General features: G+C 40.7%; 5 protein-coding genes, 1 long non-coding RNA gene and 1 pseudogene across 21 annotated transcripts; 4 read left to right on the forward strand and 3 right to left on the reverse strand.

The window, feature by feature from the left end:
* The first annotated feature begins 2,097 nt into the window (after positions 1-2,097).
* Positions 2,098-29,225, forward strand: KNG1 (kininogen 1). Its single transcript, XM_082461534.1, has 11 exons — positions 2,098-2,510; positions 4,742-4,852; positions 5,416-5,500; positions 8,470-8,642; positions 9,765-9,872; positions 18,846-18,930; positions 19,803-19,975; positions 25,303-25,410; positions 25,529-25,615; positions 26,995-27,072; positions 28,993-29,225. The coding sequence occupies exons 1-11, from the start codon at positions 2,319-2,321 to the stop codon at positions 29,071-29,073; spliced, it is 1,281 nt and encodes a 426-aa protein (XP_082317660.1). The 5' UTR covers positions 2,098-2,318; the 3' UTR covers positions 29,074-29,225.
* Positions 27,079-28,913, forward strand: LOC309660662 (kininogen-1 pseudogene; annotated as a pseudogene). Its single transcript has one exon. The product of its transcript is annotated as a kininogen-1 pseudogene (transcript).
* A 22,478-nt stretch (positions 29,226-51,703) lies between the features above and the next one.
* LOC309660262 lies at positions 51,704-55,238 on the reverse strand. 2 transcript variants are annotated; one of them, XR_014263311.1, is made up of 4 exons: positions 54,931-55,238; positions 53,715-53,821; positions 53,045-53,106; positions 51,704-51,967 (listed from the first exon to the last, which is right to left on the reverse strand). It is a non-coding gene; the product is annotated as an uncharacterized lncRNA (long non-coding RNA). The 2 variants fall into 2 exon arrangements; XR_014263312.1 differs by having other exon boundaries at positions 54,787-55,238.
* Positions 55,239-55,385: 147 nt separating this feature from the next.
* On the forward strand, positions 55,386-61,761 carry EIF4A2 (eukaryotic translation initiation factor 4A2). Of its 8 annotated transcripts, none has more exons than XR_014263305.1 (12): positions 55,386-55,516; positions 56,331-56,376; positions 56,466-56,598; positions 56,890-57,029; positions 57,779-57,947; positions 58,050-58,159; positions 58,411-58,554; positions 58,871-59,008; positions 59,256-59,345; positions 59,568-59,647; positions 60,099-60,209; positions 60,975-61,761. XR_014263305.1 is itself a non-coding variant. In XM_082460722.1 (11 exons), the coding sequence occupies exons 1-11, from the start codon at positions 55,488-55,490 to the stop codon at positions 61,117-61,119; spliced, it is 1,224 nt and encodes a 407-aa protein (XP_082316848.1). In that variant the 5' UTR covers positions 55,386-55,487; the 3' UTR covers positions 61,120-61,761. The 8 variants fall into 8 exon arrangements, 4 of the variants coding, with proteins under 4 accessions (XP_082316848.1, XP_082316847.1, XP_082316849.1 ...); XR_014263306.1 differs by having other exon boundaries at positions 60,099-60,205; XR_014263307.1 differs by having other exon boundaries at positions 55,420-55,516; positions 56,328-56,376; positions 60,975-61,065.
* A 1-nt stretch (position 61,762) lies between these two features.
* Positions 61,763-84,779, reverse strand: RFC4 (replication factor C subunit 4). 7 transcript variants are annotated; one of them, XM_082460727.1, is made up of 12 exons: positions 74,899-75,181; positions 74,359-74,491; positions 73,402-73,544; positions 71,810-71,888; positions 68,467-68,546; positions 65,769-65,888; positions 64,208-64,351; positions 63,895-64,015; positions 63,196-63,345; positions 62,188-62,268; positions 61,994-62,110; positions 61,763-61,912 (listed from the first exon to the last, which is right to left on the reverse strand). In XM_082460727.1, exons 2-12 carry the CDS (start codon positions 74,380-74,382, stop codon positions 61,817-61,819), a joined length of 1,155 nt encoding a protein of 384 aa, XP_082316853.1. In that variant the 5' UTR covers positions 74,383-74,491; positions 74,899-75,181; the 3' UTR covers positions 61,763-61,816. The 7 variants fall into 7 exon arrangements, with proteins under 7 accessions (XP_082316853.1, XP_082316852.1, XP_082316851.1 ...); XM_082460726.1 differs by having other exon boundaries at positions 74,359-74,560; XM_082460725.1 differs by having other exon boundaries at positions 74,359-74,572.
* Positions 76,461-89,188, reverse strand: LOC309660261 (uncharacterized protein). Its single transcript, XM_082460732.1, has 3 exons — positions 88,549-89,188; positions 86,321-86,444; positions 76,461-82,416 (listed from the first exon to the last, which is right to left on the reverse strand). The coding sequence occupies exons 1-3, from the start codon at positions 88,663-88,665 to the stop codon at positions 82,271-82,273; spliced, it is 387 nt and encodes a 128-aa protein (XP_082316858.1). The 5' UTR covers positions 88,666-89,188; the 3' UTR covers positions 76,461-82,270.
* A 14,331-nt stretch (positions 89,189-103,519) lies between these two features.
* ADIPOQ (adiponectin, C1Q and collagen domain containing) lies at positions 103,520-114,839 on the forward strand. The gene is made up of 4 exons (XM_082461590.1): positions 103,520-103,578; positions 110,930-110,983; positions 111,113-111,331; positions 112,236-114,839. Exons 3-4 carry the CDS (start codon positions 111,121-111,123, stop codon positions 112,754-112,756), a joined length of 732 nt encoding a protein of 243 aa, XP_082317716.1. The 5' UTR covers positions 103,520-103,578; positions 110,930-110,983; positions 111,113-111,120; the 3' UTR covers positions 112,757-114,839.
* Positions 114,840-143,766: the final 28,927 nt, after the last annotated feature.

Raw genomic sequence — 143,766 nt, forward strand, 5'->3', positions numbered from 1 at the left:
ATTAAGCTATGTGTTTTTTTGGTCTTCCTGGATTTCACCTTTTTCCACTCCTTGTGTCCACGCCTTCATGGAGGAATGTGATTCTGCAGGGCTGGCATTCAGCAGGTGCCACCCTAGTTGTCTATGGCTGGTGACTCTTCTCACTGGTTGTCATATCTGGTCTGATTGGTCAGTGCTTTTGTCATATTAGTTATTGAATACTTAGAGTGTCAACACTGTGGCTCCAGGAAATGAAGTCTAGCTGTATTCCAAGGAGGAAAGGAAAATGGGTTGCCACCATTACTATTTTTTAGAGAAGAAAGATGAGGCCCAAAGACGTTTAATTCCTTTCTTAGGATCTTACAGTCAGTAAATTGTGGGTCTGGGATTACAACCCAGATCAGCCTCCTCCAAAGTCACATTCTTTGCTACTTATTTTATTTCCTGTATACACTGCCAAGTCCTGTGTTTTTAAATTTTTTGTCAGTTTTATTGAGAAATAATTGACATACATCACTGTGTACGTTTGTGTTCTGCATGATGCTTTGATATACATAATTGTGAAATGTAGGTTTAGTTAACATCCATCATCTCATATAGATACAATTTAAAAAAAAAGAAAAAAATTCTTGCCACGAGAACCCTTAGGATCTACTCTTAACGACTTTCCTATGTATCACACAGGAGTGTTAGCTATATAGTCAGTCACCATGCTGTGCATTACAGCCCTAGTACTTATTTATCTCATAACTGAAAGTTTGTGTCTGTTGAGCACCTTCCTCCAAGTCCGGCTTTTGAGTCTTCACTTGAAACATCACCATGATCAGCCTTGTATTCTTTTCCGAGTCCTCCTGGACCGTGAACCTTCAGTCACCTGCTCACTCTCCCAGCTGCAGCATCTCCATCTTTGCACATCTCTCCTTCTTCCCAGCCTAAGAACTTACCTAAGTCTCTTTCACCTCTAGCTTTTTTTTTCCTACACCACCCCCGACCCCGCCTCAATACACACACATACTGGAATCTACCGTCTGCCATCACCATGCACCTGAAACCACTTCAGTAAATCAGGGATTCTTAACCAGCCCACTCTAAATGTGTTTATAATTTATAAGAACTAATTACCAGGCCCTGTACATATCTTAACTCATTCACTCCTTAAAAAAAAAAAACAAAAAAAAACGCATGAAGATACTATTCTACATTTAACAGGAGGAAACTGAAACTCAGAAAGGTTATATGACCCTGACTTGCTCAGGATCACAGAGCAATTAAGGAGCAGAGCTAGATTGGAATCAAGGTTGGATTACTGTCAAGTGAAATGTTCCTGCCACTCCACTACAAGGCCACCATTCAGCCCACATTGACCCCTCTTTTCCAAGGGCTCTCAGGGAGACTGAATTGCCAAGCTAGAGACCCTATCAACAACAAAGAAGTCAAACACCTTTTTGGTGGGGGAGAAGGATAAGACTTGAGGGCAAACATCTGCTAGGGGCTAGCCCTTGTCTTTAACCTACTCTTAGACCACCTCTCCCCGAAGAGTCCATCTTTCTCAGACAGGTGGCGGAGGCTTAGTAGTGAAAGACACCAAGCCAGAAGCAAGGCCTGGGGATGCAGGGCTTCACCCAACCCATCTCTTCTTATGCTTCTCCTCTCTCTCTTCCACCCTGGGGAGCATTTTCCTTTCTAGAACTAATGCAAGTGAGTGGAGAGAGGCTGGCTTGACCACAGACCAGAAAGGATGTCCATATTTTATTTTTAGTTGCCCCAGTATCCTGGTGTGGGACCCCCAGCACTCACTACGTCACTGTGCATGGGCTCCCCGGGCACGCAATATGATTGCTGGCAGCTTGCTTCTCTGCAGCTAGAGAAGTTAACATGCAGAGCAATTTTATTGAAAGGTGTCTGCACATTGTATCTACAGTTGCATTGTTGCCACATGCCGTGACCTTCATAAATGGCTTTGGGAAAGTCACAAGGGAATAACGGAGGTAGTTGGTGTTTTTTTCTCTTCATTAGAGTCTGCTCTGATTTGCTAGACAAAGTTGTGCAATCACCAGGAAATGTGCTCTGTGCTCCCACATGCTCCCCAAATGCAAACAAGCAGGTCAACAACCCCAGTGTTGTAATGTTTCAGCCTGAAATCTGCTTGGATTACCCAGCAGGGCCATTTGTCCTTTTGGAATAAGCAAATAGTGCATGGCAGCAGGAATTAGCCAGGCCCCCAGAGCACTGAGGCAGCAAGAGGAGAGCCCTGAGGAGATAGAGGCTGAAGATAGTTAAAATCAGCAACTTAATTGGCTCCCAATTCTTGGTGAAACTCCCAGAGGGAGACTTAAATCATGAAATTAATCACCATCCTTTTTCTTTGCTCCAGGCTGCTACCAAGTTTAACCCAGGAGTCCTCGCAAGAAATCGACTGCAACGACCAGGATGTATTTAAAGCTGTGGACACTGCTCTGAAGAAATATAACAGTGGAAACAAAAGTGGCAACCAATTTGTATTGTACCGCGTAACTGAGGTCATCAGGACGGTGAGTGAGCTGTGTTTAACCTTGAGGTCATTGGGGATTTGTGCTGTCACTTGGAGCCCAGGCCTCACACGCGCGCACACAGACACGCACCCCAATCACCAAAGAACTGATAATCAGAGGGAAGCTTACAGCTCTTAGAAAAGACCAACACCATTCTCTGGCCTGGGGGTGAAGGGAAAGGTATGACTAGTCCTGGGTGATCAAAGCAGCATATCCTAGGGTGAAAAGAAACAAAGGTAGATGGAGAAATTTTAAAGGGACTGTGCAGAGTGGGAGAATCCAGGAACTCGGTCAGGCTGCAGCAAGAGGATTTACTGGGTGACCAGTCCTAGACAAAAATATGAAGACCTCCAGACCTCAGGTGGGAAGCGGGTTCTTAAAGGGGTACGTCTAACAAGTATGATATGATCTCACTTATGTGTGGAGTCTAAAAATTCAAACTCACAGACACAGAAAGTAGAATGGCGATTGCCAGGGACTGGGAGGTGGGGGAAATGGGGAGACGCTGGTCAAAGGGTGCAAACTTTCAGTTATACGATGAATAGGTCCTGGGGATCTAATGTAGAGTGTGGTGATTATAGCTAATAATACTTTATTGTACACTTGAAATTTGTTGAAAGCCTAGATCTTAAGTATTCTCACCACAAAAATATAAGTATGTGCGGTCATGGGTGTGTTAATTAGCTTGTTTGTGGTAATCATTGCACAATATACATGTGTATCAATTCATCAGATTGTACACCTTAAATATATACAATTTTTATTTGTCAATTATACCTCAGTTAAGCTAGGGGAAAGGGAAGGTTTGTCTAAGAGGAGTCAGAAATGAGATTAACTTGGTTCAACTGCATTGGACAAAATACCTACCATGAAGTCCATATGGCTGAATGCATCAAGGTGACAGCCATGTTCTACTTGGTTTTTAGCATTTTTTTAAAATCACTGATTGATGCACTCAGGATGGAGACAAACCCTGACAGGGTGTGTGACTTCAAGAATTACAAATCTTTCAATCGTTTGTTTAAGTGAATTTCACTATAAAACATTGTGTTTCTGTGATAGTTAAGCAATTGATTACTTTGGTGGAAAAAAACCCCACGTATTTGATATGATAAGGAAAAAGGAAAAAGTCCAGTAGGTATGTTTTTGTTTGTTTGTTTTCTGAAAGTCCGGCCTTTCTGTTTCACAAACTTGTGCAGTCCTGTGAGTCCTAGTGTTCTCTAGTATGGTTGTAGTCTTTATTGGCAGACATCCATGGCAAATGTGGTTTTTTTTCTAAAATGTCCATAGAATCACTCTTTATCTCTACCTTGCTGTGTGGGGACTGCCTGTACCATGACCACTTAGGTTTTATTAAAATCTGAGACCTGGAAGGAACCTTGGAGTCTATCTTGTCTGATTCCATCATCTCCCAAATGCAAACACTGTGGAGAGAGCACTGCCTGGAGAGTCAGGAGACCTGCCATCTGGAGCTGGCTCTGCCTTTCCAAGGTGGGGAGGCTGCCTAAGGCATACGCCATCTACCTGGGGCCTCCTTTCTCTCACCTGCAAACTGGGAAGATGGACAACATCCCCTCTGAGGTCCCTTGCTGTTCTGTCTGACACATCAGGACTTTGCATCTGAAGGCTCATCTAAGTCAGCACCTTTATACTTTAAAAGTTTAATTTATTATTTCATGTCATGCTATATTAAATAGAAAACAAAACAATGCCAATAAAAATACTAAAATTACCCATAATTATTCCCACCATCCAGATAACTGTTACTTTTTTTTTTTAATGAAAAAAAGGCTTCTGGTTTGTTTTCTAATGGTAAAAATAATATATATTTGTTCAAAAAAACCAGACAATTCAGGAATGTTTGTTGAAAGAAGAAAGTGAAAGAGAACTGTACTCCCACCACTGAAAGACGCACAGTTTAACAGCTTTGCTGCATAATTTTCCAGACTTAAAAAAAAATTTTTATATATATTTACATATAAATTGGTTTCTACAAAAATGGGCTAAAACTATGGATCTACTTTGTAATTTAAATATATATATTTGTAAATAGTATATTGTGAACATTCTTCCAAGTAAATATTTATAAACTTTCAATATTTCTAATAAATGTTTTTGCCTTAATTGAATCAAATCAAGATCAAATATAACTGCACCAGATCCCACTCAAATGATTTGCTGTTGGGTCAGTTAGATGAACCGTACGTATCTTTGGTTGCTGTTTTTTTCAGGATGATCCCGACACGTTTTATTCCTTCAAGTACCAAATCAAGGAGGGCGACTGTCCTGTTCAAAGTGACAAAACCTGGCAGGATTGTGACTACGGTGACTCTGCACAAGCTGTGAGTGTGTTGACAGTTTCCGAGCCTCCAGTTTGCTCGGCCAAGTTTACCAAGGGCTGTCTTAACCTAACGCCTACCCTGCCCTGGCACAGCACAGCTTCTTGTTGGGCCGTAATTGAGGGAGAGTGTGATGGTACCTGCCAGGAAGCAAGCCACTCTCCCCACAGTCCAGGGAGCCACCTCTTCAGTGTCAAAACCCTGGCTTCCTGTATGCAGTTTGAACACTGAAATTGAAAGGTAAATCAAGAGGACAGTTTAGCAGGCTGGTTCTCAGGCACTGTGTGCATCTTGATGAAATAGAAATATCTCCGGGGCTCAAAACAAAGATTCATACTCTAAAACCTCGCTATTTAAACTGCCTTTCCTCCAATATCTCACGAATATCAGTGGCTTGTATAAAATAATGATTAGGCTGCAAAACGTTCATTCTTGTGTCTCAAAACTCTGCTAGAAAAAAAAAATCTTGACAAGGTTTTAAAAAGGAAAGCCGTATTTAGCAATAGTACTAGGTGGATTTCATCTGAAAGATTAAGATAAATCTTTTTTTTTTTTTTTCTTCTTAGGCTACAGGGGAATGCACAGCGACGGTGGCGAAGAGGGGGAATATGAAGTTCTCCGTGGCTACCCAGACCTGCCAGATTACTCCAGGTAGCTGCTGTGCCTGGTGGTGCTGCCCTGGGGAAAAATGAACCTCTTCTGTGTGGCACCAAAGACCCCTCTTTCTCGGAGGGCAGCAGTGGCGATACCACTTGCAGCCTTGCGGGGGCGCTGGAGGGGTGGAGCCGCAGAGTCCTGAGGTGGGGCGGGGCTCACGCCCCTCGGCGCTATCCTGATTCTCTTCCTCAAGAGCAGCATTGTATTAGGTGTGTGCAAAAGGATGAGAAGACACAAAACTGGCTTCAACTGTAGGCAGCGTCCTAGAGTGAGAGAAGCACAGGCTTTGAGGTCAGATCTGGCCTGGAATTTTTCAAAGCTCTCACCTTCTTGGCTTTCCTTTTCCTTACCTATAAAAGGAGATCACAGTAATTCCCACTTTGCACAATTGTTTAGAATGAAACTAGATGATACACCTGAAGATGTAATCATAATAAGGTATTAATGATAATCAAGGTAAAGGTAATAATAGCTAACATTTATTGAGCCCTTATTACCAGCCAGAGTTCTAATCACTTCATGTGTATTAACATATCTAATCCTCAGAACAACTCTATGGGGCAAATGTTAATATCCCCAGTTCACAGATGAGGAAACAGGCCCACAGCAGTCAAATATCTTGCCCAAGACCCCACAGCTAGCAGTTAGCAGAGTTGGTGGAATAGACCCTCCATAAACGATATTCCTTTAGAATCTAAGTATGGAGAAACTTATCAACAGATAACCACTGTTAGCTCCTTCCCTCTTGTGACAGAGGTGCCATGTACAAAAGGATGGGCACGTCTAGGTGAAGTCAGTCACAAAAGCCATCCTGGAACTGGCCTTCTGCAAGATAACGTTTTTGTACGTAAGCTGCAGAACAGCATCTTCAGCCACACTGTTGAACCCCACTGTAGTAGGGATCCTTCTATTCCAGCCTTAATCCTCTATATGGTACCCACAAAAACTACATTCCTTGAGTTTCCATTCCTGCAAGAAGTTGCATTCAAAGAAAAATAGTCCAAAACAGAAATCACAAGTAATTAAAATCTTTTGATAGGGGTAGCTTTTTATTATTTGGTTTAAGAACTCTATCTCGTAAGCACATTTTAACATTATCCAGAGCAGAGCACGTCATGTACCATGAGAGAAAAAGCTCTTTGCCACACCTTCAGAAATTAGTGCTAGGTCCACAATCTCTTATCTGAAACCTTTTTGGCCAGATATGTTTCAGAATTCAAAATTTGAAACATTTTAATTTAAAAATCTCTCTGGAAATGTTGAGGCAGGGTGGAAAATCATTGTCACCCAGAAAAACTGAGTTTGCATCTTTCCCTGCTCGTCTCACCCTCAAAGGCTGCTCCATCACTTCCCCTACACCAGTGGGAGCTGCCCTTGAGGTCAGGCAAACCAGCCTCTGGGCTTTTCTCCATCTCTCCCTTTCACCTCCTGTGTTCATCTTTTTTTGTTTTGTTTTCCCATCAGTAATTCTCTCATCTTTCCCATGTCATCCCCTCTATTTTTTTTTTTTTAACAGAAACCATCTTAAAAACAATTTTATTCAAAGGGTCTGTATATTTTTCTCGGAAAAAATGTAAATATTATTTCAACAGTGTTTATTTATTTATTTCCCTCTAGTTTTTTAACTTTGCCCATTACCCTGATTCAACCTAACTTCTACAAGGAAAGGAGGGGAGAAAGCTATGAATATTCACACAGTATGTCTTTTCCTGACTCAAACTTATGGAGAGAATGCCGAGAAACAGTTGCAAGGGGGTTGCGTTGAACTGCTGACTGGGGGATCTTACATCCTCGGGCTGTGAGAGCCCCGGGGCCAAGGGGCCCAGGACTCCTTCATTTCTTCCCCTTTTTGCCACATGTACTGCTACTGACCAGGGAGTCAGGGCTGTGTGTCATGAACAGTGGTGATTTAACACAAACTCTCTCCTTTTTAAAATATTTTACATCATTTTATTAAAACCCATTCGGTGGCTCCCCATTCTTACAGGGGACCATTCTTAATTCACCTCAGAGGGTCTAGGAATGCCCAGAAGTGGAGAAGGTTGTGAGTATGTGCACCTTCCAGGAGAGGGCGCCATAGCTTACATTACGGTCATCAAAGGAGCCTATGACCCAGGAAAATAGTTAGGAATGCCTGCCTAGAGAGCACAGCCCAGACTCCACAGCGGAGGCCTCTCTTCAGACTGCTCACACTTCAAACCACCCCTCCCTGCCTCCTGCTATAAGCTCTGGTTAACATGTGTGTACACCACGGTCCCTGCCTCATCCTTCTTCCTCGGGAGCCGGCCCTCCCTTCTCCTCAGGCCTCACACCTTGCTTTGAGAGGTTGACCTTGACTGCTCTTCACCCTTCTTAGCTCAGCGTGTTCTCCTCAGGAAAGGCTTCCCTGGGCTCACTCTGGGCTCCTGCTTTTCCAAGCTCTTGCTGAATTATATTGAAATCATCCATCTCCAGTTCCGTCTCTCCCCCTTGACTTTGCCCGACTCCTTCATGGCAGTGACCATTACTAACGAATTAATGCATCCACGCAGCCATGCTCAACACAGGGCATGTTATAGCAGGTGTGAAATACATGTTTGCTGGATTGAATGGATACAAAATGTATTACATCCTGCTCCCGGCTTCAAGGAGCTTTGGTTAACGCTGAAAAAGAAATAAAAATACATCTGTAATATTTTAATTTTTATGAGGATAAATTCGTGTATCACCTCTGTAATTTAAAATGACTTTAAAATAAATTTAAAATAATTATGCACAATAGGATGCATATAAGATGTCCCTAAGTGAATGATAGGTCTTCCCTATCATTCAGTCTTGTGTTCTCTTTTTCTAGTGCATACTAGGACTTCTGGAAAGTTTGCTTATCAGGGCCTTCCAAATTATCTGACTTATTTAGGGCAATGTATGTCAATGCAGGTTTTGCTCGTTAATGTTGCCCTTTTGCTTGCTCTTTCTTTGCCAAGCCGAGGGCCCCGTGGTGACAGCCCAGTACGACTGCCTTGGCTGCCTGCACCCCATATCAACCGAAAGCCCCGACTTGGAACCTGTTCTGAGACACGCCATTCAACACTTTAACAACAACACCAATCACCCCCACCTCTTTGATCTTAAAGAAGTAAAAAGGGCCCAAAGACAGGTTTGTTCTTTAATTTTTCCCGTGTCACAGTATTGTTAAAATTTGTTAGACCTTTATGGTTTAGGGTTTCATTACCTAAAAAAAAACCTTTGGCCAGAGGAAAACATATGATTCCACAGGTGGTGGTGAGGAACTCTTTCATGTTCTCATACGACCAGCTCAGGAGGCAAAGGCTTTCTCTTCAGGCACAATGATTTGGATACTGCAGTATGTAAATGGGGAAAGGGAGCCTAATCAGACCGCTTCCTGGGAGATTTGTTTTTAATGAATGGGTGATGAGCATTGCATGTTCTCCTGGAGATGGTGAAATGGAAAAGTCATTCTGACCTTAGGGTTTTAAGAAGACTCTCTCATCACCTAACTATTATGAGGCAAACATGGCCCCCCAATATTAAATTGTACCTAAAAAAGTTGGCAAAGCTTGCTGGGTACCCTCTAAATTATGGTTTCCGTTTCAGCAGAGAAAAAAAGCAAATACTTGTAAATCTGGTCTTTCCGTTGCCTCAGTTCATGAAGACTTTACTGACAGCTGACTGGGCCCCTTGGATTTCAGCCTCTAATTATGAGGGACCCACTTTGGTCAGTAGCATTTCCTGCTTTTAATTGACCTTCCGACTTGCCTTCATGCAAGATGCATGCTCTACTCAGTTCTGTGCATATCCAGCTATCAGGGTGGGACCCACCCCAGATAAAGCAGGAGAAATCTTACTGTCTGGCACTCTGGGAACCTAAGGACCTACTAGTCAAGGCCACTCCAGCTCCAAAGTTTTATTTATCCATCTAGAAAAGCATTATTAATATTTTACAAATTCAACAGATCATTTTTTTCCTGTTGCCTGGCAGAGGAAATATTGCTAGGTCTTATTTAAGGAAATACAGTAACTCCATCTATAAATTGCTTTTCATTTTCAGATGTGTAGCTGTGTGTGTGTGTGTGTTGTGTTGAAGGGTGTGAGAGTCATAACGTGCTCAATATTTATTCAGTAATGACTTTTGCCTAGTAATAATAATAGTTTGTATTTTTGAGCACTTATGAAATGTCAGGCAGTATTCTAAGCTCCTCCTAACACTGTGAATTATGTTTAAACTGCCCTTTAAATATTCAATCCAAAATCGTTTCAGGTGGTGGCTGGATGGAACTATGAAATTACTTACTCAATTGTGCAGACTAATTGTTCCAAGGAGAATTTTCTATTCTTAACTCCAGACTGCAAGTCCCTTTCAAATGGTGTAAGTAGGCGAAAATCTGATTAGAAAGTTCTTAGCCTTTTGTGTCCAGTATTTACAGGTGTGGGAACTCTCAGCTGTGGAGGAAGACTCGGTCACTAAAATTTTTGATGACGTACGCCAGTTCACATTCACTTTCACTTGGGGCTCTATAGTTCACGTCATTGGTCAAGCTGCTTACCCAGCTGGTCAGAGTCTGTACATCTGGCAATAAGCACTTACAGATATAACCAGGGACTAGGAATAGCCTGAGACAAAATGATGCCACGGTCAAGTTTATCTTTTCATGTCTTCATGCTTTCCTGTCTCCTCTCTTCCCCATGTGCTCAATGTCCTTACAAGGCTCCTGAGCTCTACCCAGGACAATCCTTCACTTCCAACTTGTCTCTGCTTGTTGTCTCACCTTCCTTCCCCTACTTTTATCTTTACTAAGTACATCCTGCGTCTCTCTCCCTTAGTGACCCTTTCCAGGATGATATCTTATTACCTGAACCAAAATTATGTTAAAAGAGAGCATCTCAAGGTGGCAGGAGTTAGTGCATGTTAAGATGATAAGGCATGATGACCTTCCCAGGGCTATTTGCATTTTAGCAGAAGGCTGTGCTTTAAGCAAGGGGTGGCTGCGAGTCCCTTCATCTAGCCCAGGGATCTCCAACCCCTGGGCCGTGGACCAGTACCGGTTTGAGGCCTGTTAGGAACCGGGCCACACAACAGGAGGGGAGCTGCGGGCGAGTGAGCAAAGCTTCATCTGCCGCTCCCCATCGCTCCCCATCGCTCCCCATGGCTCCCCATCACTCCCATTACTGCCTGAACCATCTCCCGCACCCCACCATCCCCTACCATCTGTGGAAAAATTGTCTTCCACGAAATCGGTCCCTAGTGCCAGAAAAGTTGAGGACCGCTGACCTAGTCATTCTACTTGTGAAAGTCCATTATATGGGAAGAAAATGAGAAATCCAGGCAGCAAGATGTTAATTTTGACTTTTTATTAATAGGAAAATATTAGAAATAACATATTTTCAACATATGGAATGGTTAAGTAAATTACAGTATATCCATACAGTAGAATATGTGCCATTAAAATTATGTTTACAGAGATTTTTAGTGACCTAGTAAAATGGTTACAGTATGTTAAGTAAAAAACGAAAAAAGCATGGTACAAAATTACACATACAGATTTACTCAGGTACATAAAGTAGATGTAAATATAAAAAATGATGAAAAACAAGTATGCCAAAATATAAAATATGGGTAACTTTCAGTTGGAACTATGGCTGCTTTTTCTGATTTTTTATACTTTTTGGAACTCTTCAATACTTCCCAATGTTTCTAATCAAGTATGTGTTTGTTTCATAAATGGGGGGAAAAAAAGTAAAAAGGACACTATTAAGAGACTGAAAAGACAATCCACAAAATGGGAGAAAATATATGCAAATCATATATCTGAAAAGGGCTTAATATGTAGAATATATAAAAAACTTCCACAGTGCAACAACAAAATTTTTAAAAGGGCAAACGACTTAAATAGACATTTCTCTAAAGAAGACATACGAATGGCCAAAAAAGCACATGAAAAGATACTCAACATCTTTAGCCATCAGGGGGAATGTAAATATAGACCACAAATGAGATGCTACTTCACACCTAGAGGATGGTTGTAATTTTTAAAAATTGTAAAATACCAAGTATTGGGGAGGATGTGGAAAAATTGGAACTTTTGTACATTGCTGATGGAAATGTAAAATCATGCAGCCATTGTGGAGAACAGTATGGCAGTTCCTCAAAAAGTTAAATGTAGAATTGCCATATGACCTAGCAATTATACTCCTAGATCTATACCCCAAAGAATTTAAAACAGGGACTCAAAAAGATACTTATATGCCAATATTCACTGCAGCATGATTCACAATAGCCAAAGGTAGAAAACAACCCAAATGTTCATCAATAGAGGAATGCGTAAACACAATGTGACATGTCTATAACAATTCTTTAGCCATAGAAAGGGATGGAATTCTGATATATGCTACAACACGGATGAACCTTGAAAATGTTAAGTGAAATAAGCCAGACACAAAAGGACAACCAGTATATGATTTCACTTATATGAACTATCCAACATACACAAATTCATAGAGACAAAAAGTAGGTTAGAGTTTACCAGGGGCTGGGAAGAGGGAGAACGGGGATTTTTTTTTTGCTTAAGAATTTGTGTTTGGGGTGATGAGAACTATTGGAAATATAGTTGAGATGGTTGCACAGCACTGTGAGTGTAATAAATGGCCCTGAATGATACACTTAAAAATGGTCATGATGGCAAATTTTATATTATATATATTTTACCAGAATTTGTAAAAATAGTGTAAAAGAGAAGGAGAGAGAGAGAAGAACCCTCTAAACACATCGGTTCGAGCCACTGTTTAACTTTGTCAGGTTGAGTTGAGTCCGGCCTTTTAAGCATCTGTTAACATCTTCTGTTTTTTACGCTTAGCCATTTGAGGTTATATAGGCCTAAATGTTATCTAGCTTTAATCTTGCTGCATCTGTTTATAAACCCCCAGTTGAGCTTTCTCTTTGCAACACAGAGAGTTGCAAAGGCTGGTTGGAGTCACAAAGCCAATCAGATTTGGCATAACTTTTCTGAGCCTTCGCTTCCTCATTTGGAAAATCGTGACGAGTAATAGCACCTATATCACAGAGCTGTTACAGTAATTAAAGGACATGACATATTTTGCCCACAATTGGTGAGATTTAAGGCCTTGCTATTCAAAGTGTGGTCCACGGACCAGAAGCATTAGCATCGCCAGGGAGCTTCTTAGCAAAGTAGAATCTCAACTCCACCCATTGCTACTGAATCAGAATCTGCATATTAACAAGGTTCTCAGGTGATTCATCTGCACATTAAAGTTTGGAAAGCACTGATTTAAGGGTTTTCCTATGTAGTTCTCAGGGCATGTTGCACCTTAGAAGCGCTACCCTAGATTTAAAAAACACCTATTCCCAGATCATTCCCCCAGACATTATGATTTTTTTTTTTTTTTTAGTTGCAGCGTCCAACAGTGTACATACTGAACATTTAAGTCTTATTTTTTTTACTTATTTTTGGCTGTATTGGGTCTTCGTTTCTGTGCGAGGGCTTTCTCTAGCTGCGGCTAGCGGGGGCCACTCTTCATCGCGGTGCGCTGGCCTCTTCACTATTGCGGCCTCTCTTGTTGCGGAGCACAGGCTCCAAACGCACAGGCTCAGTAATTGTGGCTCACGGGTGTAGCTGATCCGCGGCATGTGGGATCCTCCCAGACCAGGGCTCGAACCCGTATCCCCCACATCAGCAGGCAGATTCTCAACCACTGTGCCACCAGGGAAACCCTAAGTCTTTTTTTTTTTTTAACATTTTTATTGGAGTATAATTGCTTTACAATGTTGTGTTAGTTTCTGCTTTATAACAAAGTGAATCAGTTATACATATACATATATCCCCATATGTCTTCCCTCTTGTGTCTCCCTCCCTCCCACCCTCCCTATCCCACCCTTCTAGCTGGTCACAAAGCACCGAGCTGATCTCCCTGTGCTATGCGACTGCTTCCCACTAGCTATCTATTTTACATTTGGTAGTATATATAAGTCCATGACACGCTCTCACTTTGTCCCAGCTTACCCATACCCGTCCCCATGTCCTCAAGTCCATTCTCTAGTAGGTCTGCGTCTTTATTCCCGTATCGCCCCTAGGTTCTTCATGACCTTTTTTTTTTTTTTTTTAAGATTCCATATATATGTGTTAGCATACGGTATTTGTTTTCCTCTTTCTGACTTACTTCACTCTGTATGACAGACTCTAGGTCCAACCACCTCACTACAAATAACTCAATTTCGTTTCTTTTTATGGCTGAGTAATATTCCATTGTATATATGTGCCACATCTTCTTTATCCATTCATCTGTTGATGGACAATTAGGTTGCTTCCATGTCCTGGCTATTGTGAATAGAGCTGCAATGAACGTTGTGGTACATGACTCTTTTTGAATTATGGTTTTCTCAGGGTATATGCCCAGTAGTGGGATTGCTGGGTCATATGGTAGTTCTATTTTTAGTTTTTTAAGGAACCTCCATACTGTTCTCCATAGTGACTGTATCAATTTACATTCCCACCAACAGTGTATGAGGGTTCCCTTTTCTCCACACCCTCTCCAGCATTTATTGTTTGTAGATTTTTTGATGATGGCCATTCTGACCGGTGTGAGATGATATCACATTGTAGTTTTGATTTGCATTTCTCTAATGATTAATGATGTTGAGCATTCTTTCATGTGTCTGTTGGCAATCTGTATATCTTCTTTGGAGAAATGTCTATTTAGGTCTTCTGCCCGTTTTTGGATTGGGTTGTTTGTTTTTTTTGATATTGAGCTGCATGAGCTGCTTGTAAATCTTGGAGATTAATCCTTTGTCAGTTGCTTCATTTGCAAATATTTTCTCCCATTCTGAGGGTTGTTTTTTCGTCTTGTTTATGGTTTCCTTTGCTGTGCAAAAGCTCTTAAGTTTCATTAGGTCCCATTTGTTTATTTTTGTTTTTATTTCCATTTCTCTAGGAGGTGGGTCAAAAAGGATCTTGCTGTGATTTATGTCATAGAGTGTTCTGCCTATGTTTTCCTCTAAGAGTTTTATAGTGTCTGGCCTTACATTTAGGTCTTTAATGTATTTTGAGTTTATTTTTGTGTATGGTGTTAGGGAGTGTTCTAATTTCATTCTTTTACATGTAGCTGTCCAGTTTTCCCAGCACCACTTATTGAAGAGGCTGCCTTTTCTCCATTGTATATTCTTGCCTCCTTTATCAAAGATAAGGTGACCATATGTGCGTGGGTTTATCTCTGGGCTTTCTATCCTGTTCCATTGATCTATATTTCTGTTTTTGTGCCAGTACCATACCAGACATTCTGATTTAATTGGTCTGGGGTGAGTCCCTGGAGTCAGATGATCTAACAGTTTCTCAGGTAAACCAAATGTGCTAATAATACTGAGAACTTCTAAGCTATCTCCAGCATCCTTCTCCCCATCCAAAATTAAGGTACTATAAGTGTGGTATTCCCTGTATCTTTAAAAAACATGACTTTTTTTTTTTAACATCTTTATTGGAGTACATTTCTTATATATGTGTTCTTTTATTGGAAATATACATTTATAGAAAGCTTCAAAACAATGCAGAAACAAAGAAAAAAAATAATGTTGCACCACACACCCAAACACCAAAAGTCATCTGAATGTATTTCCCTCTTGTCTGTTTTGGTGGGGAATATGAGCAATTTTGAGTGATTTTTTTTTTTTTGTCTTTTTGTAGTTGTAATTATTTTACATGCTACATTTTTTTCACCTAAGAATTCTTCTATGTCATTAGAACTCTTGATAAACTTTTAAAATATCTTTTAATATCCTAGTGAAGATGCCATAGATTATTTTTTTAATTACTTTCCTATTTTTGGTCATTTGTTCAAAATCCACCAAGAAAATGGGTTGTTTCCATTTTTATTATAATTAATAACTCACCAAATATCGTTTAGAATAAAGCTATTTCTGTTCGGCATTTTTTTTTTCTCAGAATAAAGTCCTGGCTTTACACATAGTATAAAATTGTATGAAAGCTCTTAAAACTCTTGATATATATATAGGTTAACTGCTAAATGCACCAATTTACATTCCATCAGCAATGTTTACCCTTGATAGAATTCAGTATTTTTTTAACTCAGCTAATTTCATAGACAAAAACATTTTTAGTTTTTATTTTCTCAATCAACAACATAGTTCATATGCATTTATTTAAGCATTATATTTTCATATATTCATTAGAAATTTATGGGTTGAATTTATGAATTGTCTTCTATATCCTTTGCCCATTTCTTTTTGGGATAAATCTTAATGACTTAGAAATAGTATTTATATTTTAAAGGTATCAGTGTTTTGTCATATTTTCTCATTTATTTACTTTTTAGTTTTCATTATGGTATTTCTGACTTACAAATAGTTTTTGTTTATAGGTGACCAAATCTATCAATATTTTCCTTTTGAATCTTTCTACAACTTGCTCAGCAGTCAATATATATGGTTTTTTTTTCTAGTTTGTCTATGGTCAGTATTTTTAAATATAGCTTTTGAAACTATATGGAATTAATTTTGATGTATCTTGTGAGGTATCTAACTTGAGTTTTTCAAGAGAATAACCAGATACCTTAACAGTCTTTCCTTCCACAAAATTTGCAACAAACTTTATCCTGTAATAATTTCTTACAAAAAATCTGTTCTCTGTTTTTGTACCAACACTACCATATTTTAACAGCCATAGCTTCATAGTAAGTTTGAATACATGATTTATTATTCTAGTGTTTATATCTTTAAAACCAATCTTAGAAGAGGTTTGGAAGAAAAACTTACACTGTCACATAGATTGGAATTGCATTACATTTCTAAATTAATTTGAGGAATTGGTATATGTACTATATTTAGTCTTTTTAGTCAAGAACTTGGTATATATCTCTATGTAGTCAAGTTTTATTCTATATTTCTAAAGTTGTGTGATTTTCTTAAATATATTCAGAACAATGCTCACTAAAGTTATTACTAGGTTTTGTTTTGTTGTTTTTGGTTATTGCTATTAGGAATTAAATCCTTTTTTTTTCTTTTCCTTTCATTCTCTTTTAAATAAGTTATTGTTATATACAAATGTATACATTTTGATTCACTTACCTTATATCCAGAAACTTTATTGAACTCTCTGATTAACTCTAATGTCTTTTCATTGATTCTTTTGATTGTTCTAGATCTATAATAATACCTTATGCAAATAATACTATCTCCTCTTTTCCAATGTTTATTTTTTTGTTTCACGTCTCAATGAATTGACCCAAATTTTCAGAGATATTTTTTGAAATAGTGGTGATCACACAAATTCATGTTTTATTCCTGATTTTATTGAGAAAGCCTCTAGAATTTTGTAGTTATGTATAATATTGCTGTGGGATCCAGGTAGATAGTCTTCCTCATGTTAAGGAAACATCCTTACATTCCTCCTCTTTAAAGAGCTTTGTTTTGTTTTTAAATAAGGAATTGGTGTTGAATTTAGCACATGCTTTAGAATATGTATTGAAATATCATATTTTTCTAATTTAATCTATGCTGTTTTGACAACTTTCCTAATAGTAATCTTTAGATTCCTAAACTAAACTCTACTTGTTTAGTGTTAATTATTCTTTAAATATGCATTTGGATTCTATTTCTAGTTTAGTTAAGAAGTCTACATATACATTTATAAGTGAAAGTGGTGTAACAGTTTTCTGGGTGTGTGTTTGTGTGTGCATTCTATTTTTTAAGGTTTTGGTATCCAGAATATACTTTTATAGAATGATTGGGTAGTTTTTCTGTATTCAGAAATGGTTTACATAGCATGGAAATACAGTATATATTTCTTTAATTTTTAAAATTATTCATCTATAAAACATCTATGCTGTTTGGAGGTGAAAAATGGGATGTAAATTGAGAGTAATAATAGCATTCTCCATTTCTTCTTTAGTCATTGGTCCATTCAAGTTTTCTTCTTGTTCTTAAGACAGTGTCGGTTATTTATAGTTTTCCAGAAAAGTGTCTTTCTTTGAGATTTAAATTAGCATACACTTGTTCATAATATTCTCTTATATTTTTACATTTCTCTGTATCCTTTGTTAGGTTTCCTTTTTTATGCATTTGATTTTTTTTCCTTACCCCACGAATGATTATTTGGATTTATTTATTAATGCTAGTGCTTTCTGTTTTCTAATTCACCGGTTTTGCTTTTATTTTTATTGTTTCCTCCTTCTTGTTTTCCTTAAGGCTGTTTATTGTTCTTCTTATTCTAACTTCTTGAGATAAACATTGAGGTTGGGGTTGTTTTGTTTATTTTCGCCTCTCTTTTTAAATCGTGGAAGTGTATAAAGCCAGGAGTTAACTCTGAGTGCTGCCCTGGCAACATGTGGAATTCTCGTTTTTCTCAGTTTGTTTTTTATTATTTTCCTTATCAAGGAAGATTTTAGTTAGGAAAGTGTGTTTATTTTTCCAAGTACTTTTTGTTTGTTTATTTGTTTAAACTTATGTTATTAATTTTTAGGGAGGTTTTTTGTTTCATTGTGGTGCTGAGGTCAAAGAACATGGCCTGTATTGTTTTCAATTTGCAAAATTTATTGAGACTTTCTTGTAACCTAGTATAAAAGCAATTAGAAATATTATTTGCATCGTACTTATGAGAGTATCATTTTAAATCGTGTGTATCATGTGAGAATACCATTTCAACAAGTCTTTATTATGTTATTCAAATCCTCTATAACCTTATTTATTTTTTATACATTTTGACTGTTGTATAATAGTTATATATTGGAGTTTCCCAGCACAATTATTTTTATCCATTTCTATTTATATATGTTTTCTGCTTTACGCATTTTGATTCCATGCCTTTAGATAAAAATAAAATTATCTTTCTTTTACCTTTATGAGTTGTTACCTTGAATTTTACTTTGTCCAGTATTAATAAGACCCTAGCTCCTTTTTTGTTCATATTTGCTTCTTGTGGCTTTGCTCATCCATTATATTTAATCTTTCTTTATCTTTTTTATTATATGCTATTATTCTTGAAGATGTAGTACATTGATTTTGGTTTTAACCTAATCTGAAAGTCCTTGTCTTGCTAAAAGAAAATGTTACCCATTCACTTGTATGGCTATTATTTCTACATTAGATATTCTTGTCATCTTTTTTCATGTTTCTGTGTGTTTGTGTGTATGTATTTGTTGTTGGTGTTGGTGCTGCTTTTTCATTGTTTCTTATTCTGTCTTTTGAAAATAGACTATGTTTTGTTTTTTTCTATGTGATGATTTGCAAAGTCAACATCCTATTTTTAATTTTACTAGTTGTTTAAAGATTCTTAAAAACGTTTTTAATTTATGCTCTTATATGCTTTTTAAAAACCAGAATATCGGTGAATGTACAGATAAAGCATACGTGGATATCCAGCTAAGAATTGCTTCCTTCTCGCAGAAATGTGACCTTTATCCAGGTACAGGATAATACATGTTGGTGCTCACGTTGGTCCCAGACAACTGGCTAAATCTTTCCATAGATATTGTGCTTTGGTTCCCATGATATGCCACAAAATCTACATGACCCACAGACTTTACTAGGAACACTGTGCCCCATCTCTGCCCCGCTGTGCTGCAGCAGGTGAAGCTGAGATTGCTCGGCAAGTAGCAGAAGGGAATATGGTGACAGAAGGGAAAATTTATGTTTTCTGGGCAAAGCTAGCATTCAGATATGTCAGCTGGTCTTTCTTGTATACAAGCTGTCCCTACATCAGATATTGTGAATTGGGGAAGCTGTATCTCATTTTTAACTACTCAGAATAAAATCCTTTCAATTAAAGTTTTTTTTCCCTTGCATGTTATAATGTGGGAAAAGGGCGATAGTGCAAGTTTAAGGTCAAGTCAGTATTTCTTATACCAAGAGTTGCCTTTTCTCATATTTGGAAGATAGTTGTATACATTGTACAATATAAAGCATTATGGAAGTTGCCTGCTCACCAGAATCATAGGATTTAAATTTTTCCCACTAGAAAATCGTTCCTTTACGTTAAGCATTGCTTTGTACAGTTTCCATTAAAAATGCAAAAACTTAAGAAAAGTGCAGCCTATTGATTGTCACTAACACCTTCTGATTGAAAGTTTCCCTAAACACACTTGGCTCTTAGGAGAGGAAAAGAGGAGAGACAGTAAGTTGGAGGTGTGACAGGCAACCTCCACCCACTCACTGCTGGGCCTTGGGCTGCCACGTGGCCCTCTACAAACGGATGCTGGATCACATGTGGGAAAGGTACAATTCTAGGCTAGATGGCTCCTTCATTGCACACGCTGATATAAAACCTGCCTCTTTCAGTGGAAGATTTTGTACAACCACCCACCAGGATTTGCGCTGGCTGCCCCAGACCTATACCTGTCAACAGCCCAGAGCTGGAGGAACCTCTGGATCATTCCATCGCAAAGCTTAATGTAGAGAATAATGGAACCTTCTATTTCAAGATTGACACTGTGGAAAAAGCAACAGTGCAGGTCTGTAAATTATGCTACAAAAATAATGATTATCTATTGCAAATTGCTTACTAATTTTGCCACTAATCTTGGCTCTGGATTGGGAAACAGTATACCTGGTGAATGGGATTTGGTAAACTTGAATTTCAGGTCCCAACCTCGCTGCATGCTTGGTGTGTGATCTTGGACAAGTCATTTAAAATATTGTCTCTTTTATCCTTAAAGGACTAACAGTGAGGGTTAAAAAAGATAATGTATGTCAATCACTTTTCAAAATCTAAAGTGCTATATAAATATTAGCAATGATTATATATATAATTAATAAAATTCAGGGCTAGGAAAAGCAAGACTTATCCTCTGCCTTTCTAGACTCATCTCTCATTATAACATCACTTAATGCCTTGCGCTCAGTCACATCAGCCAATCGTCCCGCAGGCTCTCTTCACACATTCATCTTCATGTCATTTGTTCCCTGCTTGGGGTGTCATTCTCTCCTACAAATGTACCCTCTGGGGATTCTTCTCTCCGTCCATGCCTGTCAATAGAGGATAAGGAGTATCCCGGTCTGGAGGTCAGGAGACTCAGCTCTGCCACGGCATCCACCACTTACATCCCAGGTGATCCTGGGCCGTCATTCAGACTCACACAGCATCTGTAAAATGAGTGGCTGGATTAGAAGAGCCCAAATCCCTTCCAACTCCAATAACCTATGACCGATATATTCATGGACAATTCCTTTTATGGAACCTCAAAACGGGCTTCCCTAAATACAAGCTAAAAAAAGTAATCAAAGTAGAACCAAACTCCTATAGCAAACCAAGATGATTTTTATAATCTATCAATACGAAGAAAATCTCACTAAAAAAAAGTTTATAATTCTGGCTAAGTAATTGAATTTCTAGAAATCTAAAATAGAAGGAGTCTTTAAATACAGTGATATTCATTGCAGCTCTAACTACAAAAGCAAAAAAAAAATAAACCATAAAAATGATCAGTAATATAGACATGATCAGATAATGTCTGGTATATTTGTACAATGGAATATTAAGCAGCAATTTTAAATCATCTTTGTGAGGAGTTCTTGATGTGGAAAATGCTTATGTTATAATATGCAGTGAGAAAACAGGCCATACACGGGGAACTATATTCAATATTCTGTGATAAAGCATAATGGAAAAGAATATGAGAAAGAATGTATATATATGTATAATGGAATCATTTTGCTATACAGCAGAAATTAACACAACATTATAAATCAACTATACTTCAGTAAAAAAAAAAAAAAGAGGCCATGAACTTGAATAAACATTCTGTACTCAGTTGTGTTATTTAAAAAAGTATAGGGACTTCCCTGGCGGTCCAGTGGTTAAGATGCCGTGCTTCCACTGCAGATGGCACGGGTTCAATCCCTGGTCGGGGAACTAAGATCCTGCATGCCACACTGTGCAGCCTAAAAAAATAAATAAATAAAAACCAAAAATAAAACAGTACAGGAAACAATACTGAAAAGAAACAAATACTTCAGATTATTCATAGTGGTAGCTTTTAGGTAATGGCACAATGGGCTGTTTATTTTCATCTTTCTTGTTTCCTGTAGTAGTTTTATAACTGGGGGAAAAAAGGACCTAAACAAACTGTATTAAAATAAAACTGACACTTGATCTCTCTCCTACTCAGGCACTTATTCCTGTCCCAGTCGGTCGCTAACTCCTCTCCCTGATTTCACTGACACGTGACCCACATTAGGCTTACTTGAAGGAGTTACCAATCCGTACTACTCCTGTCTTTGTCAGCTTTTCTTCTCACTCTGTATTTCTGCTTTTCTGTGAAATTCCTTTATTCCTAAGGATGCAGGAACGGTCTCGTACTCCACCATATATTGCATGTCAGAGAGTTACTGTCAGGAGAGAACCATTCATTCTCAAGCATGAATATCTAGTCTTGGTAGTCACAGTTCTTTCTGTAAATTAGTCAACACACTAGAATGGGTGTGTGTTTGTTTACGCTAAGGGTGCAAGGGGAACCACAATAGATTATGCTACTAATTGAAAGGGAATGACATCCCTTCACTTGCCAAGTTAATCTGGAATATTGTGAGAATTTCAAATTTACTTTTAAGAGGCGACTCTTTACTGATTTTTGCATGTAAAGAGAGCAATTCGGTTACTCAAGGCAGCCTTAGTGGAAGCAGCCAATTTATTATTATTGGAAATCAACTTACCATAATGAATTTGCAATAGCCAATCTCCAAATGACCAATTTGCCAAATTGCTAGATTTGTTTTACAATTTTAGTCTTGCCTTGGCTTCGCGTGTTTAGTCCTATTTGGGTGCATGTCCATTCCAGGTTGGTTTCATATTTCAGATACCAAACATTTCTTAAATCCTTCGTTTGCGCATGTGAATGGTTGTGATTTCTGTTATATACCATTTATTTTGCTGTGTCCCTACTGCCGCTGTCCCCGCTGCTGTCAATGTCCCTCCCTGCCTCTGCACAGAGGAACACACTTCAAGGATCTGTGTGTGCACATTAGGATTTTTCCTTTGACAAAGTCCTAGAAATGTCAAGGAATACGTGGATGTCTAAGACTTATGATGCAAATTGACAAATCACCAAGTGATTTGCAATTATGCCAATTTACATTCACACCACCTGGGTGTAAGACACTGGTTGATGGTCTTGATCTGAATTATATTCCTGCCATCAGTGATTGAAGATGCATGTTTCGCACACCTGGCCGACACCAGGTGTCATCGCTGTTTCTCATCTTTGCCAACATGCAAGGTTAAAAATGATGTTGCATTGTTTTTTAACGTACGTATCCTTGGTTATTAATGAAGGTAAACTTTTTTTCAGGATTAATGACCATTTTAACTTCTCCAAAAGATCTGGTCATGTCCTTTGTCCAGTTTTTTAGTGTTGGGCTTTCTATGTATAAGAATATTGACCCTACATCATATTCTTCCCAGTTTGCCTTTTTACTTTACTTATGGTGGCTTTTGAGAATCAGTTTTCATTTTTGTCTAGTCAAATTTAGACCTTTTTTCCTTCCTCCTGGTTCCTTCCTCTGCTTTTCACCTACAAAAAGCCTTCATCATCCTGAGAACTGATGAATGTTTATTATATCTTTCTAGTTTATTACTTTAATTTAAATGTTTTAATGCACTTGGAACTTATCTTGCTACATAGTGTTCTCTACCTTAGAAACAAAACTTGGGCAGGATGGGCTTAAACAGGGAAGACTTCTGATAAGAATGACACCTGATAAGAATGGCAATATGGATGCGATCTTGAGGCCCTCGAACAGAAGATGTTATTAGGTCTACTTTATTCCTCCCCTCTGGACCCTGAATAGTGTTGAGCCAACAGCTGCAGTTTGTGTCATATATTGTCAGCTTTCTTAGGTGACATCACATTGATCAACTGTAATGTCAAACAAACTGGATTAAAGTATACTCTGAAATAAGCAACAAAATTCATGATCACCAAAGTATAGACTCTAAAACGCTTTTCGAACCTTTCTGCCCAACTTATACATATGTGGAGTTTTAAAAGTTAATTATCAAATTTGTCCTAAAAATTTAACTGTGCTTACCTGCAAAATGATGCCAGAAAATGTAGAGGAGGAGTTTAGTTCTTCCTGTGACTCTTTGCTCTCCTCATCCTCCTCCCACCATAATTTCTCCATGCTTTTAAAAAACATAAAGAGATCGGAAAGACTGTTATGATTTGCTTTTACAAAAATGGGATTATACTATCACCCTATAACTTTATTTTTTCAATAATGGTCAACCCTCCAGGTCAACAGATATATGTGATATATTCTTTTTGATAGCTACTTAATATTAAACACACACACACACACACACACACACACACACACAGTGTTAGTCTGCTTAGGCGACCATAACAAAATACCATAGACTAGGTGACAAACAACAGCAGTTGATTCTTACAGTTCCGGAGGCTGGAAAGTCCAGAAACCAGCCAGTTTGTTTCCCTGGTGGGGACTGTCTTCTTGGCTTGCAGATGGCTGCCTTCTCACTGTGTCCTCGCATTTCAGAGAGAGAACGGGGTCTAGTCTCCCTCTTAAAAGAACACTAATCCCATCATGGGGGCCCCACCATCATGACTTAATCTAAACCTAGCTGCCTACCAAAGGCTCCACCTCCTAATACCATCACCTTAGGGCTTCAGTATATGCATTTGGGAGGGATACATTCAGTCCATAACACACACACTAACACACACACACATTTAAATCCTAGAATGAAATGCTGAATAACTTAGCCTGAAAATTGAGCCACATCTACTAACTTTTTTTTTTTTTTTTCCTTGGGTTGTGTTGGGTCTTCGTTGCGGTGCGTGGCTTCTCATTGCGGTGGCTTCTCTTGTTGAAGAGCACGGGCTGTAGGCACGTGGGCTTCAGTAGTTGTGGCACATGGGCTTAGTTGCTCCACGGCATGTGGGAATCTTCCCAGATCAGGAATCGAACCCGTGTCCCCTGCACTGGCAGGCAGATTCTTAACCACTGCGCCACCAGGGAAGTCCCTAACTTTTAAATTTACATATATAATTTTAAAACATTTTATAAAGTGTGTTTTTCAAGTATATAAAGGCTGTAAGGCTTTAAAAAAAAAACTGTGCTTGGGATTTTGTTGAAGTCAGTGTATTAAAAAAAAAACACCCAATGATTTTTACTTTTTAAATAAATAAAGTGTGTCTCTTCTAGACCAAAAAAAAAGAAAGGAAAAAATTGGGCCACAAATGTTAACAGAAGACAGCATTGTATAATGATTAAAAATATTGCTAGAGTGCTAGAGCTTAAAATAATTTCTTAATATTAAAAAACTCAGAGAAGGGAGCTAGAAATCCAAATAATTTTCCTATTCACATAATTTAATCCACATAATATCTACAGTGGTACTAACTCAGTATTTCTCTGATTCAAGATTTGGCAGGACAATAAGGTTGTGTTTAAAGGAAATGTTTAAGTTTTACTTCCTACTCTTCTTAGAGTCTATATATTATGACTTGAGGCTTAGAATTACTAGTGAATTTTGCAGCTGCTAAACAATAAAACTCAGAAAAGTATAAAAATAAAAGTTATAGCCTGGTTTTCTTTTCCCATTTAGAAAAGGAAATGAGCCCAACCAATAGCCAGATATTTTAACATGCATACAAACAAAGTTTTGTTGTCAAATATTTGCGCTTTTTGAGTGTAGCTCTCATTTGGTCAATGTATAATTAAAATTTCAATATTCTCCCCTAAAAGCCCTTATGGTAAAACATATGATTTATTACACAGTGTTAATTAAGCTCCTATTTTGTACTAATTCATTTTCCAGGTGGTAGCTGGAAAAAAATATTCTATTGTGTTCACGGCCAGGGAAACCACATGTTCTAAGGAAAGTAATGAAGAGTTGACCAAAAGTTGTGAGATCAATAAACATGGTGTGAGTAGTAACACAACAGTTTTACTTATTCCCTGGAAACCTATATGATGTTTTATGTTTGTTTATGTATCCCATGAATAACACTGTTCTCTCTTTTGGCTTCTGTTTTCGTGGATAGCTAATTCTAAACTGTAAAGCTGATGTTTACGTGGTACCTTGGGAGAAAAAAATTTACCCTACTGTCAACTGTCAATCACCTGGACAGGTATGATTCTAATTACAGTTGGTTTGGGTTAGTTATGCTCATTCTGAAAAATCATATTTTGGGGTTGAAAATGAACCACTAATTAAGTGAATTGGTGGACTCTCTTTTAAAATGGGGAGAACTCTCACATTTCTGTGCTGATCTCTTTTTTTTTATGACTAGAAAGGAGAGCAGCAGTCCTCTTAATTACTCCTCAGACACTGTCAGTGCCCCATGGGTCCACAGGCTCTCTTAGTGAAGCACATCCAAGGAGCTTGGGAGAAACGCAGGTCTCATACTCCACTCCACATTTCCTGAATCAATAGCTGCATTTTAACACAGTCCCCAAGGGAGTCATACCCATATTCAAGTTTGAGAAGCGTTAGTTTGCATCATTTTTTTAATTCTTAAAAGAACCCTGGGAGGTAAGTAATACTTTCCCCACTGTCAAGGTTGAGACACTAAAAATTACGAAGATGCTAAAGTCCTAAAGTGAATAATAACTTTCTCAAGTGCTTCCTCCCTCCCAGGCACTGTACTGAGGACCTGACACATATGTTCCTCCTGACAACTCTATGAGGCAGGTGCTTTTATCATTCCCATTTTACACATGAGGAGAGGGAAGCTAGTGGTGCTCGGATTCAAATCTAGGTCAAATCAGAGCCCACTCTGTTCACCATGATGCTGGTAACTAGTAGGGTCTGGCTTGTTTGACTTCAAAGACCATGCTCTTTGCATCACCAAACAGTGCCTCCGACTGCCACGTCCTCATAGGTAGTGAAAGTATAGGTAGAAACAAAACACAAATCCGTATCTTCAATGCAAGTTGCCTCCGCTCCCTTTGTTCTCATTTAGGTTTTTGCCATGTGTAGGTATGTATATACTCTAATACAAACATTATACAAAGGCTGTGTTTCAGGCTTATGAACATATATATTCTAATGTGTTTCAATTCAACAGAGTGATTGTGGTATATGCTGCCTATGTATTCCATTCTTAAAGCCAGGTAGGGCCTTTTTGGATAGAAGCAGTAATTGTGCTAATAGAAATAGCATCAACTAATAAGTAATGTGCCATGGCTTTACAGAATCATAGGCTTAGAAAGTACCCTAGAGATTATATAGTTAACCATCCAGTTTTTCCAGATAAAGAAAAAATTTTCTAGTTTAGAGTATTATTAAGAAAAAGAATCAATATCTACAAATTATAAAATCAATCAAAAAAGGAAAAAATATTCATTTTTATCCTTTTCAGATTATTATTATAATATAGTACTTAAAATCTGGCAAAGACATGACCCACTGTAAACTGAGATAACATTGCCAGGTCCCTGTCCCTTCTTTCTTCTTTGATAGTGTGGTTTTCACAGTAATGCATTCATCTTAATATCTCCTGTTTAGATCTCACTGTTGAAAAGGCCTCCAGGTTTTTCACCTTTCCGATCAGTACAACTAGAGAAAACTACAGAAGGAACAATCGTAAGTCCACCCCACACTTTCCTGGCACCTGTACAAGATGAAGAGCGGGATTCAGGAAAAGAACAAGGACCCACTCATGGGCATGGCTGGGGCCATGGAAAGCAAATAAAACATGGCCTTGGCCATGGCCATAAACATGAGCATGACCAAGGCCATGGGCACCAAAGGGGTCATGGTCTTGGCCATGGGCACCAAGGGGGTCATGGACATCAAAGGGGACATGGCCTAGGCCATGGACATAAGCATGGTCATGGCCACGGAAAACATAAAAATAAAGGAAAAAACAATGGAAAGCACAATGGTTGGAGAACAGAGTATTTGGCAAATTTTTATGAAGATAGTACTACCTCTTCTGCACAGATACGAAAGAAGACAAAAGGGCCAACAACCCTCCCTTCCCTAGCCCAGCCAGGTGTAGCCGATGCCTCTCCTGACTTTCAGGACTCAGATCTCATTGCAACTGTGATGCCTAATACACTACCACCTCCCACAGAGAGAGATGATGATTGGATCCCTGACATCCAGATAGAGCCAAATAGCCTTGCATTTAAATTGATTCCAGATTTTCCAGAGACAACTTCCCCCAAATGTCCTGGACGCCCCTGGAAGCCAGTTAATGGAGTGAATCCAACTGTAGAAATGAAAGAATTTCATGATTTCAGTCTCTCTGATGCTCTTTATTAATTTACGTGGCCACAGGTATTTCTTTAACATCTCATCATCCCCTCTCCCCATTGTCCAAATATCCTGATACAATACAACTAAGACCATGAACGTTCAGAACAGCCTAGAGAGAAATGGTGAGACTCCTAATGGGGACACCATCAATCTCTACGGACGACATAAAGCTGTGCGCAGAAGTCAAACTCCTTTCTGAGTCTTCCTCATGAGTTTTCTCAACTAGCACAGAAAATGGACAAACTAATGTGACTTGTGGCCTACTGCAGTTTGCTTTTCTGATAACGAATGTGTACCTTAAAACGTACATCATCAATTTTCATACAAAGATTCTTGACATTTTGAATAAACTGTGACATCTGGGCCCTGAACACATGTGAAAATAAGGGAAGTCAAGAGACTGAATGCTGAACTTCTTAATGGGGAAAAAACAATAATAAAAACCTCCAGAGGTCAAAGAGGGACAAGAGAGAAAGACAGATTGGCCAAAGGCAGGAGAGAGAAAGTAAATTAATTGACTTTCTGTTTCCAAAATGGGCTAGTTATATTAAACAGTTACTCCCACTTGACAAAGCTATTCTGATAATTCTCCTTCTGGGTGAGAGTGTTTCTTATAAGTCAGTTACTTCTGTTTACTTATTAACTGTGCTTTGCAACAGGGCTTTCAAACAGGAGTTTTCTGTTTGTTTATATGTTGCCAGGGCTAGATTGAGTAATCCTTAGTGTTTAGTAGCTCTGAGTTTAATGATAAGGATGGAAAGCAGAAGAAGTAATACAAAGGCTTAAGGATATCTTTTTTTAATGATTGATAAGGGATTATCACGAGATGTGATGTAAATTTTGTTCAGGAATTTTATGAGAAATTCCTCTCTAGCCTCACTTTATAATTGCATTGTTTTTTTTGCTACAACATTGAAGTGTACGGACTTTGCAAAAGAGAATAATATGATTATCTTTAATGTGAGGGAGGCATATATTTTATAACCCTTGCTGTGCTTTTGCCTAGGGAAACAGATAGGGCTTTATACAGCTACACTCACTTGTGGATGCATGTGTCACTGCTCCTTCAATTTATTGGATGCATTTGAGCCTCTGAGTTTTTATTTCATTTCAAATATTATCTGTACTTGCAAATAAATAACCTATGATGTCAGGAAAAAGTCTCATCTTGTCAACTGGTGGTTTCACTTTTCTCTTTTTGAATGATAACATCAGATTAATGGAGTTTTACTATACTTACAGAGGCACATAAAGTCTTGCGAGTACAAGGGCCGACCTCAAGAGACAGGGGCAGAGCCAACATCTGAGAGTGAGGTCAATTGACCGGTGGGCAGAATCTCCACACCTGGCACAATTGCCCCGACAACCTCTGTCAGCAGCCCTGCATGGAAGGACAAGAAGATGGGATAGAATTTAAATAGAGAAGAATGCCATTTTATCCCTCTGTGGCTGGGTGAAATAAAGTTCCGACTTGATGTTCTCCCTCCTAGTTAATTCACAGCGGTCTCCTTTCAGTCACAACCAACCTGCAGCAAAGTCGAGCTGATCAGAGAGCGGGCACTAGAGCTCTGCCCTGGAGCTCACAGCCCAGCCCTGAAGCATTCTTGCTCACCGAGAAAGGATCCCTTTGGTGGGGCTTCCCCACCACAGAGACCTCGTCACGGGTGCCCAATCAAGGGTTAGTGGGTTATGTTTCTACCACCAGTCTAAAGGACTCTCTTTCTCCCTTCCCTTCTTCCTCCTCCTCCTGATTCCCAGCCCAAAGCTGAGAGAAATTTGTCTTGTTTTATTATTATTTGTTATGATCCAGGTAATTACCAAAAAAGAAAAAAAATCTTTTGTTAATATGATGTCTACCAACTTCTTATTATCAGAAAATATTAAGTCTCAAAAAAGTTGAAAGAAAATGTAAAATTATCTTTCTGATCCGGGTAAAGGAAAACATAGAAAACCAGTAGAATAAAAAATAAGAGATTTAAAATTTTCTGTAACAAAACACATTTATTGAATGTTCCTTTTCACGTGTAACTTAGTCCTCACAACCACTCTGAGGTCCCCGTGATCACCTTTCTTTTACAATGAGGAAACTGTAGCTCACGGAGCCCTGCCCAGGGTCACAAAGTTAATATGCGACAGAGCTGGCATTCAGACTCAGACCTTGAACGCCTTTACACCATATTATCACAAGGCTTTATTATCAATGTTGTCATTACAAAAAACACACCAAGATAATTTCTGCTTCTGCGATGATGATTATTTCGCTCCAAAACCTTTATGAAATCTCTCATCGTGGCCGGTGCTGTTCTGAGTCCTGCTCATGGTAAACTAGAATGGAGTCAAGCACAGGCATTGGCTATTTACCATAGTCAGTCCTGAGAAAACGAGAAATACTTATTATTTTTTTTAATATTGAATTTTTATTTAAAACATCCCACTCCATTGTACTGTCCAGGTCGAAGAGAAAGTCAACAAAGAGAAACCTGTGCAATCATTTTAAAGAATTACAGAGTAAGGGACTTCCCTGGTGGCGCAGTGGTTAAGAATCCGCCTGCCATTGCAGGGGACACGGGTTCAAGCCCTAGTCCGGGAAGATCCCACGTGCTGCGGAGCAACCAAGCCCGTGCGCCACAACTACTGAGCCTGAGCTCTAGAGCCCACGAGCCGCAACTACTGAGCCTGCACTCTACAGCCCGCGAGCCACAACTACTGAGCCCACACGCCTAGCACCTGTGCTCCGAAACAAGAGAAGCCACCGCAATGAGAAGCCCGTGCACCGCAACGAAGAGTAGCCCCCGCTCGCCACAACTAGAGAAAGCCTGCGCACGGCAACGAAGAGCCAACGCAGAAAAAAAAAATAAATAAATAAATTTATATATGAAAAAAAGTCATTATCTATGTCTTAAAAAAAAAAAAAGAAGAATTACGGAGTAAGATGAAGATGCCATCAATAAGATGACAGAAATTGATGTAAGCCTTCTTTTTTGTCAGTCTTAGTTTAAATACCTGCCGGCTCATCACATTTTTGGGGTTCCCTGGGTGCTCAGAGCACGAGTGTGGTGATCGGGTGCTTCTACTCATCTTTAGTTGACTTGTGTTCACATATTCAGCCTATGGGAACCTCAGGGCAAAAGAAGAGAAATAAAATTTAAAAGACATAAATGCTTTCCCTCAAAGAGCTTACAATCACTTTGGGAAGCCTAGACGAAAGCATATGAAACAGACATTTAATCCAAGTAGGATCTTTGTGGAGCAGTGAACCCGACTAATGTGACAGGAAGATGCTGAAGAGATGGAGGGACCAACTTGGAAAGATAAAATGAAGCCCAGGTGGGACGGTTTTTAAAAGAATTTTTATTGAAATATAGTTGCTTTATAATGTGTTAGTTTCAGATATACAGCAAATAATTGATATGTGTGTGTGTGTGTATATACATATATATATATATATTCTTTTTTAGATTCTTTTCCATTATAGGTTATTACAAGATATTGAGTATAGTTTCCTGTGCTACCAAGTGGGAGTTTATATTGAAGTAGGCAGTAGAGTACCTTTTACATGTCCTGAGCTAAGACATGCTAAAAGAGCATTTAAGACCCATTATGCTGAAGATTCTGGAGAGCACTGATTAGATGAGACAAGCCTGGACTCAAGGCAGTGTTCTGGGTATCTCCAGACCATCACGTCTCAACAGAAGAATGACCGCTCAGGGCTGTTATACAAAGTCTACAGGTCTCACTTTACTCGACAACAGGAAGTATTTCCACCTCAGACCCTTGTTAGATAAAATAATCATGAGTTTCCTGAGACCCAACACCTACCTTTCACTCTTCTGAAGTATCTGCACCCTCCGCCTACTCCCAAGCCAAAGGCACACCCATGTTCATGACCTTGGCTCTGGAACCACACAGCTTCATCCATCTGTGCTTCTTTTTTTTTTTTTAATTTTATTATTATTTATTTATTTATTTTTATTTTTGGCTGTGTTGGGTCTTTGTTTCCGTGCGAAGGCTTTCTCCAATTGCGGCAAGCGTGGGCCACTCTTCATCGTGGTGCACGGGCCTCTCACTGTTGTGTCCTCTCCTGTTGCGGAGCACAGGCTCCAGACGCGCAGGCTCAGTAGTTGTGGCTCACGGGCCTAGTTGCTCCGCGGCATGTGGGATCTCCCCAGACCAGGGCTCGAACCCGCGTCCCCTGCATCGGCAGGCAGACCCTCAACCACTGCGCCACCAGGGAAGCCCCTGTGCTTCTTTTCAATGCAGGAATTTCCTGTTGTCCAGTCCAACCCACATTCTTCACCTCGTCTAGTCCTAGCACCTCAAGCGGGATGCCCTTATTGGCTTTTTACCCCATCTTCCACTTCCTGCTTCTAATCCTGGTTCCAAAAGACAATGCTTGTTGGCCTCATCCAGTCTGTCTGGCACTCAGGCTCCACCCTCTCTGCTGGTGCTCTGTGCCTTTACCTTGTGGAAGAAGCCAGGCCTCTCTAAGGCTCCCATCAGAAGACTTACGAGGATCCAGTAAGTATAACATTCCACTCTTTCAGAAGTTCCAGTGTCTCTCCCTATAATGTTAGATGATCAGAAAATAAAATAGTCTCAACACACTGCAAAATTGCTTTTTAAAATTATGTGCCTTCAGCCTCTATTTTATAAGAATCTCCATTTGAACACCATTCTATCTTTTGCAAAACTTTCATTGGAGGCCTTGCCCAGCATATTCATTTTAGAGGCAGTAGTGAAGTGGTTAAAAATCAGGTTTTTGCAGTTATACAGCCTGAGTCCTAAGGCTGGCAATTTATTTAACGTCTCAAGACCCCAGTTTCCTCATCTGAAATATTAGGTTAACAATATATTCACATCATAGGTGTGTTGTGAGACTTAAAAGAGATAATTCCTTTAATTGGCAGAATGCTTGGCACATGGAAAGCACACAGTAAAGAATAGCTATTATTACATTACTAAGACATACACAATATATTCCTTTTAGAGCTTAACTCCGTGGGGGGGAAAAAATGTTTTGTCAGACAATGGGATGTGTTTAACACAGCATATATTCCTTTTTGCCTTTGCAGCCATACTCAGGATTCAAATGTTGTAATCAGCTCAGATCAAGTGGCCAGTAATAACTACTCCCTATTTCCAATTCCACAGGTTCTCAACCTTTGCTTCACATTAGAATCACCTAGGGAACTCTAGACCACGTGAATCCAAGTCTCTGGGAATAGTCCTGAGTATCAGGATTTTTCAAAAGTTCTCCATTGATTTTAATACATCCATTTGATTTAGGCCCTCTCTGTTCTCTTTTTAATCTTAATTATCCAGTGTTACATTGTTCTATTTTATTAACTCAAATATGTTGGAAAGTAGGGTTATGAAACTCATAAGGGATTGATGGATGGGTGGATGGATGGATGGACGGACAGATAGATGAGTGTAAGTATTACATGCACTAGGATTGTCACAACAAGAATGGAGAGTACAAGATGGGTATGTATGGCATTTCACAGACTTACAAACACATTACTTACTGAGAATGAAGAATGAAGGACAGGAATAAATCAAAGATGACAAAAAGTTTTGCAGTCTCAAGATCTAAGGGAATGGTGATGCCATTAACACAAACAAGGAAATGGGGAGTGGGTGTGTGCTTTCTAGTAGCTCGTAAAGAAACAGACTGACCCCAATGGTCATAATTTAAGATATTTCAGTAGCTGAATATACATATGAAATCGATATACAAATGAAGTGTAAAACACTGCTATGTCCCACCTCAAATCATTTCATTTTCTCTGGTATCTGTGGCACCTGCCATATAAACAGGGATGTAGCATTAGATACGCATGGACTAAGCTTGTGAGAAACGTGGGGACCCGCAATTACAGGAATGCTTGTATCAAAAAGAACATAAAGGAAAGAAATTATTCTCTGAAAATAACCTTAACTTCTATTTCTACTACTGAACTAGAAACCGGAATCTAGCAACAAACCTTTGTTATAACAGCTCTCCTGCCTTTTATTTTCTCTGTATGGCATTTGGAGATGGTACCCTACTGTGTCTAGGAATAACACTATTCTATCATGGCTATTAAAAATGGGTGCTGGCAGGGAGATCAGCTCAGTGCTTTGTGACCACCTAGAGGGGTGGGATGGGGAGGGTGGGAGAGAGGGAGATGCAAGAGGGAAGAGATATGGGAACATATGTATATGTATAGCTGATTCACTTGTTATAAAGCAGAAACTAACACACCATTGTAAAGCAATTATACTTCAATAAAGATGTTTAAAAAAAAAAATGGGTGCTGGGAATTCACTGGTGGTCCAGTGGTTAGGACTCCACGCTTTCACTGCCAAGGGCCCAGGTTCAAACCCTGGTCGGGGAACTAAGATCCCGCAAACCACACAGAGCAAAAAAATAAATAAGTAAAGGGTAAAACTGTAGCTCCTGGAGAGAATATAAATACCAGCTTTTTAGGTAAGTAATATTTACCAGCTGGGTGATTTAGTACTGTGTCAATTTGGCTAAATAGGGATTATAAAAGAAGCGCCTCTGCTATGTGGCTCTAGGCTAGAGTCGTTCAGAGGAGAAATTGACATGTGACTGAGAAAATGAAACAGAGCTGCTCCTCCCGAAAGGCGTGGGGTAAGACGCAGAGGCGCTGAGAGCGCCTGCCTGCCCTCATCCTCCCTGTTTTGTATGTGACCCCCCTCTCACTACCGGCCATGTGGACCTCCAGCCACATGAGGCCCACCGGGACGACAGCCTTCTGCAGATTTCTCACTAACTCTCCGCTGTCCTTCTGGCAGCTGGATGTGCTTGTGCAGATTTCCCTAAAAGCTCCGGCTTTCTTGAAAGCACCAATGCCTCTGTATAGCACAGGGAACTCTGCTTAATATTCTGTAATAACTTAAATGGGAAAAGAATTTGAAAAAGAATAGATACATGTATATATATAACTGAATCACTTTGCTGTACACCTGAAACTAACACAACATTGTTAATCAACTGTACTCCAATATAAAATAAAACTTAAAAAATTAAAAAAGGACCCAAGGCTGATTTGTAACTTTTCTCTGATCCTCCAACTCCTCTTCCCTGGATCTTACTTCCCTAGTCCCTCCCACGATGGTGTAAAGTCTAATTTCTAAGGTAAATCTTTTGTACCGTAATCCTCACGGTGGTTCTGCTTCCCTGATCAAACCTTGACTGACACACCAGCCTTTTCCCTCCTATCATTTTTCATTAGGGGAACACATTCCATTGGTCTTAAATGTAGAGCCAGGCCCAGCAATGCAACTGCTTTTGAGCATCTCCTAGGAAATGAGTACCGTCTGTTCCTGCCCTGAGGAGATCAGTTTAGTGGGGGACAAAGACATATAAAAAATATATATAAATCAGCATAAAGTTTACAACGGTAGGTAGAGGTGTGCTTAAGGAGCAGTGAGAGCAGGAAGGAAGAATTGAGTCTGAGAGGATGCAAGCAACCTGAGGACGAGCACCTGTCTCGTATAGCATCGTATCCCCAGGACCAGGCACAATGCCTTAAAGAAAATTAGCGCTCAATCAACAATTCTTCATTTCTTTTCTTTCTTTTTTTTTAAAAAAAAATTATTTATTTATTTATTTTTATTTTTGGCTGCGTTGGGTCTTCATTGATGCGCACTGGCTTTCTCTAGTTGTGGTGAGCGGGGGCTACTCTTTGTTGCAGTGCATGGGTTCTCTTTGCGATGGCTTCTCTTGTCGTGGAGCACAGGCTTTAGGCGTGCAGGCTTCAGTAGTTGTGGCACGTGGGCTCAGTAGTTGTGGCTCGCGGGCTCTAGAGCACAGGCTCAATAGTTGTGGCACACGGGCTTAGTTGCTCCATGGCATGTGGGATCTTCCTGGACCAGGGCTTGAACCCATGTGTCCTGCATTGGCAGGTGGATTCTTAACCACTGAGCCACCAGGGAAGCTCTCTTTTTTTTGGCCACACCGTGCAGCTTGCAGGATCTTAATTCTCTGACCAGGGACTGAACCCAGGCCCCTTCTGTGGAAGCATGGAGTCGTAACCACTGGACCGCCAGGGAAGTCCCAACATTTCTTGATTGAACTAAACTGAATTTGTGTATGGCACAGTGTCAAGCCCTAAGAATATGTACGGCATTGAACAAGACAAACAGTTCTTGCCCTTACTTAGCTTACAATCTAGTGCAGTGGTTCACAAATGTTAGCATGCCTCAGAATTTCCTGGAAGGCTTGTTAAAACCCAGATTGCTGGGGCTCACTTCCAGAGGTTCTCATTTGGTAGGTCTGCTAGGGGGCCCTGGAATTTGAGTTTCTAACAGGTTCCTTGGTGCTGCTGGTCCAGGTACCATACTTTCAAAACTGCTGGTGTAACAGTTCCCCACCTGGCAGGCTACACATTAGAATCACTTGGGCAACTTTCAAAAAATGCAAACTTTGCTAGGAGCATCAGCCCAGACCTATTAAATCATGTTTTAAAAGCTCTGCAGGTGATTTTAATCTGCAGGTCAGCGTTGAAACCACTGATGTTAATGGTAGCAGTTACCATTTATTACTTGCTTGCTATGTACTGGACACCACATGAAGAGCCCACACACATGACCACATCTGCGAACCCCATTTTACAGGTAAGAAAACCGAGGCTCAGAGAGGTGAGATAAACTGGCTAAGATCACACAGCAAGTGTTAGGAGAAGAGGCAGGATTGAACCCAGGTCTTTCTGACCCCGGAGTCCACACTCAGAAGCACCAATGACTGTGCCACATGGGCCTCAGAGAAACTGAGCACCTGATTTGAATATTGAATGATGAGTAGAAGTGCTGCAGGCAGAGAAAGGGGGGAAGCATTTCAGGCAAAAGTACTGAGCTCCACATTTCTGGAGGTGCTGAAGAAGAGGCCAGGAAGTTAGAGGTATTCTGGGAAGAGTCTCTGAGCTGGGTAGGAGGGCAGTAGGAGGGCAGGACAGGATGACAGGGGGTGGCCCATCCTCCTCCAAGATTCTAGAATCCTATAATGAGGAAATCTAGAACTGATGGACCAAGAGGAGAAGGAACAAGACGTGGGCAGTGACATTTGCCCAGTTGCCCTGCAAGAGTAATAATGAGCAGTTGCCTCTCTCCTGCACTTTTTCTCTCTGTTTTGAACATCTACTACCACTCAGTTCCGAAATCTTATTTACCCCAAAACAACCTTATGCTAGTTCTATATGTTAGGTAAATATTAATAAATAAAAGCCAGAACATGTAACAGGAAAATGTAGGACTAAGATGGAGGCTATTCACATTTAAGTATTCATTTAAATGTTGAATTTCACTATTAATTTTCCTCTAAGGTTCATGATATCTCTATTCTTTATTTTATATACTATTTTATAGTACATACTTTAATGCTTAGTATGGAAAATTTAGAAAACACAGAATAAGTTAAAACCGGAAATAAAAACTCCTGTAATCTCACCAGCCAAAGGAAACTACTGTTGAAATTTTGGTTATGACTCTCCAGAAATATTTTCTCAAAATGCCTGTAGGTATGTGTATTCCAGAAAGGAAATCATGCTGTAAATAAAACATATAATCTCTATTTTTTAATTCAACAAATATCATGACCATTTTTTATGCCCTTAGACTTGATTTTCATAAGTTCCTTCATAATTGTGGTAAATATATGAATAACTTTTAATAATGATACACTGCTGAAAAACTTAGTGAGTAAGAAAATTCAGTAAGTATGGTATTTGTTGTTGCTGTTACTGTACTGATATTACAAAAGGTGGATCCATAAAATAGGTGGAGACCGATCTGTGAGCAGCTGACTCAAAATAGTCCTTTCTGAATAAGTGTTTCTACATTTGAGAGGTGAGTCAGCTTAAATCTTATTCAGGTGAGTGAGGATTTTTTGTGAGAGTCCAGCCCCAGTAAGAAGCAAGTTTTCCCTCACTGCCAGGAAAAATGAGAAACGAAATGAATGACTGCCAGTGGCCCTCACTTTTCCCACGGGTATCTTTCCTCCTTTATGGAGAATTGCTGCCCCCCAGAGGATAAATGCAGAAGTGAAGGTCTTTACCGGACACCAAAAAACTCTTAGAGGAAAACATAGGCAGAACACAGTTTGACATAAATCACAGCCAGATTTTTTTTGACCCACCTCCTAGAGTAATGGAAATAAAAACAAAAATAAATAAACGGGACCTTATGAAACTTAAAAGCTTTTTCACAGCAAAGGAAACCATAAACAAGATGAAAAAACCCTCAGAATGGGAGAAAATATTTGTAAATGAATCAACGGACAAAGGATTAATCTCCAAAATATATAAACAACTCATGCAGCTCAATATCAAAAAACCAAACAACCCAATCAAAAAATGGGTGGAAGACCTAAATAGACATTTCTCCAAAGAAGACATACAGATGGCCAACAAACACATGAAAAGCTGCTCAACATCACTAATTATTAGAGAAATACAAATCAACACTACAATGAGGTATCACCTCACACCGGTTAGAATGGGCATCATCAGAAAATCTACAAACAGTAAATGCTGGAGAGGGTGTGGAGAAATGGGAACCCTCTTGCACTGTTGGTGGGAATGTAAATTGATACAGCCACTATGGAGAACAGTATGGAGGTTCCTTAAAAAACTAAAAATAGAATTACCATATGACCCAGCAATCCCACTATTGGGCAAATACCCAGAGAAAACTATAATTCAAAAAGACACATGCACCCCAATGTTCATTGCAAGACTATTTACAATAGCCAGGTCATGGAAGCAACCTAAATGTCCATCGACAGATGAATGGATAAAGAAGATGTGGTACATATATACAATGGAATATTACTCAGCCATAAAAAGGAACAAAACTGGGTCATCTGTAGAGATGTGGATGGACCTGGAAACTCATACAGAATAAAGTAAGTCAGAAAGAGAAAAACAAATATCGTATGTTAACCCCTATATGTGGAGTTAGAAAAATGGTACAGATGAACTGGTTTGAAAGGCAGAAATAGAGACACAGATGTGGAGAACAAACGTATGGACACAAAGGGGGGAAGGGAGGGTGGTATGAATTGGGAGATTGGGATTGACATATATACACTAATATGTATAAAATAGATAACTAATGAGAACCTGCTGTATAGCACAGGGAACTCCACTTTGCTGTACAATAGAAACTAACACAACATTGTAAAACAACTATACCCCAATTTTAAAAATTAAAGATTGAAAAAAAAAAGAAGTGAAGGTCTTTATAGGAAACTCAAGTCCACTGGGAAAACATGCTTTCTCTTCTTAATGAATACATTTGCATCCTTTCTTTTCCTTGTTCTTACAGGGCTGCTGTATCATTTCAGTTTGCCTAAGAGCTTACTGATTCCTTTTGTTATATGGCCATGGTTATTTTTCTATGTGAAAGTCCATATGTACCCAGGAGAATGTAGGACCCCAAAAGGGACTCTAGCCTTTCTGAAGGCTTTGGCAGTAAAAGCTTTCTGTTCTGGCAGACCAGTGTAGATATGCCACAAAAGACAGAGGACAGAGCCTCCCTTGGTAGAAACCTTTGCATTATATAGGATGACTCACCCATGGAGGAAATTAGAAAATAAAGTCCAGTAAAATATCTCAAATTTAATGGGACTCCTATAATTGGTGACAAAAGACCACTAAGACTTTATGAGTCTAGTGGAAGGGATCATAAAGATTCTAAAAAAAAATGAGACATTACGCCTGAGGAAAAAATCTCCAGGCTGTGAGGAAAGATAGATACTGGGCTGTCACTCTGTCTGCAAGTGCCCGGAAGTAAACTTATACTCTATGGCTTATAGAAAGGCATCAAGTAGGTTAACGTTTAGTCTTCAGAAAATTGAAACTTAAAAAGTCTTTTTCCTAGGAAAAGGTGCCTTCCAAGTGGAAAAGTTTAAGTTTTAGATGAGAGTTAAAACTCTGACCAAAATAAAACTTAAAACATATAAATTATGATATAAAGATAACTGTTATTAATGAAAATTTAAAGAGTATGTCTATTGTTTTCTAATATAAACACTCTCAAAAATATTTTTAGATGAGAAAAAGGAAAATTTAACTTTCATTGAATGACCTGTTGTCTCTCTTATTTATAACATAAAAAATAGAGGTAGGAAAATTGACAACAAGCCAACAATGAATAGTTCCAAAAAGGGAAAGAAAAAAACAAATACAGGAGACCCTTTCCATTTGTAAGATGATGAATTATAAAGACACAGCTTCCTAGGACTTCCCTGGTGGTGCAGTGGTTAAGAATCTGCCTTCCAATGCAGAGGATGTGAGTTCAATCCCTGGTCAGGGAACTAGATCCCACATGCATGCTGCAGCTAAGAGTTTGCATGCCACAACAAAGGAGCCTGCAAGCCACAACTAAGGAGCTTGTGAGCTGCAACTAAGGAGCCTGCCTGCCGCAACTAAGACCTGGTGCAACCAAAATAAATTAAAATATATATATATATATATATAGAATGATTTTTTTAAAAAGACACAGCTTCCAACTGAAAAGACTTTTAAAAATCCGTTTAATGAAGATTCATAGAGTTTTCATATTACTTTTTAAATGCATGAATAAAAAGTAAAATATAAGCTAAGTTTATGTGATACTACTCAAATACTTTAATAAATTGTTTTATGTATTCTGGGTGTGAAAGATAGCTACATATCTTCTCCTGGTTTTGCTATATGAGAAATAAAAATGCAAACTTAGCAAATGTGAGAAATACATTTTACAAAATGCTAAATTAAATGAAAATTCCAAAATTCTAAACACTTGCCTTATAAATTATTATTGCTTAAAGTATATAAACATGAATATGGGCATACAACTGAGTTGAGTTTTTATCTGAATGATTGGTGTCATTAGAAACTTGTCTTGAAAACCTCAGATGATATTGCAATTTATGAGAACCTGGAGAGTTTCTTCACTTCCCTTTATGTGTAAACTTAGAAGATGTGATATCTTTCTGATAAAAGTTTTTAAATAGTATTTAGTGAACTTTAATGCCAACTTAATATATTTTTCGAAAATCTTAAATTGTCTTTGGAAACTTAGACTAATAGTTTATTGAGATACCTAGTTAAGAATCAATATTTACCTGAGATTTTGAAAAATATTAAAATTCAGAGTGCCAATGGACTTCCCTGGAGGTCCAGTGGTTAAGACTCTGTGCTTCCACTGCAGGGGGCCTGGGTTCGATCCCTGGTTCCAGGAACTAAGATCCTACATGCCGTGCAGCGTGGCCAAACAAATAAGATAATAAAATAAAATAAAATTCAGAGTGCCAAGAACTGTGAAGAATCTAAGATTTTACTCTAATTTCAGCCAACAAGCTAGCCTTCCACAGTTTCATGGACGGTGGCAGAAGACACAGGACACCTGGGTCAGAGATAGTATTACTCCCAGCAATCCCAGCATTTCACCAGTCCCCTAAGTGCCAGTTCCCACAGAGTGACACAAAGAGGGTCAGGGGATACCCGCATTGCCCACACAGTGGATTGCATTACAGGAGGGGAATGCTGAATTTGAAGAACACGAATATTTTATAATGAGCAGTAAGCCCACCTGAACTTTGTACTGGAGGGAGACATCACTACGATGGGCAATAAATAAAAACAGCCTTTGCTCTGGAGGAAGACACAATCTCTATCTCCTGTTTGTTCACTGTACAAACATCTTTGAAAGATAGTCCAGAACAAAGTTAATCATTGCTTCTGCTCTTATGATGTGCAGAATCATGAGAACCCCATGGAGAATGGTCTCCCAACACAGAGAGAAATAAAAAATAAAATGCATAGCTCCTACACAACACCTATGCATGGTTTTATATATGTATTCTTATTTATGCATGAACACTTTTTTCCTTTAGAATACTCAAATTAAGATTAAAAAGCATATAAACATCAAATTATGATATATTTGGTAAAGTTGTTTTAAGAGCTGGAGTTTTAAAGATTTAAGTATTGTCATTTAAACTTACATGACTATATATGTATGTGAGTGCATATGTACATATCAAAGTTACATTAAGGTTAATAATTTTAAAAAATTATATATAACAGAGGAGAGATGACTTGCAGTTCGGGAAAAGAAAATTGGTCTCTGGGTATGCCATCTATTGTCAACATGAAGCAGGTAGAAGTTCTTTGCCTAAATTATATTCTGACATGGGAGCAAAGATTGTCACACCTCTGTGTGTGCCCTCTCCCTTTGTGCAAGTGTGCCAATATTTATACTGATCCTTGTGATGCTTTTGAGTGCTTCATGATTGTACCCAGGTTCCTGACTGCTAAAAGAATTATTATGATTTCCACTGTTATCTCTCTATGGCTGTTATAAAATAGCCACTTCTAATTTTTAGTCACCTTTGCTATTATTTTTAATCAACTCTCCAGTCTCTTAGGGCTACTTTTTCATATATTACCCATTTCTACAACTTGACCCCAAACTCAGAAGCTTTGGACACTCACAGGATGTCATTTTCACCTCAACTGTCTTTGCTGCTCCCCAGACTAACAAAGATCTGCTCCCTCGCCTTGTCCAGTTCAGCACTTGCCAACAAGGAGGAGAGTCCAGGAGTGAATGGGCATGATCTGTATGCTGCAGATTTTTCCAGAATTGCCCTGGAGTCTTGTAAAAGCTGCCTTTTTTTTTTGGCCAGCCCCTCAATGTTGAAAACGATGCTAAGAGATGGCATTCCTCTCCTCCTTGGGAACCCAGTGAAGAGCTGTTGATATGAGTGTGCTCTCGTGATTGCAAGCATCTGTTTAGGATGAGTGGAAACAGCCACAAAGAAAGGTAGACACAATGACTATCCGCAAAAGACTTCTAAGAGACAGTTTATTCCCAAGTTTGGAATACCCTTGTCTGTTAACAACAGTTGGATACACTTCGCAGGAGAGATTGTAAAAGAATTTTGTTTTAAGGCCCTACACGTATATAGCAATGCCTTCATTGATTTTTCCATCTTAAATTAATCAAGGGTAATGTTAAAATAGAAATCTTAAAGAAGAAGAAAAAGGAGAAGGAGGAGGAGAAAGAGAGGAGAAGGAGAAGGCAGGGAAGAAGGAAGGACCAACCCACTGGCTAAAGATTTTGAAAAACTGGATTAAAGTGGCCAGAAGTATTGTCCATAGCCAAGAAGCAAGTAGCAGAGGTTACCTCTGGGGAGAGGAGCTAGAGGGAAAGGGGTATGAGGAAGACTTCTTTTTCACCATTTACCCTTTTGTTCTTTTGCATTTTGTACAAAGTTTATAATTGCTTATCAAAAAGTTCATATAATAACACTCTTCCAAATTACAATGTCACATACATGACGCTTGAATTACATTTCTTGCAGATATAACTGCACATGTGCAAATAATGATGGGGGAAACCTGTTCATGGCAGCATCGTGTGTAATAGCAAAAGATGGGAGGCATCTAAATATCCCTGAAGGGGATGAGTGAAAGGAACTGTGTACATCCACACAACAGGATAAAATGCAGACCCAAGAAAGGATCAAGAAGCCTATTATGCACTGATACAGAATCTGTATCTCCAAAATATATTAAGTAAAAAAATAAATAAATAAAAGAAAAAGATACAGAAGTAAACTACGCTATCACTTTCTGTAAAATAGACATGCATTTCCTTGCTTATGTGTTAACAACTATACCTAAAGGATACAGAGGAATAATATTATTGGTTGAATCTGGGGAGAAAATTAGGTGGCAGTAAGACAAGAGTAAGAGGATGGCTCTTCACTATATACACGTTTGTACCTTTTAAACTCTAGGTCTTATAAATATATTACCTATTCAAAAAATAAAAATAAGCATTTTTTGAAGGGGATAATAGTAAACGTTACCAATTTCAGAAAACCTCATCCATAGGCATTTTCTACACCTCCACCAAAGTTCAATTGGGATCCCAATAAAATCCATTTAGACTATCTCTGAAATTATCCTGAGACTATGAGAAATAGAAAGAACATGGCAACTGAATTATTCTGTAGAGATAAATGAGGAAGCCCAAGTAATTTTCTGCAGACGAAAACTTTTTTTGATATATAAGTATACATATATCAGAGTGCTCTTCTTGCTATGAGTTTTTTAAAACTTTTAAAATTGTGATATAATTTTAGACTTACAGAAGAATTGAGAAAATAATACAGATAGTTCTTGTACACCACCTTTCACCCAGCTTCCCCTAATGTTAACATCTTGCATAATCATATTACAATTATCAAAGATAAGAAATTAGCATTGGTGCATTACTACACTTCATTCCAACTTCCTGTGAGATTTTAAATTATGTTTCAAAACCTACTTGATTCAGGCGGACTTCCCTGGTGGCACAGTGGTTAAGAATCTGCCTGCTAATGCAGGGGACATGGGTTCGAACCCTGGTCCGAGAATATCCCACATGCCACAGAGCAACTAAGCCCGTGCGCCACCGCTACTGAGCCTGTGCTCTAGAGCCTGCGAGCCACAACTACTGAAGCCTGCACGCTCTAGGGCACGCGTGCCACTACTACTGAGCCTGCATGCTGCAACTACTGAGCCTGCATGCTGCAACTACTGAAGTCCACGCGCTGAGAGCCTGTGCTCCACAAGAGAAGCCACCGCAATGAGAAGCCTGTGCACCGCAACAAAGAGCAGACCCCGCTCGCTTCAACTAGAGAAAGCCCGCGCACAGCAACAAAGACCCAACGCAGCCAAAAATAAAAAAATAAATAAAAATAAACCTACTTGATTCAAAAAGCAAGCCATTAAGAACATAAACATTATTTCTTTCTGTTACACAGCAAAACAAATTGTATTTTTTGTCTTTAGATTTTAATTTTTGTCACAAATATTTTTGTAAATGTTCAAAATAGCTAGAGAGTATTCTGAAGATTTTTAAATGTTTGTATAGGTGTACAATAAGGCAAACTGAATTCATACTGGAAAAAGTGGCATCTGTAGAATTGTGGATTTGGCTTAAGGGACTTAAATTATGGCCTGAGAGTAGTATTCATGTTTCATCAATTGATCACAAGCTTTTGCTAGTCAAAAAATTTGTGAATTAGCCACTTAATTAAAGAGATTTCAATTCCATTCCTGAGTCTACCATCAAACGCAGTGGTTCTCAAAGTGTGGTCCCCAGACCAGCAGCATCAGCAGCAGCTGGGAGCTTGTCAGAATATGTGAATTTCCAGTCATGTGTGTTTTAGCAAGCCCTGCGTGATTCTGAAGGCTAAAGTTTAAAAGTCTCTGATTAGAAGTGTTTCAATGACTAAAAGGAGGGGAGAAGGAGAAGGGAGGAACTAATAGAGAACAGGAAATTCTCAATGGAACATTCAACCTGCCTGCTTGTTAACAGGAAGGTCTTGGTTCAAACTTTACTTGTTTGTTTCCAAGAAATAGATTGTACTTCATTTCTCTTAAATACAGACTTACCTTTGCTATACATCAAGGTTTCACCTTTTTTTTTTTATAAATTTATTTATTTATTTATTTTTGCTGTGTTGGGTCTTCGTTTCTGTGCGAGGGCTTTCTCTAGTTGCGGCAAGTGGGGGCCACTCTTCATCGCGGTGCGCGGGCCTCTCACTATTGCGGCCTCTCTTGTTGCGGAGCACAGGCTCCAGACGCGCAGGCTCAGTAGTTGTGGCTCACGGGCCCAGTTGCTCCGCGGCATGTGGGATCTTCCCAGACCAGAGCTCGAACCCGTGTCCCCTGCATTGGCAGGCAGACTCTCAACCACTGCGCCACCAGGGAAGCCCAAGGTTTCACCTTTGACCTGAGTGAACTGGTTCCAAAGACTACAGAATGATTAATGTAGAACCTCTGCATTGATAACCTCTTCTGCCAGAAACCGGTTTGATCACTTTCTCATTGGGAAATGAGTATAATAACTCCTCACTTTGCACAGTTCTGATATGCACAAATTTCAGTTCCAGCGGTCTAAATTAAGACCAGTCCCCCAATGCCTGTGAGTAATGACATAGGACAAACTTCAATGTCTTCAAAGCACTAGGGAAATAAGAGATGTGTATCATGATCTGTAGCCAATCACATCAATTCTTTCAAAGTCTGTTGCCAACTAGTCACCGTGCATTTGTTATTCAGTATGCAGTTGCTGCTTTGTCTTCCAGTGATAAAGCCCACCTGACATTTTACAAAAATGAATGACTGAAAGAATTGTCCAAGAAAGATTAAAGTGCAGCACACACACACACAAAAAGTAAAAGTGATATCACTAGAAGTGAAGTGAAATTGGAAGTGATTAGAAGATACCGCCGGGGGAATGTTGACACTGCTGTCATTCTTGAGACTCCAGGCATGCAGCCAGGGGAACTTTGTGAAGGTGAAATTAGCGACATAAATGAGGAAAGTGGTTGTGACACCAAGGATGAAGATGTGCCAGTGGAAGTGATGTCTGCAAAATCCTTCATGTTGAAGAATCCTCAGAGAGATTTCATAACATAGAAATCACAAAAGATAAAATCTTGGAAGCAAAAATAAGTTGTCAAATTGTACTCCCCTGAGAGGCGGGAGCTATATAAGTGGATTGGTGGACTTTCAGGGAATTAGGAGCTGAAAAATTGTGTAGTAAGTTGGAAATATTTTAGTTCAGAGATTGTTGTTGTATCTCGTAGAAGTTACCTTTGCTGACGGAAAATCAAGTCACAACCAAGCTAAGAAGAGGATTATAACCCGGGACAGAGATTCGCAGAAGCTCTGACAACTGTTCCACTGGTCAAGAGTTAGAGGTGCAGTTTTATACATTCCTGAGACACAATTTATGTATCACATTTACAGGTTAGCATTGTACATCAAGTTCATCAGAGATGTTTTGGTCAGTTATGTGTGTACAGAGTGAGCCTTTGGTCAATGTGACCCCCTGTATGGGATGAAAAAGAAATATTAATCTTAAAATTACCATGCTGGTGTCTGAAGAAAGGGACCATTTCTCTCAACAGTTGATTATATTGTCCTAGTTTGAGGAGGTCTGGTTAATGTATCACGCTGATGCACATTGCGCATTGGGAAAGGCCCACCACAAAGAGGGGCGTTTTTCTTTCCATCTTAGTTTGATTGTCTTGTCATAGAAAATTTATGATTTTTCCTCATCACCTTTATTATCTAAAGTTTGATTTCTTTCTGGTTGTCATTCTCAGTAAGTTACTGGTCTGGTAATAAGTAATTATTGTCTTTTTTTTTCTGAAAGATATAAATACTTGTGAATTTTCTTTAGTAAGCTAGAATAGGATTTTTGGCTCTTCTCCCACATTTATGGTGGTTAAAAAGAAGGAAGGGGAGGAGAAAAAGGAGAGGACAAGGGAGGGGAGAGAGGGGGAGACTGGAGAAGAAGAGGTGCTCTGTTCACCCACCCATCCATCCCCCTTCCAGATTATTCTTTTATGGTATTTTGTCTTTTTCTTAGATATTCAGTTATTCAATGTCTTAGTCATTTTAAATGTTCTATTTTGTGTTCTCTTTCAGATAGTCTTTCTAATACCAGAAGTTCATGGCCACTGAGTCCTACTGCTTGTTGTAAGTGCTGACTCTCAACAGGGTGAGTTGTTTCCACGTATGTTTCGATTATGATCAGAACATATGATCTGTAGCAGGGCTTGCTTTTTCCTGAGAGAAACCATTGTGCCCTGGGTGAAGAAGAGTCCTGGCAGATCCATTCTCTGTTGACTTCCAACAAGAGTCTTGGGATGTCACTGGGCTTGGACACATTTTTATATTAAATTCCCACCTTGGGGTTGGGGGACTTCATTGGTAAAAGAAATTCAATCTCCAAACCTCTATGAGAAACTGGACTCTAAGATGTTAACAATGGGGGAAACTGGGTAAGGGGTATATGGAGGAACTCTGTGTACTATCTTTGCAACTTTTCTGCAAACCTAAAATTATTCCAAAATAAAAAGGTGATTTTTCAAAAGGGAAGCCCCTAGGTTAGACCCTTAGGTAGCCATGGAGTCAGCTTGCATGCATCCTGGTCCTGTGTTCATTTCCATCTTCATTTTGTGTATCTGCAATATCCCTTTTGCCTTGCAAGTTCAGCTATGAATTTAAAATAATTTTGTTGTAATTCATCTAGCATATCTGAGAGTTATTACAGGTAGATTTTCAGATCATATCAGTCCACTACACATGGAACTTAATTTCCTATTTTCTCTTTAATCCACACAAATTAGGCTTTTATCCCCACCAGTGAAACTGGTCCAGTCAACCTTACCAATAACATTCATCTTGCAAACCCAGTGGTAAATTCTTAGTAGTCAGATACTCAGTCTTTTGTTAGCATTTGAACAGTTGAGCATGCCTTCCTTGAAACCCTTTAATTCTCTTGGTTTGTCACACCTTCCTCTTGTTTCTCATACTTCAGTGGCCTCTCCTCAGACTTTTTTGTGGTCTCTCTCCTTTGCTGACCTTCAGATGTTGAGTGCCTCTGGACCCAGTCTTCCACTCAGTCTCCTATAATTCTGCACTCACTCCATGGGTGATATTATCCAGTACAGTGATTTTAAATATTCTTATGCCACGACTTCCAAATTGAGATCTTAGGACCTGATGACCTGATTTCTTCTCCTACCCCTGCCCCCCTGCTTCAGGTCCCCAGACTCATTTATACAACTGCCTACTCAATATCCCTGCTTAATGTCAAATTTAATAAAGCCCAAACAGAACTCTCCATCTGGTGCCAAAAATAAGATATGTTGTTCAGTATATGCCTGTGGTAGGCCTTAACCAGGTCTGGCGATGTAGCAGCAAATAGAAAAGTAAATCACCATGGCATAGCAAAACCTCTTTATGGGGACTTCCCTGGCGGTCCACTGTTTAAGACTCCGTGCTCCCAATGCAGGGGCATGGGTTCGATCCCTGGTCAGGGAACTAAGATCTCGCATGCTGCAAAAAAAAAAAAAAAACCTCTTTATGGAGTAGTAGGTAGACCTTTGAGTGGGAACATGGCCCTTCCCCAATAATAGTATGAGATGGTAAAATCACAGTTCTCTACATTGACCACCAAATTTCAAGTATACCTTCATGAGGGCCTTCAATCCAGAGATCTACTATTTTATCAATACTATCTTTGGAAAGTAAACTTCTAGATAGCCAGAGTAAAGGAGAGAAAGTTGCCTAACTACATGGAGTAGGGGAGGAATTCCTCAAGTCTGCTTTTTCTTTTTTCTTTTTTTCTCATTTAATTTCATATTTATTCTCATTGCACTGGGCTGGGAAAGGAAGGAGTTGTGAGTGTATAGAATTGCACTATTGCACTGTCTTTCAGACAGAATTGGGATCCAGGTTCTAACTTCCTTTGAGTTCAGGATCTGAATCAGAGTCAGAGGAGGTTGACTGCAGCTGGAGGCTGGGGGCTGCTAGGAAAAAGGCAGGGATCAGGAATGTACTTGACCTTGGAGAATTCCTGTTCCAGGGCTCCCATCCAGGTACCTGAGGATGCTTCAAGTAGATCACATGTTGGGGCGGTGGGCACAGCAGCTCCCCAAAGGGAATATGACTGGCACAGGCCTGGGACTGGTATTCAGGAGGTGGGAGGCTGGTCACATGTGCACAGGGAGGACCTGAGAAGACATTGTCCAACCATCTGTATCCCAGGGTCCTGTGAAGGGGCCTCTCCATAAGGACAAGGCCAGGGCTTGCTCCTTGACCTCTGGTTGGCCTCATGAATAGTGGAGCATAAGTCATGCAAATTTATAAGCATTTGGAGACATTGTTGCCACTCTTCTTTATGCCCCTGTGCTTGCGACCCTGGGCAATTGCTTTTGGCTGTACATGAGTCTTCTTCTCACCACTTCACATTCAAGGAATTCCCATTCTTGTAGGAAACTTCCGATTTCCTGGTCACTCTAAGGTTTAATTAACTGGCCTGTTGCCTTTTCTGATCCCTGGGTTTATTTTTCCTTCTTTACTTCCTGGGGGGTTGCCAATGATTTCAGCCTGAAGTGTCTATTTTTTATTCCTGAGTTTTCTCTACAGCCACGGGGTTCTAATTCAGGGTCAGCAAAGAGCTGGTGTCCAGGGTCATCTGAGCATGGGCCACTGCCTTTACTCCTTGCTTGGCCCTTGCAGTAAACCTTTCTCTGCTCCAAACCCCGATGTTTCAGTTTGTTTGGCTTCACTGTGCATTGTGCACATGAACCTGGGTTCGGCAACACAGGCACTTACTCTGGCATGCTGGAATTCAGCAGAGCCTGGATGTGCCCGAGTATAGAAATGTGTTTGCTCCTCTCTGCTCTGGCAGTTTCTAACTGCTTTTTCAACAGACTTTCAACCAGTGTTCATGTTTTAATCTCACATCCCTACATCCAAAAAAACATGGTCCTACCAATTTCTGAGTCTTTTGGTTGTTCTGCAATACAAATGAGGTTGCTTATCAGCTCTCCCCACTCTGAATTTAGGACTAAGCTTTCTCCCATCTGCTAATTTTCTCATCATTTTCTCATTTGCTTTCCAATTTAAGTTCTGTGAGCTGTTGTCTCTTTTCCAATTTTCTTGAGTGTTTAAGTCTTTTCAGCAAGACTTTTAACCATTATTTTAGTGGGCTTTCAAGAGATGGCAGAGGTTTAATATCAACCTTCTAACTTTAACCAAAATCAAGACTTTAATACATAGGGACAAAGGTCCCTATTTGAAGGAGGAGGGTGGGATGGAGCAAAGGCGGGGCTACTGATACCCTTAGGAACCTAACAATCCACCTAGATCCACAAACTATTCAGAGTTGCCTGGGAAGCTTTGAAACCTCAGTTCGCACTAGTTAGCCCAGGGGGAATTCTCATCACAATTCTCTCAAGGAATGCATTCAAATGAAAGCATTTTGAAGTAAATCATTTAATCTCTATACAATCTCTGTACAATCTGTACAAATCTCTGTATAACCCCTCCACAGTTTTTTACCTCTAGGAACCAGGGTCACTGCAAAGAAGGAAGGCAACCAAATTGGAAAATAGGTGCCCCAAAGGAAGATGTAGTACCTATTCCTCAATCTGTATTCTGTTGAGAGTCTAGCCCCTCAGTGATTCCCACTGTCCACAAGTATCCGTCTATCTTATCAGACAGCCTTTGGCTGATTAATCTAAACTCATATAGAAATGCACTCCCTGACTCTACTTTTTAGCCTCAGAACTTCATTTAGTTCGTTTGGTAGATTTTCCTTTCTTTGTCTGCTTCAGTGAGTCTAACAGATTGAACAGCTAATTCCAAATTAGAGAGAGCAGGAAAAACAGGAAGCTTCCCATTCAAGGCCCCAAAGGATCTTCTGCCTTTCCCCTCCTTGGGTAAGACAGGGAGTTCAGTCCCAAGCGTCTCCTTGCCTTCTGGAAGGAGTTTGCCAGCTGGCTTTACCATAGCACCACCTTGTCCAGGAACCAAGTTTTGAGGTGTGTTTAGAGTTAAATCTATTAGAATCACCTTTTGTGTTTTTGTTTTTTTTTTACTTGCAGAGCCAGCAGAAAGACAGCTAAACACAGGGTCTGGGGTTTTTTCATCAACTAACAGACATCAGCTTATAGAGAAAGATAGGTCATATAAAATCAAGGCTGTTAAAGTCAACTACAATTTAAGTGAACAAATTACATTTTCTACTGCAAACTCATTCTGCAGATTAAAGAAACACTGCAAAGTTATATTTGTTTTGCAATAGAAGGGAGTTTAAACATGAATGATCAGCTCAGGAAAAACAGCTAGTAGCAGTGGACATCTCAGGAAAATTTTCGGTGTTTCTATTGAACATCACAAGAGACAGAGCCTTACAAATTATAATTAAATAAGATTTTTCCTCCACTGGTCTGGGCTGCTTATTCCTGATATCACCAGAGTGTACATCTTCCTGGTTCTTGACTTCTGAGCTTACTGTGGAGGATAATACTTTGAAAATTTCAAGTATTTAACGTAATAGGTTTCTTGACCACCGCCCCCTGCCAAAAAATGACATTACAGCCCATATAATTTCTTTTATTTGGGTCAATTGTGAGTATAAAATTTTAAAGTTACTTTTCAAAGGAATTTTAAAGGAAAATAAAAATAGAAGCCTCTAGCAAGCAAAGGGGCACTATGCTTTGACCATCTTCTCTCTTCAGACGTGAAGGCTTTCCCAAACAGAGGCAGTCCCAGGGAACACCAGCTAGTTATGCATCACCTCAGCCTTTCTACGGGAGTCAGGAAGATGGCAGAGTGCCCACCCCCTTTATTTTTTCGAAGTCCTATTAATATAATAAAAAAAAAGTTTTCATCAGAAACAACTGACAATTACTATTTAGTTGGTTATTCACAGACTTTAGTTGGCCTATCATTCAGAATTCAGAACTGGAAACCAAGATCTAATTTGCCTCTGCCCTGGTCTGGCTAATGACTACAGATTTAGTAGGCCTACGATCCATCTGAAACAGTGTATCCCAAACAGAAAAGTTCAGATGAGCTATATTGACACACAGTATTTATTTTGATTTTTTTCGGTAATTACTTAAATCAGTATTAGAAAATACAAGAAATTAAACCTACGATTTCACTCAAGCGAAGTAAATGCAAATTGACTTAAAAATTAGGTAAATAATTCAGGTGGTACGATTTAGGTATGGCAAAAATCATGAAGCCTGAATAGTTGAAGAATGGCTGGATTTATTCCAAGGAAATGAGGTCTATAAACTGCCACTTCACTTCTACGTCTACTGCACCCCAGTTTCAGATGCAAGGAGTGGACCTAAGGACCACCACCACCCAGCCTATGCTCCAGGCCCACTTTCAAATGTGGGCAAATTCACCAAACAAAATTCACAAACAGCAGCAGCAGAAGTAACAATACCAAAGCAACTGATGGAGCAGTGAAGAGGAGGAAAATGCTGAGCTTTTTTCCTTAATGTAGTAGGGTTAGGAGAAATTTTATTTTTAAAATGCCTTTTATTGTTTTTAAAGTATTGTTTGTGCAACAAAAAAGATAAAAACTTGCAAGTAGAACTCATTTTGTTTTACAGTCCAGACAGTCTAAAACAGATTCTTCTTAAAAGTAGTACCTTTATGTAAATCGTCACCGTTTCAGTAAGTAAATGCAGGCCTACAAGTCCAGGGGATAAAAATGGTCACATAAGCTGAAGGGGACATCAGGATGTGTCCTTTTTTGAATATGAATAGCAGGAGTAGTTTTACTCTTTAAAAGAAATTAAAACAGCATATCAACAGTACAACTCACTGTAGGAAATAGATAATATCCCTTCATCTTTGTAGTTTTACTATTTATTCTTCTAGTTATTCACTCATTCATTCAAAAACATTTAAGGGCTTACTATATGTCTAAGGAATTACTACCAGCAGTGAAAAAATTCTTTTCCTCATCAGTCTGTTTGACCTAAGAATAAAAGAAGCAAAAACATGATTTTGCCATTTTTGGATTAAAATTCACAACTTCCTAGAAGCTATTCTGGATCAACTCTACTCTATGCTAACAATGCCTTTACTGTCTCTTCTTGGTTCTCATTTTATACACTATTCAACAAAGTTGATTGGTTGCTGTGGCAGGCAGAATAATGTTCCCTCCAAATAGGTTGGCTTACAATCGCTAGATGGCTTTACAATTGTCAGCGGAGGCTACTGGAGAGTAAAACTAAACTAGGTGGTCACACAGGGAAAGAAGCGGAGTTTTAGCATCATTTGCAGTATAAATGGCCTCACATGTTCCAGGTTAGCAAAGAAGCATTGTAGTTGACTTAGAGATGGCCATCTAATTTTAGATCTCAGGTAAGTGGAAAAGTTTCACAGTATGCTCTGTGTTGATATGCAAAACTTTGTTAATGTGTATGTTTTGTTTGGATCTTTCTCTCATTTTTTACTTACTGATGCTATTTAGTAAGCACTTGAGAATGTGGTAAGCACAGCATTTATTAGAAATACATGGCAGAGTTGCTGGCAATGTGGGTCTGGATTTTTGCTGAATTTTGGATTAGGAAACTTTCTTACCTTGAAACCCCTTGAGCAATTGTGACTTCAACCAGAGTTTAGCCCTTGATTATTTCCTGTTAAGGGACTCTGGAAATCCTCCACAGCATGTAACAGTAGTGCTAAACCTAAAGAAAACACTCAACAATTAGGTGTTGTTGATTGATTTCACCCTATGGTTGATTGATTTCACCCTGTAGACTCAAGTGAGACTAAATTGTTGGCCATTTTTCTCATTTAGTATTTTCTTCAGTTTCCTGGATCCCGGGAGATTTTTAGTAGGTTTTGGACGAGCCAACAAGGATCTCTGACCTCCATTCTCAGAAAATGTCTGGCATTACCGCAAATCTGGATTTGAACATTATAAAGGGTAAATAGGGAGCATCATCACTAGACTGAGGGCCAAGTACAGTCATCTTGGTATTAGTTTTTGTCACAGTTCCTAGCGTGATCATTTTCAAATAAATAAATGATTTTTGGGAAAAAATGTAGTATTTAGAACCAGATATCATGTTGAATACACAAATATAGAAAATTAAGTCATTTTTTCCCCGTTATCAGACTTTAGGTTGGCCTTCTGAATTAAGGAGAAAATGTTTTCTTGAGTATTCGTGTTATCTTGCAGGGTGGGTAGGACTGTATTTTAAAGTTAAATGACTAAAAATACTATTTTTGATTTTTATTAACGAGCCTGGGTTAGGGCTACAGTTGAAAACCTCTGGAGCTTTACGAATCATGCAGTTTATTTAAGCAGCAAGGGTTGTATTGCTCTCAATTTCAATAAATCAACATTCATTATGTATAAACAATTAAAGCGCAAAAAGCCTTTAAAAAAAAAAGAAAAAGACCATAACCCAAACCTGTGTAGTCCCAAAGCAGCATGGAGCTGTACCGGCCGGAAGCATCCGTTTAAATTCCTGAGTTACAAGGCACATTACCCCTACATTAGCAAAAGTTTACAATGATTTTATCAGGCATTTCTCACACCTGTTAACATTATAAGCATTATTTTAAAAAGAGAGCGAGAGAAGACCAGAGGCAACATGAGAAGAATGGAGTTGGCTACTCCAGAGACATCTGCAGAGGACATTACATATTTCTTCTCGCCCTGCACGTTGGACGGTAAACCGGATCTTATGGGACTTGCTGGGTAGCCGACATTTTCCGTAGTAGGAGTTCCACTGTCAAGGTCTGAAGGATGTTAAACGCTCGTGCCAAAGGCCAGGCGGCTCTCTACCGTCAAGTTAAGTAGCGGTGGGAACGAGCGGAACAGCCCGATTCCCCTCCAGCGCAGAGTGTGGACGTGCCTACCCCTCCGGCACCGAGCACTGCGGGACCTGCAAGGCTGGTCCCACTCGCCGGCGGGAAAGCCAGAGCTGCCAACCGTCCGGCGCGCCCCAGCCTTCCGCCTCCCGGTCCAGCCCGGCGGCCCGGCCGCCTCTGCTTCGGGGACGCGGAAACCCCGTAGGAGCAGGGCGGGCGGGGAACGCGGTTCTCCCTACCGCTTGCTGCAGTATTCTTCCGCCGCAGAGCAAAGAGTCCCAACATCCCCCCCCAGGGTCTTGGGATGTTCAGCAACGCTGTAAGATCGACAGATAACTAAATTTGGGTTTTTCCACCGATTTGCTTAGGATATTTTCTGAGATAAGCACCCCACGATCACAATTTTGTGGCTGGTCGAAGAACGACGGGAAAATTCCTCCGCAGAAAACGGGTCCCGGCCGCGAGCCTATAAAAAACGGGTGGTGCGGCCCCTCTGTCTTTCCAGTCGGGCACTGAGTGGTTTTTCGGATCATGTCTGGTAGCTCCGCGGATTATAACAGGTATGCCGCTTCTTCGGTGGTGGTGGTTCTCTGTGGCACAGGTTCTAAAGCGCCGGAGGAGGTTGTAATAGATGGAGAGGAGGCAGGGAACCCCGGGTTCATAGGCGGGGCTTTGGGGTACAGTACTCCTGTGTTTTTCGAGAAGCTTCCATGATAGGTAGGGCCCGGATTGTGGGGAGACGGGTAAGAAAACGGGCTGGTGAAAGAGTGTGTTTTCCCGAAGACGTCTTGAAATCGCGGCCGCTTCCCCTGCCCGTACGGAGCCCAGCATTTAGTGGCAGCCGTGGCGCAGTCCGCAGTCGGTACGGTGTAACTGGGTTGTCTAAAGCTTTATTCGCGGCCAGCGGCGCGGTTTGGGAGCGCTAGGCAGTAGGTTGGGTGGGGGCAGGACGGCAGCGGCGGCCGGAGGCCGGATGGGGCCGGGCCGGCAACGGGGTCCCGGCGAACCGTTGGCAAGGCCTCGCCGGGCCTAGGCCCGCGTCAATCACTACGGCTTGCGCATTGTTAGGGGCGGAGCTCGGCGCGTGGAGTTCTCGCGAGACGGTGCACTGCCGAGAGGGGAGCGCCTGGCGCTCAGGCCTGGGGGGAAGGGCCGGCGTCCGTGAGGTCTTTCCGGGCGTCCCCGGTTCCTAACCTTTGAGCGGCGGCGCAGTACATCGTGTGCCCTGCGGCACCAGCTGCCTTTGCTCGTTTGGGAAGTGTACACGTGCGGGGGAGAGCGACCGTATGAGAAAGGGCTTCTCTCCCCCTCAATGTGCAGTTGCAGGGGTTTGGGGAAGGGACGTTCTCCTAACAGCAGTATTTTTGTCAGCAGAGAACATGGCGGCCCAGAGGGAATGGAGCCCGATGGTGTCATCGAGGTAAGAAATGGGAGTGGAATTTGGAACTTTGGAAAGGTGAGTTTGTTCATCCGTTTATTCCTTTTTTTTTTTTTTTTTTTAACTTTCAGAGCAACTGGAATGAAATTGTTGATAACTTTGATGATATGAATTTAAAGGAGTCTCTTCTCCGAGGCATCTATGCTTATGGTTTTGAGAAGCCATCAGCTATTCAGCAGAGAGCTATTATCCCGTGTATTAAAGGTAAAAGAATTCGTTGGCGCTTCTTAAAAGTGAATTCCCTGTTCTGCATAGACCTGCCCCTTTTTCTCTTTAATATGGGAAAATTACCTTCTGGGGGACTAGCACCTATTTGTATTCCTTAAAGTGAAATGATGGCAATCATCTTTCGGGACTGACCTGAAATGAAGAGAATACTCATTGCTGATCACTTGATTATTTGGGCGTAATTCATGTTCCAAATGGAATACGTGGTGTAAACTAGAAGTGGCGGTTTGATGTGGGATCGGTAAATGTGTATCCTACTTTTTTTAGGGTATGATGTGATTGCTCAAGCTCAGTCAGGTACTGGCAAGACAGCCACATTTGCTATTTCCATCCTGCAACAGTTGGAGATTGAGTTCAAGGAGACCCAAGCACTAGTATTGGCCCCCACCAGAGAACTGGCTCAACAGGTATTGATAGTGTAGTTCACAAAAACTGCTTGCGTGTTATACAGGTTTCAAGTTTCACAATTGTGAAGAATTTAAAGCTTAGTATAAATTTGTCCTACAGAGCCCTCCTTTTAACTGTCTATGCATGCAGGGAGTTTCTGTTGAAAGCTAAACAGTCAAACGGGAACTGGGGGTGCAGGTATGGTTTGCAGGGTTGTGTAACAGATTGAGAAACTGAAGTTTTTGTTCAGGGTGGACTAGACCTGTTCTCATTTTCAAGTTTGAATGCAGTTGTGCAACATGAAAACTGCAGTGACATGTTATTTGACTGTCTTAGTAGTTTGTGCTCTATCTGTTGCATGCTGTGTTTTCAGAGCTCACTGCCATATTGGTTTGAAGGAAAACCTTGCTAATACATCTGTATGGTTTATTAAAGCCAAGATTATATACGTTGCAGCACTGCGGGAAAAATTACTGTTTTACCGCTGTTTACACTTTTCTACACAATGAAGAATAACAGTAGGAAATGTTTTTAGTTACGTAGCTGGTACCTGGGGCAATAGGATCTCAAGTTTGACAAGGCACAAGATGTTTTCAGGGAAGTTTATCTTGAGGCATTTAGATTGGTCTGTATTTTAAGCTCGGAAGTAGTTAAGTGCTCTGCATGCATTGAAGCTGTTTGTAGACCAGATATTTGCCATTATGCTTTGGAAGTTAAGTCGCAGAACCAGTAATTCTGCTGGATAATAATTAAGGCTTTTGGCTTTCAGATCCAAAAGGTAATTCTGGCACTTGGAGACTATATGGGGGCAACTTGTCATGCCTGCATTGGTGGAACCAATGTTCGAAATGAAATGCAAAAACTTCAGGCTGAAGCACCACATATTGTTGTTGGTACACCAGGGAGAGTGTTTGATATGTTAAACAGAAGATACCTGTGTAAGTATTGCTATTGAGTATAGTTTGGTTTTACTATTATAAATAAAGTAAATAGCATGCCTGCGAACCTAGAGATGATAGTATGACTTTATTTTTAAACAGCTCCAAAATGGATCAAAATGTTTGTTTTGGATGAAGCAGATGAAATGCTGAGCCGAGGGTTTAAGGATCAAATCTATGAGATTTTCCAAAAATTAAATACAAGTATTCAGGTGAGCTTTATTTCACTCCCACTTTTAAAATAGCTGGAGGTTAGGTTTAATGCAGGTAATATTACAACACAACTGAAGTGTTCTATTGTCGTTCCCCCTGCTTAAATCAAAAGCAACTGATGCATAACTCTCTGTCACAATTTTCCATGCTCAGAGACGCTTGGTCTCAAAGATTTTTTGTCCTCGAGTATTGTGCAGGTTGTGCTAACTACTTGGGTGATGTGTGACACTATAATCAATTTTTTTTTAAGGTGGTGTTGCTTTCTGCCACAATGCCAACGGATGTGTTGGAAGTGACCAAAAAATTCATGAGAGATCCCATTCGAATTTTGGTGAAAAAGGAAGAATTGACCCTTGAAGGAATTAAACAGTTTTATATTAATGTTGAAAGAGAGGTAATTTGTCTAATTGTCAAACATAAAAATGTAGCCAGGTTTTTTTACCTTCTTGTATAAGCACTGTGCTAAAATTACAGAAACTAGGATCCCATCTTGGTTTTTGTAATAATGCTAGCAGAGTACACACAAGAAGAAGAGTAACTGCACTAGGTTGTAAAGGACTGGGGTGGACCTCTTTCTTAATGTCCAATGTCCTTTGTCTTAAGACTTGGTGCAATATGTCTTTAGACCAATCTTATAATGAGTTTCTAATGAATGTAAGTTGGAAACAATCATGTTAATTACTGTTACCTTTCTCTTTGAAATACTGTAGGAATGGAAGTTGGATACACTTTGTGACTTGTATGAGACACTGACGATTACACAGGCTGTTATTTTTCTCAATACAAGGCGTAAGGTGGACTGGCTCACTGAGAAAATGCATGCCAGGGATTTCACAGTTTCTGCTCTGGTAAGAGGTATTCTAACCTAGTAATGGTAACTGAAGTCTGTACCTTAATTAAAGCAGGATTTAGACTACAATATAGCTGCTAAGTGCTGTGTTGTCGTTCCCCCTGCTCAAAATAAAGTTGTTTCTTAACTATACCTGTCTGCTGTACTCCTGTAGCAGCCAGGGACGCTTGGTCTCATACATGCTGATAAAATTAAATGTTGATTTGATTGGTGATTCTTGAATTAATAGGTTTGTTCCTTCGCAGCATGGTGACATGGACCAGAAGGAAAGAGATGTTATCATGAGGGAATTCCGATCAGGGTCTAGCCGTGTTCTGATCACTACTGACTTGTTGGTAAGTCTCTCACTGCTCTTCTTAATTCACCAAAAGTTTGTTTGGGGGGAAGGTTTTTTAATAACCTTTACCAATTTTGGGCTATTTGGGAGAATAAAGAAAAGACCACACTCCACAGTGAGCTATACCACTTAGTATAGTTCATTACTATTTTGTGGCCTACATTACATAGGTGTCTGGTTTTTCAATTAGAATTTGAACATCGTCGTCATTGTATTTCAGGCTCGTGGGATTGATGTGCAACAAGTGTCATTGGTTATAAACTATGATCTACCTACCAATCGTGAAAACTATATTCACAGGTAAGTAGATGGCATCTTGACTTTACTGGACTGGTAAAATTCATATTTTGCTTTTCTACTGACTGATTTGTCTGAAAGGTAACCTCAAATCAGGGAATTGAGTAATATGACATAGTAACTTGGTAGGGTGTAATTAAAATTGTACTTGGGAAGATTGGTCATACACAGTGGGAAAACAGTTGTGAATGTTGCCCAAATTGTGGACTCTGTACATACAGATATGGTTGTTTTAGATCGGTTGGTCTTAGCTTATTTTTGAGCTGTATTTTTTAGTGATGCTCGTGTCCGTGTCCATGCGCTTTCTTGGTGATTCCTCTATAGTTGGGATTTTCTTGGTGTCATCTGGTAGCAATTTGAGCAGTCCCTGGTTTAGTTATAGTGGCTTTATCCCTAAATAAATTGAATTGTACTTTGTTATATGATGTAAAAAAAGACTTTTTAAAAAATACAGGGGTCGATAGCAGCAGTTGGTGACGAGATGGCGCTCAGAAACGGCGTTGACGTTATTTAGGACGTGGAATCATAAGCGAAACAGCACACTGTTTGAATAAAGAGCGAGTCGGTATTTATATTTGTTTTTCTTTTGTCATGATTATTTGATATTTTAAGATGCTCCAGCCAAGGCATTTTGTATACTAGCCTATTAGGTGGTTTGTATTGTCTGGTTTCTATCAGGAAGGTTAGAAAGCTGTTTTTGGAGGTAAACACGTTTGAGTAATTTGAGTTATATAACGTGTGAAACTCAGCAAAAAGCAGTGATGAGTTTGGGTCACCATACCAAATATTTGTTTTCCCACTGGAAAAAGTTGTAAGTTTTAGACAATAGTTAACCTTGCAGCATTTGTATTTGCAGTTTACAGTTCCAGAAGTGCGTCGAAATGGATTACATAACTGTTCTTTTTGTTTTATCCCTGGTGTTTTACATCTGTCCCAGGCTGACATCTGCTCTTGGCTGGCCCACTTTGGTATGGGCTTTAAATTCACTACCCCAAACAGAATACTGTCATCTGCTTTAAAAAAACAAAACAAAAAAAAAAACACAATACTGTCATCTGCTTTAAAAAAAAAGAAAATAAATAATGCTCAAGATACTTGATAAAATCTCATTTTGCAGCCAGACAAGCCTTGAATCCTTTTGGCACTAACTGCAAAGGAAGATTTTTTTCTCTAGATATTGATTAGCAGCTAGTGCTCCAATTAGAAGCACGAACTATAACCTTGATAAGTAAACAGCAGCTGATGGTTAACAAGTGGATCATCATGTTCAGTAGTTCATGCAGCATGTGAAGTAGTATATTCTAATTGCTGATTTCTTTTTCTTACACAGAATTGGCAGAGGGGGTCGATTTGGGAGGAAAGGTGTGGCTATAAACTTTGTTACTGAAGAAGACAAGAGGATTCTTCGTGACATTGAGACTTTCTACAATACTACAGTGGAGGAAATGCCAATGAATGTGGCTGACCTTATTTAATTCCTGGGATGAGATAGTTTTGAATGCAGTGCTCGCTGTTGCTGAATAGGCGATCACAACGTGCATTGTGCTTCTTTCTTTGGGAATATTTGAATCTTGTCTCAATGCTCATAACGGATCAGAAATACAGATTTTGATAGCAGAGCGACATTAGTCGTGAGCTCTTGTGAGGAAAGTCGTTGGCTTTATCCTCTTTAGAGTTAGACTGTTGGGGTGGGTATAAAAGATGGGGTCTGTAAAATCTTTCTTTCTTAGAAATTTATTTCCTAGTTCTGTAGAAATGGTTGTATTAGATGTTCTCTATCATTTAATAATATACTTGTGGACTAAAAGATATAAGTGCTGTATAAAATCAGCCAATTATGTTAAACTAGCATATCTGCCTTTATTGTGTTTGTCATTAGCCTGAATAGAAAGGCCTTTAAAATTGATTTTTTTAGAAAGCATTTGAATGCATTTTGTTTGGTATTATATTTATTCAATAAAGTATTTAATTAGTGCTAAGTGTGAACTGGACCCTGTTGCTAAGCCCCAGCAAGCAATCATCCTAGATAGGGTTAAACGTTTACCCCAGTAAAATTGCCATATTGCACATGTCTTAATGAAGTTTGAATGTTAAATAAATTGTATATTCACTTTAAAGGTGCTTTAGTCATTTTATTTTAAATTGTTCACAAAAATACATACTGAATATATTTTAACAGTTCTGAGTTAACTGCTGCATGACAGTTGCACAGAGGCCTATCAGCTGTAGATGTTCATCAGCACCATCTGCTAAGCATTTATCAACTTCCTACGAGAAAATGAAAGATTAGTAAGTAATTTCCCTTTCAGGTGTGTATGCTGTGCTGAAATGTAGAAGATGCCTACTTACAGCAAGTTTTTCTGTAATAACAGACTTCTGTTTATCAGAAAGGTTATCATTTTCTACAACCCCATCATGAAGTTGATTTACAAGCTGAGTTGCTGCATGACCCTCATCTATTAAGTCCTGTAGCAGAAAAAAAAAAAGATTTTGGTATGATTTCCATCCCTCCCCCCCACCCCAGGTTAGTAAAGTGTCTTTACCTTTACCACAGCTTCTAGTTTGTCAAAAGAGCCACTCTGACATGCAGCAAATACTCCATCAATTGTTTCAGCTGGTATTACCTAAAATAATTAAAGAATTAATAAAGAATAAAAATAAAGTTCTGGGTGAAGACGGTTGACTTGTTTCTCTGCCAAGCCTGTGCAAACTCCCTGGTGGTCTGTGCTACAGGACATGTGCCACTTCAAGTGTGGAACTGTTACCTGATGCTGAATCCACACATACAGAGCTGGGAGGGCAAAGAACTGAAAAAGGGTCAGCTTTAAGCCTTATGCTCATCTGGTCTCCAGATACGTGATGCAGAAAGCTACTGGACCTGAAACAAACTGTGGAAACATCCTATTTCTAAGATGCCACTAACAAAACGCAGAGATTGGTTGGTTTATGTTTCATTACAATACAAAATGAAATCTGAAGACGAGGGTGTGGCACAAGAGAATTCCTTTAATGATTTAATTATAAGTTGGATATGACCCTTTTTCCTTTATAAGAAAAGGGATATCTGTTATCTATTTTAACTGCCACATCCCTGCCTGCCTGAAGCATTCTGATACTTCCAGAATGGTATAAATGTTTATATTCCCTCAAAATTCATGTTAAAAATCCCTAATGTATTTGGAGGTGGCACCTTTGGCAGGTGATAGGAGAATGGAGCCCTCATGAATGGGATTAGTGCCCTTATAAAAGGCTCAGAAAGCTTTTTGCCACAGGACGGTGCAGGGAGGTAAAGGCCATCCGTGAACTAGGAGTCTACTCAACTAGGAAGTGTGTCCTCAGGCACTGAATCTGGGGGCACCTTGCTCTTGGATTCCTAGCCTCTAGAACTGTGATATTTTTGTTTATAAGCCACGCAGCCTATGGCATTTGTTAATAGCAGCCTGAATGGGACTAAGCACATAATAAGCATTCCATATATATATTTGAATTAAAAATTTTCTAGAAGCCACAAAAGAGCCAACTAAAAATTTAAGAATATCCAGTGCTCTTACCCCAGCAATGTCTGTGATCACCTTTCCTGTGACCTCCTTTCCACCTGTTAATCGAGTAGCACTTTGAAGAAATGTAATGGCTTTCCTTAAGTCTCCTTCTGACACTTTAACAAGATGAGCTAGTCCCTGAAGAGAGAAAAGTTCTTTAACCTGTTATGGCCAATTAAGGATGACTTTAATAAAAATGAAAAGCACTGTGTTAGCCTAGAGTTATGGGGAAAAACAAAATCTATTTCCATTTTTGAGGGAATGTCAGTTCTATAGTGGCAGAATTCATGGAGACAGCCTTGATTACACACAGCAAGGAGAATTCAAATTAGTTCTGTTATAATGAATAAGGGCCTATACATTCTATCACTGTGCCAGAATTTCATCATACCAAATTAGTCCTTGCAGTGGAGTAAAGGTAATGACAAGAGTACGCTGTCGTGCAGAGATTGGCTGTTGCAGAATTTGCATCCTAACATGAAATCTGCCTCAGCTTTGGGTCTCTGAAGTATTGACAGATAATAAACTTCTAATAGCAACAGAAAGGCTGAACCAGTAATTCCTAGACATTCTGTTTATTTAGCTTAACTTTGCCTGAAGAATCGGCATCAGAAATTGAAGCAACACAAATTTGACTTTCAGGAAGGGCCTCTTCATAGGCATTCATCAAAGGAATTAGTAATTTACAATAATTGTAATAATAGTGATTACCTCATTGCTGATTTTGATATGTTCTTTATCAGCGATGTCTAGTAATCGCTGCTGTTGAATTTTATCTGACAGAGGTTTGAAGCGGAATTTAGAACATCTAGAGGTCAGAGGTTCAATTATTCTGTAAAATATTGGAAAAAACAAGTCAGTGGCTAAAGAAGAAACTCCCCCGAAGAACTCATTTTTGTCAAGGACAAATCAAGATTTGATGGAGAAACTAATGTAGCCTTGAAACATTTAAATTTTTTCTTTCCCTATTTGGGGCTATCAAAATAAGGCTGCCTAGCATCCACCTTTAGGGCGTTACACATACCGACTGATGTAGTTACAGATGAGACAGAATCGGGTGGTTTTAGACTCTTTCTCCATGGTACGTCTTAAAGCTGCCTGAGCAGCTGAGGTCATAGAATCTGCTTCATCCAGGATCACAATTTTAAAAGGAGGACATGGCTTCCCGCTGATTCAGAGAAACATAAAGGAGTTATAATTCACACATCATTATCACAATCTAATTTTTAGAACATTCTCATCACCCCAAAAGGAAGCCCTGTGACCCTTAGGAGTCATTTCTTTTTTCTCTCCCAACTGTCCCAGCCGTAGGCAATCAGGAATCTCTACTTTCTGTTTCCACAGATTTGTCTATTCTGGACACTTCATATAAATGGAACCACATGTTGTCAACTTAATACATCGTCTTTTGTGATTGGCTTCTTTCGCTTAATGTAATGTTTTTAAGGTTCATCCATGTTGTAGTATATCATTACTTCATTTCTTTTTATTGTCAAATACTATGGCAAACGGATGGATATACTACGTTTCATCCATTCTTTAGTTGATGGGTGTTGGGTTGTTTCCATGTTTTGACTACTATGAATAATGCTGCTATGAACATTTGTGTACATGTATATATGTTTTCATTTCTTGTCAGTATATATTCTAGGACTGGAATTGCTGGGTCATATGGTAACTCATAGGGGAACTGCCAAACTGTTTTCAAGATGGCTGCACCATTTTACATTCCAACCAGCGATGTATAAGGGTTCCAATTTCTCCACATCCGTGCTAATACTTATTTTCTGTCTTTTTGCATCCTAGTGGGTATAAAGTGGTATTTTCATCATGGGTTTGATTTGCATTTCTCTAATGGTTCATGATGTTGATGAGCATGTTTTGATATGCTTATTGACCACTGTGTATTTTACTTAGAGTAATGTCTATTCAGATCCTTTGCCCATTTTTAAATTGGGTTGTCTTATTGAGTTGTAAGGGTTCTTTATTCTTGATCTAAGTCCCTTATCATGTATGTGATTTATATACATTGTCAATCCAAGGTGGATATCAAAAATTGAATTATTCACTTTCTACAAATCCCTAAGTGTGCTCTGATATAAATTTAAATATATGCCAGGTACCAAAAATTTAACCTTGGAACTTTGCCACCTAAGGAGTATACACAGTTGCGTAAACATCCCTATTGAATTATTATTAGTAACAACTCCTTTTTCACTCTAAAAGTGTCCCAGTTTGGATAAGGTTTTACATTGTCACCAACTATGAAATATACTGAAGCTTAAGATATATGATAGGACTTCTAAAAAATAATATAATAGCAAAAATCAGGATTTTTATTATGAGTGTACGACCAAACCATCACATTTGATTAATAAATACTCCTTAGACAAATACCGATTAAAAACCCTTGACAGCTAAACAACTTAAAATTAGTTACTATAATGGAAAGGTCATTTCTAGGTTTAAATAATTTAGATAAAAATACAATCTAACATGAAAAAGAAGTTGAAAATCTGGCAGAAACATGTTTTTTAAACAAATACAATGACATGGTATAGAGAAGGGAAGGTGAGCTTACTTACTCTGAACGGCTTCCTGTCACAGTTAACTGGGCAAAATTCTTCACTTTCTCTCTAACTACTTGTATTCCACGTTCATCAGATGCATTTAACTCAAGAACTCTTAATCGAAAAAGTTCAGGCCTATGTCAAAATGGAAAAAAATTATGAAACATCATAGAGCATAAAGTAACCCAGGTTTAAACCATATTTTAACATTTGTACATTTTTCAGTAGTTTAAAATACACCTAGTAAACAATATGAATAGAAGGTATACAATTCATTCTGTATTTTCTCTTTTGCAAAGGCGTACAGTTAACATTCTGGCTTTTTTCCATGCATTTAAAAAAAAAGGTAGATGATACCACATAATGTACTAAATTTTAAATCAATTTTCCACTTTGGACTGTATCATAAGCATCTTGCCATGTCATGATAAACACTGTAAAAAACCATTTTAATAGCTATATGACTTTCTAACCTAAGATTGTACCATCATTTACTTAGCATCCTTCTGTTGTTAGACATTTAGATAGTTTTAGAGACGTTACAATTTTAAATAATGCTGCAATGTAGCATATTTTGAATTATTTCCATAAAGTAGTTTGCTATAAGGAAAATTACTGGATCAAAAATGAACAGTTAATTTTTAAGTGAGTTTTTTAAAAAAAATTATTAAAAGTAACTCTCTGTAGGAAAATCTGAGAACTCAAAAGAAAATAAAAATACCTGGCACACACTGCCAAACCCTGTTTTGAAGACTTCCTTCTAGTTATTTTTTTATATATGTGTGTATATTTTTTTTAATAGAAAAAAAACAAGAGTTGGGATTTCATCTTTATTTTTCCTAAATAGCATGATATCCTACGCATTTTTCTATGGGCATAAACATCTAGAAAGCTCTGTGCATGTATTTTCTATTTTAAAACTACATATACTATTAAAGGTGGAATTTATAGTTAAGTCCTTTTAGGTCTATCAAGACAAACATTATTTAAAAAAAATATTTTACAAGTTATATAATTTGGACTAACCTACTGTAGAACAACTAATAATAAACTATACTTAACAGTTTCATGATGACTACATCGCTAAGGATGATTCAGACTGGATCTGATTGAGTTGTAAAATAATCAAAAAAGCTCTCTTAAAATTTCCTTGGGAAAATGAAAGTTGCTGTCAAATAAAATCCTCGGTTCAGAGCAGCTTCCTCTTTTGTCCTCCTTCACATTTCAACAGAACTGATTATCCTTATATATTTGGTGGTTTCAGAGGCATCTAATTATCTTCATGTGTAGGATTTCAGATGTACCCTTAGGCCATATGCCTGATATTAAAATTCTGGATTAATTAAAGATAGCCTTTGTTATGTTGGTGCATGTTGCATAGATATCAGACATGGCTGATACGTATCTTTTTTTTTTTTTTTTTTTTTTTATTATTTATTTATTTATGTCTGTGTTGGTCTTCGTTTCTGTGCGAGGGCTTTCTCTAGTTGCGGCAAGTGGGGGCCACTCTTCATCGCAGTGCGCAGGCCTCTCATTATCGCGGCCTCTCTTGTTGCGGAGCACAGGCTCCAGATGCGCAGGCTCAGCAATTGTGGCTCACGGGCCCAGTTGCTCTGCGGTATGTGGGATCTTCCCAGACCAGGGCTCGAACCCGTGTCCCCTGCATTGGCAGGCAGATTCTCAACCACTGCGCCACCAGGGAAGGCCCTGATACGTATCTTTTAACCTTAGGTAAAGGGTTCCTCTACTACAAACAGTTGGCTAAACAGAGACAGTCAGTCTAGGACTGACTAAGAAGGTGGCTCACAGAGATTTTCTGCTGTACCTGGAATCATACTGCCTCAACTACTACACACTCTGTTTATACTCAGGATACTTGAGGGCAAGGAGCTGGCCCAGCCACTCCAGAGGCAGGCCCTGGCAAGTCCAGAGCAAGTAGGAACTCAAGAAGGGGTGGTGTGCATCAGTAGCATCAAACAGCAAATTCTATGACAGATGTGAACACGACCATTAAAAGTCATGAAACTATCAGCGTGACTGGAGATAGGGTCTTCTGGTTTCCAAAATCATAATGAAAGAGTTAAAAGTGATGAAAAAAAATCACAAGGCTCCTTGTAGTACATTCAAACATTTGAACAAGGTTCAGAATAAGGTTACAAAAGATAACAGGCAAGCTAATTTATTAGAGGGGAGGAACTGGAAATGGGCCAGCTGGATTATTAAAAAATTCAGAACAAAAATAAACCCAACAGGGCTTCCCTGGTGGTGCAGTGGTTAAGAATCCGCCTGCCAATGCCAGAGACATGGGTTCGAGCCCTGGTCCGGGAAGATCCCACATGCCGCGGAGTAGCTAAGCCTGTGTGCCACAACTACTGAAGCCTGCACGCCTAAAGTCCGTGCTCTGCAACAAGAGAAGCCACCGCAATGAGAAACCCACGCACCACAACGAAGAGTAGCCCCCCGCTTGCCGCAACTAGAGAAAGCCTGAGCGCAGCAACAAAGACCCAACGCAGCCAAAAATAAATGCATAAATAATAAATAAATAAAAAAGAACTAAAAAAAACATTAAAAAAAAAAAAAAAAAAAAAAAAAAAAAATAAACCCAACAACCTCACAGAAAAACCAAATGCAAAGTTTTAGAGAATGAAAAGCAGTACCAGAGATTCTTAGTGTCAAGTCTTTAAAAAAGAGAGAGAGAGAGGTTTCAACTTACCCAAAGAGTTCCCTAGCTGCTGCCAAAATAGTGGATGTTTTTCCAGTTCCAGGTGGCCCGTAAAACAAGAGATTAGGGAGCTGTAGAAGTTAAATTTTATTTTTTTAAAAATTGTATTCTGGCACAAATAGGTGAAAGTGACTGAAAATGTGTATGGAACAGTGCAATGACTTCCCTAATAGGGCATATATATCTGAATACAAGGATTTCTTAATATAACTGGTATCATAGTAATAACAGTACTAAATCCTGCTTTTTACAAACACTATCATTTTTCCCTAAGAGGTCTTTCTAATATCTTAAGCTGAATCAATATTTATGATTGTTCTACACCTAATCTAATACTTAGGTGGGATTTTCAAAGCTGGAATTAAAACCCTCTTATTTCTGAAGGGAATACTAGGCTTCTGTCAGTTCCCTATCCCACACCTAGGCTCAGGACTGGGTAAGATTTTATATTTTATAAAGATGTCAGTTGCTTCAAAAGGGACACAGACCAAATTGGATTTGGCCAATACTGAGGAAAAAGGAGTGAAAATGGCATACTGGGGCTTTGCATGAGCTAAAGTTCTAAGAACAGAAATATTAAAAAAACCAAGCATCTTTTAAGTGCCAGGCCGTGGTCCACATCATGATTACGTACCCTGCCTGTAGGGATACCTGCATGTATCAGGGAGATTTCATCAGTGGAAGACAGGATAAGATTAAATAAGTAGTTATCTTCTTTTATACCTTAAGTCTAGCTGGCTTGGTGCCTACCAAATAGGCAACTGATCTGTGGTACAGATTAACAAATGTACTAAACTCTAATGAGCGCTGTTATGAAACGGTACATTCTTTTTTCTTTTAATTTTATTTCATATTGGAGTACAGCTGATTTACAATGTTGTGTTAATTTCAGGTGTACAGCAGAGTGATTCAGTTATACATATATCTATTCTTTTTCAAATTCTTTTCCCATTTAGGTTATTACAGAGTATTGAGCAGAGTTCCCTATGCTATACAGCAGGTCCTTGTTGGTTATCTATTTTAAACATAGCAATGTGTACATGTCAACCCTAAACTCCCAATCTATCCCCCCACCAACGCTTCCCCCCTGGTAACCATTAAGTTTGTTCACTAATTCTGTGAGTCTGTTTCTGTTTTGTAAATAAGTTCATTCGTATCATTTTCTTTTAGATTCCGAATATAAGCGATATATATTTGTCTTTCTCCGTGAAACTATACATTTCTTTCATGTACGGAAATCACTGCACATAGGAAACTAAGCAGTATGGTTTATTTGCTTCCACTCTTGCCTAACCTTCCCCTTTCCCATCCATTCATTCTTCACCCAAATCAGATGCCACTCTGCTTGCTACTTAAAGCTATTCACTGTATTCATACTCCACTTAGAAAAACAAAACAGACAAAAAAAATCACCCTGCTTACCATAACCTATAAGGATGTCCATGATCTGCTCACCACCTCTCTCACTTTCTAGGTTCCAACTTAGAATGGCCTCCAACAGCTAAGAACTTTCTGGCCTGCACGTATGCTGTCCCCCATGAGCTGGGGTCTGACTCCATTCTTCTGTTTGGCAACTCCTACTGCATTACAAGTCAGAAGCCTTCCCTGACCACCCAATCTAAAGAGGGTCTCCTCTGTTATCCTCTCACTGGTCTTTGTTGCACTTGATATAATTTCCAATTATTTATTGTTATTTATGTAACTGTTGGGTTTAATTGTAAAATACCCATTCACCTCACTATATGAGAAGCTTGAGAAGATCAAGAACCTTATTTGTTCTATTCACATCTATATTCTCAGCATCTCCCACAGTACTCAGTATGCACCAAGTAAATAAACCAACATATAAATGTATTAGTTAAAAGACTACTACTGTTACACTGGTAACATACAGCTTAAGATACAAACTATGAGATACACTATTTAAAAACAAAAGCAAAAGCAAAACCTCCTAGGCTTCTTCATTTTTAAGGTTGTAACTGTTATTTTGATCCAACTACCTCAGTAGTTGTAATGATTCATCCAGTCAACTATTACAATAATTTAAATTCTTTAAAACATGGTTAAATTACTCAACCCTACATTATGTAACAGTCTGATATATATATATACATATATATATATATATATATGCATTCAAGAACTGTACATGGACTAGCAGTTCTAAAAATTGATTTCTGAAAAATCTCTTATAATTCTACTGTAAAACCCTTTAATATAAATGAAGGAATGAATTTTTTCCTTTACTCTTTAGAGTTAAAAAAAATTACTTCAACTTTAAGTTTCAAAAAGCTTAAGTCTGAAAAGAAACAAGTCATTAAACAAGTGGATAAAGAAGAAAGTTCTTAGCTCAGCCTCATAAATTAGATGGTATAAAGTAAAGAACTGGATCATAATCCCACTACATTTGCCTAGAGAGTTGAGAATCCCAGCAATTAAAATACATCATGTCCTGCAATCTGTGTAAATATTACCATGCAATTTAAATTGTATAGTATTATAAAATTAAAAGCTAAAGATATTTGGATCAAATCAAAACAAATACTGGTAAAGAAAAAGATTTTCAACACTTTTATAAATATAACTTATTTCAAACTATATACTGTTTCAGTGTAATTCCAGGAAGAGACCAATGGCAGCAAAAACCAAAGAACCTCTAATTCAAAGCAGCCAGGTTGAGAGGAGGGAAGAAAATCTTGGGAATAAAGTAAAAACCACATCCCACTTTCACCTGCAACTGTTTCCTTTCCTCCACTAAGCTCTTAAAACACTTTATCATATACAATTTTAAATTGTTAATTCTTCATATGGTTTGTCTCTGAATTAATCTAAAATGCAAGTCACTCAAGGACATTTTATCCCACATATCACAGCAGGCGACATGATGCCAAAAGCAGAACTAAAGGCTCAATTTTTTTTTTGTATTGCAGTTCAAACCACATCCTAAAATTAAGGTGAGCAATCATACGGTCAAAGAATCTTTGACTCTCCCTTATAGTGCCTATCATTATCTATAATTCTCATATTTATTTTGCTTACATGTTTATTCTTCTGTGTCTCTCCCCACCAAAATAAAAGCTCACGAGCAAAGGGACCTAGCCTGTCTTGCTCAATGATCTCCACTTGAGTACCATATAACAATCCCATAGGACAGAAAAGGAGATGCACAACAAATATTTGTTGAACTAATCATCCATTGTACAAATAGTAATCAAGAGCCTACTGCACATACAGGATAGTATTTAAAGGGGGCCGGAGGCTATAAAGGAAGGAAGAGGGTGAATAAATTAAGTCTTAAATCTCCCAATGACTTTAGACAGCATCTGCTACTCACATCAGCTCCTTCTAAAGACTTTTTTAGCACTGCAACCACTTCTTCCTGGAAAGCAACTTCATCCACATATTTTGGGCGACTGGAGAAAAAGAAAAGAGAGAAGTTATTCAGTGTATTATAGTAGCCACAGAAGTCTCTCCCTTTGCTAAAATACCAATGATAACTCTCTCATATCAGTAATGAAATGAGAAACTTTCATAATTGGATGTGGAAACCCCATCTATATTTACTTTAGGCAAATATATACTGAGGAATGAATAATTTTTCACTTTTCCAGATGCACTGCTTGTATCTGTTGTGCTTACAAAAACTATGCAAAAGGATTTTCTAACATCACAGATGCCAACTGGTTCAAAATGTAAAATGAACATTTGCCTAGAAAGTAATATTATGTTTTGACAACATGCCCCTAAACTGAAAAGGGAGACCTATTTAGCAACCTCAAGATAGGTAACAAAGTTACATATATGTTACATGTTGTTAATTGGTTAATATCAATTTCTCCTACCACCTAACTGCACAAAAAAATGCATACCTATTCACTTCATTGAGGGTTAACAAAATAACAAGCTTAACCAATATGGAGTATAATTTTTGTCTTACATTGTTAACTAATGATGTTAAACGAAGTTATACTCCCAACCCTAAGTTAGGCTCTGTGCTTAGCTAACTAAACGGAAGTTTTTCTTTGATTTATACTTTTCTAACTAATCAGGCCAACACCAGGCAGATATTTTATGTCAGATAATGTTATCTTGGAAAACCAGTGTATATTATAAACCAGGGTTTCATATTCAAATACCTGCAGAGTCCAGGCAGATAACAAGAGTGAAGAATTCGAGTGTAAGACAAGAGACACTAGTAGGGACTATGGTGAAGTGAGGAACATATGACCTTTCCAAAATGAGTAGTACACACATCCATCTAAGTGTTTTCAAGTGAGAACTTGAATCTAGTGCTGCCTAGTCTCCTGAGTCTGAAAATCTAGATTTTCCCCCTTGTCTAATTTATTTAATGAAAAGTTTCTAGACTTTTATGTGAAATTTCCCATTTTTAAAAGCATTGTTGGTGCCAAACAAAACTTATGAGGGCCTTACTTGGCTTATAAGTAATCTGCAATCCTTTGGTACTAACTGAGGGTACACCAGGGGTTCCGACTACTTGTTTTAATATCACTTAGCTGACTGAAATTCAAGAGCCACTTCAGGTGCTGTTTTTGCCAAAAATGTATAAACAAAAACTCAACAATTTTCAGCTATCAGTAATGAAAAGAGGAACAGATTATTTGGACTTAAGTCGAACTCCTAAGAGCTTATAGAAACTCTGTTTTCTTCACTGCTGTATTCCAGCCCCAAAAACCGTAGACCTGAGTTACAGAGAAGGCTGTAGTTCATTCAGAAAATACGTGAATTCAACTAGATTATTCTAAGGTACATTTCAGTTCCAAGGTTCTATGACTTATATAATTGGGTGATTTTTAAGGCAACATTTAAACAGGCAAATCATCCTCCTCTTAAAAAAAAAAAAGGTGATCAAAACTAGTCAGAGAGATAATTTATTAACTATTTCAACAAAAACAAAAGCATTCTTACTATTTTTCCACCCACGGAACAGGTTTGGCTTTCTTGTTCTCTCCACTACTTCTGGCAGTGGCAGCTACTCCTCGATCCTTAGTCAATGGTGGTTTACTGCTGATAGATGTGCCTTTTAGAAATGCCTGCATGGTTACTTCACCCTGACCAGGTGCAAGACAGAAACGGAAAAGCTCTTTTGAAACCATCATGAGGAAGTACAGCCTGAAAGCACACTTAACCTTATGCAAAGATGTTCAAAAAATATTAAATGAAGGACATCACCCCATGGCCTAGCATCCTCTGAATGCATTCTACTGAGGCCTACAGGGACATCAAAGAGGCCAAAGTGCTGAAGGAACTTAAAATCTACTTATAGGGACTTCCCTGGTGGCACAGTGGGTAAGACTCCGAGCTCCCAACGCAGGGGGCCCGGGTTCGAACCCTGGTCGGGGAATTCGATCCCGCATGCATGCCACAAGCTAAAGATCCTGTGCGCTGCAACGAAGATCCTGCGTGCTGCAACTAAGACCCGGCACAGCCAAAATCTATAAATAAATATTTTTTTAAAATCTACTTATAGTGAGGGACTTACAGAACAAAGTTCTATAACTTTAACAAGCTTTTTGATAAATATGATGGCATTAATGCCCAAACTGTACATGGGTCTCAACAGTCTCTTCCGTCATGGGTCTAACTCTAGCTCAGACCCTGGAATGGACTCAGCAATTAGGAGGAGTACTAGGACCACAAATGAGAACCTCCACTTCTCTTGGGCCTAGAGCTCCACTGGAGAGCCTATTTTATGGGCAGAGCCCGTGCCTGCCTTCAGACATAAGCTTCTGTGAGGAGGGGAAGGCGGGGGGAGGCGAGACACTTGTTAAAATGGAAACAACTGTTTTTCTCATAGCATGCTCATTTGAAGAAACCAAAACAATTCGGAAAAGCATGAGTAGTTTTAAAAATTCAAAATCTCACCCAGAAGATAAGCACTATTAACATTCACGTAAACATTCTCCCAGGCAAGAAAAGGCTGTTTTTAGGGATAGTTTGTCTGAAAATCCCCAGCATTAATGGCAATTCTATTTTTTCACTGCTGTGTCTCCAGTGCCTGGTACAGGATAGATGCTCCATAAGATTTGGTGACTGAATTACCACTTATCAGACTCAGTTTCGCCTTCTGTAAAAGAAGCTAAGGCCCGTTTCATAAGGCAACTGGGTCAAATAAAAGAATCGTGCAAACACACAGCTCTGTGCTTGGCATATGGGTATAATCAATAAATAAAATAAACTGTTAACATCTGTAAACAACTAAGGTTTTTAACGTTATTGGATTACTCAATCCCTGCCACAGGCTGCCAAACAATAATACCGCCCAAAGCAGGACTCTGAAGGATGCTGGATTGAGCCACCCGTACACCAAGGGGTGCGCAAGAGGTGAAAGACATCACAGGGGCATCGAGGGCACAGGAGGAGAGGAAAGCGAAGGCAGCCCTCGCAATTTCTCCGGCTGGTCACCTGTTCTCCCCGGCTCCCCGCGTGTGTTCCCGGGCACTGCCTGGGCCTTTTAGCCGCTCGTCTTGAGAGCTAGGACGCCACCGGCTCGTTCCTGAGGTTTCCGCGGCAGGGAAAGGGCGAGATGGTCGCGAAGTCTTAGCCCCGTTCCCCAAGCGGAGACTCTCAGGCCCACGAAGCCCCGAGCCGCCAAAAGGGGGGGGAACCCTTACGGTAGCCGCGGTCAACAAGCAGCCCGAGTTCCCGCCACCGAACAGCGGCGAAGGGCAGGGCGGGAACACGCCGCACGTCAAACGTCACTTCCGGTCCGCTGCGCGCGCCCCGCCTTAAGGGAGCCGTATCCTCCTATTCTGTGGTGTTTAAGCTGATGAGACACGCGGACTTTCGGGGATGCTGGGGCTGGATGGGAATGAGTCCGGAGGTGTAAATAAAGCTCCATCCTGTCCCGACGTAGCCCTCGGACTAGAGGCTGCGGAGCAAGGGAACTTGAGAGCGGCCGTCTGTAGGAGAGGCTGGGGCCGAGGACCTGCGTGCTCAGCGGACAGGGGCGGGGAGGGCTCCGCGAGCGCTGACCCGCTAGGGAGGTTGAGGAGGGGCTTGTGGGCCTCGAATCGCGGAGGTCCACTCTCTTTTGTAGGTACGAGCCTGCAGAACCTGTAATTCATTGGCAGTCATGGGCATGTCACTGGCATTTCTGCGGCGACACAATTCGGCTTGTAACCTGCTTCATCCCAAAGAAGGCCGGGGATTGGGGAGGGTGGAGTCTATCCTTCGCCAGAAGAGGGCGCCGTGAAGATCCCTGTCCTCTCCCTGCGGCTTGGTCGTCGCGGAGCAAACCGTGTGTGCTTTAAGGGCGGAGACGTCGGAAGAAGATGCCTTTCCTTGCCCTTTTGGGTGCATGTGGCTTATATCTCTATTAGTGTCTGCCCGTTGGTGAGAGGGAGGGCCTTGCCGTGCAGCTGTGGTCAGCTAATCTCAGGGCCCTGTCCAGAAATCTGGTGGTGCAGACGCTCAATAAAAGTTACAAGATTGATAATGTTAACGCCACCAGGGTACATGCAATGTGTGCTCTAGGCAAGTGTTTGAGGCCACCCTTTTAATCTTTACCCACTGCTTGTCTTAGCTCTGGATTTTTCCTAAATGTTATTGAAATCTGAGCCTTTTGAAATGCTGCCTTCGCTGCAGACCTTTACTAATTACCCTAACCCACAGGGTTGATCTGGGTCTTCTCCAGATGAATGACTTTGATTTGGCACATACTCATCATGATACTCACTGTTAACTTTACATGTTCATTTGTCTTTCAACGAATGCTTATGGAGTGCCCATATCTACACTGCGAGGTGCTGGGGATACGGCAGAGAACAAGCTGGAAGGTCTTGCCCTCAGGAGAGTGACAGTGTGATTTGTTATGCAGAGGAAGTAGGGGCTCTGAATATATACATCCCAGGCCTAAACTAATCCAGGGGTTAATCAGATTAAGGGTGCTTTGTGCTACTTTGTAACTCCCACAGGCAGGGCCTGGTAAAATCTCTGGACAGTATAAAAAGCACACAGTTTACCTATCTGGTCACTGGTTTACATTGTCAAAACTCATCACAGTGTACATTTAATGTTTGTACATTTTATGTAAATTATACCTAAATAAAGTTGATAAAACAAAGATCTGTGAAGGTAGGTGGCATTCATTTGCTACCTGAACACCACAACCACACAGAAGGAGATACAATCCCATTTTACAAAGGAGACTCAACCTTAGATGGATAAGGTTAACAGCAAATAAGCAGCAAAGCCAGAATCCACATCTAGGACTGTCTGACTCTGGAGTTAAAGCTTGTAATTAGTCACGAGGCAGGTCCAAGGCTGGCATAGAGGTGCCTTTATCCTAAGTAGAAAAAAAGAGACCTGAATGGTAGCCTGTTAGGGCAATTGGTTTAGAAAAAGTCCCACGTTCCTTCAGTATAGTCAGCCCTATGATGGGGTGAAAGTTTTGGTGATTAGAGGTTGGGCTGGATTTCGGCCTCCACTTGCTGTTCCATTCAGCTGGCCGTTCCATTCTTTTTTTTTTCTTTTCTAATTTAGGGAAGGCTCTTTTATTTATTTATTTATTTTTATATTTATTTTTGGCTGTGTTGGGTCCTCGTTTCTGTGCGAGGGCTTCCTCTAGTTGCGGCAAGCGGGGGCCACTCTTCATCGCGGTGCGCGGGCCTCTTCACTATCGCGGCCTCTCTTGTTGCGGAGCACAGGCTCCAGGCGCGCAGGCTCAGTAGTTGTGGCTCACGGGCCCAGTTGCTCCGCGGCGTGTGGGATCCTCCCAGACCAGGGCTCGAACCCGTGTCCCCTGCATTAGCAGGCAGACTCTCAACCACTGCGCCACCAGGGAAGCCCCCGTTCCATTCTTGAACACAACTATAGGTAGCATCCTAATCCAGGTATTTCGTGAGTTTGTGTGTGCACCAAGTACTGTCTCTGTCACCAGAACAAGAAATGTCATTATATAAATACATAACATTTTTTTGTATTATACATGGGTGCTTATGTGATCAAACCAGTTACTAAATTTATAATAGCTTTTATTACTTTTTAATGGATATTCATTTAGTTACTATTATGGTACTATAATGTGGAAATCTGTGAAGTTTTTCAATGTTAAAAGAGGGCTTTCAAAATTTGAGTACAACTCTACTTAGTATGTTGCCAAGACAGTACTGTACCTGGATTATGATTTATGGGTCCATTAGAAAAGGAAAAGACTTGGATGGAAATTAAGATTGCTGTCAGGAGTGGGAAGAACTAGACAGTGGATGGCCGTGTCAATTTTAAAATCAGGAAATGCAGGTGTAGTGGATGTTCTGGTGTGCCAGCTTTCAGGACTGAGCCACTCACTCCCGTAGCTGCTTTGAGTGTCAACAGCTGACAGCTCTCAGCTGAGTCCTCTCCAGCAACTGTCCTCAGCCAAACACAGCCACTTTGCCCAGAGTCACTTTCCTTCCTTGGGGCAGCCCACCTCCAAGGACAAATCTAGGAGAGCTATAAAGGCCAAGCCATTTTGCCTCATGTGGCACAACTCATGGATTGACCCAGCCCCAGATCTCTGTGCACTTGCATCACAGTACAACCTCTGCCCAGTCCTGCTTCCCTGACCCCTCTCAGGTGTTGGTCTCTAGAGTACCACCTAATTAAAAACCTACATGCAAATCTCAGAATCTGTCTTCCTAAGGAATTCAACCCATATGGTTGCTACAAAAAGTAGTCCTAGAAAAAGATCCTAAGATGAAATTTTGAAGTTGGATCACCTACCAGCCTTCTGGTAATGAGAACCCCATCTCCGGTGATAGTGGGGACTGATAGCCCCTGGAATGGTATGGCAATTGTTAAAATTTTCACCAGTGGAAGACTGGAATGGGATGCCAGTGGAAGGGAATGTACCAACAGAGGCAAAATCCCAGATGTTTTAGGGAAAAGCAATTATAAGAACTTTGGAGTTGGATGGCCACTGGGCGATGGGGGGCTCGTTAATTTATTAAATGAAAGACTGATGGTGATTAATTGCCAATTTCAGCCCAAGTGTGAAAGCCAGAGGATCTATTTGACAGCTTATAAAATGATTCACATATCCTGCAGCCAGAGGGCAAAAAAATCTGGGGCTGGACCCAAAAACTAAATTTTAGGAGTATCAGAGTTCCAGAGAAGTTTAAATTCTCAGCCTCACCAAGTCTGCTACACTAAGGTCAAGGCCTTGACTGGGAGAAAAATGGGATGCTGATACTTGAAATGAAGTCACCTGGATTGATGCATTTGAAAATCTTAAATTTCCCTATTTCCCTGAATGTTTTTGATCTATAGAAGTAGCTCATTCTTCCCTGTTAGAGGCTGATGCTAGTCTCTTGGGGATGTCTGTATACGCTTGATGATGTAGAGTCTTCTGCCTTGTACACGTCTGCCCTTACCCCCAACCATCTATTCCACTTTCCACTCGCAACCACCAGAATGATAGCCAGGATTAAGTCACAGTGTAGCCCACCTGGGGAAATGCTGTGACGGCTCAAGGTAGAAAAGGACCATATGGAGGAGCTGCAGGACTGCAACGTGAACTGGCAAAGCAGGAGAGCATATATGGGACCATGCTGGATGAAGAGGAACAGAATACACAGTTGGAAAAGGGAGATAAACCTACAACACAGGATTTCATAGCTTGGCAAAGACCCCAGGTAATAGTATTTGGTTGGCCCTTGGAAGCTTGGAAAAAGAAACAGCCCACACTAAATAGGTAGAAATGCCAGAACTACAGTGGGAAACACTGGGGGAAGAAGTCAAAAGACTCACAGAAGTAGGATATACTATGTAAGGCCAAAAAACCACTAGCCAACTCAGTTCTTGGGATATAGTGTTCTTGTCCAAAGTGATAAGGATCGTGCTGATGAGGAGGCCTCCAGTGTTGTAAAGAAGCTCAGTGGTGGGCTGTCCTCTGTAGGCCAAGGCTGCTGGTAGCAGATGCTGGGACAGAGCAGGATTTTCTGATAGCCATGGAGACAATAGACTTCCAAAATAACAGAGGCCAGATGGCAATGCTTAACTCTCAAAAACAAGATAGGTGCAATTGTCATCATGAGTGGCGAGGTCAGAGGCAGTCAGGGAGGTCTGACTCACAGAGAGCTCGGGAGGTGGTTGATACAGCACCACATCCCAAGGGACATGACAGATGGGCAGCAAATGAGACTATTGCTCAGTCTATACAACCAAAGCAAGGAGGCTGAATGCAGCCACGATAATAAAAAGTCATGATCACTTTCTAAGTTTCCAGACCTGAGCCAGTTCTCTGACCCAAATTCCACTGACTGATGGAGAAACTAGGTCCTTATGAATCGCGGCATGCATGTAACTGAGCAGGACCGTTTGAGGTCTTCCCAGAATAGACCCCCACCCATGTCCTCCGCCTGCATTTTGTCTGCAGAAAAACTTTAGTTAAAGAATAAATTTAATCAAAGAAGTGAGGAAATGCAGAAAGAAAGGAAAACAGTCAAGCAAGACAAAAAAATAATACTTTAGCCATTAAACAAAGTCAAGGACTTTAGTTCTTAAGGACTATAGATAATATTCTGAGCCATGTCCTTTGAGCTGTTTTGCAAATACTGAAACCCCTACCAGGTGGAAGAAGTTAACTGTATGCTGCCCACAAGCATGTAGACCCCAGACCGGTTGGAAAGAGAAGGTTGATGTTGGCTCCCAAATACTTCACCTCCAGCCAATCAGCAGAATGTCCACGAGCTGATCGTGCCCTGCTTCTTGAACACTATGAGACTGCCCACTATCCCCTCCAGGGCGGGACACACAGTCCTGAGGGCATTAGTCCATTGTGGCCCCCTTTGCCTGGCAAAGCAATAAAGCTATTTCTTTCTACTTCACCCAAAACTCTGTCTCCGAGATTTAATCCACCGCCTGTGTACGGAGGCCGAATTTCGGCAACCTGAGTAGAGATTTCTTCAGTCCTTGCCCAAAGCCATTTATTCATGAGACTATACACTCGGGGGGGGAAGAAGGATACAAAAACCTTTCAAGGACAGTTGGATACAAGGTGTGAGTTGAGGAATCCAGGGACCCAACGCATCCTCATATCCTCATAACTCCCTTGTTGGAATGGGTGGATAAGGGGTCAGGTAGTAAATGGAGTTTGGACTCAGGTCTGGCTCATGGTAGGTCACTGGCTCCACAGACGCACTCACTGATCATTTCCTTGGTTCTCAAAGGAATAACTGGACTAGCCATACTTAGGTACTGGCAATAACCACATCGGTTCCTTGTCCTGTGCAGTACGGGCTAGTAGCGAAAACCAAGTAGAAGCCTTTGAAACCCCCTTACCCTCCCCAGCCAAGATGGTAATCCAAAACAATACCATATGAAGTATATGGCAAATATTAGCGCCACCCCATCCCCACTTAAACACCAGAGTCGGCAGGAATGGTGGTCCTCATCACACGCCTTTTCTATTCATCAGTATGGCCCCTATAAAAACTAGATATATCCTGGAGGATAGCAGTGGGTTACCATAAACTCAACCAAGTAGTAGTCTCCCAATTACAGCTGTGAGCTAGATATTGTATCTTTGCTAGATCAGGTTAAAATGGCCTTAAATATATAGTATACGGCCATCAATCTGATAAATGTATTCTTTTCCATCCTTATCAGAGGACCGAAGCAGTTCACATCCTCATAGGACAGGACACAGTATCAACTCACAGTGTTGCCTGGAAGCTAAATCTGCCCTTTGCCCTAATATAGTCTTAAGGACCTGGGCCATCTGGACACTCTGCAGAAGATCACATTGTTTACTATATTAAATGGTCAAATGAGTAAGAAGTGGCAAATGCACTGGAAGACTGGATAAGACACATGCATTCCGGAGGGCAGAATAAAGGCTGGATGAAGATTCAGGGGGTCATGACTTCAGTGAAGTTTTTAGAGATCCAGTGGTTCGGGGCAAGCTGGAACATATCCTCCCATCCCCACCGCATTAGGACAAATCGTTATCTCATATCTCACACAACTAAGAAGAAAGCACGATGCCTGGCAGGCCTTTTGGATTCTGGAGGCAGCATGTTCCATATTTAGAAATACTGCTCTCACTTATTTCCTTAGTGACAAGGAAAACTGCCAACAGGAACGGGTTGTGTAGCATATCTAGGCTGAGACGCAAGCATCCCTGCTCCTGGGGAATTCAACCAGTGGGCTACACAACCAGGTAGACTCTATGGGACTAGAGTTATCTGGGGTGAGAAAAGATGCCATGTGGAGGAGAGCAGAATCACAGCATAAGGCCCTGGGGTCCTGACGCAAATCTATGCCATCTGCGGCGAAGAATCATTCAGAAAAGAGATGCTTCTCTGCTAATGGGCCCTGGTAGAGATTATGCACCTGACCATGGGACATGAAGTGACCGAGTGTCCAGATTTGCCATCAGGAGCTGGGTTCTGTCACATTCACCAGGCTTTAAGGCCCGGGAGGAGTGTGCAGCGGTCCATCAGAAGGTGGAGGTGGAGGTGGAGGTCTGGGAACAGCCATGCATAGGACCAGAGAATACAAGCAAGCTGCATGAGCAGGTGGCCCAGGCTCCCGTGTCACCTACACTTTGTACCAGTGCCTCTCTGTCAGCTCAGATGTATGACTGTGTATTGGTTTTCTATTGCTGCACAGCAATATTATAAGCTTAGCAGCTTACATTAGTACATACTTACTAGTTCCCAGTTTTTGTGGGTCAGGACTCGGGCATGACCTAGTTGGCTCCTCTTCTTCAGGTTCTCACAAAGCTGCAATTGAGACACTGACTGGGCCTGTGATATTATCTGAGGATCAACTGGGGAGCTATTCACTCCCAGCCTCACGTGCTTATTCTCAGAATCCAGTTCCTTGCCCATGGCCACATTGAGGGGTTTAGTTTCTTGTTGGCTGTTGGAGAGTTGCCCCCTTCAGCTCCTGGTTCCCGGTTCCTTTCCATATGGCAGCTCATAACACAGTCACTTGGTCCTTCAAAGCAAACAAGTCACGGGGATTGCCCTTGTGAGATGGGCCTTACCATCTTATGTCATGTATCATGTACACATTCTCATGTTCATCCCATCACCTTTGCCATATTCCACTGATGAGAAGCAAGTCAGAGAACCTTCCCACACTGAAGAGGAGGGGATTACCTAAGAGAGTGAACACCAGGAGGCAGGGGTCCTGGGGGCCGCTCTAGAATCTGCCTGCCTCAGACCGCATGAAGGGTGCTGAAGACAAGCTGACAGAGGAGGAAAAGCTAAGCTTGGTTCACGGACGGGTCAGTTGGTATGTGGGTGCAAGACAAAAATGGACTGCAACCGCTCTGCACCCTCACTTGGGGTGGCTCCTTTGGCCTGCAGGAGAGAGTTTCCTCCTAACGACAGCTACAGGCAGTGCCTCTGGTCACCCACTTGGTGAAGAAAGAGAAGACGCCTGGGGCAAGGATGCCCAGAGACTCATGGGCAGTGGTCATGCTGGCTGGTTGGCCAGAGACTTTGAAAGGAGAAAGACGGGAAGACTGGGGATGAAGGTGTCTGGGGAAGAGGTGTGTGGCAATGTGGACCAAAGCAGTGGGCTTGGAATGTGAACATCTTTGTAATATATGTTAACACCCAGCAGGGAGCATCTCCCATGGGAGAGGCACTAATCAACCAAACAGAGTGACTTCCAGGGGTCCTGAGCCAGCCTCTGCCCTTGGCCACCCTAGCGTTGGCACAATAATTTCATGAACAGAGAGGACACGGTGGCAGAGATGGAGGCTATGCATGAGTCCAACAGCATGGGCTGTTCTAGCTTCTGCACTGCTCGAAGTCCAGCCTGACGTTTACAGAAACCAACGCGCACGCCTCTCCGCTCAAGCGCTGCCTCTCAAGGAGGCCTACCACCCTGTTCCTCATAAAGAAAGAAAACATCACAGAAACAAATTTCTACTCTCTAGATTGTCCTGGAGATCCTTTCTCCCTAGAGTAATGTTTCTCAGGACCATAGCTTCAGAATTACTTGGGCTTGTCACTACTGTGGATTTCCAGACCCCACCCAACCTACTGAAACAGAATCTCTAGGTTGGGTGCCTGGGAATCTGCATTTGTGGAATATGGAGGGTTTAGTCAGTGGCCTTTGACTACAATTCAGTATCCTAGCTAAATTTCTCCCAGAAAACAATCCAATTGTTATGAGATGGGGAAAGAAAATATAAGCTTAGGAGTGTCAAATTGAAAAATCACTTCACCATATTAGTAGGACAAACCCATTATTCAGTCGCCAATTTAGAAACACATTTATAGGGTCCCTGTGAGCCTGGAACTGTGCTCTAGGTTGTGGTGGGAACGAAGAGCATAAAATTCAGATAAGAAGGAAAACGTCTACACACATAAAACCTCAAAACTGGAGGAGAGCCCCAGAGGTGTGGTCCCAACCCCTTCCTTTCACAGGCAGGCAAACTGAGGGTCAATTTCACACAGCTTTCCTGCAGCAGGACCAGGTCTCCTGAGCCTGGCTCACCAAGCAGGGTCTGATGAAATGTCACTGCGAGTGATGCCCACAGCAAGGGCTCTAGGAATTCAGAGGGGCCTCCGCGCCCTGTGGGTGAGTGAGCGGGAGTGGGGCCTTGGGCTGGTCCCCGAGAGATGAGACTCCAGGGCAGAACGCAGACTCAGGGGCATCAGGCGACAAGGGAGGGAGGCTTCAGAGGTTGCCAGATCAGGAGCATCAGGACCTCACCCCTGCCCAGCACTCACACGGCTCTGACACCCACGCATTATCACCCCAGTTCATTCCTACACCGCCCGACCCCACCTTCAGCCACCGGGACTGCTGGGCACAATAACTCCAAGCCCTCTGGGCAAGGCCTCCGGGCCCCCAGCGAGGGCCTCTAAGGCGACAGGACGGGCCCTGGGAGCCGCTGAGGGTGTAGAGATGGGGCCTCTGGAGACAGTCAGGCAGAAGGGGCCTGTGCCCAGAGGCAGTTACAGAGTCAGAGAGGCTCTGGGCTGGGAGGAGAAGAGCGTAACCCGACGCGTGGGACACGGCGGCACAAGTCAAGGAGGGCGGCAGGCCCTGTGGTTTGGGACAGCCTCCTCCCGTGTGGCCTGACCCCGTGTGACAGTGAGGCCTAGGGACACTGGGAGATGAGGCTCACCGGGCAGGGGCTCTGGCGGCAGGCGGCTTCGCAGGGGCAGCACGGCGCGTGGTACAAGGCAAAGCCCCTTTGTGGCACAAGGCATCGTACAAGGCCGCAGGCCCATCCTAGCAACTGGGCAACTCGTGCCGTCACATGCGTAATAAAGGTGGACCCACGAACCTTTGAAATCACCGAGCTGCCACCAAGGGAGCATGTTCAGTGATGACTTGGAGCCTGGCTTGAGAGGTTCATGGGTAGAGTGGAAGGAAATGAGGTTGAGAGAGAAGGAGGTAAGCCTCGAGCATCAGGCTGAGGTGGACAACACCTGAAAAGAGAACGTGATCACTGACCCAGGGATGTGTAAGTTTGCCCCACCAACTTACACAGTTTGGGCTCATCTATATTCTCTTTTGGTACACATAGGGAAGAATGGAGCATGGTGGGAGCATTGCTATTACTTATTCAGTATTAACAGAGCTAACTGTCACAACTTGGATGGGCCTAGAATCAAGGCATGCAGGGAACACAGCAGGATGGGTTGAGAAGTGGGAGAGGATGCCAGGACCAAGTGAGCCAGGACTATAGAAATGTCTTCTGAATGTATGAGAGGAAGAAAAGATCAAATGCATGCATTCATATACATTTAAGTCTGTGGTTATAATGTTTTCTGTGTGTGGTGGCCTTGTTCCTTTAATACTTGCTTACCCGTATGTGTGTGTACATGTGTGTGTGTGTGTAAAATAAATGAAAACTGGCTTCACCGCATAGCACAGGGAGATCAGCTCAGTGCTTTGCGACCATCTAGAGGGGTGGGATAGAGGGGGTGAGAGGGAGACGCAAGAGGGAGGAGATATGGGCATATATGTATATGTATAGTTGATTCACTTTGTTATAAAGCAGAAACTAACACACCATTGTAAAGCAATTATACTCCAATAAAGATGTTAAAAAAACCCAAACACTGGCTTCAATTTGAGTGCCGATTTTTTTTTTCTTTCAGCCTGAAATCAGCTTCTGTATGAAGCATGCAAAAAATTGCTGGCTTGGGTAAATACTATTTTTATATTTAAAAGAAGTATATTTTGAGAGTTCATGTTGATTACTGATTTTCTTAGCTTACTGCAAGGAATTTTTGATGTTTATAAGAACGATACCAATGCCCTCTCAGTGATTATTAGTAACTCTGATTCCTCTTGGTTCTAGACTGGTTTGAAAAGGAAATACACACTTCAGAGATACACTGGTCTAAATGTACAAGCTTAAACTCTGGTTTGCAGAGCAAAACTTTGCAAAAGGTCCTAACCTAGCCTAGTAACCTACACTCATCCTGAGACTCCTTCCTTCCTGAGATCTAGGTACTATTAGGGCAGATTAGGCAGAAACTAGCCCTGTGAGTTAACACCCACCGGGCAGCAGTCACTTAGGTGGCAGTATCACAGGGTTAAGTGCAAGTGCTCAAGCCAGCTCTGCTCCTTTGGTCAAGTTAACTAATCTCAACGTGCCTTAAATTCTTAATCTTTAATTTTACAAAATGGGGGGGACACCTTGCAGTCTCCCTGTGAAGATTCAGGGAGATGGAGCTCTTAGCACAGCACCTGGCTCAGGTAGTACTTACCTTCACATTATCACAATGGTACCGTCCAATATTTCTTTCTCCAAAGGGAGGGAAGCAAGTTCCCGGGCTTCTTTAAGGCAACTCCAGCCCCCTAGTCAAAATGACTCTGTTGATATGCTAGAAATGGTACTAAATTTTGCATATACAATGCTTACCTTCCTTTTCCATTACACAAAAGAAAAATCTGGAAGGAACCAAAACATAGTTTAACCATTTAAAATCTGTGCAGGAAGAGCTGCCGCCCAACCAGCAGGATCCAGAGTGGTTTCGTTCTGCCATCTAGAGGACAGGAAGGGAAAAGAGAAATTTCAAACAAAATAATTGCTCTTAGATTTTTGTTGTCAACATCCGTAATTTACCAAAAAAGTATTTTCTTTCGTCTTTTTTTAACTATAAAACATAATAGTTAGCATTTTTTAAAGGCTTACAGTCTGCCAGAGGCATGCTGAAATCTTTATAGGTATTTCGCTTATCACTACATTAACCCCATGAAATATTGATAGGTCCCATATTTCATTCCTATTTTGGAAATTAGGTAAGAGAGGAACAGAGAGGTGAAGCAACTTGCCCCAAATTATACAGGTAAGAATAAAAAAGTGTTTTCTGAATAGTGTAACTTAAACTCTCTTCTGAGTTCACTTATCAATAAATTCATTTAACTTTTTAAAAGCAAAACAACAACCCAGTATTCTAAACATTAAGAATTAAAACTAAGTCCCCCCAAATGTTTATATTTACAAAGTGTGAGTTTCAACTATTGTCTGTGGAAGGAAGAGAATGCTCTCAAGTTCTTATCATCGTGAATTTTTCTGGCCACCGTTCCCATTTATCAGACCCATTTCTGCAAAGCACTCTGCATTTATTTTGGCACACAGACTGGGAGTAGCCCAGAGCCTCTGAGGTTTATGTCTTTCCCAAAATACTGGGTGAAATCAGTGGGGAAATAAAATAGTTCCATTCATGTAAAAAATGTACACTAACATAAAATGTTGGTGTAACCAAGACGAATATTTGTTAAGGCCCGTGTGTTTGAATTAGTTTTTTGCTGGTGTATGTATGCACAAATTTCCCGTTTTTATTTCTAAAGTCATTTCCTTAGGTGTCTGTGAGGATTTCTATCTTGTCTGGGATGAAGACGTTGGCAGCCAAACTGCCCCCAAAATTTAGTGACAGCAGCATACCTGAAGTGGCCAATGCTGTTCCGAGACTGTTTTTCACTCCTATTACTACTAACAATAATAGCAGGTGCTATTTATTAAGCTTCTATGATGTGTCAGGCACCATTCTTGATGGATATACATAATGCTAATCCTCCCACTAAACCTCTAAAGTAAATATTGTTGTCTTCACTTTGGATGAAAAACTGATGCTTGTGACCCGCCACGAGCAAATCCTGACTGTGCCCAGGGGCTGACTGTAGTGAATAATCACTGACTGGCTGGCTGACCCTTCCAGGTCAGTTTCTTCCCCTGGAAAATGAGAAGATTTGACTAAGAGACGTTCTCTCAGGTTTTGCCTGATTCTAAAGAATTCCTCTGTTAGGAGCTGTGGGGTTTTCAGAAGTGAAAAGATTTTGTCCCTGCCACCAAGTAGCCCAGGGTCCAATGAAGCACTGAGGGCACACACAGTGGGATGTTGTGTAAGAGCAGATGGCCTCAAAAGGACATCATGGCAGGCATCTGTGTGACCTCCCACCACCTCTCACACACCCCCTTCTTCATTCTGTCCTCGTCTTCTTTCTCTGTTCTTCCTTTCCTGTGTCCCTACCATTTCCCTTCTGCTCCTCTTTCTTTTCTTTCTCCCTCTGCCTTGCCCTAGACAGGTGCTTTTCTCACTGTGGGTTTTAGCTCATTAGTAGATCATAAAATCAACTCAGTGGGTCTGGACCAGCATTAATAAAAATGAATGAACACAATACAAACTGTTAAAGAGTATCAATCACAGTGAGGGTAATAGTGTGTATAACTTGTTTTAACCTGTCTGTCTGCACGTGCGTGTACACTGTATCAAGATGTAAACTTTACATCTTATTTTACTACATTAGGAAAACCCTGCTCTAGACTAAAATGGGGGCCCCCACCCCCAGCTGTGGCCTCTCCAGTGAGGAGCCCATGTGCACTGACGGTCCCCAGCAGGGAGGTGGCATCTGGGTCTTGATATTGCTCGGAGGATTGGTCCTCTTTCCAGCTCAGCCAAATCCTTACCTGGAGGCAGGGAATGGCCTGGCTGACCCTGAAATAATGCAGTCAACGCGTGGCCAAGTGTGTGAGGGCCCCTCTGTGCCAGCCCTGTGCCTGGCTGAAGCCCCTCACCCTCCCCATACTCCAGGGTCCACAGGAGAGAGGGGAAAGCAGCCCCGGCACCAGGTCATCATTTCACTTACCTCGAGGAATGGCTGGAACTCGTCCTCACGTCTTTCAGTTCCCATGTTGCCACCCAGCCCCACTACCACCCCGGGCTCCTCCCAGCGGGCGGCTCTGGGGTCCCTGGCACCCGGCATTGCCTGGGGCACTGAGGCCACGGCCCCTGGAGACGCAGCTCTTCTATTCACGCAGGGGGTGGTCAAGGGCGCAACTGCTCCTGCTCTGTTCCTCCCTAAGAGCCTTCCAGCAAGACCGCCATCCCTCCGTCCTCACTGTCTGCTCCTGGTCTAAGGGGACCCACGCTGGATGACCGCCTTAAAGAGGCGTCTCTGGGGGTTACTGCGGATGCCCCGCAGTCACATCTGGAGGAGGGCGGTGGGAGGCGCCTCCCAGAGCCACTTTCTCCTCCACGCTCCCTCCGCTCACCCCACCACGTCCCAGGAGCAGGAATTAAACCAGGCTTTGCCCCTGCGTCGTCCGGCGGGGTCTCTGGAGGCCTCCAGGAAGCGGCCGCCCGGCTGCTCCCCGTCGTGCTCGCACAGCCCTCCCTGCCCTGCTCCGGGGAGGACCCCGGGCCCCGAACGCAGCTTGACGGGGGCCTCTGGGCGGCAGGTCGGGAGCTCCCTCTTTCAGGCTGCCTGCTCCCGGAGATACTATGCCCCCCCCCCCAACCGCAACTGCAGGCTCCTTCCGCTCCGCTCCGCTCCTGCGCCCGTCCTCTGCCCACAAGGCCCCTCCCCCTGCATTCTCACCGGAACTGAAACTCTCTCCTGCGCTCAGATTCCTGCGGGATGGATTGGACTCAGCTGACGCTCAACCTGGGGCTCCCTCAGGTGGGATCTTTCTGCAGATGCTCGCCTCCCTTACCTGATTTGGGAGGCCACGCCTTTAGTGTGGGGTAGATTCCAGCTGCGGTGTTTACAGGCCAAGGGAACTTGGCCAAGTGATTAATCCTCTCTCATGTGAGTTTCTCGTCTGTAAAATGGGGCTGAGGTCCTTACACAGTCGTGTGAGGCTTAACTTTTGACAAATAACTGACATCCTAGCGGGCACAGAGCAGGGTCGGAATTTGGTGGGCGTTGCTGTTCCCCACAGTGTCTTTAACAGCCCTGGCACGTGACAGGTGCACAATGGTGTGACTGATTAATTAATCAATTCATTGTTGAGAGAGGCACGGGGTATTCATCCCTCTCATTTTCCCACGGGGAGAGCAGTGACTTCTGGCAGAGGCTGCCAAGGAAATGGGAAATGGGCAGTAATCAGGGGAGAGAAGGACGTAAGGAAGAAAGGAGGGCGGGAAGGAGGGAAGACAGGAAGGTCGTCAAGCACAAAAAGACAATGACCGTTTTCTTGGAGGACGAGGAGGTAGGACTGTGAACACCACGTGGACATGTCTTCTCACAGTTACAGAATTTTGAGCTGGAAAAGGGAACCCGGAGATCACAGGCCCCCTCCTTCCGGCTCAGGTGAAGCAGTGCAGTCCTGGGAGAGGAGGGAGAGATGGCGAGAATGGGTTCCTGGGGACCGGTGCTGCCCATTCCGTCCCGCCATAGGCTGCGTGGCCTGTCCTCCCACGCCCTCTCCCCCACGGCCGGCCAAATTCTTCCTTTCTTTCCCTAAGGTTGCTCCAGTAGGGAGTTTATCTCCATGGAAACCTTTCATGATAGTGAAAGTGCAGAAGATATGGAAAAGGAGAGCAGTGCTCTGAGTGTAAATTTATTTCCTTCTTTTTTTAAAATTAATTTTTATTGGAGTATAGTTGATTTACAATGTTGTGTTAGTTTCTGCTATACAGCAAAGTGAATCAGTTATACATACACATATATCCACTCTTTCTTAGATTCTTTTCTCATGTAGGTCATTACAGAGTACTGAGTAGAGTTCCCTGTGCTATACGGTAGGTTATTATTAGTTATTTTATATATAGTAGGGTGTATATGTCAATCCCAATCTCCCAATTTATCCCTCCCCCTTTTCCCCCCTGGTAACCATAAGTTTGTTTTCTACATCTGTGATTCTATTTCTGTTTTGTAAATAAGTTCATTTCTACCATTTTTTTTAGATTCCACATACAAGCGATATCATATATTTGTCTTTGACTTCACTCAGTGTGACAATCTCTAGATCCATCCATGTCGCTGCAAATGTCGTAATTTCATTCTTTCTTATGGCTGAGTAATAGTCCATTGCATATATGTACCACATCTTCTTTATCCATTCATCCATAGATGGTCATTTAGGTTGCTTCCATGTCCTGCCTATTGTAAGTAGTGCTGCAACGAATCCTTCTTACCTCTTTTCATATTTTCCCTCATTCCTGTTCATCAGCTTCTCCTGTCCTCTCTTCCTCTCCTCCTTCCCTCTCCCTCCTTTTCATGATTCTCAGGAAAGAATCATGAAACCATCCAGGGAGAGAAAGAGCGAAGCGAAGAGAAGGACACGTGAGTTAGAAGCGGAAAGAAAAGTAAGCGAACTTGTTAGCCATTGCTCATCTTTCTTCTTGGAATTTCAGGGCCACAAACAAAACTGAGGAGAGCCCTGGGATGTCCGCTGGCTTGCTCGTCCCCAGTGGGGAGACCGGTTTTCGAGTAGAGACAGTGCGGGCGCGGGAAGGGGTCCTGAGGCCGCCCTCCGCCGAGAACTGATACTCATTGCAGACAACCCAGCCGCCCCGGCCGCCTGCATTCCCGGGAGCCGCTGCTGTGGATGCGGAGGCTGGCCCGCCCTTAAGCAGAAGCAGCAAAGGGGCCTTGGAGCCTGGGGATCCGCTGCCCTGCCCGGGGGCGACTAGGCCGTCCTAGTGGAGCCTGAGGATCGGTCCACGTCCGCCACGGAGCCCACGCCTCCCGGTACAGCTCCGCGGCGAACCTCGCTCTCTCCTACTTGCGCGAGCGCGAGCGCGAGCGCAAGGACGCGGCGCAGACGTCGCGCGGAACCCGGAGGTATTGACGCGCTCCTGCGCAGGGCAGGCGACGCGGCTGCAGACCCCGCGGAGGCCGCGCCCGGGAGGAACCCGAACTGGCTCCCGACGGCAGCAGGCGATCCCGCCAGACTGTTTTTTCATTTCTATTTAGCTGTTTAGTTTTCTAGTTATTTGACTTTGTAGTTTTCACTGTATTTTCAAAGTTATTTTTTTTCAAAGTTCGTTTTCAGTTACTTATATTCAGTTATTTTCGAATTAGCTTTGAGAATTATTTACTTAATGTTATTTATTTTTAGACTGGGTGCCTGAGTTTTTCAGTTACTCTTCAGTTGTAATTTTGAGTTATTTATTTTTAGTTTTGTTTTTATCTATTTGTGTTATTTAACTTTTGACTTATTTAATTTTGTTATTTGTTTTCAGTGTGACTTGTTTAGTTACTGTAATTTTAGCTATATAGTTTTACATTTATTTAGATTTGAATGATTTAGTTTTTAGTTATTTATTTTTGAATTATTTTCAGACTTTTTAAGTTTTTTTTTATTTTCTCAAAATTTGGTCATATTTAGTTTTAAGTTATCTTCAGAGCTATTTATTGTCAATTTCTTAACTTTTTTAATTAAATTTTTTTCTGTTTTTTATTTTTACTTAATTAGTTTTAAAGTTTATTTATTTTAAAAATTGCTTAGTTTTAGAGTTACTGTCAGGGTCCAAACACTGATAGAGACACAATACTGATAATAAAGAAAAAAATTTAAAATAAGGAATTGTTACTTGGCTATTGGAGAACGAAAAAGGCAAAAAAAAAAAAAAAAAAAAAAAAACCCCAAAATATTGGAGTATAATGGAAATTTTAACGGCAAGAAGCAGCTACCAGCCCAAGGGCTGAGGGAACAAAGGGAAGAGGTTGGTGGCCCCATATGGCTGGGGGTAGCCCTCTGAGGGGGTGGCACTGCCCAATGGGACAGGTGCCCCAGGAACTCAAAGGCGAGCCCGGGAACTGGATACAGAACTCTGGGGGGGTTGGGGGTGCGGCGCTGCCAGCTGGTGCTAGAGGAAGGGGCGTGATGAGGCTGGTTATGGAAGTGTTGGGAAAATGGTAAATTGCAGCTCCTGGAACCCACTGGGGCTCTCGGGGTGAAGGCCAGTTGCTAGGGCAATGCTGAAGGGAACCCAGGCACACAGGGAGGAGCAAAGCCCTCTCCCCTCTGCCAGCCTCTGCTCCTCTGCCCTATTGGCCCAGGCTGACAGGGAGCTGGCAAAGGAGGCGAATGGCCCCAACCACAAAGCAGAGAGCAGAAGGGCGGGCAGGGAGCTGAGCGATCATGGCTAATAACCAGCACTCTGAGCTCTGGAGTTGTTTAGTTTTAGAGTTAGTTTTGGATTTACTTAGTTTGGGAATTGTTAAGATGATTCGATTTTAACTTTTCACTGGACAAGGGATCTGGCTGAGTCTTCCGTCCCCTGATTCATTCCTGGAATGGAGTAGGTCAGCAGGCACCTGGGGAGTGTCTCCCATGAGACTCAGGAACATCATTGTAGAATTCAAGAAAACCAAAATAGTGTGTCCACAAAGAAGCCCTTTGTGTGACCAAAAAAGGGCAGAGACTGAGGGACACACCGTCAGGGAGGGGCTCCTTGGCACGACTGTCCAACAGAGTGTTCTTCTTCGAAATTATTCAGAAAGTTAAGCTATGTGGTGGGTCCACGCTCTCATGCCCCCTTTCCTAACAACAAAGTATCTGTCTTGGTAGAGTGTTTCAGATTGGTAGGATACAATATTTATTATTTGCACACTAAAATAAAGTTCTCCTCAAATCTTTGGGAAATTTTATTTCCTTCTACCTGCATTATTTTCCAATCCACATTGTTCCATTTTGACCATAAGAATATTTATTTATTTACATACATATTCACTCATTTAATTCAACATCTATTTCCTGGGCACCCCCATCCTAAGGAAGGTGCTGGCACCAGGAGAGACCAGAGAGGTGTAAAAATGAGTGAGAAGCTCTCAGTCCAGTTGGCGGGAGACAAATGTGGAAACAGATCATCATAACGTGGTATGACAAATACTATGGGGACACAGCACTGTGCCACTGACTCTTCCTGATGTAGTCAAGGAAGGGGTGATGTCTGAGCTCGGTCTCCTGGAGCAAGCATTTTCTCCAGGTGGAGAGGAAGGAGAAGGACATCCTGTGCACAGGCACAGAGAAGTGATGCGCAGCAGGGAGGATGCATTGGCAGAGGCTGCTGGGCCACAGGGTTCAGAAAGGCACTAACATTAAGGGCTGGCCCCAGTGCTTGACAGATATGGCCTCCTTTGGTCCTCATAGCCAGTCTGCAAGAGGCTAGGAGGCAACCCCACAGCCAGTGCTCTTCCTGACCTTACTGTTCCAACCACAGTTTACAAGACCCTCTGACTTGCCATGTCTGGAATTCTCCAGCTCATTCCTTGGTCCATTCACTCCTTCCCACTCACTCTCGGGGGTGAGTCCCTCCCCCTCCACCTTTGGATTGCTGCTTCTTAAACATCTGCGGGGAAGGAGGAGGGTTGAGACCAGTCAGCTGTGAAGTGCAGCTGCAGAAGAGGCAGAGCAGAGCAGAGGGACCTGCAGCGGGATCTCAGGGGAGTTCTGCAGACCAAGATGGTGGGAGTGGACTCTTGGCGAACCAATCCTAACATCCTCCACCTGCATTCAGAAACCCTTGAAAGGTTGTGTGGAGTCCTTTCCCAAAGGGGGGACCTGTTTTAGATCCAATCCAAGCTTGTGGATCAAGAGATTGGGATTTTTCTAAGCACGCAGAGCCCTTTGCTGCATTAACAGCATTGGACATGTCTAATCTACCAAGTCAATCTACCAGGTCAAAAGAAGGTGTAGTCCTGCATAATCTATGATGGTATGTTTTCACACTTTTTATTTATTTATTTTTAAAATTTATTTTATTTTTTTTTTATTATTATTTTTTAAATTTTTATTTATTTATGGCTGTGTTGGGTCTTCGTTTCTGTGCGAGGGCTTTCTCTAGTTGTGGCAAGCGGGGGCCACTCTTCATCGCGGTGCACGGGCCTCTCACTCTCAAGGCCTCTCTTGTTGCGAAGCGCAGGCTCCAGACGCGCAGGCTCAGTAATTGTGGCTCAGGGGCCCAGCTACTCCGCGGCACGTGGGGTCTTCCCAGACCAGGGCTTGAACCCGTGTCCCCTGCATTGGCAGGCAGATTCTCAACCACTGCGCCACCAGGGAAGCCCCATACTTTTTATAATACACATTCAGGTAGTCAGTCTTGAACATACAGATTTCCCAGCGGACTTCTCTGCTTTGGTCTCTCCAGTTATCTTATCAATCACGATAATACATTTCTCAATGAGACTATGTAAGAACTACACCTGGACAGAAGAATCTTCAGGATTCTGACTAGTAGCCTTAGGAAACACATCACTTGGATCCCCTCAAATACTCTTGATCACTGACTGGCCAGTTGCCTATTACAGAAATAGCCCCAAACTTTCTCAATCTTTTGCACCTCAGTCATTTTATGAATCTACAAAAATGGCCACACTTGATGGTGCTGGCAGAATGCAAAGTGCTCAAACCTCCGAGGCCTCCCAGGAAGAACCTCTCCACAAACTCCTGGGCTGCCAGAGGAGCCATTTCAATACCAGTCATCACTGCCGATGTTCGAGGATGCTGTCCCCAGGTGTTCTGGGCCAGGTCCATTCTGTCCTTCCACTGTTCCCCGTGGGCACTGTGCCTGCTTTTCCAGGGCTTAAACACAGTAGCCACGAACTGTGGTTGCAGTACCTTTTTCGAGCCCTTTGAAAGTAAGACCAAAAAAACCAAAAAAACCAAAAAAACCCCAAACTCCTCTGTGGGTAAAACATTTGTCATCTTTCCATTTGATTAGATGAGAAAGAATACAAAACAATGAGATCAAAATCTCCTAAAACTTTTTTTCCTAAAACTTTTGGGAGAATTATTCATATTCTCTATGGTTTTATAATATTGCCTGTTGTGCCTAGAGATAACATGCTCTGACTGAAGTAGTTGGACTAAAGGCAGCCTTGATTCTGTAAAATTTGGTGGTGTTCTGAATGCGTACTAACTAACACTGGCCATGCATTATGCAATATTTAGAGAAAATAGAAATCATCTAAATCAGCATTTTCCAGATGTGCTTTTCAGAAACAGTAAGAGAATACAAGAGATCAGCAATTTTCTCCCTCAAGCTGTGATACATATGAGAAAAGGAAACATTTATCCAGGTGCAGAGAAGTCCTATAGGAAGAGAACCTGCATACTTTTAGTACACCCTTTATTTCCCAGACTCTTTGCAGAACTGTTTTCTTTGTGGGATACCATATGCCAAGTAGAATAGTAAACTGTTGCAACAAAAACCCAACAATATAATGACTTGATAGACTTATTTCTATCTCAAGTAACAGTCCAGGGCAGGTTGGAAGACTACTCTGCTCCACACAGCCATTCAGGACTCCCAGGTTTCTTTCCTCTGGTTTTTCCACCGTCCTCTGGAACATCATCTTTGTATGACCAAAACTGGGTCACAGGCCTATAGTTAATAATATGTATTGTGTACTTGGAAGTTACTGAGCGTAGATCTTAAACATTCTCACCACACACACACACACACACACACACACACAAAGAGTTAACTATGTCTGGTGATGGAGGTGTTAATTATCTTGATCTTGGTAATCATTTCACAATGTATACATATACATATATCACATCAGCACATTGTATACTTTAAATATATACAATTATGTTTTTAAATAATGCCTCAATAAACTTGGGGAAAAAAGTAATATGTAGTTCTTAAAAAGAAAACGTTTCCCCCAAAAAATTGGGTCACAGGCATATCTGCACTCCTGTTCACAGGGAAGAAATTGAAAGATCACATGTGTAATATTTTAAGACTCAGCCTGGAATAGCTGAGTCTCTCATATTTTATAGGTGAAAACTTTGTCCTATGGTAACTCCTAGCTTTAAGGAGTGATAGGAATTATAGTCCCCAACATTGGAGGCCATTTCCCAGCTACCAGGCCATTAATATGTAGCATGGTCACCCAACCAGCCTGCAGTGAAGCAGAGACTGGAATCCAGGTCTTCCAACTCCTGGTCCAGAGTCCTCATTGCCACACTAGCATTTCTGGACTCAGCCAACATATATGAAGTCCTCCTGTATGCCAGGCTCCATGTCAGAGTACGAGGTTGGAAAATTTTATTAAATACAGTCTCCCAATTACATATTTACTCTTGTATCAAGCTTTATAAATGGATAAACTTTCAGATATGACTTTAATACTTATATCTTAGAGCTTTGCATCATGCTGCTTTCGTTGGCCAAGAGGATACTTACTCCTGATGAGGAATAAACACACACAATGAACAGTGTAGAGAATCCTGAAATAGACTGCCCCCCCATGCATTTGAAAAGTATATGAAAAAGACATTTAAAATGAGAATTTAAAAGATAAATATGTATTAAAATGGGTGCTGGGTTCAGTAAGAATACAGAAAAACAAAAAAAAGCTGGATTTTATCTTATTTTTTAAAACATGAATTGCTAATGTAAGACTCCAAAGCCAAGGACCAGATTTTCTTTCAGGTGAAGCAGAATAACCCATAAGACCCTACCCAGCCTGGAAAGCCCCCACTTATGTACAGGTAGATAGTGGACCAATCGAAGGCTGCCAAATGTACTTGAAAGCCAATCAGAAAGCTTCCCACACTTTCAAAAAATCCCACCCTGCTAGAATTAGAAAATCCCATCCTAAAAGAACACTCACCAAAGACTGTCTTAGGACTTCCTCCTTTCAGTCTATAAAATTCACTCTCCTTTCAACCCCCTTCCAATCTCTACTGGAATGAAAGTGATGGTAGTGACCCCCTTAACAATAGTAAGATTTGAATAAACAGCCCTGGATTAACTCTATAGGTGGTCTTTGTCCTTTTGACAAAATAATTACAGATTGGTCAAATAGCGAATTAAAAGGAAAAGAAATCATGAACATTCTAGAAGAAAACATATTTTAAAGAATACCTTTAAAATGGGAGGAATCTTTCAGGCAACACAGAAAAATCTAGAGGCCAAAAGGAAAATGTTAACAAATTAAGCTAACCAAAAAGGAAGCAAAATTTTTTGTATAAAACATTTTTTAAAAGACAAGAACTAAATAAAATTTCAAAAGGATTAATTTCCTTGATATACAAAGAACTTTAAAAAATTAATAAAAATGACTAAGTAGGAAAAATAGACAAATAGAAATAAGCACACAATTCACAGGAACATAAATACAAATAACCAATAAATATTTGAAAACATATCCTCCTCACACGTAATCAAAGAGATAACTTTAAAAAATCTATTAGAAAGCCAAATATTTAAATATTTGACAGTATCCAATATTGGTGAGGGTATAGGGAAACAGGTACTCTCATACCATTTTTGGAGCACTATAAATTATTGTTGAATTTTTGAAAGTCAATTTACAACAACTATCAAAATTTAAGATGTGCATACCTCTTTTTTTTTTTTTTTTTTAATAGCTACTTTATTTATTTATTTATTTATTTTATTTTTGACTGTGTTGGGTCTTCGGTTCGTGCGAGGGCTTTCTCTAGTTGCGGCAAGCGGGGGCCACTCTTCATCGCGGTGCGGGGACCGCTCTTCATCGCGGTGCGCGGGCCTTTCACTATCGCGGCCCCTCCCGTTGCGGGGCACAGGCTCCAGACGCGCAGGCTCAGCAGTTGTGGCTCACGGGCCCAGTTGCTCCGTGGCATGTGGGATCTTCCCAGACCAGGGCTCGAACCCGTGTCCCCTGCATTAGCAGGCAGATTCTCAACCACTGCGCCACCAGGGAAGCCCTAGATGTGCATACCTCTTGATCCTACAATTCCACTTCTAGAAATTTACCCTTAATATTTGGTCACACAAATGAGCAAAGGTATATATGTACATGAATATTCAGGTTTTTATGTATAGGCTTTTGTTTGGACATAGTTTTCATTTCTTTGGGATAAATGTTCAGGAGTGTGACTGCTGCTTAATTTTTTAAGAAACTGCCAAACTATTTTCCAGAGTAGCTGTACCATTTTCCATTTCTACTGGCAAATTATGAGTGATCCATTTTCATTGTCTCTTCCAAATTTAGTATTCTCACTATTTTTTTGATTTTTAAAAAATTTTGTGCTATTTTCCCCACCTTTAAAAAAATCATCCAAAGTCCATAGTTTATATTAGGGTTCACCCTTGGTGTTGTACATTCTATGGGTTTTGACAAATGTATAATGACGTGTATCCACCATTATATTAGTATTTCCTACTGTTTTTAATTTTAGCCATTCTAGTAGATGTGTAGTGATATCTCACTGTGGTTTTAATTTACATTTCTGTAATGGCTAATAATGTTGAACGTTTTTTCATGTGTTTATTTGCCATCCATATATCCTATTTCATGAAATATCTTTCATGTCTGTTGCCCACTTTCTTTTTTTTAATTTTTTTTTAAATTTTTTATTTTTTTAATGCTATTCTTGTCTGCTTACATTCTTTTTATGTATGTATGTATGTATGTATGTATGGCTGTGTTGGGTCTTCGTTTCTGTACGAGGGCTCTCTCTAGTTGCGGCAAGCGGGGGCCACTCTTCATCGCGGTGCGCGGGCCTCTCACTATCGCGGCCTCTCGTTGCCGAGCACAGGCTCCAGACGCGCAGGCTCAGTAATTGTGGCTCACGGGCCGAGTTGCTCTGCGGCATGTGGGATCTTCCCAGACAGGGCTCGAACCCGCGTCCCCTGCATTGGCAGGCAGATTCTCAACCACTGCGCCACCAGGGAAGCCCTGTTGCCCACTTTCTACTTGGGTTTGTTTGTTCTTTGTTTTACTGTTTAGTTTTGAGAGTTTGTTATATAATCTAAATACAAATCCTTTGTCAGATGTATGGTTTGCAAATATTTTCTCCCAGTCTGTAGCTCTAAACAGGGTCTTTCATAGAGCAACAGTTTTAATTTTGATGAAGTCTTATTTACCATGCTTTTTCTTTAATGGATCATGCCTTTGATGCCGTGTGTAAGAACTCTTTGCCTAGCTCTAATTCCCCACGTTAGTTTCCTAGGGCTGCCATAACAAATCACCACAAACTTGATGACTTAAAGAAGAGAAAATTATTTTCATCTCCTACTGTGGCAGAATATCCATTAATTATTTTCACATACGTTCTTTCCTGTCCTCTCTCTAAATATAATAATTATACTTATTTTAAAGTTTTGCTCCCACCCCCCCCCCTTTTTTTTTTTTCTGTTAGCTTTGCTTCCTTGGGTGTGAATTCTTCTATTTATTAAAGTTGTGGCCTATGTCTGATCATGTCTATTGATACTTAGCCCTATACTCACTTTTCTATAATCCCCTTTGTACTCCTGAAGCTGGTGTCTGAAATGACATATCCTAGACTCCCTTACTGGATAAGTTCCAGTTAGCGTCTGCAAAAGGGAGACAATGGTGCAAGATTGAAGGGGGACGATGGGAGAAGCTATTGTGTTTCAGGCAGTGCCCCTGGCAGTGTCAGTAGCCCGGCTTCTTTTCAGGGCAGTGAGTGCAGGCTTTTAGACTAGAGCCCAGGGGCAGTAACCACTTCCTGATCTCTGAGCAACACCATCTCCATCTCTTTGTTTCTCCAGCCTTTCCAAAATGATTGTGGGAAATTCTTTGACTAATACAGTATTTTGGTATGAGGAGTGGTCGAAGGATACGGGCTCTCAAAGATATGAATCTAGGGTTGCTTATCTGAACTGGCCTCCTTGCCAGTGGAAGTGGATTGCTGTTAGTCCAAAGAATGAGTGACAAAACAGATTCTTATATTTGTATCTGAGGTTGCCTTAGATAAAGTGCAATTGTAGTCGAGTCTTTGGAAGAGATAAAGGAATTAAAACATTTTTTTTTTGCCATTTCTAGGAATTTGGGGATGGAGTGGAAGGAAGGCTGCAGGGTGTGTTTCCTCTATGTCTTGCTCTAATCTTCTAGATTATTTTTCAAAACACACGGATTATACTTAGTTATTTCAATTAAGATTTTTTTTAAAAAATCACAATAAAGCAGAAATATATGGCAATACTTGAACATATTTACAGGAAGGAAATCATGTGACCTGCTGTTTCAATATCCCAGTTCCCATGCTGACAGGGGATTGACAGTAGCCATGATACCCTGGAGGAAACGGTGACGTTTATTTGATTATTTTATTTTAGATAGCAACAGTTCTATCCTGGGAAGTAAATCTAGCCTCAAGGCATCTCTGGCTGAATGTTTTTCAGTTTCTGTCTCTAAACCAGTACGCCACGGAATTGCTTCTTTCCACATGATGACCTTTGTGGTGAATGGCAGATTTCCCTGAGGCCTCTAAATGACAGGCTTTCACAGTGTCACTGGCAGACGGCCAGACCAGCACAGTCTTCGTGTGATTTTGGAGCTAAAGTCATTCCACCTTGTGCAATAGTTAAAGCCTGCTGTAACCAGCTGTATTCCCATAAGATCGGAAGAAACTACTTTTTATACCAACCCCAAAGCTACCCTGAAGTACATGCATGAATCTTAGGGTATTATAGTCCATCAGGAGGGGTGAGAGACGTAAGGTACTAGAAAGCAAACAGGTTTTATAGCCAGACAGACTGGGTTCAAATCTTGGATCTCTGCCTTGGACAAATCACTTAACCTCACTGAACTGAAGACACTTGATCTGTAAACTGGGAGACAGTCAGAGCTATCTCCAAGGGGAAGATTAAATATGATCACTCCCTTATTTTTGATTCAGCAATGATCATTGCCCACCTTATACCAGATCTTATTCTAACGGCTTGGGGATAAAGCATTGAACAGGCAAGGCACCTGCTCTCATGAAATTTACATTCTAGTAAGGAGAGACAGATAGTAACACAAACCCAAAATCAATAAAAGATGCCACAATAAAAATAAAATACCAAAGTAATTGAGGGTTGCTGTAGTTTCTCTGTGTTTTCTCCTTGGTCCAACCTATTTAGTAAACCAGAACCTCATTTTCATAAGCCCCTTACCTAAGTCAGTGGGCCCTTGGGAAGAGACTCATGACTCCAATCTCAAAGGCCTAATGTAACTTCTCTAGAAATATTTGCATATTAGTAAGAGGTTAAGCCTTAGATCAGATTTTTGCTTTACTTTGCTGGTGGGCTTTTAGGCTCTTTGTGGCCAGGAGAGGTGGTATTTAGGGCCAGGTAGATACTTGCCCAGGCTCTGCCTGAGAACATTCTGTTTCTGTATGTCTTGCAGAAGTTATTGCTGGGATCCTGAGCCCTTGCTGGGGTCATGATTTAATGCATCAGAATTCGTGGCTAGCAGGAACTGGCCCTGATCCTGCCCTTCAAAAACAAAAGGTGGGTTTGCCAAGAAAGAGTCCAAGGTGATGAGCATTGCCACTTTTAGCCTAAGCCTTCTAGAACACCTCTGTGGGTTACAGCCGCTCCAGGCCACTCCTAGCCTGGAGCAGTGTTCACCAGTAGGTGCATTAGGCACACGTTTAAGGTGCTGGCAGAATGACTCACACATGCATAAAAAGTCAGTTTTCAAAAACTTAAGCCAGAATTTTGAAACCACAAAATCCTTGAAAGATGGTATTCTCTCCTAGTTAATATGTTTTCTGATATACTGAATTTGAATCACATACAGGTGGGGACTTCAAAATCATTTGGGATTCAAGGCCTTTAACGGTCTTAATCTGCCCTACACCAGCCCAGAAATGTCCCCTCACCTCATTTCTCAAAATTAGCACGCAAAGTCTTTCCCCAGTCTGGGGTTCAGGCCAGAGAGCCGAGGATGTGTCATATTTCTTGTTATACTGCAGTTCCCTATCGTGCAGAGTGAGCAGGAGGTGATGGTGGTAATTGGTGCCCCGGACTTATTAGGGCAAATCTCCGGGAAGACGGAGGTCTCCTGGACCACGGGGTAATTCATTTTACATAAGGAAATATCTTGTTTTCTTGCTTCTGGTCTTGACCCTTGGCCCCGTCTTCTGTCACCGTTGTAAGAGGCAAAAATAAGAGCCAAAGCCTGGAGACAAGAGTGTGGTGACTGAAGCTCCACTTGGCTTCCCAAGCCCAAGCTGGTTGCACCAGTTCCCCAGGGTGGGCCTGAGGCAGTTGCCAGGGGCACATGCCTGCCCATTGGTCTCTGGCCCTCGCCATGCTGGCCAATAGGAAAGGACAACTGTGAGGTGGGGACCGCCTGCCCCCATGAGTACCAGGCTGCTGAGACTGGCCCATCTCCTCCTCACTTCCATCCTGACTGAAGTCTGTGGCTCTGATTCCACACCTGAGGGTAAGGACAATCGATTCAAGTTCTAGGCTGGAGGTGAAGTGGCTGCCCTGCTGTGGAGCCCCTGGCTGCGGTGTGCCCACACTGTCCTGTTAGCAGGGTAGGGAGGGATACAGGCAAAACCCTGGCCAGGGCAGCTCTGGTGGATGCAGACAGGCCTTGGGCTTCTTCCTCGATTCTCCCACGGCTCCAAGAGAAAAGGGACTGTTCCTTCTGGTCAAAATGCCTGGGACCATCCTGAATTTTGCCCAGTTCACTCTGTGGTAAGATGCCTAACCAAAGAGAAGTTTGGGGTCAGTGAAGTTGGAGGGATGGTCCAGTGATAAAGTCCAATTAGATAAGAGGAGAAGGGGACAAATCACTTAGCTTGACCAGGTAGGGCGGAGAAAGAAGCACATGAAGAGGCAGCCTGGGGAAAGCCTGAGCTCCGATCTCAGATTGAGTTTGGAATCCAACTCCAACACTGGCTTCTACTCAGCAATATTTATTGAGCAGATTCCACGGGCCAGACACTGGGTAGTGTTCGTGAGGTACAAAGATGGGTGAGGCATGGTCGGTATCTGTAGATTTGGGGGTATCTGTAGATATGGGAATATCTACCCCACTGTGGGGATATCTCACAGGATGATTGAGAAGTGCAAATGAGGTAAAATGAGCAAGGGGCCTGGCATATACTGGCAACTTATGAAAAATCTTATTTTTAGCAGACATCTTCTGACAGAGACAACTGGATCTACCTGGCCTTTGTCAAGCCCAATCCTGCTTGCCCCAGTGAGTACTGCACGTGAGGCCTCCTGGTTGTTTCCAGCCATAGCTGCAGAGGCCGGAGTGGCAGGGATTTTAGAGGTCAGGCCAGCCCTTGTCTGAGGATGTGGGTCCCTGGTCTGGGGAGGTTCTGGTTTTCAGATCAAGCCTTACGAGGGGTGCAGCTACCTCACTCCTGGTGACTCCTGCCACTGGGGGTAAGGCCACCTCCTCCTGACAAGGTTGGAAACAGGGAGGCCTTGATGCTGGCAGAATATGCCCAAAGGAGCACGAGGGTGTCAGCTTTGTTCCTGAAGCTGAGCAGTGGAAAGGGAGCCTGCAGCTTAATTGGCTGTCCTTGTTGCCTCCCTCCTTTCATTCCTGAGGAGTTGTAAAGAGGGCCACAGGACTTGCTTCTTGTCCTTTCAAAGGTGGCTGTGGGGACAGACTTCCCTCCTACTGCTTGTCAAGCTGGGGACCTGTGGCCCCAGACACTGTGCTGAGGTCAGGAGGTAGAAGCTTTGGAGCCTAGAAGCTTTCAGTCAGGAATTCCTTCAAGTGGAGAGAGACTGATGCCAAAAATGTGTGTGTGTGAGAGAGAGAGAGAGAGGGTTACAGTGTGTGTGTGTGTGTGTGTGTGTGTGTGTGAGAGAGAGAGTGTGTGTGTGTGTGTGTGTGAGAGAGAGAGAGAGAGTGTGTGTGTGTTTGTGTGTGTTGGGCACGAGGAAGCTGAATAAAAGCTTTCATGTCATCCTCCTGGGAGCCAGGCAGAGCCTAGCTGATTCCTGGTTCTGTCATTTATCATTAGGTTGCACCATGTGAAATTGCCAATATTCTACCATTTTTGACCTTTAAAAACGGCAATTTCATTTAATTCAACCCAAGAGTTTCATGATATTAAGCCAGCATCTTGGTCTCTTTGAGTCTCAGATTCTTCTAGAGAGTGGAGTCGAAAGCTGGGCTATGAGGAGGATTAAACAAACTACAGTTTGAAACTGCCTGATGCAATTTATACTGCAAAGAACCCTTACCAATTTCAAAGTGTTCTCATGTTCCTCGTGATCTCATCTAGCAGATTATGAAGCTGAGCCTGAGAAGCCTTTTTCGAGGCAGTGTAATGTGATGGGAATCTCTCACGGATGTTCTCCTTAATCTCTCAGTTTCCCCATTTCTACGGTGGGGGCTATTTTCCTTGCTTCATGGAGTTCGTGTAAAGATTAAAATAAATAACAAATAGCATAAGTATTGTGTAAAAGCTCCTAGTGTGAGAGCTGGTTTCTATGAGGATCCAATAAGTGCACCCCTTTCCTCCCCTTAGCCTCCCATTTGTAAAAGCAGGGCAGGGGTGAAATGATTTCTGGGGTACCTCTCAGCTCTCTGGGACGCTGCGATCTATGCTTTAATGTCCTTTCCTGCTGGAGGAATTGGCACCGGGTTTGGTGACCTCTTTCCCCCATCCCACTCTGTCTCCTGCCTGTCCCAGAGGAGACCCCATCCTTGCATTTCACAAGATTCTGCTGTTGTTACTGTAATTCCAGCAGGTCAAAGTGGAATTTCTCATACACTTAACAAATGAGAATGAGAGATTGTAATATGGCCCTTTAGGATCCAGAGATCATGATGGTCATCCCCTTGCATTATCTTGAAAGCAAGCAGAGCCATGCCTGTACACAGTGCACCATGAAAGTTAGTACAGTAGAAAGAACTCAGGTTTTGGATTTCAAATTTCACCTCTGCACTCTTTTACTTGTGATCCTTGAGCAGAAATTACTAAACCTCTTTGGTCCTCGGATTTCTCCTGTGGGAACTGAGTCCTAACCCCCAGGAGCTGTGGAGGTTAAATGAGATTAAAGGGGTGGTGAGTGTACAGTGGGGATCCACAGCAAGTCGTCCATAAATATTTGCTTGCTTCTCTTCACTTATATGTGTGGAACACTTTATAAGTTTTTAAAATACTTCTTCATGATTTTAGTCTACTGGTTCTCACAACAATATTATGAAATAGGCTAAGAATAAATTCATTAATAATCACCTTTGGGGAATTCCCCAGTGGTCCAGTGCGCAGCACTGCGCTTCCACTGCAAGGGGGCATAGGTTCGATCCCTGGTCGGGGAACTAAGATCCCGCAAGCTGCGTGTGGTGCCGCCAAAAAAAAAAAAAAAAAAAAAGTTAAAAAAAAGAAATAATCACCTTTGCCTGCAAAGAGCATGAGGTCTGGAAAGTGGGTGGGGACAGGTAAGTCACCCAGTAAGTTACTGGTGGAGCCCAGACTAGAAGCCAGGTCACTGCATCATAGTCTGGAGGTTTCTTCACATTATTTTCTCTTCTATCCCCCATCCTATGGAGTGGAATATTAAGAGGCAGATGTGTGACCTTGATGCTGCTTTCCTTTTTTGGGATATGCCTAAGGGTCCATTGTTGGGTTTCAGAAAACTGGAATTTGATTTCCAGCTCCTCTACATTTAGCTCTGGGATCTTGGACAAGTCACTTAACCACCCTGAAACCCACTTTTCTCATCTCTAGAATGGGTACAGTCATACAACAGATGACATTTATTGAGCACTGACACATGCCTGGCACTGTTCTAAGTATTTTATGTGGATTGTGCCTTTCAATCCTCCAACAAACATATGACTGAAACATGTTACAAGGAAGAACAAATTATTTTCACCCAACCACTGAGGTCATAGAACCTGTGCTCTGTATTCTACCTCAACCTGTCCCTCAAAATTGTGAGAATTAGGTGGGATATTAAGTGAGGTGAGGACTTTACAAATGGCATTCTACAAAGACAAGGAATTATAGGTGGTACTTGGGATTAGCTTCATGACCCATGTAAATTGTTTCTTTATAGGCACGATTGAGTCTTAGAATATAGTTCTAGATTACAGTTTTACTTAATAATGTTTTCCCCTTTAGAAAGAGAGTTCTTTCAAAACCAAAATGTAATAATTGCTATATCTAAACAGAGAGCACAGATAATTTTGAAATAAATTATTTGAAAATTCGGCATCTCTGCACTGACCTTCAATTATTATCAGTTGCTAATTTTTCCATCCAGAACTTGGTTAGACGACAACCTTCTTCTTCAATCAGAATCGCTTCTTAGCATCAGAAACATCCTAGGATTGTGTGCCCATCTGCCCCCAATCCCTCCTTCCATTACTGTCACCTCATGTTACTGTCATGGAACCCAGACTGGTTGCCCCTATGAATGGAGAGATCTGTCCGTAACACTGTAGTGTTGAGCACAGAATGCCTTCCCTTGGGCTGGGAAAATAGAATCGCTTTTTTTCAAATTTATTTATTTTATTTTATTTTATTTATTTTTGGCTGTGTTGGGTCTTCATTGCTGCGCACGGGCTATCTCTAGTTGCGGCGAGTGGGGGCTACTCTTCGTTGTGGTGCGCAGGCTTCTCATTGCGGTGGCTTCCCTTGTTGCGGCGCACAGGCTCCAGAGCGCAGGCTCAGTAGTTGTGGTGCATGGGCTTAATTGCTCCGCGGTATGTGGTATCTTCCCGAACCAGGGCTAGAACCCATGTCCCCTGCACTGGCAGGCGGATTCTTAACCACTGCACCACCAAGGAAGCCCAGGAAAATAGAATCTTGATTTTTAAAAGAGGAGGAGGAACCAGAGAACTCTAGAGACCTGACTTTTCACTCCTTCTAATGGTTTGGAGGAAGCCCCCAGTCACCCTTCTTTGGGGCCCTCTGTAGCTGCCTTCACTGGTTCTCATATTCTGGATTCTCCCCTTCTGTTTCCCTGTGGAAAAGAGCATAACCCTCCTCATTTCTGGAAAAAGCAAGCACAGAGCCTCTCGGTGGTCTTAGGAGTTTTACTGCTAACCCCATAGAGGTGGGGTTAGCAAAGGAGGTGACAAATTGTGGGAAGTTTGAATGACATATAAAGTCTTGAAAATCTCAGAACAAGTATTCTCCTTAAACACAAAAGGGGCTTGGCTGGTCTTTTCTCCTTGGCTTCTCGTCTAACTCCCCTCTTTCTTCTCATCTTGGGACAAGCCAAGCTTAAACTATCTCTCATTTTCATTTTATTTCCGGCTGTTATTGAGAACATCCCTTGAGACCTCCAATTCCAGTAGAGGGGGACAAAGGTACATGTTAATGGTAAAAGAGAACCTTGACTAAGGACTCATGGCCACCAGGGGGCAGCATCTATCGCTATCGGCACCTGTCTCAGTTGTGTTGCCTGTCTCTCCTCTCTGTCTGCTGGTCTTATTCTCAATTCTCACTCTACTTATAAGATGATATTAGAACTTGATATTTGATAAATGATGCATCAGACCAACAGAGAGGAAAAAGGTTAATTTAATTAAATGTCTTTTAAACAGTTTTCAAATAGGAAGAAATCATTTGAGTGTCTTAGATCACAGCTTACACCAACACAAAATATCAGAGATGGATTAAAGAGTAAAATTTAAAATACACCAAACAATAGAAGAAAATAAAGTACTCACTAAACTCTAGTATGGAGAAGGACCGTTTAACTCTTAAAAGCAAAAAAAAAAAAAAAAAAAAAAAAAAAACCCAACAGAGTTGGCTATATAAAAACGAAAACTTCTGTCACCTAAAAATCAGGATAAGCAAGACAAAAGAATAATCTTTACACTAGAGTTAATAGTCATAGCACATATGACAAAATGTTGGCATAAAGAGCTCGCACAAATTAATTCAAAAAGCACGTTGTGTCCCTAATAAATTAACTGATAAAGAACACTAACAGAGATATCAAAAATGAAGAAATTAAATTAGGAAATAGGCCTTTAATAAAATGTACAACTCACTAATGATCAAATGCTCACTAAACTAAGAACAACAAAAATGTTTGTAATCATTATATCCAAAGCTGGTGAGGGTAGCTAAGACAGGCTCTTTATATACACACTGACGCACTACCAGGGAACAGCATGACAAACTGTAATTTGGGAATATCCATCATGAGCCTTAAAAATTTTCATACCTTTTGGTCCAGAAATTTTACTTCTGGGAATATGTCATAGCAGAACAATAATTTGAGGATAAACTATGTGCCTAAGGATGTTTGTTACAGATTTAAAATGTTTTAAAATGAAAATATGTTCAAAGTTCAATAGAATGGGAATGTTGACATATATCTTGGCTATATCCACTTGATGGACTAGTGCACACACACTTTTTTTTTTGAAATTAATTAATTAATTTATTTTTGGCTGTGTTGGGTCTTCGTTTCTGTGCGAGGGCTTTCTCTAGTTGCGGCGAGTGGGGGCCACTCTTCATCGCGGTGTGCAGGCCTCTCACTGTCGCGGCCTCTCTTGTTGCGGAGCACAGGCTCCAGACGCGCAGGCTCAGTAGTTGTGGCTCACGGGCTTAGTTGCTCCGCGGCATGTGGGATCTTCCCAGACCAGGGCTCGAACCCGTGTCCCCTGCATTGGCAGGCAGACTCTCAACCACTGCGCCACCAGGGAAGCCCCCCACATGCTTTTAAAATGACGATTATAAAAATTAGAAGATTGCGAGGCAAAAATTGGGGAATAAAATTTCTATGTAAAGTATTATTTCCACTATGTTTAAAAATAAACAGATGGATTCTTGGGAGTGGGGATTGTTTTGTTTTCTGTAGTTTTCAAAGTATTTATCTTACTATTTTTCTTTCTTGGCTGCGCCCCACGGCTTGTGGGATTCCGCGACCAGGGATTGAACCCGTGCCCCCTGCAGTGGAAGCTCAGAGTCCGTTAACCACTGGACTGCCAGGGAATTCTCTCTCTTACTATTTTTAATGAACACACACGTGTGTGTGCATGAAAGATGAGCACGTACATATATAAATACAGTAAACATATATAAGTTTATATATAACTGATATGTAAACTTACCATATATATAAGTTTCACATATACATATGAAAGGTGAGTGGGTTGTGTCACATGGAGGGGGCATTATAGAGCCCCAGGCAATGGGCCATAGGAGTGGGATTCCAGGCACCATGTATGTCTTTGGGGTAAGATTTCTAATCAGGGTCTTTTCTCGATCCTTCACAGAGGAAATGTCTCCTGAAGCCAAACTCAATTCTGGAGGCTTTGTGAAATCTATGAGACAAGCAAACTGATGAAAAATAGTGAGTGTTTAGGGTAAAAAAATACATATGGACCATGTTTTATTTAGGATCAAGTTCTTGGGATTAGCTACCTTTCAAACTCCCCAGAGGGTCTTAGTGAAGCCTGTGATCCAGGATCCTAAGCCCTGTTCCCCTCTGTGGTGCTTTCTCTCCACTCCCTGGTGAGAGAGGGGTGGGGAGACTAACACCCTGGCAATCAGAGGTGGGGGGCTAAGATCACCTAATAACAGAGGCAGGGACGGATGGGGACCAGAGTCCCTGTGCATGTAAAGGACTGTCTTCCGGGAGGGGATATGGAGGGCCAGTTCTGAGACAGGGAGTCCCTTGGCCATCTGTGCCCCTTGAGCTTTTTGCTAGGGTTCCCCAGAATATATATTCTAAATGTACTCCATCCTCTTTCCCTCGTTCCCCCTTCCTTTCTCTTTTCCTTCCTCCTTCCCTTCTCTCTCTGGCTCTCTTGCTCTTTTTTTTTTTTTTTCTACAGAACTATTTATTTAGTCCCTACTTTGTGCTGGTAGTGGGTTAGACTTTGCCCCATGGTGCTTGTAGCTTAATGGCTGAAATGGGTGAGCAAGTCAGGAATTATAGAATGGTGTAAGATGTGCCATGCTAGAGATAAGTGAGGGCACTGGGGGAGCACAGAGGAGGAACAGCAGACCAGATTGGGGAAGGAGGACTGGGAAGACTTCCTAAAAGAGAGGACAGCCCACTGTGTCCTGAAGGCTGCGTAGGGATCAGGCATGTGACGAGGTGCAGCTAAGTGTGGCCCAGGCAGCGGTCAGTGGATAGTCTCCTGGGACAGTGTGTCGTTCGTTGTCTGACTGTGTGTGTGCGCGCGCGTGTGCATTGTGCATGTGTGTGTATGGGTGTACATGTGTATATGTGTGTATGTGAGCATGTGTGTGTGCACGTGCATAATATACCAAATGGTCTAACATGTGGCCCAGGGAATGGGGAGAGGAAGAAAGAGAATGGGAAAGAAAGGAGGAGGAACAGACATAGAAAATGAGGAAAAGGGAAGTAGAGAAGAAAAAGGAAGGAGCCGGAGAGAGGGAAGTTGGTTAGGGTTGAATGGGATGATCTGAATCATCATTCTTGGACAATTCAAGGGATAGGCTTATGACAAGTTGACTCTTGGAGCCTTCCCTGTGCCTCGTACTGTGCTTAGATATGAGGAATTGGAGGAGTGTAGTCTCACCATCACCGATGGTGGAAGAAAGGAGATCACACACACAAAGAATAATGCTAAATACTGCAAATTTCAGGGCAGAGAGAAATCAAGGTGGGCTGAAAGAGTCAGAAGAGTCTCCCTGGAAGAGGTGAGTATTGAGAGAGCAGGTCTCAGAGGCAGACTCTGCGGAGCTGGCCAGAGTCCTGCTCGGGTCCTGACTGGGTGAGCCATGTGGGGTCCACTCTTCTGTGTCTGACAGCACAGATCTGGGTTCCAGGGCTCAGGATGCTGCTTCTGGGAGCTGTTCTACTTCTACTAGCCCTGCCCAGTCATGGCCAGGAAACCATTGAAGGGCCTGAAGTCCTTCTTCCCGTGCCCAAGGGGGCCTGTGCAGGTTGGATGGCGGGCATCCCAGGGCATCCTGGCCACAACGGGACCCCAGGCCGTGATGGCAGAGATGGCACCCCTGGCGAGAAGGGTGAGAAAGGAGATCCAGGTAAGAATAAGGTCTTTAGTCTCCTCTGTCACAGACTTCTCCTGGGTAGAAGAGGGCTTCTAGAACTGTAGGAGGGCAATAGTAATTAACTAAGGTCTACACACAGGGAAGAAACAAAAATTTTTAATGTGACCCATAAGCAACATGAAGTGGATTTTGGATTGGCCTTTCAAAGGTAAACACATGTGGTACCTTTAAAACCAAGTACCCTTGACTCTGCTCTACCCACACCACCTTCCCCATCCTCTTTCCATCCCCGCCCTCATCCATCCCATTCCCAGTCTGCTCATATTCCTGTTTCCCTTTTAATTCCCATTCCATCCAGTGGCATTCAGCCATACTTCCTGGTACCTCCTGCAGGTCACAGTTCTTCTCTTGGAGAACTCTTGCTCTAGTGCACAGGACTGTTAGAGGTTACTACAAGAGAGTCTACTCCAAATATGCTGAAGTGAACGTGGACAAGTGCCTAAACAGTGGAAAAGAAAGAAAATGCCCTCAATGCAGACCGGGGTTAGCAATGAAGGCTTTCAGGAGGAGGTGGGGCTTGAGCGAGGCCTTGAAGGATGTGTAGACAGAATAAAGGAGGGAGGGCAGCCTAGACGGAGGGCAGAGAAAAGCAGACGTGTAGTTGGTTGAGCTGGCACATAAAGTGTTGGCAGGGTGGAGCATCGGTGATGGAGATGTATAGGAGAGAAGGTTGGAGATGAATTTATGGGAGCCTGCTGTGGGGCAGGGGATGTGGAGGAGGAAGTGACAACTGTCCCCTTTGGGAGCTCTCCTTGGTTCCTTGCTCTGTAAGTCAAGCAGTTTGTAGGTAGGGGGCCACAGGGACGGTGATTTATGCTGGAACCAACCTAAACAGGAGTTCTGTTTTTGTGGTCGCTAAGGTCTTCTCGTTCTCTAGGTTTTGCTGGTCCTAAGGGTGACACAGGTGAAACTGGAGTGACTGGGGTTGAAGGTTCCCGAGGCTTTCCAGGAATCCCAGGCAGAAAAGGAGAACCTGGAGAAAGTGCCTATGTATACCGCTCAGCATTCAGTGTGGGACTGGAGACCCGGGTCACCATTCCCAACATTCCCATTCGCTTTACCAAGATCTTCTACAATCAGCAAAACCACTATGATGACACCACTGGCAAATTCTACTGCAACATTCCCGGGCTGTACTACTTCTCCTACCACATCACAGTTTACTTGAAGGATGTGAAGGTCAGCCTCTACAAGAAGGACAAGGCCATGCTCTTCACCTATGACCAGTTCCAGGACAAGAACGTGGACCAGGCCTCTGGCTCTGTGCTCCTCTATCTGGAGAAGGGTGACCAGGTCTGGCTCCAGGTGTATGGGGATGGAGAGAACAATGGGGTCTATGCAGATAATGTCCATGACTCCACCTTCACAGGCTTCCTTCTCTACCATGACATTGAATGAGCACCACTAACTCAGAGCTTCAACTGGGCCAAGCAGCCCGAAGTCAAAGAACAGTCCACAGGTCTTCAATGTAGTTAGGAGACTGATTTTATTATCTAGTTGGAGGACTCTGAACATTATTCATTCATTCATGCATCAAGTACCTTTTCAAAAAATCATATACTGTGTTCCCAGACAGTCCTGAAGAAGACACATCCCTTGACCTCAAAAATCTATTATGTAGTGGTAATACTAGAAGGATGGTAACATTTACTGGGGAGTTTCACAAACATGACAAGATAACCAACTACAAGAAAGTATTTGACAGTGCTATTCTGTACCCACTGATTTTCCTTATGTTCATGCCAATCCTGTGAAGTACACAGGAAAGATGCTATTCTCCTCTTTTTACACTTGGGGTCCTGAGGATGAGAGAGTTAAGTGAATGCCTAAAGTCACACAGGCATTTAGTGGCAGAGTTAGAAATCCAACCCAGGGCCGAGGGCCTTTTCCAGGATACAGTGCCCGTTTTAAGGGGTGTATGGCCTTTTGGAGGGTATTGGTAGGGGTCTCTCACCCAGCTTGCCTGAGGGCCTTTGGATTGGCCTTCACCATGCGTTAAGCCTTTCCCCATTAGCGCTCCCTCGGAGAAGGTGGTTCTATGACTACGTCCCTTTCCAACTGGGCTACTCAGCGGCTTCTGCACTGCTCCGTACTTCCTCTTCTCTGTGTCTTTCCTCAGGCTCTTCTCTCTGGCCCAGAAAGTCGACTCCATCTCCACATGTTGACATCTTCCCTGTTTCTCAAGTCCACCTGGTCGGGAAGCTTCTCTGATGTGATGTCTCTTTCCTGCAAGCCTTCCTCACACCTATGCCCGTCTACATGTTACCCTGGATAAGAGTCCTAGGTCTGTGAAACACCCTCCCACAGGCCAGGGACAACTGCCTAGAAAGGATTGTGCTTCCTTCACCCCAAGTCCCCTTGCAGGTCCTTGATAAATGCCTCATGAAGAGCAAACACTGGAACCTCATATCTACCCAGAGTTAACTCCATTTCAGTCTCTCCGTATAACTAATACCTATCTAAAAAAACAGTTTCATTTTAGGAACTCCTTGATTTTAAACACCCAATCTTTGTTCCACTGGACAGTTTGAAGCTTTTCCACCGAGGTTCGGGATGATTGTGCTTTCCAGAACACTTAAAGAATTTTCCCTCAAGGAAGTAGCTTGAGCCTTCAATGCAAAACCCATGAAGGAATTTGGAAACCATTCTTTCTTTGAGCACCAACAGGGTCTGGGAAGACCTGGGCTTCCTGAATCTACTCTTGTTCTTTAAGAATTATAAAGAAAGAAAGGAAAAAAGAAAATGATAACTGTCTAAGGTGCTAGATATGTTAATTAGCTTGATTGTGGTGAATATTTCACAATGTATATCTGTATCAAATCATCAAAGTGTACACCTTAAATATACACATTTTTAATTGTCAAATATTCCTCAAAACAAAAGCGGGGGGGCTTCCCTGGTGGCACAGTGGTTGAGAATCTGCCTGCCAATGCAGGGGACACGGGTTCGAGCCCTGGTCTGGGAAGATCCCACATGCCGCGGAGCAACTGGGCCCGTGAGCCACAATTACTGAGCCTGCGCGTCTGGAGCCTGTGCTCCGCAACAAGAGAGGCCGCGATAGTGAGAGGCCCGCACACCGCGATGAAGAGTGGCCCCCGCTTGCCACAACTAGAGAAAGCGCTCGCACAGAAACGAAGACCCAACACAGCCATAAATAAATAAATAAATTAATTGAAAAAAAAAGGGGGGGGGATTACAGATGGTTGATGGTGGTAAACATCCTCTCAGGAGACAATAGCTTGAGAGATGCTCTTCAAAGATTTTAGCCAAAGCAGAGCTAATACCATTCTGTATAAATGGAAAACTTAGTTTTTTGCTTCCAGTTTTAAATTCTGAATGATTTCCTTTTATATGTGTATGGCTATTCCTTAGGTGATTATTATTTCTACCTATAAAGCTTTGTTTTTTAAAATGTTTGTATATCATTATTTTCTACAAGTAAAGATACTGTTACTCAGCATTAAAAGTAGAAGCACCTGTATCACGTGGCTTTTGTTTTCATTTTTGGAGAAATACGTGGGATTTAGAGAGGGATGAAGGGGTAAACCTTGTGTTAATCAGGACTCTATTTTGTGAATGATGAATGAGATTTCCTTGCATCTCATTGGCTCTGGCGGGATTGCGTGATCATCTCTGACCAATCACTGGAGTCAGGAGGATGGAATATATTTATTGACTTAATTGATTATGGCTAAGCTAGAGAAGGGGTATTTTCCTTAAAGCAAAATCTGGACACAGTTACCAGCGTGGGAGAATGGATGATGAATGCAAAAACAACTGTCCACAACAAACTTTTAATGTTATGTTTGAATTTTCTCAGGTTTCTCAGAGAGGTATTGCTGGAAAATTGCTACTGATTTTTTCTAAAATTTCAACAAATAGCTAATGTCTGGCCATACTCACAGTCCCACATCTGGCTAGGGTGGGATCCTCACAGCACTGGACACAGTGTCACACATACTCTAAGCTCTCTGGAACAGGGGTTGGCTTAAGTTCAGACTACAAGTTGTGTCTCACCTTCTCAGGGTGGTAATTCCAATGTTAACTCAGTTTTCAAGACTTTGCTATGCTATTGGGTCTATCTGTCATATGCACCACTCAGAGTTTGGTCTGGGACTTTAGTAGTTTAATTCTTGAAGCCTTTGCTATGTTTCTTTGGGTCTGTTCTACATGTGTGCACTGGGGGTTCAGTCTGGGACTTAACGCAGGGTCCCGAACAGAATTAGAAGATGTCCTTTCCCAGCTCTTTCCTCTCTGGCATGTCCCTATATTCTCCAGCCCCCAGGGACCCTCCTTTTCTTGATTCTTAATGCCAGGAAGCTAGCGTTCTCTCTGAGTTTTATTTTCTTGCACTATTGTGCTGTCCTGTGTGACTGGGGCTGTCTTTGGGGATACAGCAGCAAGAGAAAAGAAAGAAAGAAAAATAACAGGGATCACCCACAGTATTTGAACAGCGTGGTCCATTTCACTGGTTTCTCTGGTCAGAGAGAGAGATTTTGTGGGGGGTGAATTTTAGATGCTCGTGTTGCCGCTGCTTCTGTGGCAATGCAGCCCAGTGCTTGGGGCTGATCTCAGGGCAGAGCTGGGAGAGAACAGAGAAAAGAAAGCATGTTAAAAAAAGAAGTGGGATTTCTCTTACACATCTGTCATTCAGGAATTGCTGTTCCTGGTCATCTGGTTAGCAAGAGGTGATTTCACCCAGGCTATGAGTTGCTATTCACGTTTTGACTTTAGTCCTCAACCTGCCTGCTGTTATTTACTTTTTAGACTCTTCAGCTATTTGTTTTTTGCATTTTGTCTAGAGTTTTTGGTTGTAATCAGTGGGAAAGATAGACTGTAGTTAGTTTAGTTTGGCTAGTACCAGGCACCCCATGTCCCATGATAGTCCTGAAGAAGGATAAAGGGAAGGAATTGAGGGATAGCAGGAGGCCCAGGAAGGCACATACATTACACTGAAGTTGATGGAAGTCAAGGATTCATACTCAGAGCTTGTAGAAAGAGTGAACCCAAAGACATTTGGGCGATAGGGTATTTGTATAACCTGTAGCCCTAATGGCAGCAATCCTGTAAATAACAGCAGTGAAAAAAATTGCCTTTGAAAAGTGAGTCACTGAATTTGCTATATGACAGAAAGTCTGGTTGTTAAAAGGAAATATGATGAAATGTCTCACTCATCATTTCTGTGGGCAAGTTCTGAGGGCTGCACTGTGGTTCTTTGTAAGTGTGATGCAAGAAAAAAAAAAAAAGGTCTTGCAAAAGAGCTTGTTTATGCCAGCTGCAATAGGTTGAGTTGATGTTCAACCATTTGCTATTACAACACTTTATGGATTAGAAATAGAATGCTATTTCCTTAACATGGTAAAGAATAACACATTCAAAACAATGTCCAGCATTATAATAAAATAATGGAACACAGAATGCATTCCCATCAAAATTGTTTACAAAACAAGGATGCCTACTTTCACCCTTCTCACTTAACAGTGTCCTGGAAGTTCTGTTGCTTTACCTCTTATCTTTGAGATCTATCTTATTTTATTCATGCTCTTATCACAATCTTCCATAGAACAGGCACTCACTGGAAGTTAAAAAAATTTTTTTTTGCCTGATGTATATTTTTTTCTCCCAAACTGGGTTCTCGGCTTCTCTTTGGCATGTTGTGTTTCTCTTTCTGTTTTCTGTAGTGTACCTGGCTGATTCTAGCTTGCTTGTGTTGAACGTGGGCAGGTCTTTTGAGACCTTCAGTTCTCTCTGAGACACTGATGGTGAATTCTCCATGACTTCTTCCATCCCTGACGCTTGCATGTCTCACCTCCAAGCTACAGGGTGGAGCTAAAATTTGCTTTCTATCCCCTCTTCTGAGACTGAGGGCAGAAAGAGTAGGAGCAGACCTCCACTGCGGCTGTGCGCAGCCTTTGTAACCTAGGTTTTACTCTCTCTTCTGAAATGATGTTACATATCTGGTACCAGGAATTAATCCACCTTGTTGGCCATGCCTCCTGTTCTCATGGTGGGATTCCACTGGATTCCTGATAGCTTCCTGGGGCTCTTCCTGTTTCTAGCGAGATCTTGAAGTTGGGGTCTACACTGTGAGGAGTGTTTCTTTGAGCTGCTTACTTACCTCTTGAGTCTGTTTAACCACAGGTTGGGGAGTATTAATGAGAGATCTCAGGAATTTGTCCAATCTCCTTCTTTCTGGGTTCGGTCGTGGCGGGTAGAGGGCTGCAGTGGGCTCAGAAGCTGAACTTTGATCTGTCAGAATGTTTTGTCTCTTTCCTCAATAGCCACATTTTGAAGTGTATAACTTGTAGTTATACCCCTTTTCCTATTCTGTTGCTGCTGGTGAATTTTCAGAGGTGTTAGTTTTGTGTGTGTTTGTGATGGTCATCTGACAGAGCAAACAGGTGAGACCATATAAGAACACATTTTCAAAAATAATAATTTATCAGTGGGATGGGCAGCTAGCCTTACCAGGTGATAAAACATATTACAAAATTATAGCAATTAAAATAGAATATTGCTTTGTGACCACCTAGAGGGGTGGGATAGGGAGGGTGGGAGCGAGAAGCCAGAGGGGGGAGATATGGGGATATATGTATACGTATAGCTGATTCACTTTGTTATAAAGCAGAAACTAACACACCACTGTAAAGCAATTATACTCCAATAAAGATGTTAAAAAAATAAATAAAATAGAGTATTGCTGGCATATGAATAGAAAGATTAAAAAGTTTAATATGTGATTAAAAAAACAATCAACCCAATCCAAAAATGGGTAGAAGACCTAAATAGACATTTCTCCAAAGAAGACATATAGATGACCAAGAAGCACATGAAAAGCTGCTCAACATCACTAATTATTAGAGAAATGCAAATCAAAACTACAGTGAGGTATCACCTCACACCAGTTAGAATGGGCATCATCAGAAAATCTACAAACAACAAATGCTGGAGAGGGTGTAGAGAAAAGGGAACCCTCTTGCACTGTTGGTGGGAATGTAAGTTGATACAGACACTATGGAGAAGAGTATGGAGGTTCCTTAAAAAACTAAAAATAGAATTACCATATGATCCAGCAATCCCACTACTGGGCATATACCCAGAGAAAACCATAATTCAAAAAGACACATGCACCCCAATGTTCATTGCAGCACTATTTACAATAGCCAGGTCATGGAAGCAACCTAAATGCCCATCAACAGACGAATGGATAAAGAAGATGTGGTACATATATACAACGGAATATTACTCAGCCATAAAAAGGAATGAAATTGGGTCATTTGTAGAAACATGGATGGATCTAGAGACTGTCATACAGAGTGAAGTTAAGTCAGAAAGAGAAAAACAAATATCGTATATTAACGCATATATGTGGAACCTAGAAAAATGGTACAGATGAACTGGTTTGCAGGGCAGAAATAGAGACACAGATGTAGAGAACAAATGTATGGACACCAAGGGGGGAAAGTGGTGGAGGGGGGGTGGTGTGATGAATTGGGAGATTGGGATTGACATATATACACTAATATGTATAAAATAGATAACTAATAAGAACCTGCTGTATAAAAAGATGAATAAAATTCAAAACTTAAAAAAAAATAAAAAGTTTAATATGTGATAAAAGAAGCTTTATACGTTTTGGTTATTTAGAGCAAAGGAATATTCTTGGCTTTTTCCTCATACATGCTTGAAAAATATTGCAAAAAGATCAGATAGTTAAATCAACTGAAAGTAGAACACAAAACTATTAAAAACAGTCTAAATGTACATAAAGGTGGCTATCATATCTCTAAATGGGGAAAGAGACTTTCTGAGATGAGAGAAGAAACAATAGAGGAAAGATAAACAGATGTGATGTGTAAAGCTTTAAACTTGTGCTTTTTAAAAAAAATACAAGGCAATTTTCTTCAACAGAATTACAAGACAATCGATTTGTAATAAATGTGACATGTTAATACCTTTACTATAAGGAGGTCAAACAAATTAGTAAGAAAAACATAATGTCCATAAACACATGGACAAGAACAAGAAGAGACAAGCCACAAGATGGAAAAAATAAATGAAGTATAAATTTATGCTCATGCATTTTCTCTCTAATAAATACAAATTAAAACAACAAAGTTATGCCATATCATTTTCAACTATACAGTCAATAAAAGATTGTTTTAGGGAATTCCCTGGCGGTCCAGTGGTTAGGACTCCGTGCTTCCACTGCAGGGGGCCTGGGTTTGACCCCTGGTTGGGAACTAGGATCCCACAAGCTGAGTGGCCAAAAATAAATTGTTTTAAGTGGTAATATTTAATGTGGATGTGGAGACATGAATTTGGTATCTTTATATAATTTTGCTGAGGTTATTAATTTTACAGCTCTTTGGAAACAAATTTTTCACATTTTATCATGGACATTTAAAATGTTCATACATTTTTCCCAGTAATTAAATTCCTGAGATTATGTGTGATGGAAATAATCCTAAATGTAGAAAAAAAATCTCTAGGTGCAAAGATATTTATTGCAGTATTATTCATAAGGAGAAATATTGGAAACAAGCTAAATATTCAATAATGGAGGGATGGGTAAAATTATAGTATGGTTGCATGATGAGACATTTTACGTCCATAATCAATGATATTTTCAAATAATTTTTAATTACCCAAGAAATGCTTATATAATTATATTAAGCAAAAAAAGGATATAGGTTGTGATGTATGATTATAAGTACAGTATGCATAGAAAAACAGTGGACGAAAACCCCACAAAAATACTAAAAATACAGTTATCTTTTGGTGGTGTAATTAACAGTACTTAACAGTACTTGTTTCTCCTTCTTATACTTTCTTATTGTCAAGACTGTCAGTTACAAGTAAGAGAAACCCAATACCAAACAGCGTGAGCAAAAATAGGAATTTATTTGTCAAGTAACCAAAAATTAGGGGGATAGAGCATTCTTGAGTCTAAATCCAGGGGCTCCATTGACATGGTCATGAGTCTAACTGCCCTCTCATTTTATCTTATCTCTACTTCGTTTAGTGTATTGATAAAATTTTTCCTTGCTGCAGACCCTGGCTTCTTTTGTGAGACCAGAGAAGTTGACTGAAAAAAATTTCTAATTCTGTCATTCTGATAGCTCTCTATCCCAGAGCTAAAGAAATGTTTGCTTTTCTGATGGATATATATCTAGCTCCTGTGTAGTTTGTGATTATCTTGATTAGGCCACGTGCCCACCTTGATCTAAGGGGCACATACCCACCTCTGTTGTTCACAGTGGGGTCAGGGAAAATGTGTGTCTGGAGTTAGTCCCACCTGAATCGCTTTCAGTGCACGGTCCATAGAAAGAGTGCTTCCAATATGTGAGGAAAGACAGCATTTTTTGTATAACCAACAAGTATCACTTACATAAACTGAAAAAAAAACCCTTGGTTTTTAAGAGCAAACTATCACCACCCACCCATTTCCATCTCCACTCTCTCCTCACCGAAGGAAAAAAAATCCAGCATTATTCAGATTTGACTGGTAAGAGTGTGTCATTTTTTGCATCTAAACTCAAGGAACAAAACCAATGCATTAAATTAACAAAAAAGCAATAATTCTTATAAATGAAAGGGATACACAGTTATAAGTTTGGAAGTGTCAAACCTAGCAATAAAGCAAAAAGCTATTTAGAGGTAAAGCTCATAATACTGGAGAAAAATATTAAGTCCTGAGTTCTGATAAAGAAAAACCAAGTTTCTAGCTAAAATGCTGACCCATCCTCAAAAACAAACAAACTAATCAAACTAAAGCAAAACAAAACAAAAAACAGGAGGGTGGGCTTCTGTCCGGCAGCACAGCGTTAGGGGTTCTGATGGGTATTTGGGGACCATTCCACTCACTAGGCTTTCTGCATAACAGTTTCTTGCCAAGGGAACTGCTATTCTCATGGGAACAGTAGCTGAAGGCTTATCAGGTAAGTAAGCAGTACTGGAAGCCAAGACTCAGGACAGTCTTACCCCATGAAATCATTCATGTTACTTATTGCATCAGTAGTTTTTCTTTTCATTGCTTAGTAACATTCCGTTGCATGGATATAGCACAATTTGTTTATCCAGCCATTTGTTGATGGCCATTTGAGACTTTTCCAGTATTTGGCTATTATGAATAAATCTGTTATGCAACTGTGTACAATTTCTTTTTGTGGACATATATTGCTATTTTTCTTGAGTAAATACCTAGCAGTAGAATTTATGGGCCAAATGATAAGGGAAAATTTAACTTTTTAAGAAGCCATCAAACTCTTCCAAAGTAATTTTACCATTTTAAATTTCCACAGGCAGCATATGAGAGTTCCAGGTGCTCCATGTCCTTGTCAACACTTATTTTCAGTCTTTTTACTTTTAGCTATATTAGTGTGTGTAAAGTGAGAGTTCACCTTGTTTTTTTTTTAATTTTAATTAATTAATTTTTATTTTTGGCTGTGTTGCGTCTTCATTGCTACCCATGGGCTTTCTCAAGTTGCGATGAGCAGGGGCTACTCTTCGTTGTGTTGAGCAGGCTTCTCACTATGGTGGCTTCTTTTGTTGTAGACGGAGCACAGGCTCTAGGTACATGAGCTTCAGTAGTTGTGGCACGTGAGCTCAGTAGTTGTGGCTCGCAGGCTCTAGAGTGCAGGCTCAGTAATTGTGGTGCAGGGGCTCAGTTGCTTCGTGGCATGTGGGATCTTCCCGGACCAGGGCTCAAACCCGTGTCCCTGACATTGGCAGGCAGATTCTTAACCACTTCGCTACCAGGGAAGACCTGTTTTGCTCATTTTTTTGCTCATTTTAAAATTGGGTTGTTTGTCTCATTATTGAGTTGTGTTTATATATTACAAATACAAGTCATTTATCAGATATATGCATCATATATATTTTCTCCTAACCTCTGGCTTGCTATTTTATTTTCTAATTGTGTCTTTTGAAGAGCAAAACTTAAAACATTTGATGGAGTCCAGTTTATCGGGTTTTTTTTATAGTTTTATAGTTTCTTTATATGTACTGAATCCTTAAGAATTTTTTGCCTATCCCAATGTTGAAAAAAACTTTCTCCTGTGTTTTTTAAAACAGTTTTATTGAGATATAATTTATATGCCATACAATTCGCTGACTGTAGAGTAGAATTCAATGATATCTTAGTATATTCACAGCGTTGTGCAACCATCACCACAATCTAATTTTAGAATATTTTCGTTCCCCTTAAAAGAAACCCTGTAACCATCAGCAGTCATTCCCTAATCTCAATCCAACCTTATCTCTCATACCTCCCAGTCTAGGCAAACAATAATCTACCTTCGGTCTCTATAGATTTGCATATTCAGAACATTTCATGTAAATGTACTCATACCTATGGTCTTTTGTGACTGGCTTATTTCACTTAACATAATATTTTCACGGTTCATCAATACTGTAGCATATATCAGTACTTTATTCTTTTTTTATTATGGAATAATATTCCATTGTATGGCTATAAGCCTATTTTATTCACGCATTCATCAATTGATGGGTATTTGGGTTGTTCCCACTTTTTGGCTATTGTGAATACTGCTGCTATATATGAATGTTCATGTACATGTTTTGATGTTGGTATATGTTTTCATTTCTCTTGGGTATATATCTAGAAGTAGAATTTCTGGGTCAAATGGTATTGAATTTTCAGCACATCTTATGCAGATTTTGTTATATTTATTTTTAAGTATTTCATGTTTTAAATAGTATAATTGGCATTGTTTCTATAAATTTCAATATCCAGCTGTTCGTTGCTAGTACATGAAAGTATAATTGGTTTTTGTATATTGGTCTTGTATTCTGTGACCTTGCTAGACTCACTTATTAGTTCTAATTGCTTTTGTCGTGGACTGTCAGGGATCTTCTGTGTACAGGATCATGATTAATTTTATTTTTTCCTTTCTAATATATGCCTTTTTATTTTTCCTTTTCTTCCTATATTGATTTCGTACAATGTTGAATAGAAATGGGGAGAGTGGATACCTTTCTCTTGTTCTTGAGAAACATTAAGCATTCATTCTGTCACCATTGAGGACGATATTAGCTGCAGTTTTTTTTTTTTACATAAACCCTTTATCAGGTTGAGGAAGTTCCTTTCTATTTATAATTTGCTGAGAGTTATATTTTAAATCATGAATGGGTGTTGCATTTTTAAAAAATAAATTTATTTATTTTTGGCTGTGTTGGGTCTTCATTGCTGCTCGCAGGCTTTCTCTAGTTGTGGTGAGCGGGGTCTACTCTTTGTTGTGGTGCGCAGGCTTCTCATTGCGGTGGCTTCTCTTGTGGAGCACAGGCTCTAGGTGCACGGGCTTCAGTATTTGTGGCTCGCGGGCTCAGTCGTTGTGGCACGTGAGCTCTAGAGCGCAGGCTCAAGTAGTTGTGGTGCACAGGCTTAGTTGCTCCGCGGCACGTGGGATCTTCCCGGACCAGGGCTCGAATCCGTGTCCGTTGCATTGGCAGGTGGCTTCTTAACCACTGCGCCACCAGGGAAGTCCCGAGTGTTGCATTTTTGCAGATATTTTTAGGGGCAGGGGATCTTTTAAGATGATCATATGATTTTCCTTCCTCTCTCTGTAAATACGGTAAATTGCACTGATTAGTTTCCAAATTTTAAACCAACCTTTTTTTTTTTCCTTGGAATAAACCTCATTTGATCATGTTGTATTAGCCTTGGTATATTGCTGGATCTGATTTTGTTACTGAACCATACTTGGGTCCACTTGCTTGCATGCAGTAAAGCCAATCTACTGACACCAGGTTGTGGTGAAGGAAAGTGCAACATTTATCGCAAGGCCAAGCAGGGAGTAAATATGGTGGTCTGGGTTGCTGTAACAGAATGCCATAGACTAGGTGACTAAAATAATAGAAATGTATCTCTCACAGTCCTGGAAGCTGGGAAGTGTGAGGTCAGGGTGCCAGCATGGGCGTCAGGTCTGGGGAGGGTCATCTTCCTGGTGTGCAGATGGCTGTCTTCTTGCTGGGTCATCACATGATGGAGAGAGAGAGATCATCTCTCTTGTCTCTTCTAATAAGAGCACTAATCCCATTCATGAAGACTCTACCCTCATGACCTAAATAACCTCCCAGAGGCCTCACCTCCAAATACCATCGCACTGGGGATTTAGGCTTCAACATATGAATTCTGGGGGGACACAAGCATACAGTCCATAGCAGGGTATCACAGTGATCTATTTGCATAATACTTATACCTAGAAATGAAACATGTTGGCAGATGTGTATATGAATGGAGCAAAATGCCTGCCTCTTTTGGAGAATTTTGTCAGGGCCCGAATAACTTGGAAACTTCAACTCTGGGCTGGTTGTCTCAGTATTAATTACAGCCAGAACATGGACATGAGAAGAAAGCCTCACAGACCCATGCATGGGTTTGAATGATGTTATTAACTGAGTAAACTTTATAAAATCCAGGCTTATGAAAGCTTAACTGTTTTCTATAATTTGAGCTTGTAGAAAACTTCCGTAATATTCCACTGCTGCACACACGCAGCTGTTGACTGGTTGAGGTCTGGCAAAGGGTGAGTCAGTATTCAGTTAGGAGTTGAAGTAGCAGCTCTTTCTCAGATTCACACATTCCTTTTGACTTATTGGCAGCAAGATATTATCTGGTTCATAGTCTTGCTTACTTGGCAGACACACTTATTTTAGTAAATAGGAATACCTTAAATCTGAATCCTAAAGACAAAGATCTTACTGTCTTCCTTATTCATGACAAAATTACAGCTACAAAAGAGAAGCATGAATTCTGGTATTCAAATGAAGAAAAAGTTCTATTGAGTTATTTTCCCACCCTGGAAAACTTTCTCTCAGAGAATAATTTCATGATGGATGATTCTACGAGGAATGCTACAATGCTGTAAATGTCTGCATGCCAAACTGCTTTCAACGAGTGAATGTTTTCTCTGGAAAATGGAAATTGTGACACAGTCCAGGCAATAGCATACTCTCTGTCTTCTGCAATAAAGGGAAGGTTTACTGACTGGAACTCAGGTGTAATAGAGATAGAAATATCCCTGATTTCCCGGATACAACAAAAGAAGCTACCATTGCCCCCCATCTTTTCCTACTATAGTGCATGGTCATAAAAAAATGCATATTTATTGAGAGATGTCTTTATTTATTTTCTAAATAAATTTATTTTATTTATTTATTTATTTTTGGCTGTGTTGGGTCTTCGTTGCTGCATGTGGGCTTTCTCTAGTTGCGGCGAGCGGGGGCTACTCTTTGTTGCGGTGCGTGTGCTTCTCATTGCGGTGGCTTCTCTTGTTGCAGGGCATGGGCTCTAGGCGCACGGGCTTCAGTAGTTGGGGTGCGCGGGCTTAGTTGCTCTGCAGCACGTGGGATCTTCCTGGACCAGGGCTCGAACCTGTGTTCTCCGCATTGGCAGGCAGATTCTTAACCACTGCGCCACCAAGGAAGCCCGAGAGAGACATCTTTAAAATGTGTAGGGAGTTACAGCCCTCACAGTGAACATGAGAACTGAGATGTGAATCTGTTTCCTTTGCTGGTCTTCAGTTATCTTTCTTGAACATGAGCTTTTCCCCTGGCTGAGTATCATCTACTATCTGAAGATGGATATTTTTCCTTTGGTATAGACACTGATGCAAGCCAACTATTTTGGATATACTCAAAATTCTTAAAAAAGGATTGTCAAGGGTAATTTTAATGAATCTGGCTATTGCCTTAAGCACTGTGACAGAGACTACTGGAACTCACTGATATCTGCATGCTCCTCTGTATCTCCCAGGCTCCTTGTGGTTACCTTGGACCTATGAGAAGGTCTGGCCAATGGAATGTAAGCAGAGATGGGTGCCCCTTCCAGGCTGAAATAATAAAGTGCCTCATGTATCTTCCCACACACTGTGTTCTCCTCCATAGTGAGAGTAGAGGCCAAAGGTTAATGATGGATGGACGATGGTAGAGTCACAAGATGGAGGATTCTGTACCCCAGAGCCACATTTTGGAGGAGAGTTTCCATAGAGAGCTCCCCAACTTATATCAGACTATGACATGAGTAAGAAATAAACCTTTACTAAGATTTATTGTGTTGTGAAATTTTGGGGGTGATTTATTACTGCTGCTAGCATTTCTTATTCCTTTCAATGCCAACTTCTCATCTAAACTGTCACTCCCGGGTAAACTCAATACTCCCTCCACGTTTCCTCAAGATGAAATACAGCAAGTTCTTGAATGCAGTCCTGGAAGTAAACATGTAATTGTCAAAGATCTGATATCAAGCTTTTTTGTTCAACTTTCTCATAACTTTGGTAAAAGGATTTATCCTGCTAAAAAGTGATCTTTAAGATACTTTATGTACTATTTTGGGAATATACTATGATAACATTTGCTGATTCTTGATTTATACAATTAAGTTAAACATATCAATTTCATTGTGTTCTGAAATTAGTACTATGACTTTCAGATGTCTCTTAGATACCTTTGAGAAACCTTGTATTCTTCCCAGGGTGGAAGGCATATAATAACTAGATGGCCTTGAAATGTAACATAGTGATATTTTTTCTGTTCATCCACTTATCCATTCAACAAAAATGTATTGACCACCAACTACTATGCAGGAACTGTGCTGTCCAACTTAGCAGCCTCTAACGATGTGTGGACTTTTTTTAAAATTTAAGTTTAAATTACTCTAAATAAAATAAATTAAATTAAAAATTCAGTTCTTTAGTAATATCTGCCACATTTCAAGTGTTTAATAACTATATGTAGCTAGCAGCTATCTTCCTGCACAACACAGAGGAACATTACCATCATCCAGAAAGTTTCACTGGACAGCATTCATCTAGAAAAAAGATGGATACAATATTCACAATTTCCCTTTAATGTAATCATTGTTTCCATCAAAATTAATAAAATATGCTTTAGGCTGCCAGAGAAGTCAGGAAATCTGTGTATTGGAGATAACATTTGAACTTATTCTTAAAAGATGAGAAGGAATTTGCTATATTCCAATAAGAGAGAAGAGCAGATACAAAGTCAAAGAAGCATAAATGGGCTAATAAGGCAAGGTGAGAAGTTCAATGTGACTGGAGAGAAATATATGTAAGAGAAAAGAGCAGAGATGAGGTTGGGTGTGGCAAGAGCAGGCAAAGTAGAGACGGGTACAGTAGAGAGTTTGGACTTCATCTTTTGGTGATGGGAAGCCAACAAAATCTTTTAAGCAGGAGAATAATAACATCAGACTGGCATTGTATGAAGGTCACTTGCTGGTATTATTGATGATGAAAGATCAGATTGGAGGCTATGGGTCCCAGCAGGTGAAGACAAAAGCAGTAGTAGTTGAATTGAAGAGGAAAGTCTCAATTTTAGAGATATTTCTATATTAGAATTATAAAGTTAGAATGTACATAATTTAGACCAACTTTTTCTGCGTAATCAAGTGGAGTGTCGGAAGGAGCCAAGTGAAAGGAGAGGTAAGAGTGTGTGTTACGTATGGGTGGATGTCTCAGTCTCTACTCACAGAGAACAAACAAGCATAGATTTTGGCACACTTATCTATCCTATTACACTCAGGCTGTGCCCTTGAGAAAGTGGTGTGTACATAAGTTCATTCAGAGAAATTCTCTGTGTCCTCCCTAACATTTGGACATTTTGAAGTTACAAGAAGGCCACTCTTTCCTAGGAAGTATGTTTCATTAAAAGGACTCTTTTGATGTTACGTCTGTGTTGAGAATTATTACCTTTTAATGCATTTATTTTGTCATCTAAACTTTCCATACTGTACTGTGAGTTATTTTAACACACAGCACATCTATCTATGTTGAGGGATGACGCTATGAGTAGTAACAGGTGAGGTGTTTGGAATTTACGTAAGCATGAGCCTTACAAAAATGTCTTCTAAGGCTGATGGGTGCTAGTTGATGAAGAGCTTTTGGGATCAGATGACTGCTGATAAGAGCCTTGTTCCCCAATTCTGATGAGATTTCTGATTCATTTTTCAGTCTATCTAAGTAAAATTTCAGGTTGCTTATGGTTTCTCAGAGAAGCGCAGGAAGAGTTAACACTGGAGTCAGTTGATCAGTTTAGCCAGAGGCACCACTTCCCTTTGTCATTTTATCGCTGAGCCTGGTTTCCTCCTCTACAGTGTAAACATCCTTTTCTTATCCCTGTTTTCCCTCCAAGTCAGCACTTTCCTAATGATTTCCTGTTTCTGAGCAAAATCTTACTGAGATCAAATACGAAATCAAGCGGGAAGAATTAGTAAGGCCTGCCATGGCAAGAGATTTGAAGTCCCAGAATATGTCTGGGTTATGGGAAGTTCAGGAATTAGATGAAGGTGGAATGTCCTCAGCCTGCTATCCATTCCCTACCCACAGGACTGTTTGCAGTGATAGGAGACTGTTAGGGATGAAAAGTTCTCCATGAAAGTTTCTATATACAGCCCTGTGGAGAAACAGCACATAAGCCCCTCTTCTAAAATAGAGGAGGATTAAGATCAGAAATAAACATTTCTCATTTCAGAATGTCAGGCAGCTCCTAATTAGTATAGCAATTTTCTCCACTACTGAAGGCTAAAAATGCTTCAAAGTAAATACATATCTGTTGCCTCCTTCATGCTGCTGTAATTTTTCTTGAGCAACTAACAGTTTTGTTAGGGGAAGAGTCTTCTCTTAAGTGAGCAAATATTTGATAGCTTCTTTTTCTTATATGCAGAATAAATCTTCTTTTTGTTGTTCTGTTTTGTTTTGAATGCTTTTGTTACATTGTTTCTATTACTATGTCATAAAATAGTGTCTAGTAGGAAAACTGATAATGGATTCAAACTATTTGTTGATGTAAAATGTTAAGCAGTAAGTGTACTAATCCTTTCTTTTTTTAAAATTTAATTTAATTTTTTTAACATCTTTATTGGAGTATAATTGCTTTACACTGTTGTGTTAGTTGCTGTTGTATAACAAAGTGAATCAACTATATGTATACATATATCCCCATATCCCCTCCCTCTCGCGTCTCCCTCCCACCCTCCTTATCTCACCCCTCTATGTGGTCACAAAGCACCGAGCTGATCTCCCTGTGCTATGCGGCTGCTTCCCATTAGCTATCTATTTTACATTTGGTAGTGTATATATGTCAATGCCAATCTCTCACTTCATCCCAGCATCCCCTTCCCCCTCCGTGTGTCCTCAAGTGCATTCTCTACATATGGGTCTTTATTCCTGTCCTGCCCCTAGGTTCTTCAGAAGTATTATTTTTTTCTATTAGATTCCATATACATGTGTTAGCATATGGTATTGTTTTCCTCTTTCTGACTTACTTCACTCTGTATGACAGACTCTAGGTCCATCCACCTCACTACAAATAACTCAATTTCATTTCTTTTTATGGCTGAGTAATATTGCATTGTATATATGTACCACATCGTCTTTATCCATTCATCTGTCAATGGACACTTAGGTTGCTTCCATGTCCTGACTATTGTAAATAGTGCTGCAGTGAACATTGTGGTGCATGTGTCTTTTTGAATTATGGTTTTCTCAGGGTATATGCCCAATAGTGGGATTACTGGGTCATATGGTAGTTCTATTTTAAGCTTTTTAACGACCCTCCATACTCTTCTCCATAGTGGCTGTATCAATTTACATTCCCACCAACAGTGCAAGAGGGTTCCCTTTTCTCCACACCCTCTCCAGCATTTATTGTTTGTTGATTTTTTGATGATGGCCATTCTGACTGGTGTGAGGTGATACCACATTGTAGTTTTGATTTGCATTTCTCTAATAATTAGTGATGTTGAGCATCCTTTCATATGTTTGTTGGCAATCTGTATATCTTCTTTGGAGAAATGTCTATTTAGGTCTTCTGCCCATTTTTGGATTGGGGTGTTTGTTTTTTTGATATTGAGCTGCATGAGCTGCTTGTATATTTTGGAGATTAATCCTTTGTCAGTTGCTTCGTTTGCAAACATTTTCTCCCATTCTGAGGGTTGTCTTTTCATCTTGTGTATGGTTTCCTTTGCTGTGCAAAAGCTTTTAAGTTTCATTAGGTCCCATTTGTTAATTTTTGTTTTTTATTTCCATTTCTCTAGGAGGTGGGTCAAAAAGGATTTTGCTGTGATTTATGTCATAGAGTATTCTTCCTATGTTTTCCTCTAAGAGTTTTATAGTGTCTGGCCTTATATTTGGATCTTTGTATGGAAACACAAAAGACCCTGAATAGCAAAAGCAATCTTGAGAAAGAAAAATGGAGCTGGAGGAATCAGACTCCCTGACTTCAGACTATACTACAAAGCTACAGTAATCAAGACAGTATGGTACTGGCACAGAAACAGAAATATAGATGAATGCAACAGGATACAAAGCCCAGAGATAAACCTACACACATATGGTCACCTTATTTTTGATAAAGGAGGCAAGAATATACAATGGAGAAAAGACAGCCTCTTCAATAAGTGGTGCTGGGAAAACTGGACAGCCACATGTAAAAGAATGAAATTACAATACTTTCTAACACCATACACTAATCCCTTCTTAAAGCTGCACTGTATTAAAACCTGTAAGAGCTCAATTTAGCATGGGGTTAAGGTGAACACTTTTCTTGGTCACCTTCTTATAGGAGTAGAAATAAAAGTGATTCTGGCAGTTAACCTGAATATTAAACACAATGGAAAACCTTTGCTTTGTTTAAAATGGCTTTGGTAGTCCCGGCAAATCATCCTTTCCTCTATTAATATTAAACACACAGTGACTGAACCGGTTATGCCTGCTGAGACAGGTTGTGTTACACAGGTAATGCACAAAGCCAAGCTTGCAGTAGGCAACATAAATGATGTGTTGGACCAGTCCCTCCCATTAGGAAATTTGCATAAGCCTCTTAGATAGCCTCATCCACCAGAGGACAGACAGCAGAAGCAAGAAAAACTACAATCCTGCAGCCTGTGGAACAAAAACCACATTCACAGAAAGATAGACAAGATGAAAAGGCAGAGGGCTATGTACCAGATGAAGGAACAAGATAAAACCCCAGTAAAACAACTAATTAAGTGGAGATAGGCAACCTTCCAGAAAAAGAATTCAGAATAATGATAGTGTAGATGATCCAGGACCTCAGAAAAAGAATGGAGGCAAAGATCGAGAAGATGCAAGAAATGCTTAACAAAGATCTAGAAGAATTAAAGAACAAACAAACAGAGGTGAACAACACAATAACTGAAATGAAAACTACACTAGAAGGAATCAATAGTAGAATAACTGAGGCAGAAAAACGGATAAGTGACCTGGAAGACAGAATGGTGGAATTCACTGCTGTGGAACAGAATAAACAAAAAAGAATGAAAGGAAATGAAGACAGCCTAAGAGACCTCTGGGACAACATTAAATGCAACAACATTCACATTATAGAGGTCCCAGAAGGAGAAGAGAGAGAGAAAGGACCAGAGAAAATAGTTGAAGAGATTATAGTCTAAAACTTCCCTAACATGGGAAAGGAAATAGCCACTCAAGTCCAGGAAGCACAGAGAATGCCATACAGGATAAACCCAAGGAGAAACACGCCAAGACACATATTAATCACAGTGGCAAAAATTAAAGACAAAGAAAAATTATTGAAAGCAGCAAGGGAAAAACGACAAATAACATAGAAGGGAACTCCCATAAGGATAACAGTTGATTTCTCAGCAGAAACTCTACAAGCCAGAAGAGAGTGGATTGATATACTTAAAGTGATGAAAGGGAAGAACCTACAGCCAAGATTACTCTACCCAGCAAGGATCTCATTCACATTCGACAGAGAAATCAAAAGCTTTACAGACAAGCAAAAGTTAAGAGAATTCAGCCCCACTAAATCAGCTCTACAACAAATGCTAAAGAAATTCTCTAAGTGGGAAACAGAAGAGAAGAAAAGGACCTACAAAAACAACCCAAAACAATTAAGAAAATGGTCATAGGAACATGCATATCGATAATTACCTCAAACGTGAATGGATTAAATGCTCCAACCAAAAGACACAGGCTTGCTGAAAGGATACAAAAACAAGACCCATATATATGCTGTCTACAACAGACCCACTTCAGACCTAGGGACACATACAGACTGAAAGTGAGGGGATGGAAGAAGATGTTCCATGCAAATGGAAATCAAAGGAAAGCTGGAGTAGCAACACTCATATCAGATAAAATAGACTTTAAAATAAAGAATGTTACAAGAGACAAGGAAGGACACTACATAATGATCAAGGGATCAACCCAAGAAGAAGATATAACAATTATAAATATATATGCACCCAACATAGGAGCACCTCAATACCTAAGGCAACTGCCAACAGCTCTAAAAGAGGAAATCGACAGTAACACAATAATATTGGGGGACTTTAACGCCTCACGTACACCAATGGACAGATCATCCAAACAGAAAATTAATAAGGAAACACAAGCTTTAAATGACACAATAGACCAGATAGATTTAATTGATATTTATAGGACATTCCATCCAAAAACCGCAGATTGCACTTTCTTCTCAAATGCACACAGAACATTCTCCAGGATAGATCACATCTTGGGTCACAAATCAAGCCTAAGTAAATTTAAGAAAATGGAAATCATATCAAGCATCTTTTCTGACCACAACGCTATGAGATTAGAAATCAGTTACAGAGATAAAAACATAAAAAGCACAAACACATGGAGGCTAAACAATACGTTACTAAATAACCAAGAGATCACAGAAGAAATCAAAGAGGAAATCAAAAAATACCTAGAGACAAATGACAATGAAAACACGACGATCCAAAACCTATGGGATGCAGCAAAAGAAGTTCCAAGAGGGAAGTTTATAACTATACAAGCCTACCTCAAGAAACAAGAAAAATCTCAAATAAACAATCTAACATTACACCTAAAGGAACTAGTGAAAGAAGAACAAACGAAACCCAAAGTTAGCAGAAGGAAAGAAATCATAAAGATCAGAGCAGAAAACGATGAAATAGAAACAAAGAAAACAATAGCAAAGATCAATAATACTAAAAGCTGGTTCTTTGAGAAGATAAACAAAATTGATAAACCATTAGCCAGACTCATCAAGAAAAAGAGGGAGAGGACTCAAATCAATAAAATTAGAAATGCAAAAGGAGAAATCACAACTGACACTGCAGAAATACAAAGGATTATAAGAGATTACTACAAACAACTATATGCCAATAAAATGGACAATGTGGAAGAAATGGACCAATTCTTAGAAAGGTATAACCTTCCAAGACTGCACCAGGAAGAAATAGAAAATATAAACAGACCAATCACAAGTAATGAAATTGAAACTGTGATTAAAAATCTTCCAACAAACAAAAGTCCAGGGCCAGATGGCTTCACAGGTGAATTCTATCAAACATTTAGAGAAGAGCTAACACCGTCCTTCTCAAACTCTTCCAAAAAATTGCAGAGGAAGGAACACTCCCAAACTCATTCTATGAGGCCACCATCACCCTGATACCAAAACCAGACAAAGATACTACAAAAAAAGACAATTACAGACCAATATCACTGATGAATATAGATGCAAAAATCCTCAACAAAATACTTGCAAACAGAATCCAACAACACATTAAAAGGATCATACACCATGATCATGTGGGATTTATCCCAGGGATGCAAGGATTCTTCAATATACGCAAATCTATCAATGTGATACACCATATTAACAAATTGAAGAAGAAAAACAATATGATCCAACAGATGCAGAAAAAGCTTTTGACAAAATTCAACACTCATTTATGATAAAAGCTCTCCAGAAAGTGGGCATAGAGGGACCCTACCTCAACATAATAAAGGCCATATATGACAAACCCACAGCAAACATCGTTCTCAATGGTGAAAAACTGAAAGCATTTCCTCTAAGATCAGGAACAAGACAAGGATGTCCACTCTCGCCATTATTGTTCAACATAGTTTTGGAAGTCCTAGCCATGGCAATCAGAGAAGAAAAAGAAATAAAAGGAATACATATTGGAAAAGAAGAAGTAAAACTGTCACTTTTTGCAGATGACATGATACTATACATAGAGAATCTTAAAGATGTCACCAGAAAGCTACCAGAGTTAATCAATGAATTTGGCAACGTTGCAGGATACAAAGTTAATGCACAGAGATCTCTTGCATTCCTATACATTAATGATGAAAAATCTGAAAGAGAAATTAAGGAAACACTCCCATTTACCATTGCAACAAAAAGAATAAAATACCTAGGAATAAACCTACCTTGGGAGACAAAACACCTGTATGCAGAAAACTATAAGACACTGTTGAAAGAAATTAAAGATGATACCAACAGATGGAGAGATATTCCACGTTCTTGGATTGGAAGAATCAATATTGTGAAAATGACTATACTACCCAAAGCAACCTACAGATTCAATGCAATCCTTATCAAATTACCAATGGCATTTTTTATGGAACTAGAACAAAAATCTTAAAATGTGTATGGAGACACAAAAGACCCCGAATAGCCAAAGCAGTCTTGAGGGAAAAAAACAGAGCTGGAGGAATCAGACTCCCTGACTTCAGAATATACTACAAAGCTACAGTAATCAAGACAATATGGTACAGGCACAAAAACAAAAATATAGATCAATGGAACAGGATAGAGAGCCCAGAGATAAACCCACACACCTATGGTCAACTAATCTATGACAAAGGAGGCAAGGATATACAATGGAGATAAGAGAGTCTCTTCAATAAGTGGTGCTGGGAAAACTGGACAGCTACGTGTAAAAGAATGAAATTAGAACATTCCCTAACACCATACACAGAAATAAACTCAAAATTGATTCGAGACCTAAATGTAAGACCAGACACTATAAAACTCTTAGAGGAAAACATAGGAAGAATACTCTTTGACATAAATCACATCAAGATATATTTTGATCCACCTCCTAGAGTAATGGAAATAAAAACAAAAATAAACAAATGGGACCTAATGAAACTTAAAAACTTTTGCAAAGCAAAAGAAACTACACACAAGACAAAAAGACAACCCTCAGAATGGGAAAAAATATTTGCAAACGAATCAATGGACAAAGGGATTAATCTCCAAAATATGTAAACAGCTCATGCAGCTCAATATTAAAAAAACAAACAACCCAATCCAAAAACGGGCAGAGGACCTAAATAGACATGTCTCCAAAGCAGATATACAGATGGCCAAGAAGCACATGAAAAGCTGCTCAACATCACTAATTATTAGAGAAATGCAAATCAAAACTACAATGAGGTATCACCTCACACCAGTTAGAATGGGCATCATCAGAAAATGTACAAACAACAAATGCTGGAGAGGTTGTGGAGAAAAGGGAACCCTCTTGCAGTATTGGTGGGAATGTAAATTGATACAGCCAGTATGGAGAACAGTATGGAGGTTCCTTAAAAAACTAAAAATAGAACTACCATATGATCCAGTAATCCCACTACTGGGCATATACCCAGAGAAAACCAAAATTCAAAAAGACACATGGACCCCAATGTTCATTGCAGCACTATTTACAATAGCCAGGTCATGGAAGCAACCTAAATACCCATCGACAGACGAATGGATTAAGAAGATGTGGTACATATATACAATGGAATATTACTCAGCCATAAAAAGGAATGAAATTGGGTCATTTGTAGAGACATGGATGCACCTAGAGACTGTCATGCAGAGTGAAGTAAGGCAGAAAGAGAAAAACAAATATCATATATTAACGCATATATGTGGAACCTAGAAAAATGGTACAGATGAACTGGTTTGCAGGGCAGAAATAGAGACACAGATGTAGAGAACAAACGTATGGACACCAAAGGGGGAAAGCAGTGGGGGGTGGTGGTGGTGGTGTGATGAATTGGTCGATTGGGATTTACATGTATACACTGATGTGTATAAAATGGATGAGTAATAAGAACCTGCTGTATAAAAAGATAAATAAAATAAAATCCCCCCCCCCCCAAAAAAAAGAAAGTGATCCTACCACTTTGGGGGACTATTTGGCAGTATAAAAAAAAAATAAAATGATGTGTTGCAAGAAACCTCTGTGGGCATCATCTGGAAACCCTTTACCCTTGCCTTTCTTCTCTCCCTGTATCTGTTCTTTGAGCTACCATTCCCTTGTTAGGAAATGTTGGAGATGTTTTACTGTAGATAAGGCTACCTGGTAGCAATACAGTGGTGACGAGCTCCCAGAGATTCTAGGTAGATTTATCCCACTCATTAATTAATCAGCCGTTCAACAGAAAATGTTAAGTTTCTCCTCTGGGTCTGACTTTGGGTTGCTGGATGGAGATCAAAAGATGAGATTGGAAATAAGACATGGTTAATGGACAGAAGGACTCACTATTACAAGGAGGTCACTTATTCCCAAATTGATCTATAAAGTCAATGCTATTCCAGTCAAATCCCAACACAGTTTTCATGAAACTTGACAGGCTGATTCTAACATTATATGGAAGAGCAAAGTGCTGAGAAGAGCTAAGAGTCTCTGAAAGAAGAAAATGGTTGGAATTTGTCTTTCCAGATAATGAGACTTATTATAAAGCTATAGTGATTAAGACAATGTAGTTTATTCAGGAAGAGAGAAATACATACAATCAGATATGAATCTATGAATATAGGAAAATTTTATTATACAATGAAGGTTACTTCACAGACCAGTTGAACAATATGGATAATTCAATAAATAATGCTGGAATAATTTTTTATACAGACTTTAAAACCCATGAAATTGAATCCCTTCTTTGCACTGTATACGTGAGTTAATTCCAAGAAAGTTGAAGACTCAAATATGAAAGAGTAAACTAAAAAATTTTAGCAGAAAATACAAACAGAAGGAATAATTTTATAAACAAGACTCAAAAGGCATAAACAATAAAGGAAGGATATTTATATCCTATTATAGTGACCTTAAAAACTTCTATTAATCACATAATACTGCCAAGGAAAGTGAAAGGAACAAGCCACAAATTGGAAGAAGTTATTAGCACTACATAACACTGATGATAAAGGATTAGCATTCAGAAACTATAAAGAACTAAAAAAGATTTCTGTAAAAATTGAACAAAAGGGACTTCCCTGAACCCTACTTAAGGCACTGTGGTGACCTAATGGGAAGGAAATCCAAAAAAAAGGGGGTATATGTATATATATAGCTGATTCATTTTGCTGTACAGTAGAAACTAACACAACATTGTAAAGCAACTATACTCCAATAAAAATTAATTTTAAAAAAAAGTGGTCAAGTTAGTAAAAAAAAAAAAAAAAGGAGGGGGGACTTCCCTGTCGGTCCAGTGGTTAAGAGTCCATGTTTCCAATGCAGGGGATGTGGCTTTGATCCCTGGCTGGAGAACTAAGATTCCACATGCTGCGTGGTGTGGCCAAAAAAACAAACAAACAAAAAAATTGAGCAAAAGTATAATTGGTCAATAATATATGAAGAGGCTGTTATTCTTATTAGTAATCTAGGAAATTAAAATTAAAACCACAATGAGATGTCATTTAAAAATACAGTGTATAATAACATCAAACCATATAAAATCTCCATGTTGAAAACTATAAAACATGTTGATAAATTAAAACAAAATCTGAGTTCATGGAGCTAAATACCATATTCGTGGGCAGGAAGGTTCATTATTAAGATGGTAATTCTCCCCAAATTTATCTATAGATCAAATTCAATCCCAGTCAAAATCCCACCAGGCAGTGACTCAAATAGAAAGCAAATAGTCAGATGGCATACTTAAACCTCAATATATTAATGACTGGTTCAACTAAATGCCCCGATCAAAAGTCAAGAATTAGCACAATGGATTTTTTAAATATATGTTGCTAACATGGTAGACATTTAGAAAGATTAAAAATAAAAGGATGGGAAAGTTACAACATGCAAACATTATGGCAAAAAGCGTTACTTAGAGATAAATATTCAATAAACCAGGAAGGTAAAACAATTCTAAATTTGTATGCACACAGAGCATCAACATATGTAAATTTAAACTTAGTATAACTATAAGGAGAAACAGAAAAATCTATATTCCAAGCAAAAGATTTTAATATACATTTCATGTTATATGATAACTAACAGATAGAGATCAATAAGAATAGAGAAGATTTGAATAATATTATTAAAAATATGACTTAATCAACATATATAAAGCACTACATCCAAAATTCACTATTTTAAATGTACATAAAACATTTTTTAAAATAATCTTATGCTGGGCCATAAAACAAATCTCACTAAATTTCATAAGCTTCAAATCATACAGTAAAATTAAGTTAGAAATCAATGGGAAAAATAACTACAAAGAAAAAAAAACCCACCAGGCCTTTTTGTAGAATTTGACAAGCTGTTTCTAAAATTTATTCGGAAATGTAAAAGACCTTGAATAGCAAAGCAATTTTGGTAAAAAAGAACAAAGTTGGAGACTTATGCTACCTGATTTCAAGACTTATTATTTGGCTATAGAAATCAAGACAGTGTGGTATTGGCAGGAGGATAGTCACATAGATCAATAGATCAGAGTAGAAAATTCAGGATTAGACCCACACATTAGTACCCTAACAACTCAAGAATGAGAAGACAAATAACCCTAATTTTTTTAAAAAAAGAGAGAAACATGAACAGATATTTTAGAAACAAAGGTAAATGAATATTCAGTAAGCTCATGAAAATATACTCAGCATCATTAATAATCAGGGAAACATAAATGAAATTATGGAGAATACCACTTTATAAGCATGGGAATGGCTAAAGTTAAAAAGTTTCACAATACCAAGTGTTGAATGTGGAGTTCCAGTTGGAACCCTCCTACTTTGCTGTTAGAGAGGTAAAATGGTACAACCGCTATAGAAAAGCATTTCAGTAGTTTCTTTTTTTTTTTTTTTTTAGAAATTCACGTTCTTATTTATTGATTGATTGATTGATTGCTGTGTTGGGTCTTCGTTTCTGTGTGAGGGCTTTCTCCAGCTGTGGCAAGCGGGGACCACTCTTCATCGCGTTGCGCGGGCCTCTCACTATCGCGGCCTCTGTCGCTGCGGAGCACAGGCTCCAGACGCGCAGGCTCAGTAATTTGTGGCTCACGGGCCCAGTTGTTCCGCGGCATGCGGGATCCTCCCAGACCAGGGCCCGAACCCGTGTCCCCTGCATTGGCAGGCAGATTCTCAACCACTATGCCACCAGGGAAGCCCTCAGTAGTTTCTTATAAAGCTAAACATACATTTACCACACAACCCAGAGAAATGAAAACATCTGTCTACAAAAAGAGCTGTATATGAATATTCATAGCTATTTTATTCACAATTCATTATAGCCACAAACTGAAAACTACCCTAATCTTCATCTATAGATAAATGTGTAAACAAATTGTTATATATTCATTCATGCAATAGACTACCACTCAGTAATTAAAAGGAACAAATTTCTGATACACGCAACAGCATAGGTCAATCTAAAAAATGTTATGTTAAGTGAAAAATAGGCTAGACTCATGCTATATGATTCCATTTATATTAAGGTGTAGATCTATGTTATGATGATAGAAATAAGATCAGTGATTGCTGCATAAGGTGGTGGTGAGGGGTGACTGACTGCAAAGGGACATGAAGAAAATTTATATTTTGACGCAGTGGTGGTTATATGGGAGTGTACATTTTTCAAAACTCATTCCATCATACACTTTAAAATGTGTGCATTTTTTTTTGTATGTAAATTTTACCTTGATATAAACTAAATTAAGAATACAATGAGTTACATAATACTGTGGATGTGCTTAATGACACTTAACTGTACACTTAAAAATTGTTAAAATGGTCAATTTTATGTTATGCATATTTTACCACAATAAAAACACGAAAAGAGGTACATTTAAAAAAATTAATTAGAAAATTTAAACAGGGACTTCCCTGGTGGTGCAGTGGTTAAGAATCCGCCTGCCAGTGCAGGGGACACGGGTTCGATCCCTGATCCGGGAAGATCCCACATGCCGCGGAGCAACTAAGCCCGTGCACCACAACTACTGACCCTACACTATAGAGCCTGTGAGCCACAACTACTGAAGCCCACGCGCCTAGAGCCCGTGCTCTGCAACAAGAGAAGCCACCGCAATGAGAAGCCCGCACACAGCAACAAAGACCCAACACAACCATAAATAAATTTATTAAAAAAAAAGAAAATTTAAACACACACTAAAAATGGAAAGAGTAGTACAGTTATTCCCTCTATATCCTCCATGCATTATCTAGACATAACCACTATTCAAGCAAATATGGCAAAGTTTTAGCTATGTTTATGTATATACAAGCACACTGGAATAAACTATTAAATTAAAAATTATACTTATTATTATGATTAAATTTATTAATATTTATTATACCTAAGTTAATAATAATTCATTAATATCAGTTTTTATCCAATCGATGTTCAAATTTTCCCAATCATCCCCAAGTTTCTCTTTTACATTCTTTTATTCTAATTAAGATTTAATCAAGATGTATGTCTTATTATGTCCTTTTAGTCTCATTTAATAAAAAAACAGTTATCTTCCTCCCCGCATGATATTGACTTGCTAAAGGCACCAAGCCAGTGTGGAGAGTTTCGTATTTTATGTTTGTCTATTTCCTCATAGCATCCTTTCCCCTGTTACTCAGTCCCCTGGTACTGCCATGCTGGAGAGGCCAGGAGTAGGCACTCTGGTAGACAATGCCAGCTGAGCCCAGCTTTCCTGCCATCTCAGCCAAGAGGCCAGACACATGGGTTGAGAGACCATCCTGCAAGTGAATTCTCCAGCCCAACCTGTCACAGCCATCAGCCATTTGAGTTATTCCCAGACATCTGAGTCGTCTCAACTGAGGCCCCGGCCATCATGGATCAGAGCAGAGCCAGACTGGCTGTGCCCCTTTTTGAATTCGTGACCCACAGAACCTGTGAGAATAATAAAATGTTTTATGCCACTAAGTTTTAGGGTGATAGGTTATGCAGCATTAGCTAAATGGAACAGCCATCAGGCTTATGAGGGACATGATACAACCTGCCAACAAATGACAGCCTAGGTTCCAGGGCAGGACTACATGCAAAACCAGTGGAGACTAGGTCCAATGAGAGAGGTAGGTAGTGAAAGTGAAGAGAAGAGTCTGAGGGAACAGGGAAATCAAGCCCTGGCAGAATCAACATTTTGTTCCTTGCAAATCAGAACTGACTTTTAGTTTTGTCGAAGTGATTGACACTTCAAAAAGGTGGTTGTATGGAAAATTTTGAGAATCAGAATTCTTGAGAATCAGAATTCCATACTGTTTGATAATTTATCATTTTGCTCTAAGATCTCCTTGAAACCTTCATTTCTGAGAGCACTCTATGTTTTTTAATATAAAGTATGGTAGCATCGATACAAACACCCACCATCATGCTGCCTCCCCATGATGGGACCATGCCAGTGCCTACAATCCCCCATCAGATCTTTATCTCTAGTAGTCGGTCACTGCCATTGCCAGGTTCCTCTGTGAAACTGTTAATACTTCTATTCACACCTTCATTATGTGTGAATGTGAATTCTAGCCCAATCACGGTGGGGAGTCCACTGAGTAGGGGGGAGGGTAGAAATAGACTGACAATTAAATACTGACAGGGTGATCTGGGGACAGAGTACTGAAGCGAAGAGTCTAGGGAAACTGAAACCTTGCAGATGTAACTAGAGACAGGATTCAGGGTAACATTTCTTCTTTGTAAACAGGTTGAGGCCTACCTTTCCTTGCCACCTCTGACCTCTTCAATACCTACCTTCTCAGACCTTCAACTGAGCTTATTGTCATAATTACTCAAGATGTCCTTGGGAGACTCCTCTCGTTGTGGTCCTGAGCTGTTATTGAGGTTAACAAATTGTTGAACTTTTCACCAATTTATAGCTCGGATTCCAATTAAACCATGAGAAGTTTTCCCTCATGTAACATGATCATTCATTCATTTAGCTGAGTCCATTCATCATTACAGTCTTTCTTTCTTTCTTTTTTTTTGTTTTTGGCTGCGTTGGGTCTTTGTTGCTGGGTGCGGGCTTTCTCTAGTTGTGGCGAGCGGGGGCTACTCTTTGTTGCGGTGCGCAGGCTTCTCATTGCAGTGGTTTCTCTTGTGGAGCACGGGCTCTAGGTGCACGGGCTTCAGTAGTTGTGGTGCACGGGCTTAGTTGCTCTGCGGCATGAGGGATCTTCCCGGACCAGGGCTCAAACCCGTGTCTCCTGCATTGGCAGGTGGATTCTTAACCACTGCACCACCAGGGAAGTCCCCGTTACAGCCTTAAGTGCAGTAGGGACTTCAGAAATCTTCTGGCTCAAATTTCTTATTGTACAAATGAGGAAATTGAGGCTCAGATTAGAAAAGTGATTTATACTAGGATCTACAGGGGTAGATCTTGGTATCCAGCAAAACGCCAATTACTGATGACATTAAATGAACTTTGACAATCTTAGTGACTAGATGACACTCTCAATGTTACCTTCTTCATTGACAAGAATCTGCAGTACAACACAGCAACCTCAATATATATATATATGCAGTCAGCTATGTGGAGTAGAAGATGAAAGGGGCTATAAGCGTCAAGTCTTTGGGGGCTCAGGATGAAATGTCTACATTTCTAAGAAAGAGCCCAAGGGGAACATTTCAGATCCTAATAACATCACAAAAGCTTAGAGAGGAAAGGTAAATGTATCAATTATAGTTTCAGCAATATTTCCATTTTTACCCACTGAGAGGGAGATGTTGCCCAGTCTGCCCAGGACAAACCTGGGAGATTTGGGGATGAGGATGATATGAGGAATGAATTTCTTAAATTGAAAATTGTGCCAGGATGGAGGGAGGTAAATGAGTCTAAGAGGCAATGACTAGATGTCGTTTCTCAGGAAGACCTGGTCACCCTGGGGTCAGTTCAACAACCAACTGATTAATCAAAATGTATCATTACACCAAAAATATAATAACCTTGATGGACACAAATATACAAAATTGTTCATTGTAGCAATGTTTGCATAATTTCCTAAATGCCCCTAATAGAGAATAGACCATGATTTCCAGTAGCTCTAACAGAATAGAATACTATGTAGGCAGTAGTCAGGGTAATGTGGTTCTATTTTCATTGGCATGAAAAATTTCTATAAGTATTTTTAGTGAAAAATATTATATAATTTACATGAAATATATAGATATTACATATATTACATAGAGTATATGCATATTCTCTCTATATATGTACATATATAGATGTAAAATTAACATTATGTATATGTGTGTGTGTTTATGGAGACCTCTGTAAAGATTTCCAACAAAATATTAGCAGTGGTTGCTTCTGGAGATTAGTATTTTGTTCTTTTACATTTTTTCATAGTGTTCTGTACTCCTTGAATTTTCTGCAAAATTTCCTACT

The sequence above is a fragment of the Balaenoptera physalus genome, assembly GCF_965194825.1.
Source record: "Balaenoptera physalus genome assembly, chromosome: 4".
NCBI classification, from domain to species: domain Eukaryota; kingdom Metazoa; phylum Chordata; class Mammalia; order Artiodactyla; family Balaenopteridae; genus Balaenoptera; species Balaenoptera physalus.

What these genes read in the sequence shown, in the direction of transcription:
- RFC4 (XM_082460727.1), bottom strand. Translation starts at nt 74,382, where the DNA reads ATGTTAATAGTGCTTATCTTCTGG. An exon ending in AGTCTTTAGAAGGAGCTGAT is followed by an intron (nt 68,547 to 71,809) that starts GTGAGTAGCAGA and finishes TAACTTCTACAG; the next exon opens with CTCCCTAATCTCTTGTTTTA. An exon ending in AACTAGAAGCTGTGGTAAAG is followed by an intron (nt 62,111 to 62,187) that starts GTAAAGACACTT and finishes TTTCTGCTACAG; the next exon opens with GACTTAATAGATGAGGGTCA.
- LOC309660261 (XM_082460732.1), bottom strand. Translation starts at nt 88,665, where the DNA reads ATGCCGGGTGCCAGGGACCCCAGAGCCGCCCGCTGGGAGGAGCCCGGG. An exon ending in AGTTCCAGCCATTCCTCGAG is followed by an intron (nt 86,445 to 88,548) that starts GTAAGTGAAATG and finishes CCTGTCCTCTAG; the next exon opens with ATGGCAGAACGAAACCACTC. An exon ending in TTGTGTAATGGAAAAGGAAG is followed by an intron (nt 82,417 to 86,320) that starts GTAAGCATTGTA and finishes TTTGCTTTGAAG; the next exon opens with GACCAAGTGACTGTGTTATG.
- EIF4A2 (XM_082460721.1), top strand. Translation starts at nt 55,488, where the DNA reads ATGTCTGGTAGCTCCGCGGATTATAACAG. An exon ending in TATTATCCCGTGTATTAAAG is followed by an intron (nt 56,599 to 56,889) that starts GTAAAAGAATTC and finishes TACTTTTTTTAG; the next exon opens with GGTATGATGTGATTGCTCAA. An exon ending in ATATTAATGTTGAAAGAGAG is followed by an intron (nt 58,555 to 58,870) that starts GTAATTTGTCTA and finishes GAAATACTGTAG; the next exon opens with GAATGGAAGTTGGATACACT.
- ADIPOQ (XM_082461590.1), top strand. Translation starts at nt 111,121, where the DNA reads ATGCTGCTTCTGGGAGCTGTTCTACTTCTACTAGCCCTGCCCAGTCAT. An exon ending in GGGTGAGAAAGGAGATCCAG is followed by an intron (nt 111,332 to 112,235) that starts GTAAGAATAAGG and finishes CTCGTTCTCTAG; the next exon opens with GTTTTGCTGGTCCTAAGGGT.
- KNG1 (XM_082461534.1), top strand. Translation starts at nt 2,319, where the DNA reads ATGAAATTAATCACCATCCTTTTTCTTTGCTCCAGGCTGCTACCAAGT. An exon ending in TAAAAAGGGCCCAAAGACAG is followed by an intron (nt 8,643 to 9,764) that starts GTTTGTTCTTTA and finishes AAATCGTTTCAG; the next exon opens with GTGGTGGCTGGATGGAACTA. An exon ending in AAACTACAGAAGGAACAATC is followed by an intron (nt 27,073 to 28,992) that starts GTAAGTCCACCC and finishes CTATACTTACAG; the next exon opens with AGGCACATAAAGTCTTGCGA.